Here is a 144,179-nt window from a genome sequence, read left to right on the forward strand (position 1 = left end):
GAGTATGTATTCCAAGTTTAAATGCTATATAAGGTTGAATCCAATAATCATTAGTGCAAGTTTCCACTCAAGAAAGAGGAGGGTCGATCCAATTTTTAGAAAAGTTGAATTTTATTGATGCAAGGATTGAACATTAACAGCCGACACGTGTTTCGCCCTCTGTGGCGTATTACGCCAGGGCTTTCTCAAGGCTATATCCAATTTCTTAATGTCATTCTGTTGGGTTCTCTAATATGCATCATAATTTGTATATATAACAATATATTCCTTAAATATTTCAATTTGGAGTTTACTGTCCCAGAAGGACAAACTATTGCTGTGAAGGCGCCGAGCACGGCGAAGGAGTCCCGTAGTGCTCATTGTGATGCTTGACACCTGAAGGCAACTTTTGAGGAAGCCAGAAATGTGTTGAAAGAGTCTCTGAAGCCGCCTCCGAATCCATTATCTTGAATGGAACAATGGCAAGTCCTTCCCTGTTGCAAGACCGCTGATGAGCCACTTGCAAGTCACTTATTGGACACTTCGGGCAGGTGGTTCATGATCAAGGCATCCTGAACGATGCATCAGGGTACCACTTTGGTGAACATCGATGACCGAGCTGTTTTTGGAGTGCCAGAGAAGATTCTGGAGCTGAGCCTCTTAGCACTGATGGTCTGCCTGGCTTCAGTCAGGTGGTGAGTTACTCAATAGTCATAGTGGTAAAGCATTCCTGAGTGGAACTGGCAGAGTCGTCTTTGTCAACAGTGCAGTCATCCTTATGCACAGGTATCTGGATGTGTTCCTAGATGGATGAAGCTAAACAGTCCATTTTGTGACACACAGAAATGTGGAGTTACAGGGTAAAATGTAACGCCTGTAATTTATTTAACTGTTACAAACGTTTTTCCTTTTTATTTTACTATTTTGATGTCATGCCCATAAACAAATTTATTTTTTTCATTGCAACACCTTCCTCTTTTGCACTGAACAATATGCTGCTACTTGTATGCAACTGCAGGTGCGCTGGTGGTTCCTTGGTAGTAGCGGGATGAATATCATATCCCAGTGAGTTTATAAATCCTATAACATAACATAGCATAACATCACATAACATAGCATAACATAACAGTAGGTCTATGAAATGCTTAGAATGTATGAAAATCTTCAGCAAAAACAAGTTGATGGAATAAATGCTTAGATTAATCTCCGCCACTTATGATAGCGCTGGTCCCAGTCCAGACCACTGTTTTTCATCCACTGTACTATTCTAGACAGAGTCCCACCTTAAGCAAATCAGTCTTGGTCTTGCTCCAATAGTAAAAGTCCAGCCTAAACTGCCAAGCCATGTCCTCTCCAGATGGGAGCACAAGCAACTCCAGATAGTTTCAACCTAATTATGTCTCATCAGCGAGGTATAACATGAGTCCTGTGGCACAGTGAGCATGGGACCCACGACACAGCCACTGGTGTTCAACCTGAGATGCATTCCATGCCTTTGCTTTTTGTCCACTCTGCTACTCTAGACATAGACCCACTTTATTCAAATCAGTCTTGGTCCTGCTCCAATAGGAATAGTCTAGCCCAAATTTCTTGCCCAGGTCCCCTCCAGACAGGAACGCAAGCAACTACAGACCGGTTTTGACCTACTAAGGTTTCCTTAGTGAGGTTTTGTTTGAGTCCTATGGCACAGTAAGCATGGGTCCCACATCTGGGCATGCAATCGTACTTATGTCATCTACTACAAAAATAATACAGTGATGGAAGGAATGCTTGAATTAATATCAGTCATTGGATATTGGTCTGGGCTGCTTTCAAGATAGTTTTTCCGCCACTGTACCACTGTAGACTCAGACCCGCTTTCTGCAAATCAGTCTTAGTCTGGCTCCAATAGAAACAGTGCAACCCAGAGTGTCAGGCCAGGTCGCCTCCAGATGTGAACACAAGTAACCTCAGAAAAGTTTTGACCTACATAAGTCTCATCAGTGAGGTATTGCTTGAGACTTATGGCACAGTGAGCACAGGACCAACATCTGGGTATACCTGTTGCAACTTAGTGATACTACTGCAAAAACAACAAGATGATGGAAGGAATGCTTGAATTAACCTCAGCCACTGGTTACTCTGAGCCACATTCCAGAAACATCGTTTTTCGCCCACTGTGCCATTCTGTAAATAAGCAAATCAGTCTTGATTCTGCTCCAATGCGAATCGTCCTGCTTCAATAGGAATGGTCCAGTCCGAACTGCCAGGCCAGTTCCCTTTCAGATGGGAACACAAGAACCCCAGATGGGTTTTGACCTAAATAGGTCTCATCAGTGAGCTATAGCTTGGTTCTGGTGGCACAGTGACCACAGGACCTACGTCTGAACAAACCAATAATAATTAGGGTTTCTACTGCAAAAACGCTGTGGCATGGTGGGCAAAAGTACAATGGGTTGGAAAGCTACCCCAAGCAATTGCTAGTGGTTTGACCTATTGCAACCCTTTCTCGCCTCAACTTTTTTGTGATTGAAGTAGTGCATTCCTCCAATCAGCTTTAGTGTGTCTGATGTAGCACCCAAAGTTATAAAGGTATACCCAGATGTTGGTCCAGTGCTCACTGTGCTAAGCTACACCCAATTGACGAGCCCCAATCAGGAGACAACCAGTCTTGGGTTGCTAGTGTTCCAGTACCTGGAGCATCTGACCTGGCAGTTTGGGCTAGACTGTTCCTACTGGAGGAAAAGTGTGGCTCAATGGTTAGAGCTGAACAATAGGGGTTAGGTCCATAAACGCGTGGTGGGGGCTATACCCTATTCAATTGCAAACAACACACAGTGCCCACACCACTAATTACTCAATACCTGTTTTTAAAGGGTAAAAAACCAATTTATTGTCACTTCCCTAGACAGCATTACTTTGTGTCCATTATTTTATATTTTTTCTTATTTACAAAAACTCATAGCAGAAAAGGCAAACAATGGATTCAAATATTTACAAGACTGAATACATTTTGTACATACATTTAAAGACAAACAGTATTTACACATTAGAAAACATTTCAACATCAAGCATTACAAAAAAATGATAATGATTATATCACAAACAACAATTATTACAATCAATTAATGAGAAAAACTAAGTTTGGGGGGAAAAATATATAAGTGACTCAATGACTTATAGACACTTGAATACTGGACCAACCTGTCCTAGAATCTTAAACATGGCAATTTATTTCTCCCAAACAACACTGCCAACACGTTTCAAGACCAGGCGCAAAGTCACTGGTCTTTCATCAGGGCTGTGCATTCTTTGTATCTGCAAGATGCAAATACATTATTTACTTAACCTAGCATGTGGATTCCTTATTTCCATACAGTGGCTACAAACAGTTCTGGGCTACATACCAATTCTGTTTAAAGGAAGACCTTGTGGAAAGTCTTACGTTGGTCCTGTTGTTAATTAATGTGGCCATGCAGAGATGCCTGAAAAGATTTTTTGAGAATGTGTATAAGTTGCGTTCTTTTTTGGTCTGTTAATTTTTCTAGTTGCGAGAACAGATCAAGCATGCAGGGCGAAGCGTACCTTATTCATTCAGAACTGCCGGCTTACGGCCGGTTCAATTGTGCGGCGTGACCATCAGGTTTGGATCTACAATGTGAGGTGAAATTTGTATTACTAGCGGGGCAACGTACAACCAGTGTGTCACGGTAGATGAAATCTACCAGTCAAAGAAACTAGCCTACCTTCATTCGTTTTCTTCTTCTCTAAGGAAAGGAGTGCCACTCTCACCGTCCTATTGGAAACAAAACGCGACCTTAGCGGTATATTCAAGCATGTGGCGGCGCAAGTTTAACGCTTAATGAAGCAATCTAAGCAAATTACCTGCTACTCTGCCACTGCTCGATAATGCTGGGGTCTGGTTTCTCTCACTAAAGATGGCCGCCCTATTTCCTGTTTGTTTTATGCTCGAACTTGAGCAGGTGCATAGTGGGACTTATAGTCCCTGTCATTAAAACAGCTAGCAAATGCACCGAGAAGGCGCGCAGAAGAGCGTCATATTTGTGGCACATTGGCACGATCAAACTCATGTTTAATGAAAGGCAAAGTGTGCTTCACCCCGTATTTGTTGGAACTGGTATAGATATTAATCCAAAATGTGACTCGAGCAACCTATAATTGTTACGGCATTCAAGAGGGGCATCTCAAGGCAAGGGACCAAATGTAGTATCGGTTTCATGAAATAGATCACAAAAGACCAGAGGACAAACCAGGGATGTAAAACCGATGCAGATAGGACAAATAGGTCCCAAAAAGTTTTTTGTTATATGTGCGCTATCTCAGACAGATTATTGAGGCCAGTCTGTGCGCTATTGAACTTTAGAATCAGATACGCCTCTTTCTGTAACAGAACGCGCTCGACGTCATGGCATCTAGACTTAGAGTTTATGGTGTACAGTACAGACCATTTAAGCTCTTGTTCGTTGTGGCCTTTTTCACAAAAATGCTCGACCTTTGGAGGAGACATTACTTGTTTCTTAATACGTGAACGGTGCTGGCTAATTCTTTGGTTCACTTGTTGGCTAGTTTTTCCAATATAAATTAACTGGCACGGACATAATACCATATACACAACATTCTTGGTTCTACAATTAGAGAAATCTTGATGTCTCCACTTGGTCCCTTGATGGACAAACTCATCGCCTTCAATTGTGCTGGAACAGGCGACACAGTTGCCACACTTGTGGTGGCCCTCAATCGGCTTCAGATTCCATTGCGCCAATAGGTCGCTTTTGGGCTTAGGGATGACTATGTCAGCCCGAATGAGTTCCTGGCCAATACTGCGATTCTTTCTGTAGGCAACAATGGGTTTGGGGAACGGGCAGTTCAACCCCTCCAAAAGATGCCAGTTCTTTAGCACAGCTTGTCGGAGTTTATGTGTGTCAGGACAGAAGGTTGTAACGCACACAAGTTTGTCCAAGGGTGTGCGCTGTTTGGTTTGCAACAGGCATTCTCTAGGCGTATATTTAGCGCGCTTTAGGGAGTGTTTAAGGAGCTTCCTAGGGTAGCCCCGATCTTGCATATCACAGCAGAACGCTCGTTCGTGTCGCTCGTAGTCTTGTACATCAGAGCAATTGCGTCTAATTTTTAGTAATTGCCCATAAGGCAAATTTGCTTTTAGACTGCGCTGGTGTGATCACTATTGAAGGGTCATTCTTAAGCGAACCGATTATGTCTCTCTGATGTTTACTCAGATTTTGTTGAGTGAAGGTCTTGGCTCTCTCCATCTTAGTGATGGAAGACAGTAGTACCTGTTCAAAGGCTTGGACCTGTTTTGGACTATTAGTGTGAGGAACAAAATTTGATTTGTTCCTCAAGCCAGTAGTTTCTGCACTTGCAATCAATGGGGTATTGGCGAAAAACGCATTCAGAAATGGCGCTGCTCTTCATGGCGCAGTATGAAGAAAAGTTTGTTGATACCAACAATCCTTTCAGACAACAAATTGTACAGTGGTATCGGTACATAGACGACGTCTGGCTCCTGTGGCAGGGGAGCCAGGCCGATCTAATGGCCTTTCATGGATGGCTTAACACAAGGCACAGTGACATAAAATTTTCGATAGAGAATAGCTCTAGCCACATGACCTTTTTGGACATCGAGCTAAGATGCGAAGACAGACGGTTGGTAACATCGCTATTTAAGAAAGATACCGACAGGAATACGATCTTGCACCACAGGAGTCCACACCCGCGCAGTCCAAAAGCAAATTTGCCTTATTGGCAATTACTAAGAATTAGACGCAATTGCTCTGATGTACAAGACTACGAGCGACACGCACGAGCGTTCTGCTGTGATATGCAAGATCGGGGCTACCCTAGGAAGCTCCTTAAACACTCCCTAAAGCGCGCGAAATATACGCCTAGAGAATGCCTGTTGCAAACCAAACAGCGCACACCCTTGGACAAACTTGTGTGCGTTACAACCTTCTGTCCTGACACACATAAACTCCGACAAGCTGTGCTAAAGAACTGGCATCTTTTGGAGGGGTTGAACTGCCCGTTCCCCAAACCCATTTTTGCCTACAGAAAGAATCGCAGTATTGGCCAGGAACTCATTCGGGCTGACATAGTCATCCCTAAGCCCAAAAGCGACCTATTGGCGCAATGGAATCTGAAGCCGATTGAGGGCCACCACAAGTGTGGCAACTATGTCGCCTGTTCCAGCACAATTGAAGGCGATGAGTTTGTCCATCAAGGGACCAAGTGGAGACATAAAGATTTCTCTAATTGTAGAACCAAGAATGTTGTGTATATGGTATGTCCGTGCCAGTTAATTTATATTGGAAAAGCTAGCCAACAAGTGAACCAAAGAATTAGCCAGCACCGTTCACGTATTAAGAAACAAGTAATGTCTGCTGCAATGGTCGAGCATTTTTGTGAAAAAGGCCACAACGAACAAGAGCTTAAATGGTCTGTACTGTACACCATAAACTCTAAGTCTAGATGCCATGACGTCGAGCGCGTTCTGTTACAGAAAGAGGCGTATCTGATTCTAAAGTTCAATAGCGCACAGACTGGCCTCAATAATCTGTCTGAGATAGCGCACATATAACTAAAAAAATGTTGGGACCTATTTGTCCTGATCTGCATTGGTTTGACATCCCTGGTTTGTCCTCTGGTCTTTTGTGATCTATTTCATGAAACCGATACTACATTTGGTCCCTTGCCTTGAGATGCCCCTCTTGAATTCCGTAACAATTATAGGTTGCTCGAGTCACATTTTGGATTAATATCTATACCAGTTCCAACAAATACGGGGTGAAGCACACTTTGCCTTTCATTAAACATGAGTTTGATCGTGCCAATGTGCCACAAATATGACGCTCTTCTGCGCGCCTTCTCGGTGCATTTGCTAGCTGTTTTAATGACAGGGACTATAAGTCCCACAATGCACCTGCTCAAGTTCGAGCATAAAACAAACAGGAAATAGCGGCGGCCATCTTTATTGAGAGAAACCAGACCCCAGCATTATCGAGCAGTGGCAGAGTAGCAGGTAATTCGCTTAGATTGCTTCATTAAGCGTTAAACTTGCGCCGCCACATGCTTGAATATACCGCTACGGTCGCGTTTTGTTTCCAATAGCAGGGTGAGAGTGGCACTCCTTTCCTTAGAAAAGAAGAAAACGAATGAAGGTAGGCTAGTTTCTTTGACTGGTAGATTTCATCTACCGTGACACACTGGTTGTACGTTGCCCCGCTAGTAATGCAAATTTCACCTCACATTGTAGATCCAAACCTGATGGTCACGCCGCACAATTGAACCCGCCGTAAGCCGGCAGTTCTGAATGAATAAGGTACGCTTCGCCCTGCATGCTTGATCTGTTCTCGCAACTAGAGAAATTAACAGACCAAAAAAACCCGCAACTTATACACATTCTCAAAAAATCTTTTCAGGCATCTCTGCATGGCCACATTAATTAACAACAGGACCAACGTAAGACTTTCCACGAGGTCTTCCTTTAAACAGAATTGGTATGTAGCTCAGAACTGTTTGTAGCCACTGTATGGAAATAAGGAATCCACATGCTAGGTTAAGTAAAACAATGTCTTTGCATCTTGCAGATACAAAGAATCCACAGCCCTGATGAAAGACCAGTGACTTTGCGCCTGGTCTTGAAACGCGTCGGCAGTGTTGTTTGGGAGAAATAAATTGCCATGTTTAGGATTCTAGGACCGGTTGGTCCAGTATTCAAGTGTCTGTAAGTCATTGAGTCACTTATATATTTTTCCCCCCAAACTTAGTTTTTCTCATTAATTGATTGTAATAATTGTTGTTTGTGATATAATCATTATCATTTTTTTGTAATGCTTGATGTTGAAATGTTTTCTATTGTGTAAATACTGTTTGTCTTTAAATGTATGTACAAATTTTATTCAGTCTTGTAAATATTTGAATCCATTGTTTGCCTTTTCTGCTATGAGTTTTTGTAAATAAGAAAAAATATAAAATAATGGACACAAAGTAATGCTGTCTAGGGAAGTGACAATAAATTGGTTTCTTACCCTTTAAAAACAGGTATTGAGTAATTAGTGGTGTGGGCACTGTGTGTTGTTTTCAATGGTTAGAGCGGCAGACCCTGATGCAGAGGTCTAGCCCGGGACCAGGGTTCAATTCCCCGCCTCGGCGGGTCTTGAGCTCAACTTCCTCGGACCTGATAATTCTCGCCTCGGTGCCTATTCTAATCATGGGTACCACTCTGCAACTCTGGGCAATAGCTTGCTTAATCTCCACAACGGCCCCAACAACGCTAGGATGCCTGGCTTCACCTTGGGGGTGCCCAGGAGTGGGCACTTCATGGGGAAAGGCCAGGAAGGGTTCATCAGCGGTATTCGTACAAGCTCCGAGAGGCCTCATGGGTGATTTGAGCGCTATACAAGTACCACTACATTTACATTTACTGAAGCAGGATCCAGACTGATTTGTGTATGGCTGGATCCAAACTGAGGTGGCATGGTGGGCAAAAGAACAACGGGTTAGAATGTTACCCCAAGAGATTGCATGTGGTTAACTTATTGCAAGCATTCCTCCCAACACCTTTTTTGTGTCTGATGTAGCGGCTTGAGTGGCAAGGTTATGCCCAGACAGGAGTCCCATGCTCACTGTGCCACTGGAGCCAAGCTACATTCAACTGACGAGCCCCAATCAGGGCAAAACCGGTCTTGGGTTGCTTGTGTTTGGGTTAAGGAAGGATCTGGCCTTGCAGTTTGGGCTGGGCTGTTCCTATTGGGGAGGGTCAAGGCTGATTTGCATATGGCTGGTTCAAAACTGAGGGAGCATTGTGGGCGAAAGAACAAAGGGTGGAAATGCTACTCTGAGAGATTACCAGAGGTTCAAATTTTTGCAGGCATTCCTCACATCACACTTTGTGTTCCTGATGTAGCGCCCTAAGTGGCAACGGTTCCACAAGACTAAAGCTACAGCCAACGGACATCCCCAATCAGGGTGAAACCAGTCTTGGGTTCCTTGTAATTCAGGGAGCACATGGCCAGGCAGTTGAGACTGGACTGTTCCTATTGGAGAAGAGCCAAGACTGATTTGCATATGGCTGACTTCTAACTGAGGTGGCATGGTGAGCAAAAGAACAATGGGTTGAAGTGCTGCTGCGAGCAATTGCCAGTGGTTAGACTTATTGCATGCATTCCTCCCATCACTTTTTGAGTATCGGATGAAAATGTTTGCCATGAAGAATATGGAGCTAACCTTGGCATGGATACGATTGCATGTAAGGTAGTCGGTGATCATGTCTGGACAGAGGCTAAAGGAAACAAAGGGTAAAGAGCCTAGAACAGGCTCATGTGGGTGAATTGGGTTTGACTGGCCGCCACTTCCTTCTTTTGTTTATAAATGTGCACTGTTAATGTTTTTTTTTATTTCTCAATGATTCAGGATTATGAGAGAAAAACAGACAGATAGGATGATGCTGAGCCTTTCTTTGTCGGGTGAGGTTGTGCACCCCCACCCTTTGAGGTCTAGTCGAGAGCTAGGAAGGTAGAGGCTGCGTTCCCTTGGCCAATAGGATACACAGCGGAACATGGTGCTCTCCTTAGCCCTCCCAAGACTGAGCTTTGGCTGTGGTCGGCAGCTGCCTGAGGAAGGACAGCTTCCCAGAGGAAGCTTCTTCTCTCTGGGCGTGCGCAGCGTAAGCTTTGGGTGGACACTCACGGCACCTCTTAAGGCCATATAGGCATGCGTTGAGGGCTCAACTTCATTTGAGTGTCATTTGACCAGAATTCTGAAGTAATAGCACGAAACAGGCTTTACCATGCTGAAGGTGCTGTGGCAGATGCATTCTGATCTACTCTTTACCAGTGAAGTGTGTAGCAGAAGTATACACCTCACTGTTGAAAGACTTGGACACCGAGGTCTTGATTTACTAACACTTTGTGATGGGTCAAGGGAAGTGATGCAAATTAGCACAAAGGGATGAATTAGGAGTTCCAGGACAAAATTTGTTTTGCACTGGTAAGTAGGCCTAAAGGAAAGCAAAGTTATGCTAAGGGCTACATTACATCGAGGGGGCATACCATGGGTGTTACATGAGCGATCCCATGCCAACACCTGTGGGTTTTGAGGCAAATCCCTATCTACTTACATTGGTAGATAGAGACTTACATTAACAATAATGTCTCCTGTAGGAAGGAGTAGTGATGGAGGAAAGTTTTCTTTTTTCCTAACATTTTCAACTTTGCATGTGTGCAGCACTGTTTAATACACATTCAAACCTGAAAAGGTATTAGACTGTCTAAGCATAGTATTCTGTATCTGAGATCCAGTACAATATGTCTTCCAGGACATAATCTATGCTAGACTTCATTCCCACACCCTTGCACTATGGTGCAAGAGTGAGTGCTAAGCATGTCAGCCAAAATCTTACCTGTGCAGGGGCAGAGACAGGGCCATATCGCAGAATATATATTGCTGTTCTGCTCTCTCCCTTTGGTGCAACGTAGCACAGCAACTTTTGTTGTTCCACTGCATTGCGTCACTTCTTTCAACGTTTCCTATGTTTGTAAGTAACAGGATGAGAAACGAGCCCCCAAAGTCTGATTTTATTAGCAACATTAGCGTACCTAGGGCAATGTGTGGAGGTATGGGTTTAAGGAGCTAAATGACAGCTGTCAAGATGATGGGGCTGTCCATAGGAAAGGTGCATGTCCTGAATATCGACTTCAGAATATTGTGGAATGCTAATATCGTGGAAACAATAACAAGGAACAAAATATGGAAAGGTAAGTATGTATAGCTTTTCTAAACACAACTCCACATATAGGTACCTTGGCCATATACATATTTTTATGTTACATAGCTGTGGAGTTAAGCATACTAAACCTATACTTGCTGATATTCACTTATTGTTCATTATTTTGTCGACAATAGTCTTGTACTCGATATTTCAGAGTACAAACCCTAGGAAATGAGCTCAAGGACATAATATTGATTTTGATTACTCTGTTCCCTTATTATCTAGCACTTTCCTCCTAATACACCCTCTTACCTCCTCACCAATCCTTGCCCTCACTCTGCCTTATGCACACCACCTAGGCTTTCCAGATCTTAGCACTTCATTTGCTCCAGAGTGGATGCTCGGAGGAGGTATTGATGAAAATAAAAGAAACGTGCACAATAATTACTATACACTGCTTTTACTGGACTTTGCTGCCCTAATGCCAGGACCATTGCCAATCTATGTTGATTCAACTGTCACTTCATTAAGGTTATAAAAATACCACTTATCTTTGAAAGTGTTAACCACTTCCCAAGTTAAATGATGTGGGTATGTTTGTGTGAGTCAGGCAGGCACAGACAGTTTTCTTTTGAGGAACTACACAGTCACACAGAGTGGTGTATGACCATTTCAAAGGCTTTACATGAATATAAAGTCCTTTTTATAAAAAGACAAAAATTGGTAGTATTGCTCCAAGGCATTTGCTTCATGCATTTATTAGGAATAATTTTGGACAGATTAGTATCAAGATAACGGAGGCAGACAACTGTGCTGAGCATTGTGTAAACCAGTGCAATAACCGATACCACATTGAATGGCTTTGTGAGATGAGGTTGTAAGATATTGGTTTAAAAATATTTAGCAAATGATTAAAAGACATCTGGTCAAGGAAAGGCATAAAAGATAGTAGAAGCTGAACTTTTCACACTTGCAATATGGATTTGTAATGTTTCTCCTGGCACTCTACATGATTTCAGTAAAGTTGAGCACATGCCCTATAAGACTATAAGGACAGCATGCAACACTGACAATGTGCCCAGTAAAATGTTGCAAGACTGACAATGTGTCCAGTGAGATGCTGCAAAATTGATAATGTGCCCAATGAAACCCTACAAGATTGACAATGTGCCCCGTGAAAAACTTTAAGACTGGCAATTTGCCCAGTGAAATGCTGAAAAATTGATAATGTAGCGAGTGAAACGTTGCAAGACTGCAATGTGTCCAGTGAAACCCTGCAAGACTGATAAGGTGCTCAGTGAAATGCTGCAAGGCTGACAATATGCCCGGTAAAACCCTGCAGGACTGACAATGTGTTCAATGAAACGCTGCAAGACTGACAATGTGTCCAGTGAAACCCTGCAAGACTGACAATGGGCTTAGTAAAATGCTGCAAGGCTGACAATGTGCTCAGTGAAATGCTACAAGGCTGACAATATGCCCCGTGAAACCCTGCAAGACTGACAATGTGTTCAATAAAATGCTGCAAGACTGACAATGTGTCCAGTGAAATGCTGCAAGGCTGACAATGTGCTCAGTAAAATGCTGAAAAATTGACAATGTGCTCAGTGAAATGCTGCAAGGCTCACAATATGCCCCGTGAAACCCTGCAAGACTGACAATGTGTTCAATGGAATCCCGCAAGACTGACAATGTGTCCAGGGAAATGCTGCAAGGCTGACAATGTGTCCAATGAAATGCTGCAAGGCTGACAATGTGTCCAATGAAATGCTGCAAGGCTGACAATGTGCTCAGTAAAATGCTGAACAATTGATAAAGTGGCCAGTGAAATGCTGCAAAACTGACAGGGTGTTCAATAAAATGCTGCAACGCTGACAATGTGCTCAGTAAAATGCTGAAAAATTGATAATGTGGCCAGTGAAATGCTGCACGGCTGGCAATGTGATCAGGAAAATGCTGCAAGGCTGACAATGTGCTCAGTGAAATGCTAAAAAATGAATACTGTGCCCGGTGAAACCCTGCAAGACTGACACTGTGTCCAGTGAAAGCCTGTAAAGTTGACAATAGGCTCAGTGAAATGCTGCAGAATTTATAACGTAGCCAGTGAAATGCTGCAAAAATCATAATGTAGCCAGTGAAATGCTGCAAAATTCAAAATGTAGCAAATGAAATGCAGCAACATTCATAATGTAGCCAATGAAACCCTGCAAGACTGACAATATGTCCAGTTAAATGCTGCAAAATTGATAATGTAGCCAGTATAATGCTGCATGACTAACAATAAGCCCAGTGAAACCCTGCAAGACTGGCAATGTGTCCAGTGAAATGCAGCAAGGCTGACAATATGTCCAGTGAAATGTTGCAAGGCTGACAATGTGTCCAGTGAAATGTTGCAAGGCTGGCAATGTATCCAGTGAAATGTTGCAAGGCTGGCAGTGTGCTTAGAAAAATGGTGCAAGACTGACAATATGCCAGTGAACCCCTGCAAGACTGACAATGTGTTCAGTGAAATGCTGCAAAGCTCACATTGTGCACAGTGAAATGCTAACAAATTGAGAATGTGCCCAGTGAAACGCTGCAAGGCTGACAAAGTGTCCAGTGAAATGTTGCAAGACTGACAAGGTGACCAGCAAAACTAATCAAAACAACTAACCAGTGAATCCTTGCACGAAAGACACAGTGTCTTGTGAAGCTGCATACATGCACCCCGCCAAGACTGAGTGGCGCTTAATACAGAGAATGTGCACTGTAAGAGCTTAATTGTGCTGTGTGATACTGAAATTTGATTAATCATGTGATATTTGTGGTTGTGAATAATAGGACAGAGGGTGCCATGATGGTGCACACCTGGAACTTTCCACGCTGGTCCTGTGAGATTAAATATGTGTTCTGTGAGTCTGAGATTGTGCCCTATGTGACTACAAGAATACCCAGCAAAGCTAAATGTGTTCTGTGAGACAGGGAATGTGAACAGCGAGACTTTAAAATGTGCAGAATGAGACTTTAAAGATGCCCTTCATGAGGCTTAGAGGATGTCTAGGGATACTGAAAATGGGCCCACTGAGCCTGGAAAGCTGCTCTGTCATGTGGTGCATAATGTTAGGATGGCCTAACAATTGTGCTGCTAAATAAATATTGTGGTCTGTGCATTGGGAATGTACACTATGGGACTAAAAGTATGTATGACTTAAAATGTGCCACCTGTGCATGTTGCCTGTGAGACTCCTTGTACCATATGAGATTAAGAGAGTTTCTTTGAGAATGTGAATGTAATTTGTGAGACTGTAAATGTTCCTGTGACAGTAAGAATATGACCTGTGACACTAAGACTCAGGTGCCTGTGAAAAAGAGAGAGGGGAGTATGCGTATGTCCTGTTGATTTACTTCTATAGCATGCGAAAATGAGATGTGCCCTTTGAGCCTGTATTGTTCAGAGGTGGTTCCTCCTAAAAAGCGGAGGAGCATTGCCCACCTGCTGTGAGCACAGCAGAAAACGCAAAAAAATACATTGTCATGGTATTGCCAGTTTATTTTGCCTCTGATATGGATCGTGCGAGTGTGAGGGCAGGGGGCGGGTCTGAATCCTGCGATTGCATGATGACTTCTGCCCCTGCCAGTGCGCATGTCTGATTGGTCAGCTGTCTTGCGAGGGCCAACCTGACATGTCCACTGTAGGTGCAGCAATCCCAGGGCTGTGAAACAGCCATGGGATTGCTGGCACAGGCCGACAGCCTCAAAATGAGCGCAGAGTTAACCTGCTCCAACCAATTCTGGAGCTGCTCTTGCTGAAAACAGCATGAGAGCAGCTTCCGCATTGGTTGGATGCACGTTCCATTGGGCAGGATTGGAAGTCCTAACCATTCCTGCTCGTTGACACCACCATCGCCAGGAAAGAAGTGCAGGACCGGGCAGGAGCAGCATTTATGGTGAAATGTGCACCATTGCCCCCCACCATATTTATGTATTGCTGGTGATGTCCCATGTCGGAGTGCAGTGTGAGAATTTGCCCTGTGAGTATTCGAATGTGCCCTGTTACAAATAGCTGTGCCCTGTTAATTCATTATTACATCACGCCACACTGAGAATGTGCCCTCTAGGTATGTTGCATGTACGTTCCCTATGACATGATCTATGTATGTTCTCCATCAGTCTTGGATTGCTGAAGTTCAGAGATTCTCCTTCCGTTGTTAAATCTACACCCCAAACCACGTAGTGCTGTGTATTTTATTATTCTTGGCAATTTAAACAATTGTGGATTATATAAAATGGCACATTTCTGAAATTGAGAAACAATGAGTGCCCTGAAATCTAAGACTGTGTCGTAGACCAGTAGTTCTTAACCTGGGATCTACGACTGTTTATATAATTAAATAATATTAGCAGATTAATAAAGTAAATATAAAAGAAAAGTGAAAGTGCATATTGAAAGTTTTAAAATGCTCTGTAAAAGCGAAGGAATTTGAAATTAGTAGGCTAAAATTATGTAAAGCTCCAATCTTCGCAGTAAAATGAAAATTGGGACTCAGGATTTGTTTTGTTTATAAATTAAATCAAATATACTATAATTTGTATATTAGTGGATGCATACTTGTTCTGTATTTTTTGTGTATTATTTTGAGGTCCAAATTGTAAAAATTGCTTAGGCAGATATCCCAACTAGGGGGTCCACAGAAATCAAATGGTAAAGAACCACTTTCCTAGGCTGTGCACAAGCTCTTCCAGCCATTGGTGTCTTTACCCCAAGCTAAGATGATCTGAAGACCTCTTGAAGGAAGGTGGAGTGAGTTATCTTTTTCTCCAAAAGGCTCGGGTGCCATGGGGTCAGCCATCCCTACTGCAATGCCAAAACAGACCAACACCTGGCAGCATTTTTCCAAGTGCCTTATGTTCTGACATAATTCTTAACTCCAGGCAAACCACAGCTAAAAGAAGTGCATTGAGAACCAAACTAATTCACAATGTCAGCTAGTACCAATAGGTAGGTGATGCTAATGTCGAGGTCCTATTTTCTACACTTCTCTGCCTGACCTTTCTTTGATAGGGTTAAGAAAAGCCATCCCAGAAAACGTGAGAATCTGCTACCACCTTCCTAAAATTATTTTTAGCACGGCTACTTGTGTTTCTTTGCCATGCCTTTATCCTGATAAGCAGTTTGCTTACTCCTTTAAGCTGCTATCCAGTCCGCTTACTTCTTTCAATTAGCCCCGGGCACCTCATTCCAGCAGACCATGATGGACCATCAGAACACAAGGAATTTTGTCCCAGGGCTATGTGCAGAAATTCAAGAGCCTTTGCCAAGTACAGGAGGCAAGGGTGTTCTTTTCCTTCTTACTCCATTATTTGCCCCCACAAGCTGTTTGCAGATTATGTGGTGTTCTCATGTTACAAGAGATGGCTGCTTCCTCAAAGAGATGTGCTAAACAAATGAACTCTGGAATGGTTTACTCATTCAAGTGAGACGTTGTTTTCCCTGAGTCCTTGGTTGACTTTAACGTCCAAGGACTTTGGAGACCCCCAATAAATTGGGCAGGTTGTCTTCTCTGAAATCACTGAGCGCTGCTGTGAGTCCAGTGAGCACCTTCAGTATCAGATCACATGAAGCTGAAGGACAAAGACTTGCTATTTTACAGTATGACCTTGCGTTACTGAATAGCCTAGCTTAAAACTGATGTTGAGTCCTTGGGCCAGTATACAGACATTAGAAAATTGAACCGTTGTACAACTGGATCGTGTCTGAGCTGACCAAGCAAAGCATGGGAAGAGATACCATGAACCAGGACGTCTTGTAGACTAACTCCAGTCATGAGCAGAGTCTGTACATATGGCCAAGATTCTGGATTCTGTCTAGACTGGAGTCACTGTGCCTTATCTTTCCCACTGCACATCTTGTTGAAGTAGAGAGAGGAAATTAAGAATTCATATGTCTTCAATCCATGAAGTCCAGGATTTCCCATTTGTGTCTTCATGGGGTTAGGGATCCAGAAGATATGCAGCAATGCTACTAAGGCATCCTGCCCACATCTGTGAAGATAGTTTGAAACTTGTCTTAGAAGGTAGAAAGAGTCCTGCGTAGAGCTTTGGTGCAAATTCTCATTTTCTAAGAGACAAAGTCAGATGCTGCTTTGAGCAGTGTTGGCAACAGGAGATCCAGACTTCTGTAAATAAGTTGTTTGGTTAACACCACTTGTCCGCTCCTCTTCATTGTACCCCCACTTCATCACTGCTGTGAGGTACCGGAACAGACTCTAAAAGAGGCAATAAGGGTCACGACAAGACATGGATCAAAGGGATATTGAAAATCTGACAGTAGTGTATGTAAAGATGTTTGAGGAAAAATTGAGAGGCAGGAAGAGAGGTGCATTAATGAATTGGTGGGGGGGAGAACATATAAAAGGGGGAAGACAAAGAGTAGGAGAGAATGAAGGTGGAATGGAGGGATGGTTGGGGAGGTAGGACAATTTAAATTGAGAGAGAGGTGAGAGGAAGGAAGAGGTAGTAATAAAGTGAGATAGAAAGGATGGAGAGGTAGATTGAAGGGAAAGGAATGGAAGAAGACAGCAAAAAAGGATGGGGGTAGCGAAGAGTGGGCAAAATGGAGTACAATATGGAACAGAGTAAAAGAGGAAGAAAATAGGGAAAATAGTGAAAGATAAGGGCAAGGGAAGAAAGAGACAAGGTCACATAAAATGAAAGAGAACGAGAGAAAGTAAGACTTGCAGAAGTTTGTAAAGAAAAGAGAGAGGCAGAAAATTATACCAAGTGAGAAGCAGCACTAGGGGAGAGATAGACTGAGAGCGAGAGGAGAAGAAATATGTAAAGAGGATGAAAGTGGAAAATTGAGATAGTGATGGAATGAAATATGGAAAGAGAATGAGAAAAGAAGAATGATAGAAATGCGGTGAGAGAAGAACGTATTGAAAGGGGTACTAGGAGGTTCAGGCAGTGAGGGAGGTGAATGGGAATGAAATAAAAAAGGAGAGAGAGAGAAAAAGAAGGGATACGATGGAAAAAGACATGTGAGAACAGGAGTGAGATAAAGCAGTGAGGAAGAAGATAATTAGAAAGTTTTTCAGGTAAAAGAAAGCAAGAGATTCATGATCGAGAAGCATCAGCAACTCCTGAACTCCTAATCCGCTTACCTCCCAGGCCTCCTGAACCTCAGATGTCCATCTCTCCTTCAGGATAGGCTTCACAGCGCTAATAAACTGCACACCTACATACTAGAAACATAGAGCAAGGTGTTAGCATGACTTTAAAATTACACCAGTTCTCAAGGCACATTTAGGTCTTCATGTCAATGTGAGCAAACAGGTCGTGGCATTTACTTCACATGATAAACTCTAATTTGCACAGGAAATGGGATTTAGACATTAACTTAACAATAATAATGGTAATAAGGGCCTTAGAGTTGAAGTATAAAGACATTGTGCAATTGTAAATTAAATATGGAGCAGAAGAATATTCAGAATGTCTGAGGGAGGGATTAGGAAGGAGTGGATAGATGGCGGAGACTTAAAGATTAGGGGAGGGTTACAGAAGTCGGTCTGCCGAGACTGCTTTCCAGGTCAGAGGTGTTAAGCATAAGTCCAGGAGGACTGGATCCATGCCAACCATGCATATATGTGTAATTTAGATCAATTCAATGTTCATAACATCATCTGGCCCTTCTGGAAGTTTGTTCAGCACTCTTGCATAAGAGCTTTGGTGTAACTATTATGCATAGGTGAGACCTCCGTGTCTAGTATGGCGGATTCATACAAGAAGGAGGGAAAGCGTTCAACGATGGACCATTACTAGTCTTGTTCATTGGCCTAAAGATATTGTTTTCAGGTAAAATGAGAGCTGTTACAGAAATGGCGTTGATGGATCTTTGTATAGCAATTTGGGGTAGGTGTACTAGTGAATCTGGTGTTAAAGTCATTAAAAATCATTTTATGAAAAGTTTCCATTTCAGAAAAAAAACCTATACATTGCCAAGCCTTTGATCTTTCAAAATGGGGCCATTGTGTACGTTATTAGTCGACATAACTTCAAGTGTTAAAAAAGAAAGGTGTGGAACTCACAAAGGAAAGCTCTCTTGGGAGTTTTCTTCTTCGACAAAAGAATATTGCAAGTGAATTTCTTCAACCCACTAGAATGCTATATTGCCCTCTGAAATATAATTACTCTAACAAAGTTATGGTTTAAGGAAATTCCACCCATGCTGCCCCGGGAACTGAAGCAATATTTTTTTTTAAGACTGAGTTTCTCTTAATTTCTCTCCAATGTCTCAGTGCAATGCAATGATTACAGACCGATCTTAATTCTTTGGGGCCACCCTGGCCAAAAGATTTAAGGGCATACGGTACCCCCTTCTGTCGCTCTTGCACCACGAAAAGTGGTGCAAGAGCAATTCAATTGAAAAATTAGATTTATGTAGACACGTAAGGCACCTTGAGTGGCCCTTAATGGCTTCATAAAGCTTGAGTAATGCAACGCAGCGTAGCGTAAATCACTGTGTTACATTGCTCTGTGCCAGTGAGGTGTTTCGATGGGTGTTCCCATGCAACAACCATGGATTTCAATGCATTCCCAGATTTAACAGAAGTGGTAGACCTGGGAATGTGGCAATAACCTACGCCTCCCCAGGTGAGGTGTAACGTGGAAAAATATCTTTATTTCTCCTCGTTACTTCCTCTTTCTATGTGTGCTGCATGGTGCATCACACAGAGAAAGAGGAAAAAGTCTCAGGGGATTGTTTTTGTGCAGGAAGGTGCACCTTGCTGCGCAGGCGGAAAGACATGAATGCGTCATATTGATTTAAATACGGCACATTCCTGTCCTTACACTGTCAAGCAGTGCAGCTTGACAGTGTAAGAACTTCTTTTCTGCACATAAACAATCTTGCACGCAATGGAGGCACCCTTGCACCATGGTGCAAGGAGGCCAGCATTGGCGCTAGGCTGCCAAAAGGGCAACACTGCAGGCAGAAAGACATGAATGCGCCCCATTGAATTAAATACGGCACATTCCTTTCCTTTCACTTTCAAGGAATGCAGCTCAGCAAGGTGACTTGCTGCACTACGTGACAACTTTGTAAATATGACCCTCAGGGTCTATTTAGAGTTTGGCGGACAGTTACACTGTCAAAAACATGACCGATATCCCATTAACCTTATTGCAAGTGCCATAGGATACAATGCACCTGTAGTAAGGCGGAAGAAATATCCATCACATTTGTGATGCAAACTGTAAATCAGGCCTGAATCTCCAATTCCATATCCATGCAATGTCTGGGAGTGAATATTTCCAATTCCGACTCTTGTAGAGGATCATTCAATTCAACCCAGATGAGGTCTTAAGATCAAGCTGCAATCTGTTATTGTCTCCAGGCTTGACAATGTCAGTCCTACGTTTTCCCGGTATTCCAAAAGCGCAGACTGCTTATTTTTACATGCATCATGTCAAGTTGTCATCACGTTTCACACCTATTTAACAACCGCTTCAACCAATTCTCATTCAAGCTAGCTCAATTTACTCGTAAACTCTTACACACTGCAAGCCCTTTCTTTTCACCCCAAAACACAAGAACACGTTAGAGGTCAACTGTATCTCCACAATGCTGCATAGCTTCTTCTGTAATCCCTGGCTATCAAAGAACAATGCACCTTGGCCCAACCCTATCCTGACTGTTGACCCTGGCCTTGCATTTATAAGGGAAAAACACACAAGATGATGGATGGAATGTTGCACAATGGCAAAACATTCACCCCCAGTCACAGATCTGGGTTAAATCCATCGTTATTTTGCTCTCCAAGCCACCCCAGTTCAGACATGGCCATATGCAAATCAGTCTTGAGCCTGTGCCTCATGGGAACAGTCCAGACCGAACTGCCAAGCCATGTCTTCCCTGGACCGGAATCAAGCACCCTAGGATCGGTTTCTGGCTATCAGCCATCTTCAGCCAAGATAGCTTGACTCCAGTGGCGGAGTGAGCACGGGACCCACGTCTGGGCATACCCTTCCCACAAAGGGTGAACAGCAAAACACACAAGATGATGGATGGAATGTTGCACAATGGCAAAACATTCGCACCCAGTCACAGATCTGGGTTAAATCCATCGTTATTTTGCTAACCAAGCCACCCCAGTTCAGACATGGCCATATGCAAATCAGTCTTGACCCTGTGCCTCATGGGAACAGTCCAGATCGAACTGCCAAGCCAGGTCTTCCCTGGACCGGAATCAAGCATCCTAGGACTGGTTACTGGCTATCAGGCAACTTCAGCCAGGATAGCTTGACTCCAGTGGCGTAGTGAGCGGGGGACCCACGTCTGGGCATACCCTTCCCACATAGGGTGAACAGCAAAACACACAAGATGATGGACGGAATGTTGCACAATGGCAAAACATTCACCCCCAGTCACAGATCTGGGTTAAATCCATCGTTATTTTGCTCACCAAGCCATCCCAGTTCAGGCATGGCCATATGCAAATATGCATTTAAAAGGGAATACAAGTAGCACTTTGGTTTACTGTTGTTTTAGTTTGAGCAGAAGTTAGATTCGTGGTGAACTTTGCTAGCGTAAATCTCCCCACTATAGTGTGGCTGCAAAAGTGGCAGGGTATTAGGAAATGGTGATGTAACTGGTAAACTCTGACCAGTTGTATATCATGGGAAGGGAATCCGCTGCAGGCGGCACGAGTTTTGGGGGCGGCAGCCCCCCCCCCTTGCTCTTACCTGCAGCCGTCATGGGGAGTCAATGGCAGGAATTGCCAGCCACCCCCCGCCGCTCTTACATGCGGCTGCCATGGGTGGCAAACACAGAGACCGCCACGGGCGACTAAAGGTCTAGCTACACCATTGGCCCTCACAGGAATGTCGGCATCACCACCGGCACTCCTTTCACCATGGAGAACCTCAGAGGTATATTTACCTCAACCAAAGACACTCACTTGAAGATTGCTTCTAGCCTTGCCCTTCATCTAGTCACTTACTAAATATCATTAACATACGACTTGCCTAAAGTAATCCGCACCTCTCTAAAAGAGGGAATAATCGCCCCATCTCTTCTAAAAAAAAAAGGAAAAAAAAGTGCCATATGGATCTTGATGATCTTTCCAACCACTTCCCACATCACCAATCAAGCTGACAGCAGCAAAGTCCTGGAGATATTAATGGCATGTCAATTACTAATAAACATTTGCCAGCTCAACCTGCTATATCACTAATCCAGAGTGGGCCTAAGTAAAACTGAAATTGCCGTGCCGCAATTCACTCAATTTGAAGATTTTCACATCATGCTTGTTGCGTAAAATCCCCCGAATTATGCCATTATGGCCCTGCGCGTAATTATGTAAGATTGCGGTAAAATATGGTGAACGCGCCATTTGCAAGTTTATCATGAACGCACAGGAACAACAGGAAACACGCTGCTGTTGTTTGAGGTGCTTTTGATTTTTTGCACTCTGTTTCTTTGCATTAATCATCATCGCAGTAAATATTGACACACGCAAGCATTTTGCAGCAAAATATTTTGTGAAGTGACATATATTGCGTTATTACCTTTAATTCCCTATAGTTTTGCCGAAATGTTTCATGATTATGCAAAAAGCAATTATGTGAATTTCAAACGCCCTGCCATAGATGTCAAATGCCCTCAAAACAATTTGACATGTTTATTGATTTACAAGTATATTATGAAGTATGGCTTTGAGTTCTTATAGCCAGATTCGTCAAGCGAAATGCGCTCGCAAAAGGGACAGATTCTGAGAATCTGGCCCTTTGCGAGTGCAATTTTTGCATTTGGGATTCATCATCCCAAATGCAAAAATCGCTAATAAAGAATTCGCAAATGTGCGAGGATTAGCATTTAAGGAATCTCTATTAGAGATTCCTTAAATGCTATTCATGAAACATTTAAAAATTGCGAATTCGCAATTTAGGACCTCTATTTACCACCAAGTCAAACCTCGCGGTAAATAGCGAAAACTTAGAAAAATGCATTTAAATGCATTTTTCAAAGTTGCATGTTACACACACACACATGTCCTTTGGACATGTGTGTGCACAACATCAGTGTAAATTCACATTTCAGGGGTGCTACAGGGTGTCCTTTGGACACCCCTGCACCCTTGAAATCGCATCCTTATTTGCGATTAGCAAATTGCTAATCGCAAATAAGGAATAACTCCCCATTCATTCCTATGGGCCTGTAGGCCCATAGGAATGCATGGGGAGTTATTCCTTATTTGCGATTAGCAATTTGCTAATTGCAAATAAGGAACATGTAGGAATCGCAATATTTTTTGCAATTCCTACATGAATCCCGTTTTGCAAGTCCTTAATAGCGATTCCTTATGAATCGCTATTAAAGACTCGCAAAACGGGTCTTTGATGAATCTGGCAGATAATGTTCTGTGCTGCGCTGCACATACTTTCGAATACATCATCATTTCTATCTAAAACATTTTGACCACAGATGAAAAAAATAAACCATTCAACAGTAACACAAGCTGAAAATAGGGTACGTGCCATATGCCTGTTGGCAGATAATTCTACTGCACAAGCTATTTTAAGATAAATCTTATAATAGCAGATAGCGTGGCCGTCTTGACAGAAAATTTAATTGAAATACACTTTTTTCCATCCACTGCACTTCATGTTTCAGCTGTAGTAAGTGTCAGGCGTCGTGTACTCCACCCGTACATGTTTAATTGTGTTTTTAGATTTTATCGTCTACTAGCTTACCCGTCGCACTTTGCTGTGATCTGAGAAGAAAGGAAATTGAAGGAAACCTGTTATGATAACATTCAATTTACATTGTGTCATTTTTCTTGAAATGTATTCATTTTAATATGGCAAACATTTTAAAGTGTTCTTCTAATTCTGTTTCTTTATTTGAGTGCTTGTGGATACACGGTATTTTTTGTTTTTCCGTCTGGTGCGTACACGAAGAAATCAGAAGGTTTTCGGACGCGTGAGCTGGCCACATACAGTTGTCCATGTGAGAAGCACGGATTCTCCAAATCTAGTCCACACACTTGCAGCGATTGTTTTTGTGCTTTGTTGATGGTCATTGCAAAAGCGAGTCGCACCGGATACTGTAAACGTTCAGTATTGGAAATATTATGAGGGCCCCGTGGGGCAGATATTAAAAATAATTTTTCCCAGGAACCTTCACGGGAGTGTACTCAACAACTTTTAACCACATTTTATTTTGTACATATTTATTTTATTTATTTATTATTATTTTTTTGCCAGAAACCTTCGCGGGAGTGTACTCCATAACTTCCCAAAGTTTCATGCCGATCGGATGAATGGTGTAGTAATGCATAAAGGACAAACGGACATACTTTCGATTTTATATATATAGATAGTGCTTTACATTGGGATTTCAGTTTATCCAATTCTATAAAGAACTCATTCAATGAATGCATATTGGGAGGAATCCTCTCATTTTGATATTTAATTCTAGATACTGCTAAATCTGTCAGCTTCCACTCATTTCTGGAGATCAATGAATCACTGTACCAGTCCCAGGGTATTATTACATTTCCAGCGCATGTCCGTTAATTGTTTTGCTAAGAGAACTACCAGATGTATACATTTACATTTAGGTTTGTCTTCCTTGGCCATTAAGAGCAGAAAATAAATCTCTGCGATATGGAAGCCCATTTCCCCTTTTGGTTTGTGCATGGTATCAATAGTACCTTACCAATAACTCACAGCCGCCAAGCAACCCCAGAACATGTGGCAAAAGTCGGCATTCTGAGTCAGACATTGTGGGCATATTTGTGAAGCATTGGGATATGTACCCTACCCTCTCTGGAGATAATGAAATTAAATTAAATGAAAATAAAATTAAATAAAAATTGAATTTATAAAGCACATTAAACCAGAGGATATCTAAGTGGTACGCCCGAAAAACAGAGCTCCTAAGCACAGAAAATCCAGGGAGCCTATGATAAGAAAAGTCCGTTTTTTAATGTTTTAACAATTTCTTGAATGAGGCAAAGGAGTTAAGTCTAGCGATGTGGGCAGGAAGGGAATTTCATAACTTGGCAGCGGCCCAGGAGATGGACTGACCGCCCCATGTGACTTTCCAGGACCTGTGCATGCAAACTTTCCAGACTGATGAGGATCCGAGTGACCTGCCTGGAGTGTCGCAGCTGAAGAGCAAGGAGAGATGTTTGGACCCTTTGTGATGGAGAGTGAGGAAGACTAGGCAAACAGCCTTAAAAACAATGCACGTCCTCACAGGAAGCCAATGCCCTGCTCTAATGCCATCTCTGTCAGACACTCGTTTGTAAGTGTTAAGAATAAGGCACGCAGATGCGTTTTGCAGCACTTGTAGCTTGTTAAGTGAGCAGACATTAATATTCAGATAGAGCACATTGCCGTAATCAATCTAGAGGAGACAAAAGCAATAGCCACTGAGTGATGCAATTGAACTGGAAGAAAAGGAAAGACCTTCCTAAGAGTCCTGATTATGTGAAAGAAGGTATTTGTGATACGATTGACCTGTGAGTCAAAGTTCAGGGAAGTGCCGATGAATACTCCAAGATTTTTGGCCACTATGACAGACATTGGTCAAGTCTTAGGTTCCTCAGGCCACCAACAAGTTTGATTTGTGTAATTAGTTGCATTAAATTAGCTTAAATAATGCATTCCTAGATACACTGGGCAGATAATTAAGTTTTATGCTCCACAGCCGCCGCCCATGCAGGTAGGAGTGATGGGGCCGGGTGGGAGGGATTTCAACAGACGACGATGAGGGAAATGTAATTATTTATTTATTTTTCCCTCGTGGGCCTCTGTCGAATCCCCCCCCGCTCTGCAACCTGGCCCCACCGCGCCTACCTGCACGGGCCACGGCTGAAGCTCCATTTTGTGTTGGGACTGTCCCTTTCAAGATATCTTTCTTTGTTCTCTTTTAGTCCTCTGGTACATCTGTAGACATGTTAATCACAGCATAGTTTTAAGAGACAATCAGTTTGCTTTTCTCCCCTATCATATGAGATAGGTGTAACACTCAGTGTCTGGGTGGATTACCAGAGCTCTGCTCCCAAGTCAACTGTACTACATGTGATGAACTCATGAATTAGGAACTGTCCTGTTTGAAATATAAATGTCTGCAGCAATAATATCAGTAAATAATCTTATACTACTATTCTCATATAGGTCACCAACACTTAATATCTTCGCTCAAGGCCACACTGTCTTTACTAACGCCTTGTAGTAAGGGTGTACACCACAATGGTAAACCAGGAGCATATGGTGTGGTAGTGTCCCTCTCTTCATTCCTCTAACAGTGGCAAGCTATGCAAACCACTCCTCAGTGTCCCACATAGTCAGCAGCCCACCCTAGTGTGTCAGTTAGCATTGTGCCTCATTCTCTCTCTAATCATCTAGTTTTTTTTCTGTTTTCTGTATATGTTTATGTTTATGTTTTTGGGATTTTTATTGCGCACAACTACCCTGGGGTGTCTCGGCGCATATCGAACTTCCTGGGACAGAGAGCAGCCAAATGAATCATTGATTGAATAACCAGGTTTTCAGAAGTTTACGGAAGATGATGAGAGTGGGACTGGTTTTGATGGACAAAGGGAGAGAGTTCCACAGCCTGGGGGTTGCTACTAAGAAACGTCTATCTCCCCATGTAGTGGTTCTGGTATGTGGGACAGGGAGGGGATAGGTACAAGATGAGCGAAGTGATCTTTTAAGAGCATAGATCCGAAAAGCATCCTTAAGGAACCTGGGTCCTGAGTAATGGATGGCCTTGTAGGCGATACAGAGTGCTTTAAACTTAATCCGACTCTTGACTCTTAGCCAATGCAGGTGATGTATGGCCGAGGAGGTGGGGCGGTGACTGGGGATGCCGAGCAGGATTCTGGCTGCAGCATTTTGAACTGATTGCAGTTTGGTTAAAACCTGTTCTTGCGTGCTGAGGAAGAGAGCGTTGCCATAGTCCATCTTAGAAAAAACGAGGGTGGTGATCAGTGTTTTTCCTGCAGCTGGAGGAAGATATGGCAACAGCTCCGCATATAGAAGGAGGATGCGACCACTGCATTCACATGGTGCTTGAATAACAGCTTGTCATCTAACATGACACCGAGGTTTCTGACCTTGGCAACCGGAGTGGGAGGTGGGCCCATTTCACTGGGCCGTCAGATGGAAGATCATTCCGGTGAAAGGTTGCCAAAGGTCATCACCTCGGTCTTGTCCGAATTTAATTTCAAGCAGTTACTCGACATCCATGAGCTAATGGCCAACATCCCCTCCTGGAATCTTGCAGCAACGGCTGTTCCATCCTTATGTACCGCCAACACCAATTGGGTGTCATCCGTGTAGGTGGTTAAGCGCAGCCCGTGTGCTTTTATAACCCTCGCCAAATCCGCCACATATATATTAAATAATGTGGGGCTTAGCAAGGAGCCCTGGGGCACCCCACACGGAAGGGTGAAGGTGGGCGAGTAGAAAGTGCCCAGTTTCACTGCCTGAGTACGGTTGGCCAGAAACGAAGCAATGAGGTCCCTGGCAAGATGGGTCACCCCCAAGGATGTGACATGGTCGATCAAGATGGAGTGATCGACCGTGTCAAAGGCAGCGGGCAGATCTAGGAGTACAAGGACCGCCGCCCCACCCTGGTCCATGATAGTCCTAATCTCGTCAGAGGCCTTTATCAAAGCAGTTTCTGTGCCATGGCCCTTCCTAAACCCGAACTGGGTATCATCTAAAAGTTGGTGGCAATCGATGAACCCCGAAAGCTGTTGGTTCATGACTGCTTCAAATATTTTGGCCGGGAATGGGAGGCAGGCAATAGGTCTGTAACTAGCTGAGTCAGCGGGGTCCAGGGACGTTTTTTTTAACAGGGGCTTGATGACTGCCTTTTTCCAAATTTCCGGATAAATGCCTGTCTGGAAGATGGAATTACATAAGTCCATGATCGGGGACGCAATAACCTCCGTGAGAGCACTCAGTATGGAAGGGGGGCAAGGGTCTAAAGGAGACCCGGATTTAATAGAAGTAACAAGCTTGCTGATCTGTTCAGTCGAGACCATAAGAAAGTTGGAAAAGGTAGATGTAGGTGAAGGGGACAAAGGAAGGAGGTCAGGGCAATCTGAGCATTTAGGGGAGGAGAAAGATGAATAGATACTAGTGACCTTGGTGGAAAAGAAAGTTGCTACCGCATTACAAAGATCTTGAGATGGCTCAATGGGAGACCCTGTCGTAGGGTTAGAGAGAGAATCGACTACTTGAAATGGCTTTCTTGCAGAGTTCTGGGCGGACTCAATCTGGGCAAGAAAAAAAGCGCTTTTATGTTTAATAATAGATCTCTTATATAGCGCTAGCGCATCTTTGTAGGTTTGCTTGTCCGAAAGACTATAGTACTTGCGCCAGCGTCTTTCTAAATTCCTACAATACTGTCGTTGTAGTCGGAGATCCTCTGTGAACCATTTTACAATCCACGACCCATCTAGACACTCATTGAAGATGAGCCACTCACTTATACAGGGCAAAATTCAGAGCTCCCAATCGTCCCTCCGCAGTTGGTAAATGCAGGATACATAAGGTAACTATGTGAGGTCCAGAGCCCCAAATGAAATCCATAAGAAGCTAATTGTGTTCCTTAAATAAAGATGTAGGAAATGCCACATGCAAATTAGTGAAACAGTATAGAAGTTTCGACAATACCGCCATTTCAGAAAGAGTTATTCTCCCATCACAGTCAATGGCAATTTCTTCCAAATAGAGATGGATCTCATTAGACCTAATTTAGTGTGGTCTACTTTGCCAGAGATTACTTCCTTCTCATTGCGATACTTGTAGACCTCTCGATACCAGCATCTGACCAGTTTCCATTGCAGGGCAGAGATTAAAGGTTCAATATGCAGGGGTGCTAGCTTTCAAACCCAAGCATGCACAACTTGTCCTAGTTGATGAGTAGACCTGACAAATCACCAAAGGTTTGGAAAATTTTGCATTTTAGGCACCAGTTCATGTACCCATTTGCCTCATTCCATAAGCTAATGGTAGCACTGCCCATGCAAATAAATGAATCAACAAGGGTGAACCTTGTCTAGTGTCCCTCTAAAGCCGTCTGCATTCTGATATATTCCCTCCCTGCAAATATGAGTTGTGGTTTCAGAAGCAGTTTGATCCAAAGTTAGTTTGTCACTGCCCATGCCACTGACCATATTGCCTGTAATCTGATATTTCCATTTAATGGTGTCAAACACTTTCTCCACATCTATTGAGACTACTTTCAGGAGGCAGCCATTTACTGAAGATGTCTCAAGTACATGAAACAGGTGTTGTATGTTTGCCCATGCGTTCTTCATAGGTATGTACCCATTTTATTCGGAGTGGTATAACCTTTTGGCACCAGCCTTTTAGACATGATCTTTCTCAAGATTTTGTAATCTGTATTCAGGATGGAAAGCAGATGATAGGATTTTCTGTTGAAGGAATCTCATTGGGACTAGGGGAGAAGCATGGCTATCTCTTCTTTTGACGCTATTGTGAAGCCTGCTGAATGAGCTCCAATAAACTTGGCGCTGCAATGTCAACACAGGTGACATTGAACTCAACCTTGATACCACCCAATACCAGAGTTTGCCTCTCGGCCAGTTGGGATATGGTCCCTTTTATTTGTGATATATTTAAGGGCACATCCAGAACTTACCTATGTTCTGGTGTTATCCTCTGTCTGATTGTGGAACCCACAAACACACTTAGTGGTTTATTTTGTTTTGTTATGTTATCTTAAAAAGATTTCTAAAGTGCACATCTGTCCAGAAAGGGGCTTCCAGGTGCTAAATCACTGAGATGGCAAAAACAGCAGAAAAGAACCAAAGCACCGGAAAGAAGAACAAATACAGCCTAGGCTGAGAACAGCCAGGTATTTAACTGCTTCTGAAAACATAGATGATTCTGGATCTTTTTTAGTTTAAGAGGCATAGAATTCCATAAGATCTGAGCTAGGACTCGAAAAGAACGTCCTCCTATTCTGGCTCTTCTAGTATGGGGTATATGTGCCAGGGTTCAGATCTGCCGAGCGTAATGCTCTAGTAGGCAGCTATGGTTGCATCAAGGTGGATAGACTAGGTGCCCCTTGCTTATAAATTGTTTTGTGAGAAATATATAGAGTTTTGAACTAAGTATTGGACAGCCAATGAAGATTGCAGAGGAGCTGAGAGGCAAAACGGGATTTGGGGAGAGAAAAGGTAATCTAGCAGCTGCATTTTGGACAACCTTCAGCAGGTTCAAGAGAGACTTTTTGGCGGCCAGATGTAGAATGTTGTAGTAATCCAAGAATTAAATGATAAGAGGTTGTAGAATCAATTGACAGATTTGTCATGTGAAAACTCCCATGATCGGTTTCATACTTCTCAAAATACCAAGGCAAGATCAGGCTAGAATTCTTACTTGCCTTTTGAAAGATAGCTGGTCATCCATCCATACTCCTAGGTTTTTTACCATACATTTGGGATCGGGAAGGGGAGCTAACATTTCTGGCCAACAATGATCTCCCCGCAAGTGTACCTGCTGTACTAAAGGATCTCAGCTTTAATAGCGTTTAGCTTTAAACAGTTGTTATGCATTCAGATGGCAACAGCTATTAAATAGTTTTTTAAACTGGCACTACAGTTTAGTGTACAGTTGAGAGTAGGGCTGCAAGAAGGATCAGTTAATATACTCAGAAGGTAATGTCTCATTTATGTCCCTCCTTATCATTGTGTTAGGCAGTCCCTATGAAGCAGATTTATCCAACTACGCCAACAGACTCATTACCTGCTTTCTCTCCCCATCGGTCAAACTCAAAATGTATTCCCTGCAGACCAAATGTCTCATCTTCTCATTACTCTTACATACTCTACTTCACTCCAAATTGACAGTGTCCTCTGCAACAGCAATTGAAGAGTAAAAGCAGATTATTGAGTCCTGCTGCAATCAGTGAGGGGTGACCAAGAGGGAAGGGCAAGCTGTCAATTCATTTAAAGCCACTTTACAACTTTGTAATTGTGCTTTATTGTCTTCACCAATGTACTTGCATACCTATGCGAAGACGTTTTTGTTTGATCTGATGGTGCTCCATTTAATTTACTGGTACATCTCCATAACATATGATAGAAGAAGAGTTTGCACAAATCTATAACTGTAATCTCACTCTGGAGCATAGAAGTACTTCAAAGATTACAGGAAGAAGCACTACCTACTCTGGATTAGACTTTAAACTCATAAACAGATTTGAGGATGGGTCTTGGTATTGTGTTTTTACCGTTTTACTTACCTGCTATTCTCCAGCCCACCTAGGACTGGAAAAAGGCCTGCCTCACCTCTCCACTTACTGAACTTTGAGGCTTGGGCTGATCACGTGATTTGGTACGTCACATCAGGAACCCCCAAAAGACTTACCCACCCTATATAACTGTTTCTCCAACAGCGTCCTGCCGAGGAGTCTAGATAAAGGATGGCAAGATTAAGGGTGTCTCCCAAAAACATCTCCCCTGTTCGTGAATATTAGGTCATTAAAGGGTACCATGTCATCCCTTTCAAAATTAGCCTCCCAAAAAACTGAAAAAACTATCAAAGATAAAGACCCGTAACAAAAACAATAGCTAAAGATGTTGGAAGAATTTAAAATATTACAACATTGGACTCACATCTCACCTAAATCCCACCCAAATTTCACCAGGATCACCAGTGACTTGGATGGACAGCCTTGGACAGACAGATACTACTGGGGCCTTCCACAGGAAAGAACAGTGAGAAAAGGGTGTCTTTGATCAATGGACAGACAAAGAAATTAAAAATTGAGCTTAGTGCTCGACAGCGAAAATAGAGAAAATTCACTCAACAAGATCAACAGACTCCGTTTACTGCTTCACAAGACGGTATATAAAAAGGCAATACGAGTGACAATGATGCTACTCTTTGGCACACATAGACAATGTTGTTTGTCACGTAAATGAATTACACAGGATTCTTAAAGAATTAAATCACACAGAATTCACCAGTTCTATTATTCCACACTCAAAGAGCCTCATTTCTATCTCAAAAGAGTTTTGGGAATCTGAAAGACTTCTTCAAGAACAAGATAACAAAAACACATTATAGAAATGAGTAACAGAGCAAACAGACCAGACAATCAACCATTGTTAATCATCCTTCATACAACTCTCTCTCTCCTAATTTAATATACTAATCAAAGTAAGTAATCCAACATGATCTCCAGCAGAACCAATTCTAGCAACAATCTTCAAAAGCTGTTTTGCTGTAGCCACTGCAAGGAAAACTATACAAAATTCACTGAGTATAGACTCTTTAACACAAGACCTCCTTCAGTTAACCACTCCTGAAGAAAACAAAATCATGATGCATCAAAGCATGACAACTATATGCTGTTAACCAATAGCCATTTTCTAAGAAAACTGTTAGAAAGAATATTTTCCCGAGCTCTGGGTCTTTGTGGAGGAGAACAATCCAGTTTCAGACCAACAGAAAGGGTTCCGCCCAGGCAAACGCACAGAGACAGCACTGAATAGCACTTGGGATGATCTGAAGATAATAGCGGACGGACCTAATATGGAGTGGCTTCACTATTTGTGTTGGACATATCTGGAGCCTTCAAGTATCGTTCACCATCAAACACTTCTGTAAAGACTTGAACAACTCAGCATATAAGGAAATGTGATAAAAGTGATCACCTCCTGTTCCAAAGACCAATAAAGACTGGTAACTTCTATTTAATCCTTATCTCAATGCCTTAATGGACCTGATAAGATCATTCAGTCTCACGTGTTACAGGCAACACAAAGATCATCCTAAAACTGAAGAACCTACTTAACATAAAGATGTGTAGAAAAGACAAGTCTCTCCTCGCCAGAAGTGAATGGATGATGAACAACCATCTTAATTTCAACTCTCCAAAAACCAAGATCATGACCTGTGGTCAACAGAATGACCACCAGCCTACCTTAATATGGCATAATCCGTTGGGGGCCACATGAACAACATTAAGAGAAGTGACAAATCTTGGAGTGCCTATGCACTCCTGCCAATCCATGACTATGAGTTGTAACAAAAATAGGAAAAATACCTTCTACACACTGCTAGCACTAAAGCACACCTTCTATTACTTAGGGTATTAGCAGAAACTACAACCACTTCTCATCCTGTAATTTCAAGAGTTAACTATGCCAGCAGTCTGTACTTGGGCACTCTGTGCTCCACAGTATGAAAATTACAGAGCATCCAAAACACTGCAGCAAGGGTGTTATTAGACCCAGCCAAAATGCTGAATATTCTAGCATAATTTTGAGAATTTTGCATGACACTTTTTATGTGATATTCTCAAAATTATGCATTTTAGAAGTTGCATAAATAAGCCACCATTCAGGGTAAAAGACATTGTGCTGGAGCGCGGTAACAACATGAGCAATCAGAACATGAGCGGTTGTTCACAGCAATTGTCTTTTTCTCACTTTGTTCACGTTGAAGTACAGTGCTAAATGATCATTTGAATTTTGTATAATTACGCTTCATTTTCTAGAAATGTCACCTAATTACATGAAAGCAAATTAATGGAATTTCACACACCCCTAATTGTTACTTCACCTCTGGCAATGGGAGCTCATAACTCCAGTGCTCCAAGCACTACAATCACTACAGATAGCAAGACACTGCATTAAAAGCACTGCAGCATACATATGGTAATCCAAGGAAAGGTCCCAAAGTACATACAATTAAAGTTCCTTCAATATTCCCAAAACTGGACAGCGTCATTTATCACATGGCTCAAGGAACAAAACCAATATTTAAAATTTACCTACACGATTTCAAGAACCACAATGGTCTTCCTGGACTTGAATGTCACTGCCAATGGAGCAGGCATAAAGACAACGACCCACTTCAAGACCAGGACAAAGGATTGCCTCTTAAGCTTTGACAGCCATCACCCGAGACATCTGAGGGATAATTTACCGTTCAGGCAGTTCCTGCGTTTTCAGAGTAACTGCTCCGAGGTAAGGGATTTCAAACTACAAGCAACTGACCTCAGCGGCAAGTTTAAAGCATGTAACTATCTAGATTGAATAATATCACGCACTAGGACAAGAGCTAGGAATAACGAAATGCAAGCCATTTTGGAGCATACCAAAAAGGAACCAGACACGTCACGTCCTATATGTATCACAACATACAACAGTGCCTCAAACAATATTAGTAAAACAATAAACAAACACTGCCACATTCTGAGTGGATGCACAATGACGCTACCCAAACCTATGTTCTCACACAAAAGGAACCGTAACTTAAAGGACATGTTGGTACACACCCGGCCATGAAAACCTTGAGACAATACACCCAACAAGGTTTTCTGGCACCCATCAGTGGCCACCATCCCTGCGGAAACTGTAGCGTGCGCCACATCACAACCACCAGTAAAAAGATCGCCTTTAATGAAGGCACAACTTGGGAACAACGGTAGTTCACTAACTGTGAGTTAAAGAAAGTTATATACTTGAACAAATGCCCTTGCAATCTCCATTATGTGGGAATGACATCAAGGAAAGTAAGAACACATATGTGCGAACATCGTAGTAACCTAAGATGCCAACAAGCAACTACTAAAATGACCTCTCATTTTCTGGAACAGAAACACACTCAGGGATTTGAGATGGGCTGTGATCGAACTGATTAATAACGAGGCTGACCTTCACGTAAAGGAGCAGAGATGGGTCTATAGACTCAAATCACATGACAACGGATTGAATGAGAATATACAGTGGGGACTGTTTACCTAAATACAAAACCCTTCCTTTGGTATGATCTCCATTTGGTAGCACTCTGTACAACTGCTCCTAAACACAAAACCCATACTTTGGTATGATTTCCTTCTGATAGCACCCTGTATGACTGCTCTTTTTCCATTGGGTACATTAGATCGTAACTAATAGGTTCATTACTGCCAGTCTTACATAAACCCTGTACTCACGATACATCAACCCTAGGTTGTCAGTATCATTCTTTGCACTCATGCAGTCTGACAATGATAACACTAGGACGTGTGGGTTTTCTTTGTCCATCGTGTCTATGAAGTTGTTCAATCTTTCCAATTATCCACGGGGGTAAGACCAACGCCAATGGAGAACCTTTTTTCCTTTTTTTCATTTTTTTACTTAGATTAAACACTTTTATGAATAATCCGGTGAGGACACGAGAGAGTTACCTTGTGTCTACTGTGATTGTCAATAAAGTTTTAGAGGTCAAAACAGTTTCTCAAACTCAGTATTATCCTTCTAACTTTTTATGGTGGCTTCAAATAGCTTTGATTATTTTTGCCTATGTTAAGGGGTAGCTCAGAACTCGCACATCTGTCCCATGTTCATCACGCGTTTTAATAAAGCTTTTTTTGCGCGTAATTAATTTTTCACAGAGACGCCTCTCTTTACTGAAAATGATCCTCCCTTTAAAATCTTCTCGGTTTTTCCAAACCATAGATCACTGATTTTCCAACAACAGGCTACGGCTTTCTTTATTTGTAACCACTAGCACCCAAGTTGTTATTTTTGGAAACCCGGAAATAGCCTGACCAAGAGATCATGAACAGCGGTGCACGGTCTGGCCTTTTTGATAATTGAGTGGCATGCCGAACGCTCACGTGTTTATAAGCTACTCTCCCAGCAGCTCCAGTAACATCAGAGCCTCATTGAGTGCAGACAGGTCTACAGTGAGGGAGTTGCCTTGACAGAGTAAGTAGGGGCGTCCTCAGGACACAGGCTAGGTTTCGCTGCAAGAATATCCTACCTCCTCAATCTGTTTTCACAGAATTATCTATATTTGACCAGACGTGCAGTCTTTGGCTACAGGCGTCCCTCCTTTAACTTCTCAATGGACTCATGGGGCCCAATGATGGTAGCATTTTGAGTATGAAATTATCTTTAAACACATCTATGCTGGTGACACTATATTATATGTTATATGTTTGTATTGTCTTATTCGCCTCATTTCCACAGATGTACGCACGCCTTTTGGCATGGTTTGAAAAATATATTTTACCACCACTTCCACGGAGTTATCACGACGTATGAAATACCATTTGGACCTTAGGGTTGTGTCATTTTCAATCACTCCTTTCTCTTTATATCCTTGCAGGTCTTTTTTGATTTAACACAGACCAATTAGGCGCTGTATGTTTATTGCGATTTTTTATTATTATTGTGTTTATTGTAACACCTTGAGTGGGAACATCATTTGACCTTTCTAGGTCTTAATGAAATGCTTTGGGGATAGGCATGAAAGTTGAAACTAGTTGACCACCGAGGGAAAAATTAGGTATTTACGCCTAGAATTTTTCCCACACGTACCCAGATTTTAGTATACCATTTTGGGGGTAGGAAATAAAATTGTATTTGGACCCACTAATCTGGCCTTTTTAAATTTTTCTTCACTTCTGCAAAAAAAAACACTCCCTTCTGATTCACCAGAAGTGGTTAGGTGTATAAGGACACCCCTGTCTTTTACTAGTTAGTGCTCCCGTGTAGTCGTAGGTAGTAGCACACCCCTGTCCGTAGAGGGCAGGGATGGACCCTATGATGAAGCATGCCACCAAGGGGAAACCCAGCTGGGTGAGAGTTTTATGAAAAAGAAAAAAAAAAATTCTTTCCTATTGAGTTTCTGCAAGTGAATATAAATACCTCTCCTTTTTCTTCCTTCGTATAGAGGGTACCTCTCTTGATTATTTACATAGTACCATGGAGGACAGGTCCCTATTTTGCCTACCTCTTCTCTCCCCCTTTGTGTTTTTCATATTTGCAAGCTGCAATGCACTTCTGAGAAGGGCCTGGCACTTTTTTGCAAATTTAGCAATGTCTGGAATTAACAGTTCCCAATGCAATTTCTCCTTTTGAAAGGGGCCCTAAGTGTCCCATGTGTAATCTTTGGTAACTCTGTCCCCTGCAGTGTATTCTATTCATAGGCCCCGTTCCTGACATTGGTAATTTTGCAGGGGCACAGACCTCTTTGCGAGACATTTAATGCAGTATATTCTATAGATCATATTGGCTTCAGAGCCTTCCTGAAAAACGAAGAAAGATAATTAGTATATTGTAAGAAAGTGTCTCTATATAATGGATCAAAGTAAGGTACAGTGTGTATAGAGTCCCTAGTCTACAGAGACGTGGCAGAGGTTAAAGTTAGATATAATCTTATTCTCTAAAGTGGTAGCTTGGTCGAGCAGTAAGGCAGTATCAGAGGACAGTGTAAAGCATTTGTTGTACACACTCAGTTAGCAAATGGTCTCACACACTCAAGAACTGAACTCTAGGCCAATTGTTTTATATCATAAGATATAGTTGTTTAATTTTAGAACCAACAGGTATCAAAAGATACTTTTTTCAATATGAGTGACTTTAGGTAATTACTTTGCAAATAAGCAATTGACTTTGTAAGTACAATAGCTACAGTGGTTGCAATAGCTAACACAATTTCAAAGACAATTTAACATTGAGCTCAATGGGTTTTTCTAGATAAATGCAATTGATTACCTTATGGATCACTTTTCTAACCACAGGACTGGATCCTAGATTCAGTCCCGGGACATGAGCTGTAAACAGATAAGTAAAAGCGTTTTAGTTACAGTAGTGATGTTTAAAGAATATAATTGTATTTGAAAAGTTGACAGAAACTTGTTCAGCTGAAATTACCAATGTTATCCTATGGAAGGAAATTCAAGTTGCAGGTAAAGTGGGTTCTCGTTACTTTTGAAATCCAGTACTGGACTCCTAGGTTCCGCACTGGGTCCTTTATCTAAAGCAGGTAAGTAATTACGTTTTGGTAGTTAGTACGATTTTTAAAGAATATTTGTGGTTTGCAAAAATCGACACTTAGAAGAAATTTCACAGAAACACAGTCAATGGTTTCCTATGGAAGAAAATTCAGGTTACTGGTAAGTACGGTTAAAATTACTTTTCAGGGTTTGTGCTGGGCTAGAAGGTGCAGCACTGAGGTCTCTCCTGATCACAGGTGTGTAAATTAGAATTCGTTGTTTGGCTGATTTTAGGCGAATATTTTAAAGTTCCAAAACTCCACACTTAACCTCATCAGCGCAGCGCAGATTCCTGCGCTGTGCTGAAGGTTCTAATGAGCCTACCGGCTCATGACGGAACGGTTCCGTCATGAGCACAGCTCAACCGTAGCTCATGACGGAACCGTTCCGTCATGAGCATCGTAGGGGTTAAAAGAATTTCTGAGTGAAACCAGTCTATGTTAGCCTATGGAAGAAAAGTGAGTTATCGGCTTTTAGGTAAGTACTCGACTGGCAGAGTTAAGGTTCTGGGCATAGACTCAGGGGTCTCCCAGGGTCAGGTAGGTACAGTTGGTACATCCTCAGCGACACAGGGACAGCTGGGTGCAGAGGTAGTTAGGCCCAATGTTATCCAATGAGAGGCAGGGGGACTTCGGTTGGTGGCTGCTGGCTAGCAGGCCACACGACTGTGGGAGCTGGGCACCTGGTCACTTGCTCAGGGCAAATGGGGAAGTAGGATAGGACACAGGTTGCACTGCCAGGGGCCCTCAGGCGGCTGGGTGCAGGGTGCTTTTGAGCCGTCGGGTGCTCAATGTTATTCAATGGAGATCTTGAAAAGGGAACAAAGGCTGCAGGCCCGGGGACGGTGGATCTTCTGGAGCGACCAACACTTCGAGGGGTACGTTGGGATCTTGGAGGGTAGGTAGGCACCCCGGAGTTGGGCACAGGAGGCTGGGGGGCGCCGGGTGCAGGGGTGTCTTTGGACGTCGGGAAATCTTACCCTCTGATGGTTGCGGTAGGAGGGGTCCCTGGTTCTGAGTCCGCAGGCGTCATCTGGTTCATCAAGGAGGGTCCTTGGGCACTGGATTCCAGGTCAGAATCGCCGGGGGATGTCCTCAGGGTCTTTGTCCACTTGTGCACAGGCCGGGCTCGGCGGATGCAGAATGGCTGGATTCGCTGTTCCAGGGTGGCACCAGGGGTATTGCTGTCGAGCAGAGCCACTGCTCGTGGAAGTCCCAGTCTCTAAGAGGGTCAAGGCAGGCAGGTCCACCGGGGTTCTCGAGGTTGCTGTCCGCAGGAGACGCCGGTATTTAGCAGGAGCAGGTTCAAGGATCAACAGGCCTGAGGGGCTGGGGCCAAGTCAGTTGGTGTCGTCCTCTTGTTAGCAGCTGCACGGCAGATCTTCTTCTTCTTGGTCTTCTTTCTTGTTTCAAAATCAGGATCTGAGGAAGGAAGGTTCAGGGTGCCCCTAAATACTACATTTAGGGGCGTTAGAGGTAGGGTAAGGGCAGGGACCAATAGGTCCCTGTCCTGGGGTGAGTACAACCCCTATCCTGCTCCTCTCCTGTGGGAGTGGGGCTGGAGCCTATCTCTAATTGGGAAGGGCTCCCCATCTTCAAGATGTCCGGAGCTTGGAGTTGTGCTTCACCTCTCCCACCTGAGGGGTGGAGTTGGCACAGGCTGGCACACCCCTTTCCTAGTGTAGGTTTTCCCGCCAGTCTTCCCGCCAGAGTGGGGGTCAGAACTGGTTAGGGGCCAGTTGCAGAGTACAGCAAGTGGTCTGGAGAAGACCACAAATATGGTATGCCTTTGAAGCTCCCCCTGCCATCTTGGGGGAGAAGCCTAGCACCTCGCCCAGGATGTGCATTGTTGCAGGCCCAGGAGAGCGGGGACTCTCCACCCAGGGGTCCAGCAACATGTCTGCTGTGTGGCAGCCTAGGCAGCCTCTCAGACCAGACGTGGATTGTAGGTTAGGTGTCAGGGAGCATCTCTAAGATGGTCTCTGTAGTGCATTTTACATTAAATCCCACACTGGCATCAGTGTGGGTTTAATGTGCTGAGAAGTTTGATATCAAACTTGTCAGTCTTCAGTGTAGCCATTGTGGTGCTGTGGAGTTCGTTATGACAACCTCCCAGCACCATATACTGTTAATGGCATCACTGCACTTACAGTGCCCAGGAATGGCACAGGGTTCAAGCACCTGTGCCCACACCACTGGCATAGGGCACCCAGCTAGAGGGGTGACTGATGGATACGAGGGCAGTGGGTTTGTGGGCATGGCACACAGGGATGTGTGCCATGTCGAATCTTTGTTTAGGTCTGCACCAGGACACTCAGTCTGCCAAGGCAGGGTGTGGGTGTCAGGGTGCATGGCCCCTAAGGGTGGCACACTAAGTGCTGCAGCCCTTAGGGGTCTTCTCTGGTCACAAGGCCCTGGGTACCTAGGGTACCATTTACCAGGGGCTGACATGTGGCCAGAGATGCGAATTGGGTTTCAGCTTCAATACAGTTTTTAGGGAAGGAACACATGCTCTGGGCACCTGATTGGCAGGAGCCCAGGGCACACTCAGTCAAAGCACATCATCAATTCAGCAAAAAGTGGGGGCATACCATGCAAGAAAGATGGCACTTTCTCACATACATTTATTGATGGAGTTCAAGGACAGACCCATAGATAGTTTTCTTGTAAATACAAAACAAGGATCACTCTTACTGAGTACTAGCAACACTTGGAAGGATGGCTAGTAGTGGAGCACAAAAGGCGGGCATAAAGTAACTCAACCTACCTGTGACGACACCTTGCAAAAGCTCAGGGGGTGGGAGCGGGGGGTAGTATGGCACATACCCATCTACAAATACACGCAGAAATAAGATGATGGAAGAATTGAAGAGCTTTCCCCCATGGCCATTACAAACAAAATCACAACCTCGAACAGATTGTTCAAATTATCAAAACAAATAAGATTATCAAACAGTTGCTGCAAATGTAGCTGTAAATTTTAATTAACCTTGTTGCTGAAGCATTTTCTGGAACTTTGCCATCACATAAAAAGGAACCTTTGTAAATGTAAGGCATATATGACATCTTGCCATCAACCCATTTGAAGGGAACAAACACTTAATATTTGGAAACAGCCTTTACAGTGTGGGCTGAGACATGCGTGCCATTTACCCGCAAGCGGAACCACACTTGCCTTAATGGGCGGGGTTGGGGTGTGATCTTTACCATGCATATCCCTTTACTAATCATGACTTTACCACAACATTTTGTGGTAAACGCTTGCATGGAAAAGGGATGGGTGGCAAAGGAATGCCTTAAGACACATTTGTTGTTGGGGCAGAGGTATGTGCAGTTTAGTCATATGTGCTTCTTTCATACAACCCTTCAAATAACAGGTGCATCATGCAGAAAGAAGGTAAAGTCAGGAAATCAAAGGGTAAACAGAGGGCAAGGTCAGAAAGGCTGAAGGTGTAAGGAGCAAGGGCTTTCTGCTTCACTTACCTCATAGTATTTGGGAGGAGCGTTGTATCTGTAGTGGCTTCGGCCAAGCTCAAAGGCCAGCATTTCTAGCTTGTCTTCCTGTCCCAGGCGGGCCACACTCTTCTCAATGAAGGACATGACCCTGCGGTTTAGAAAAACAAGGCAATTAAAAGATGGAGGAGAAAGTGGCCTTATGGATGGATTTGAACAAATTCGACTTTCCACCTCATACAGCTGAGAATGTTGAAAGAGTCTCTCCGTTGTATCTGCTGAAGCAAAGGATTGCCAATGTCGTCAAGACATCTGCCATATTTTAATTCAGACTCATGCCCACTGAGAGGGTGACCAAGTATTGATGTTTTCAGGAATTTTCTGGTCTCAGTCCCACGTTCTGGATGGTAACATGAGGGCAAGCACAGTTACACACCCAACTCAGCTAAAGGGATCCATAAACTGAAGTTATGATAGGGTAGAGGGTGGAATGGAGGTTTGCAGAGTGGAATGGTGTGTTAGATATAGTAAATCGTTGGGGGTGGCATGGATGTCATTTATGGGTCCAAGGGTTGCAGCTGTTACCCCTGGCTTTCCCCTTGCAATGCTTGACATTGCTTTTGGAAGCCCTGGCCTCAGAGCTGGCAATGTCAGTGCGTAAACACAGAGGCACGTAAAACTCCTTGTTTTAGGTTAATTTTTCATAATACTAATACTGGTATATATTTTTCACTATAATTGCAATAAAAAATGGAGGACAATTAGCTGAAACAGGATCTTTGGTGCCTACTTAGGTAAGTAAAAAACTGCTTTGAAAAGAATGTTGTGCGCGAGCTTGCAGTGAGAGTGTGCTTATGTGACAGAGTGTGTATGTATATGTGAGCATGTGTCTATGTGTAAGCATCAGGGCCAGACTAGGATCGCAAACCAGTCCTGGCAATTGTGTTCGACCTGCCCCAGAGGGTGGGGGAGGGTGAGGGTGGGGGGTAGGGGTGAGGGTTGGGGGTGAGGGGGGTGGGAGGGTTGAGGTGGCAGGAACACTGCTGCTGTGCTTTTGTTACAGGAGACTGATTTTGAAACGGCCCCAGTAACAAAAAAGGCCAACCCGGTCCAAAACCGGCCCCCACCCTACCGGTCCACCAGGGAAACGCAAGGTGCCAGCTATGGCCTGTCCACCCCTGGTAAGCGTATGTGTCTATGTGTCTATGTCTATGTGTGAGTTTGTGTGAATGAGTGATAGTGAGTGAGAGTCAGTGACAGGTAATAAGTTAGAATGTGTAAGATTTAGGGCCTAATTACGAGGTCGGTCGGAAGGTATTCCGACCAACTGCTTATTGAAAGGCTTTCAGACCAACTCATGTTTCCGAACAACATTCGGTCGGACTCCCATTCAACTTCAATGGAAGCGTGTGTTCCGACCGACAACACAGGCTCCCACTGAAGAAAGGGGTGGGTGTGGAAAACCTTGCACCTTGTGGTGGGCACCCCATAGTACCTGCCACACTGTACATGGTTGGAAAGAGGGGACCCATGGGTGCCCCCACGGGCCCCAAACTGAGTCCTCCAGGTGAAGTCAGTTTCCGACAGCCGATCTGTGTCAGACAGACCGAGCCGGAACGGCTATCAGAATCTGACATTGCAACCGTTCGGTCGGAAACACGGCCCACAGAGCTCTATGATTCAGCTCCGACTGACTCGGACTCTCCGAATGCCGGTCGGAACCGAGTCGGACTCGGAATGACCGACCGACTACCTTGTATCATAATAGGTTGGTCGGAAATGTTTCTGAGTTGGTCTGAAACATGGCTTCAAACACTGGTTTGGTCAAACGGAATGCCATTCGAAGCCTTTCTGACCTACATCATATTGAGGCCCTGAGTGTTTAAGTGTGAGTGAGCCAGAGTGAGTGATGAGTGAGTGAGAATAAGAGAGACTGAAAGGAAGAATGCATTAGTGTAAGGTAGTGTTAAAGAATGTGACTGAGTGAGTGAATATAAGTGAGTGAGAACATGGTGTCCTGTTCGTGAGTCTGTCGTTGGCCCTGGCATATGAAAGGCAATTCTTGTCTTATAGAAAAACCCACTGCAAAATACTGGCACTGGCATACTTGAGGCAATTCTTAACATGACAGGCACATGTGACAGAAAACTGGAGGTAATTCTTGGCATATTTGGCACCCATAGTACAATACTCGCATCGACATACTAGAGGAAATTGTTGCATGTGGGGCACCCGTGGAAAGATGCTGGCATACTAGAGGAAATTCTTTTCATAGGGGAACACATGGTAACATGCAGATACTAGCACATGGAAGGTAATTCCTGGCATAAAGGAAGGCAAACTGACATATGGGAGGGTGGCAACCATGTACAAACTCCGATCCTGCCATGCAGAGGTAATTTTTTTAAATAAAGGTCTCCAATGGCATTTTGACAACATAAAATCCAAAATTCTGACACTAGCATATTGGGGGCACCCATAGCATATGGGGCATCCATAACAAAATGCAGGCTCCGGCAATATGGAGGTCATTTTTCACATATGAGGGCACCCGTAGCAATCTTTGCAAAAGCAAATTGAGTCAACTCCTGGGAATGCCAGGTTTCAATGGCTAGGCACACCATGAAAGGAGGATCAATCGTTGTCATCATGGTTGTCATTTAACATTATTTCTTGGAAAATGTTATCAGGGTAAATGGCCACATGATGTCAGTTCCTGTGATGCCTTTAAGGTCAAAGGTGGTGATGTCATTTCTGCTACCCCTGGCATTTTGGTGACTCAACATTATTGGGAGGTGGAGGGAAGGGGATAGATTGGTCGAGTTTTGGGTTAGAGGCGGAACAAACTTATCAGATGGTAGGAATTGTCAGAAATGGAAACCAAGGAGTAGATTTTTAGGGGTTAACTTTTCTGCTAAACTGACTTGTAATGCTGATCGAACACTTCTCTTTCCTAGTTCCTTTCTCACGCCAACATGTGATCAATGGGAAAATTGAGGCAATCTAACCTGTGCATCTGTGGGTTCCATGCTGCATCTCGCTATTAAATGAGACATGATGTATTTTGCAAGTAGAGCTTGGGTGGGAAAAGGGGAGACTTTTCCCTCAAGCTGGCAACATGCTGGCAACATGCAGATCCCCCCTTCCTATCTATTGGCTCTGCAACTTCAGAGATAGCACAGGCTGACAAGAGACTGCCACACGCCATGCCCCATATCTCTTTACAAACCTAGGGGAGTGAGACAGGTGGGATGATTTTACTGCGATTTGTAGCATCCTGCATTCAGGCCGAAGAAAAATTCAGGTTAACAAAATCTTTCAGCCAGCACACGAGTACTCTGAAAGGCCAACTTGCAACAGAAACGACCTTGGAGCATGTGGCGTGCCCTTTTCTGACATTTGTGCTGCACTGTTCCTTCACACCATCTTTTCAAGGTCTACCATTTGGGCTAAGCAATGCCAAAGACGACCTCTTGTACAGTGTAGATGGATCAATTACTTATCCTCCCAACAAGGATCATCAATTCTTGGAGGGCTAACTGTACGTGGGCAGCACCAAGTTTGTGGGTCAGCACATACTACTGGTAATGTGTTGCCGCTGTGTTTTTATCGCAGCATCTACAATTACTTTCCAACAACTGTGAATGTTTATCTTTCTGCATTAACAATGCCTCGATCGATGTATAGCAATATGTCTTTCCTAATGGTCCTACGTACTAAGAAGGTCAGCCACTGATTTAATCTTTGTAAGGTAATTGGTCTCTCCACGAATCTAGCACCTTGTTCTGGGCTCTAAGAAGAGGACCAGCTGATATGAGACAGAACTACTGGCAATTGTCATGTTGGAGGCAAACTTAGGGGTTTTTGTGAGACTAGTTAGATTCAGTGGTTGGAATGTCCTTTCATGACCTGAGTGACCAGCTTTCTGAGAGTGGTAAAGCTTTCCAGGAAACACACCAATCATTCTATGTAAACATAGCAATTTTTCTTATTTTTACAAATTATTTCAAGACCTGGCTGTTTCCAAAACAGTTTTGGCCATTTCATTATTTAAGGTGTAGTTAGCTGTCTTATTTTAGAGTAGCGCCAAAACTTTCAAACAGTTAATAAATGAATGCATAATAACTTTGTGTTTTTTTCACTCTACTCCTCTTTCTGCTTTTTCTGCCTATAATGTGTGTTTCTTTTTCTAACAACTATAGAGATTTTCTAGGGTAGGTATTGGATTACGTGCCTTGATGCCTTCGGGCTTAGTCGCGCGTTACAAGATTCCTTTCATTTCATTTAAAGTGTGAATGTCATAGCATGTGGACCATCACAATAGCAGAGGTAATATTACACAAGTATATACATTCAGACAACCTATGATCACTCTGGACTAATCTCGGGACCTAGCAAATGTGCATCATTCTTATTTGTGTGTAGTAAAAGGACAGGATTCATTTCGTAACAGTAGATCAACAAAGTAGATGGTTAGTCTTCTGAGGGCGGGGATAAGTTACACAAACCAGGACTATTGACCATATGTGGCATAAACATTTAATATGGGAAAAAGTGATGTACCAGCGGTGCAAGGGGCCTGTAAAGAAGTCCCTCTTTCCTTGCCAATCAAAGGGCCTCATTAAATTCCTGATTCAGAGGGAGCCCATATTTGTTGTGCATTTGGTTACGCTAGCATCGCAGCTAGCCACTCCACTGTAGAGGCAGACCATGGCATCGGCATTTTAGGACTGTTCTGTATCTCACGTGCCCATGGTTCCAATGAGAGTGCACGTAAAATGGAGTGAGGGCTAGCCTTGAACCCTTATTTTCTGGCTGCAATTAAATTGGTTTGATGCTCTGCCTTCCTTCTGTTTTCAGAAATAAAATGCAAAAGAAAATACATTTCTGAATGGTAACACATCTAATTACTTACTTCGATAATTTTCCTAGTAGTTTACTGCCACATTTTACAGCAGGGAACTGTTTAGCATTGCCACACATGAAATACTTATCATTTTTTTAGACATGGCATTTATGACATCAGTCAGTGGTTAATTTGTAAAAAAAATAAGTTCTGCGGTCTCATAAGAAGGCAGCTTCCTCCACTCCATTTCTATTGTTAGAGCTACCTAACACAGAACAAACTACTAACCATGAAACCCTACATGTTTGGAGAGGATGTGGCCTAATGGCTAGATTTGCCGACTTTGGAACTGGGGAACCAGGTTTGAGTCTCACCGTCGGCTCAACTTCCTATGATTCTGGGTTAATCACCTAGGGCTAGATGTAGGTAAATCAGATTTACCGCTTCATAAATACCGAATTTTACCGATTCGGTATTCATGAATTGGTAAATCTGATGTAGGTATTAATTCGGTAAAAAATACCGAATCGGTATGATTTGGTATTTACCGATTCTGTAATCACAGAATCGGCATTTGCCATTGATTCCTATGGGCCTTGAAGCCCCTAGGAATCAATGCCAAATACCGATTCGGTAATTACAGAATCGGTAAAAATACCGAATTGCCAAGGGGGACAGGGTGTCACTTTGACACCCTGTAGCACCCCAGTTTTTGCCTTGTGTGCAATGTGACACACATATAGGCCCTTAGGGCATGTCTGTGTGTCACATGGCATAGGTGTACATGCACAGATGTGCATGTACACTGGAATTCGGAATTTTACCACCCAATAGGATTGGGTGGTAAATACCGACTCCTAAAGGGCCTGTGGCACTCTTTGAAGTGCCAGCTACATCTGGAATTACAGAATCGGTATATTTACCGATTCGGTAATTTACCGATTCGGTAATTTTACCGAATCGGTAAATATACCGATTCTGTCATTTTCCGCCCCCTACATAGCAAAACCCAAATACCGGTCGGTAACGGCCGAAATCGGCCGTTACCGACCGGTATTTGGGCTCCTACATCTGGCCCTTAATCTCCCTGTGCCTACCAAAAATGAATGTGTCCTTATCTGGGGCTCAAGCGCCGGTGTTGATAATTAAGTACTGGTGCTGAGCACCGGAAAGCACTGGCTCCAATTAAGCACTCTATCGCCCTCTATTCCCATTTATTGTCAGCAACCAAGGTGAAATTTTGCTGCGGATCACGTCAAGGTCATTTTTACCTGTTTTCAAGGATCACCTGAAAAACACTACTTCTGATCTGGAGCCTCTCCTGTGATGTTGTTAGCCCTCGCTATGCACTCCTGAGTTTCCGGTCACAGCTTTTATATGCATGTCTGTCGTGGGATGTCCAAGCTCAAGAAGACACTGACCGACTTGACCATGATCCCTGTTCATCTTTCGCACACCACTTACAATAAAAGGTAAAATCAGGCACAGATTTTGAAGGTGATGCTGCTCTAAACTGCAGATGCCAAATTGTTGTGCCAGTTACAGCATTTACTAAATTTTGGCGCACTTTTTGTAGCAGATGTTAATTTCTAAGTGTGTGGCATACGGTAATGAGATTCAAACTGACAGTCCACCAAGTGTGTTCTCACCTAATCTGGGGAGAGGTAGAAGCAGACCGAGAAGCAGCTTTGCATGGTGTGTCTGATACACCACTTTAGTTTGCAAAAGTGATCCTGCTTAATTTATATCAGTGGTTGCGGACTTCAGAACGCATGTTTGGGGAAAAGGACTTGTATTTTATCATCAGACTTTCATCCATTGCAAACGAGAGAAAGCAGATAAGTTCGAATAAAAAGAAAGGGGAAAATAGGGAAAACTGTGAGAAAGGGAGAGCGTAGGGATAAAAAAGATCCTGCAAGAGTCAGATAAAGAGACATGAAGGATGGTGGAAGAAAGAGACAAGACGTGAAATCAAAACTATAAATTTACTTATTAATTTATTTAGGATTTGTAGAGCTCGACTTTTATCCAACTAAGGGATCCTGGTGCTGGGGCAGCTCTGGTAAAAAGATTTTAAGGAATACTGTACAAAAAAATACAAACTAAGCTCTTAAGTGTAGAAGGGAAAAATTTGAATTTATCATCAGACAGCCGGAGTCCGCGAGTGCTGTACTTGGTGCTATTGAGACATGATCAATGAAGAAAAGATTATGGTAGTCCTAAGTAACCCACAATGGATGGTTCAAAAGTTTTCACAACCATCACTATATGAGGAAAATCCCAAAAATGCATCAAAACATAGGGAAAGCCAGTAGACGTTTTTAAGGTACAGATTCACCTTATCACTTCAATGTCCATAAATTACTAAAGAGAAGCTAAAGCTGTCAGTCTTGGCTAGTTACTCGGAGCACACAAGGTTGGGGTTGATATCTAGGACTTATTGGATAGTGATCACCACTATGATGAGCCCAGTAGGCCACTCAATTTTATAATTCTCATTAGGCACTAATCAGGCATGAGGAAGTGGGCCCCTTTGAGATCATTTTGGTGCCTTAAGATTGCACATGGTCCCACCCATTAGAATACATCATACCCTTGACATGATTTTTAGCCATATTTGCAATACACAGAGAGTTACTGAGCTGTTTGTTCATTCAAATACCACAAGAGGCATTGCACGTGCTTTACCCTGAAGTCAGGCAAAGAACTCGTGGACTGATGGTCTGATATAGGACTATCCTTTCCCAAAACTAATGTAGAGCTATTTAAAAGGATTCTGCCACCTGTCTGAATCACTTCATGCTTGTGACAACCCCTTTAGGTCAACTGGACTTTACACATAGTAGGTGTCACTACAAAACAAGCATATAGGCAAACCTTGGAAGTGAGAGCACCCAAAAGCTTCTGGAAAAATGGTACGGTACAAAAATACTGTGGATTAAACATTGTCTGACAAAAATATTCTGTCATAATTTATTGTCAAAAATATCACCCCATTTGAGTCACTCATTCACCCAAAGCATTTAGTGTACTATATTTAGACACAATATTTATGTCAGATGAAGCTTTTGTTAACGATATTTTGATATTCAATAAAAAAAGAATAACACAGAAAATAAAGTAACCTTTTTCTGAAGCATGCATTATTCAGATGTTTTTGTCAGCACTCACTCTCCATTGCTAACAGGCTACTCGCCAACCGATTTTAACAGTAAAATAGTCCCTCAAAAATTCCAATGGAGGCAGAAGAAAAATTCTGTAGGCTTGCATACAATGTGTGAAATCCAGGTTTTTGCATAGAGGAATGATCCAGTATCTTCTATGCTTTTTGTAGGCTGGGCAAAAAAACAATACGTGCAAGTCGTTTTCCTGCTCGCTATTACAACCAGGACAATTTCTTGGAGAAGACGGACACCCATTGCTCGTAAAAGCTCTAATTGGCAGGGTGCCGTATATCCACTGTAGATTCAATTTTCTAGTTAAAACAGGAAAAATATCATTTAGAACACCTTCAAAGTAATAAAAGTCTTTAGTGAGTAAAAATGTTGCAGATAAAGTGCCAGTTTGTGCGTTCTGTGTCAGGGCGGATAATTTACTTTCATAATACAACTTTGCCAAATGTTTGCGTGGGACCCGACTGTAGGCGGTCTCTGGATCAGACCACAATAGAGGCAGACCTAACCTCCCAAACTCCTCTCTCAGATACTTGAACCATGGGAGTTTCCCCACAGTAGGGAGTCTTAGGCTTTCCAGGAGCTCCAACCTGTAGTTCATGAGCTCTGGGGGGGGTCCAAAGCCTCCGCCAAAACGTTAATGGTTTCAGACCCAGTTCCTCATCAATGGGTCTGAGGCCCAGGTCAAGCCTAACCGGTGCCAGGGGCGTGCTGGGGGGCAGAGCCAAGAGACGCCTTAGAAATTTGTTTTCAGGGGCCACAATCTCGGGTCTACACTGGTGCCCCCAGAGTTCTCCGCCATATGTTACTGCCCCCCTTGCCTTTAGTTTATATATTTCTAGGGGTCAGCCAATCGGTTTGACGGAAGATATATTTTCACACAAATCAATTCACTGAAAAAAATGTCAGGGAACATGTTCGCAAAATTGGCACAAGCCTGCTTGACCTGTCGTACAACTACTTGGGGCACTGGGGTCAATAAAAACATTTAGATCATTTTGATGTGGCTAACCTAACATATTAACTCCCTTAATGGTCACACAGACGTTACCAAGAATAATGTGTTTACCATGCTCCACACTGCTCATCAAGTACCCCCTCATCTTAATCTCTTACCTTCCCTACCCACCTGGCCTGCTGTCCTTGCAATGTAGGGAAACATTTTTCTCGAAAAATGTTCCAAAAATTTACTCATAAATGACTGTGAGTTTAGAACATGAATCGCACAACATGTTGACCTCCATATTATTCACCAAAACTTTGTCTGCCGGATAAAGAGAAACTCTCTCATCCATCTACAAAATAACTTTTACTTCTTCACTCTCTTCTAAATCATTCACTAGTAGAACAACCTCCTCCACAACTTCTTTGACATCACTATTTGTATCACTTTTTCTCATTAGGTTTAGCCAATTTGCCAAGAGTGCAACAGCAACTGGAGAAGTATCCATCTTGACCACACTGGTTACACACAGCTTTATTGCTGAACAACCATTGCTGTTAGCCATTTGACCAAGATGACCACACCTGTGGCACCTTCCTTTAGATTTTTCCATATCTCTGTTTACACTTTTAGTATCCACAGCCGTCATTAAATCCTTTACTATATTTTCTTTGCGCAACTAATCTACACAGTTTAACATGTTCAATTCTTTTAGCAGTAGCAAGAAAATCCTCCAAAGATGTTTGTCCTTAAACCACAATTCCTCTCCTATTCTTTCACTTTTACAGTGCAGCAGGAACTGATCTTTTATGCATTCTTCAACTAGAGATCCAATTTTACATGAAGGTGCCTACTTTCTTAGATCTGTCACATATTCCTCCATTGATTTGCTTTTGGGTTTGACTGACAAAATGATAATGTTACAAAATAGTACTCGTTTGTGGCAAGTAATGTAGATCTAGTTTTTTTATTATCACTACAATCTCATTTAGTCCACTTGCATTATCCTGATGAGTTTCTGAAGATTCTCCACTAAGTCATGTCCTTCTGCTCTTGGGGTGTGCATTCAAAGAGACAATTTGAGCTCAATAACATTGAACTCCTCACTTTTTATATGACCACCAAGTTAAGAAGAATCTATCAGTGACCACATGGTTTATAAGAGAAGATAATATTGATCTCCCTTTTCACCTTTATTAGATGATGAATAAAGTCAAACAAAAAGTAACCTTCTGATATCTAGGGTTAGTAAAGAAGACAATCTCCAGTTCCCAGAGTGTTATTACTATAATTACCAATAGAACAGTGCAGATGAAGTGATTAACTAGTTTTACATAACAGTGTTTTACCATTGTTCTTGCTTTAAATGTTGCAAACTTAAAAACAGAAAATCAAAGATTCCTTCATTTGCACATCCCGCAGAACACAAAAGAAAACATTCCAACTTCCTAAAAGGGCCGCCAATGCAAATGTGTAGTGGTACACTTACGTCTCTTTCCATGTTTGGTTGGGCTTGATTTTATTTCTCTTCAAAACCTGCTAGGAAGTCTACCCAGCACGGCTTGATCTGGTATGTGTTGGTCAGTCTATTTTTAAAGAAGATTCTACCAGGCAGCCAATACGCTCACAATGATCAGTCCAAACTCACTTGAAAACGAGCTGCACTTCCTCCTGCCGATCCAGAACTACCCATCTCTTAATACTCTTTTTATACAGCTTCCTTCCTCATGATGCAGTGTATGCCGGTATATCAGATAGCAGATCACCTCACAAACTATTTCATTTCTGATGTGTAGCTGAGAACATCGAGGCGGGCTATTTAAGAAGATCATACACATGGTCCTCATAGCCTGTGAAATGATCTCAAATAACATAGACAAGGTTGGTGTTATGATCAAGACTTTATTGCTACCTCAGTCAGAGCCCAGCTCCAACTGTCCCTCCACCTTCAAAATAATTTATCATTCTAGCATGCTATGATGAAATGTGCCAGTAGTTAATGGAAGTAGAAAGAAGGTAGATTGCTAGTAATATCACATATGAAATCTCACAAACACCTTACTTTCCTTTGTGCACTTACCTGTACGACATTTTGTCTTTTGATAATATGGTCACATTAACGTGAACCGTCAGTATGTTTAATCCAATATTCTCTACTACAAAAGCAGAAGTAGTATTGCACAAGTATTTACACTGAAACTATTTATTGTCTGTCTGCACTAATTGTTGGACCTAACAATTGTGTTGCTAAAGGGACATGCTTTTCACTTCATAAAAGTGAGCAAGGATTTTGAAGGTGGTGCTGCTCTAAAATGGAGATGGCAATTTGTTGTGCTAATAACAGCATTTACTGAAATTTGGCGCACTTTTCATAGCAGATGTTCATTACCGAGAGTGCAGCATACTGTTATGAAATTCAAATTGATGACCCGCCAAACGTGTTCTCACCTAAAAACAGAGGCAGACCAAAAAGCCACTTTGCAAAGATTGACACATCACTTTAGTTGCAAAAGTAAAAATCTTTATCTTCAAATATTTAAGACTGGTTGCAGGTGGTGGGATCAGAACGTATTTTCGGGGATAAGCACTTATTTTTCATCATCAGACTTTCATCCTCTGAATGAAGGAGAAAAGCAGAGCAGGGCAAAGGAATTGGGGAAAGAATGACAAAGGGAGAAAGTAGGGATTAAAAAAAAATCTTGCAAGTGTCAAATAAAGAGACAGAAAGCATATGATGTTGAAAGAAAGAGGCATGATGTGAAATCAAAACAAGAAAGCAATTAACTTATTTATTTTGGATTTGTAGGGCCAGGGCTGGACTGGCCGTAGCGGGCACTGGGCATTTCCCCAGTGGGCAGCCAGATCTGGGGCCGGTTTGGGACCTGGAGAGCCGTTTTTGCTACCTGGGCCAGCAATATCGGCCCCCCTGTAGCAAAATCGGCCAAAACCAGCCATGGCAAACAGCTCGGCCACCCCCCTCCTCCCCCCCAGGGGGACCAACCGAGCAGTTTACCATGGAAAGCTTCAGTTCTCAGTCCGGCCCTGAATAGGGGCGCTATTATTACCTAAGTTATCGGGGCACGAGACAACGACGGAAAAGGGTTCTTAAGGAAAACTCGGAGTTATACCTTGCACTTTAAAAAAAACATTATTTACAAATGATGTATTGATGTGTAGAATGAAAAATTCACTCTTGCACTGTTTGTAAAAGGTCACCAGATAGCTGGAACCTATGACTGTTGTCCTTGGTACTATTGAGACTTGCAATTGGCTAGAAGAGTCAGAAGATTCCTGGAAAGTTGTCTGGATTCAAGTCTGACCAGAGCCAGGCTGGAATCCCGAAGAAGGCCTAGCAAAAATTTTCAAATCATCCCCTCCTCCCTGTCTGCTAATTTCTTTGCATTCTCTCCATCTCTTTCCCTCTTTCCCTCTTTCTCTTTTTCTGTCTTCCTCTGTCACTCTCTTTCTGCAGCCTCTGTGTCTGCTGCAATAAACGCTGTGGTGCTGGAGTCAGACGCAATCGGCCATCAACCTTCAAAAATCAGCTTTCAATCCAGTCCCTTGAGGAAATGCCCATTGAGTTGAATGGCCAGTCCGGACATGAGTCAGACAAACGTCTACATTTCTTTCTGAAGCATATGGTTAAATAAGAAAAGAGAAGCCTGCTAATGTGGTCTGAGGTCTGCAAAGAAAGCTGAAAACACGAGTAGAGCTAGAGGCAGATGGAAGTCCTTGAACCTTCTAGATCTTTCTTATTGTTCTATCCCTAGAGACATTTGAGTCACATACTAAAGATGACATTTTTCAATATTTTTGATAAGCCATGCCTATTTCCAGATGATCTTCAAATCTTTTAGGCACTATTGCTTCATGGATGTAAATGATGGGCAGCCCAGGATAACAGCAGCTACCCCTCGCCTGTCCTTTGTTACTGCTTTGCTATCCCTGAGTCATTGATGAAATGGGAGAAACAGAAAGTGAACAGGGACTTTGGATCCCTCTTTACATTCTGTGATTTACACTATGTGCCCACTGCCTAGCCCACAACAAGCAAGAGATTGTTGATGGAATTGTCATGCAAATATCTATCTATCTATCTATATATATATATTCACAGAAAAAACCTAGGTTTCAGGCACGTTATAGTTAGAAATTAGCATTTAAAATACCTTAGAAATTCACTGAAAAAAACATAGGTTTTACGGAAAGTTATAGTTAGTTGGACATTTCACTCGTACAAAACCAGAGAAATTTCCCCGTTATAGTTAGTTCAGCTAACTATAAATCGCACTGCTGATGACGTCACACATTACATCACTCATGACATGGTCAGTGACATCACTGATGACATCACTGATTACATCTCAAATGACATCTCAAATGCTTTGGATTTTGGGAGAGAGAGCAGATTCCCCTGCTGACTCTTCCAAAATCCAAAGCAGAGTTTGCTACTGCAGGGCGGGGAACATGCTCCCACCCTACCGTAGCAAACAGCAGTGTCCCGGGGTGGGCACCCTGGGACACTGCAGGAGCCGGCCCTGGGGGGTGGGAGTCCCCAGGGCCATCGAAGGCTCCAGGAGGGGCCTGTACAATTGCAAAGCCCTGGGGAGGTGGTGGTCCCCGGGGCCGGGGGGCCACTTTGGACCCCCGATTTTGAATTTTAGTGCTCTGGGGAGGTGGCTGAGCCCCCCACACAGGTAAAATTTAACAAAATTAAAGCCCCAGGGGGGGGCGTTTCCCCGGGCAGCGGGGGGGATTATTCCCCCACAAAATGTTTAAAATTAAGCCCCGGGGTGGCGGTCCCTGGGGCTTGGGGGGCCTTGGAGGCCCCCAAACATAAAAAATACAAAGCCCCGAGGGGTGGCGGTCCCCGAGGCTGCGGGGGGCCGTGAGCCCCCGGAAATATTGATAGAAAGCCCTGGGGGGTGGTAGTCCCCGGGGCTGCGGGGGCCTCCCTGGGCCCCCACTATTACATTTTAAATGCCCCCGGTACCTGGCCCACCCGGGGGTTAAAAATAAGGAAGCGAGAAAGCCCTTGCTTCATTTTTTTTTTTTCCGTGTGGATCCGCGCACCCAGCGCGCATTCTGCTGTTTTTTTTTTATTGCTTTTTTTGGCCCTGGGGGTCCTTGTGGGGCCCCCTGAGCAGGCCAAGGGGGTCGGGGTTTTTCAACCCTGTCCCCTTTTCTTGTTTTACGCCTTGGCTGCCAACACTTCCTGGTTCGGAGTGTTGACAGCCAATTAAAATGCAGCTTGTGACTGGCAGGGTGCGCGGATCCACCGCGCCTCTATATATCGAAACTTTTATTTTTTGTTTTTCTCAGCAACTACTGAACAGATTTACACCATTTAAGAAAAGGAGTTCTTCCTGAGGCAACGGATACCTTCATGCCAAATTTGGTGTAATTCCGTTCAGCAGTTCGAGCTGTAGCCGTGTCTAAAGTTTGCTATGGAAAATACATTTTTTTACCTCTTTTTTTTTAATTTCTCAGGAACTACTGAACTGATTTACCTCATTTAACAAAAAGAGTTCTTTCTGAACCAAGGTCCACCACATTTGGTGTAATTCCGTTCAGCAGTTCAGGCTGTAACCCTGTCTAAAGTTTCCTATGGGAATTAACATGGAGAAAACACGTTGTGGGACCCCCTTTTTTCTCGCCCCCCCCGCATTCCAAATCACTCCGAAACTTGTGAGATAGGAGCTGACCAGAGCGGGCCATAAGTTTTGAAAATTTCGCAAAGATTCGTCAACTGGCGCCAAAGTTATTGGGAGAAGAAAAAACGCTTTTCCTATGGATAATAGGTCCTAACTATAACTACCTACTGGCGACCGCCAGTAGATAATATATATTATCTACGATAGACGAAGAATACAATATCCTGTACAGCGGAATCACTAACAGTTTCATCATCTTATTTATTGTGATGTTGATACCTCCCCATCAAGCATTTACGCTGATACAAGAAATATTGCACATATATTTTGTACAGTTTCTTATTTTTCTGTTTAAACATTTATGTTTTGTTTAAAATGGAACCAGGAATATTTACTGATCGATTGACTGACTGACTAAGTTTGTCTTTTATGTCTATGGTCAGGAAATTCTTATGACTAGGCACTAAGAGGGCGTGGTGTTTATTCACTAGCATTTAAAAAACGAAACAAATTGTAACAACTTTACATGTGACCAAGGGCCCACGGGCCTGAAACATGTTGTGCTGTTGTTGCTTCACCTGCACATTAAATTCTTCTGAAGCCAGATCCTGTGGTCCGTTTCTCCTTTGCTTCGCCGATCTGGATGATTGGAGGTGGCGTGTGGAGTTTGTCTTTCGCATATGACGGCAGTAGTTGGTTTGCTTCTGCTTACGGACCCCCTTTCCACAAGTTGGCGTTTTCTTCAAACCACCTTTGTTTTTTGGATCCTATCGGGAACTACGGAAAATGCCCCCTCACACAGCCAAGAATTGGTTTCACCGCCAGTAAGGAGGAAACGAGCTTCACCTGGGTCGGAGGACGTAGGGGAGATCGGAGTACACACCAAAACGTGGTGAGACTGCATGGCAGAGTGGAGGTGGAAAGGTTAAGTGAGATCGGCACTATAAGCGAAGTTGTAGCTACCAGGGGAGAGCTGGCGCTACATTCGCTCTAATCGAAAGGTGCAGGTGTGCATCAGCATGTCGGCAGAAGCTGTCCGCGCTCGAGCAGCAGAGACGGAAGAACTTTTTGGGAATATTGTAGCGGCTGCCGCCGGTTCCATCAATGCCACGAATCAACAAGCATTTACAATGCAACGGTCTCGCCTTTGCAAAAGTTAGCGCTTTTGGCATTGTAAATGACAAATGTTTTATTTATGTGTTGGTTTTGGAAACAGATAAATAAATGGCATTGTCATGAGCAGTAGAGAGTGAGTAGTAGAGAGTGAGTAGTAGAGAGAGTAGTAGAGAGTAATAGTGAGTAGTAGAGAGAGTAGTAGTGAGTAGTAGAGAGTGAGTAGAGAGTAGTAAGTGAGTAGTAGAGTGTGTAGTAGAGAGTAGTGAGTGTGTAGTAGAGAGTAGTGAGTGTGTAGTAGAGACTAGTGAGTGTGTAGTAGAGAGTGTGTAGTAGAGAGTGTGTAGTAGAGAGTGTGTAGTAGAGAGTGTGTAGTAGAGAGTGTGTAGTAGAGAGTGAGCAGTAGAGACTAGTGAGTGTGTAGTAGAGTGGTGAGTGTGTAGTAGAGTGGTGAGTGTGTAGTAGAGTGTGTAGTAGAGTGTGTAGGAGAATGTGTAGTAGGGAGTGTAGTAGAGTGTGTAGTAGAGAGTGTGTAGTAGAGAGTAGTGAGTGTGTAGTAGAGAGTGTGTAATACAGAATGTGAAGTAGAGAGATTGAAGTAGAGAGATTGAAGTAGAGAGATTGAAGTAGAGAGATTGAGGTAGAGAGATTGAATTAGAGAGATTGAGGTAGAGAGATTGAAGTAGAGAGTGTGGAGTAGAGAGTGTGGAGTAGAGAGTGGAGAGTCTGTAGTAGAGTGTAGTAGAAAGTAGTGAGTGTGTAGTAGAGTAGTAGAGAATGTGTAGTAGAGTAGTAGAGAGTAGTAGAGGGTGTGTAGTAGAGTGTGTAGTAGAGCGTGTGTGTAGCAGAGTGTGTAGTAGAGTGTAGTAGAGTGTGTAGTGTAGAGTGTGTAGTAGAGAGTGTGTAGTAGAGAGTGTGTAATGTAGAGTATGTAATGTAGAGTGTGTAATGTAGAGTGTGTAATGTAGAGTGTGTAATGTAGAGTGTGTAGTAGAGTGTGTAGTAGAGTGTGTAGTAGAGTGTGTAGTAGAGTGTGTAGTAGAGTGTGTAGTAGAGTGTGTAGTAGAGTGTGTAGTAGAGTGTGTAGTAGAGAGTGTAGTAAGTAGTGACTGTAGTAGATAGTGTGTAGTAGAGAGTGTCTAGTATAGAGTGTGTCGAAGAGAGTAGTGGCTGTAGTAGTGAGTGTGTAGTGAGTGTGTAGTAGAGTGTGTAGTAGAGAGTAGTGACTGTAGTAGAGAGTTTGTAGTAGTGTGTAGTAGAGAGTAGTGACTGTAGTAGAGTGTGTAGTACAGTGTGTAGTAGAGAGTTGTGACTGTAGTAGATAGTGTGTAGTAGAGAGTGTCTAGTATAGAGTGTGTCGAAGAGAGTAGTGGCTGTAGTAGTGAGTGTGTAGTGAGTGTGTAGTAGAGAGTAGTGACTGTAGTAGAGAGTGGGTAGTAGTGTGTAGTAGAGAGTAGTGACTGTAGTAGAGTGTGTAGTACAGTGTGTAGTAGAGAGTAGCGACTGTAGTAGAGAGTGTGTAGTAGAGTGTGTAGTAGAGAGTGTGTAGTAGAGTGTGTAGTAGAGAGTAGAGTGCGTAGCAGAGAGTAGTGACTGTAGTAGAGAGTGTGTAGTAGAGTGTGTAGTAGAGAGTGTGTAGTAGAGTGTAGTAGAGAGTAGAGTGCGTAGCAGAGAGTAGTGACTGTAGTAGAGAGTGTGTAGCAGAATGTGTAGTAGAGAGTAGTGACTGTAGTAGGGAGTGTGTAGTAGAGAGTAGTGACTGTAGTAGAGAGTGTGTAGTAGAGAGTGTGTAGTAGAGAGTGTGCAGTGATTTGAGTTTTACATCAAATTAAAAACGGGAACGGAACAAACTCATCCTATACATTATTGTGGTAGGTGCCCACGCATATAGGGTTAAATGATGCGTTAGATGCCACAGGTCCCACCAACACGCTTCCTTTATGATAGGAGAATGCCCAACATCGCGGAGATTTGCTCTCTGCTCTTCCCGGATATTTGTATTTTCAAATGTATAATGTTATCCTGCTAAACGAAGACGATGCTCAAACTATAAAAGAAGAGGGTTTCACAGATATGTTAGTCCTTCCGGGCAAACGAAATGACCCAAAGAAAGATCAAGTGACAGTTTAGAGCTCCAAGTGAGTCTTAATAAAATCAGTGTCTGGAACGCATAGCATCAAAAAACGAGCGGGGCATCAAACTGCAGTGTCATTCAATCAAAGCTTCAAGGCTTCTGAGCGCTAGCCGAGAATTATTTTTTGTGAAGCACTAATCACTGTGGAAGGTGCCCCTGCTATCCCAGATGTGAGAAGTCAGTCTGATATGAAAATAAGCAGTATTTGGAATGAATGTATTTGGCAGGGGGAAGGTGGGGCGGCGCAAGACCGTACTGACGAGTGAACAGGAGCCATTTTGTACCGAGTGATTCTGCCTGTGTGCATGTAGACAAACCAGGCAGCAGCATGAGCATGTGATTCGGTAAAATAACAAGCATTTACAATGCAATGGTTTTGCCTTTGTTAAAGTTAGAGCTATTGGCATTGCTCTTGACACTCTGAAGCTCCACTCTGCACTCTGAAGCTCCACTCTGCACTCTGAAGCTCCACTCTGAAGCTCCACTCTGAAGCTCCACTCTGAAGCTCCACTCTGAAGCTCCACTCTGAAGCTCCACTCTCCACTCTGAATCTCCACTCTGAATCTCCACTCTCCACTCTGAAGCTCCACTCTGAAGCTCCACTCCGAATCTGCACTCTGAATCTGCACTCTGCACTCCGAAGCTCCACTCCGAAGCTCCACTCCGAAGCTCCACTCTGAAGCTCCACTCTGAAGCTCCACTCTGAAGCTCCACTCTGAAGCTCCACTCTGAAGCTCCACTCTGCACTCTGAAGCTCCACTCTGAAGCTCCACTCTGCACTCTGAAGCTCCACTCTGCACTCTGAAGCTCCACTCTGAAGCTCCACTCTGCACTCTGAAGCTCCACTCTGAAGCTCCACTCTGAAGCTCCACTCTGAAGCTCCACTCTGAAGCTCCACTCTGAAGCTCCACTCTGAAGCTGCACTCTGAAGCTGCACTCTGAAGCTCCACTCTGAAGCTCCACTCTGCACTCTGAAGCTCCACTCTGCACTCTGAAGCTCCACTCTGAAGCTCCACTCCACTCTGAAGCTCCACTCCGAAGCTCCACTCCGAAGCTCCACTCCGAAGCTCCACTCTGAAGCTCCACTCTGAAGCTCCACTCTGAAGCTCCACTCTGAAGCTCCACTCTGAAGCTCCACTCCGAAGCTCCACTCTGAAGCTCCACTCTGAAGCTCCACTCTGAAGCTCCACTCTGAAGCTGCACTCTGAAGCTCCACTCTGCACTCTGAAGCTCCGCTCTGAAGCTCCGCTCTGAAGCTCCACTCTGCACTCTGAAGCTCCACTCTGAAGCTCCACTCTGAAGCTCCACTCTGCACTCTGAAGCTCCACTCTGCACTCTGAAGCTCCACTCTGAAGCTCCACTCTGAAGCTCCACTCTGAAGCTCCACTCTGCACTCTGAAGCTCCACTCTGAAGCTCCACTCTGAAGCTCCACTCTGAAGCTCCACTCTGCACTCTGAAGCTCCACTCTGCACTCTGAAGCTCCACTCTGCACTCTGAAGCTCCACTCTGCACTCTGAAGCTCCACTCTGAAGCTCCACTCTGAAGCTCCACTCTGAAGCTCCACTCCGAAGCTCCACTCTGAAGCTCCACTCTGAAGCTTCACTCTGCACTCTGAAGCTCCACTCTGAAGCTCCACTCTGAAGCTCCACTCTGAAGCTCCACTCTGAAGCTCCACTCTGCACTCTGAAGCTCCACTCTGAAGCTCCACTCTGAAGCTCCACTCTGAAGCTCCACTCTGCACTCTGAAGCTCCACTCTGAAGCTCCACTCTGAAGCTCCACTCTGCACTCTGAAGCTCCACTCTGAAGCTCCACTCTGAAGCTCCACTCTGCACTCTGAAGCTCCACTCTGCACTCTGAAGCTCCACTCTGAAGCTCCACTCTGAAGCTCCACTCTGAAGCTCCACTCTGAAGCTCCACTCTGCACTCTGAAGCTCCACTCTGAAGCTCCACTCTGAAGCTCCACTCTGAAGCTCCACTCTGAAGCTCCACTCTGAAGCTCCACTCTGCACTCTGAAGCTCCACTCTGCACTCTGAAGCTCCACTCTGAAGCTCCACTCTGAAGCTCCACTCTGAAGCTCCACTCTGCACTCTGAAGCTCCACTCTGAAGCTCCACTCTGAAGCTCCACTCTGAAGCTCCACTCTGCACTCTGAAGCTCCACTCTGCACTCTGAAGCTCCACTCTGCACTCTGAAGCTCCACTCTGCACTCTGAAGCTCCACTCTGAAGCTCCACTCTGAAGCTCCACTCTGAAGCTCCACTCCGAAGCTCCACTCTGAAGCTCCACTCTGAAGCTTCACTCTGCACTCTGAAGCTCCACTCTGAAGCTCCACTCTGAAGCTCCACTCTGAAGCTCCACTCTGAAGCTCCACTCTGCACTCTGAAGCTCCACTCTGAAGCTCCACTCTGAAGCTCCACTCTGAAGCTCCACTCTGCACTCTGAAGCTCCACTCTGAAGCTCCACTCTGAAGCTCCACTCTGCACTCTGAAGCTCCACTCTGAAGCTCCACTCTGAAGCTCCACTCTGCACTCTGAAGCTCCACTCTGCACTCTGAAGCTCCACTCTGAAGCTCCACTCTGAAGCTCCACTCTGAAGCTCCACTCTGAAGCTCCACTCTGCACTCTGAAGCTCCACTCTGAAGCTCCACTCTGAAGCTCCACTCTGAAGCTCCACTCTGCACTCTGAAGCTCCACTCTGCACTCTGAAGCTCCACTCTGCACTCTGAAGCTCCACTCTGCACTCTGAAGCTCCACTCTGAAGCTCCACTCTGAAGCTCCACTCTGAAGCTCCACTCTGAAGCTCCACTCTGAAGCTCCACTCTGAAGCTCCACTCTGAAGCTTCACTCTGCACTCTGAAGCTCCACTCTGAAGCTCCACTCTGAAGCTCCACTCTGAAGCTCCACTCTGAAGCTCCACTCTGCACTCTGAAGCTCCACTCTGAAGCTCCACTCTGAAGCTCCACTCTGCACTCTGAAGCTCCACTCTGAAGCTCCACTCTGAAGCTCCACTCTGAAGCTCCACTCTGAAGCTCCACTCTGAAGCTCCACTCTGCACTCTGAAGCTCCACTCTGAAGCTCCACTCTGAAGCTCCACTCTGCACTCTGAAGCTCCACTCTGAAGCTCCACTCTGAAGCTCCACTCTGAAGCTCCACTCTGAAGCTCCACTCTGCACTCTGAAGCTCCACTCTGAAGCTCCACTCTGAAGCTCCACTCTGAAGCTCCACTCTGAAGCTCCACTCTGAAGCTCCACTCTGAAGCTCCACTCTGCACTCTGAAGCTCCACTCTGAAGCTCCACTCTGAAGCTCCACTCTGCACTCTGAAGCTCCACTCGGAAGCTCCACTCTGAAGCTCCACTCGGAAGCTCCACTCGGAAGCTCCACTCGGAAGCTCCACTCGGAAGCTCCACTCGGAAGCTCCACTCGGAAGGGGCAAAGATCGGAGCATCACGGAACTAAAACAAATATAAACAAGGCAGTGAGTGCAGCACCGCCTTAGCAGTGGGATAGCAGCCTTGATAACATCGGAGCAGCCCCTGCGCCCGGCCTCAAAACAATAAAGGCAACTCTAGAATGCAGATTTACCTGTATCCCGCAAGTGATGTACGCAGATGGGAAAGAAACAAATAGCAACCTTGGAGAGCTGGCGGGGCAGGCAAACACAGCATCGGGAGACGCAATATAAATAAAATAACAGCTAGTATCAAATTATACAAAAGCCCAACGTAACGAATTGCTCAAAAAAGTCAAACATCATGTGTACATGAAGACGCAATATAAATTAAAAAAAAAAAACAGCCACCAACAGATTAAAGAAAAGCCCCTCCATAGCGGATCGGTAAATAAACTCCAAACGCATCTGTTTATGCAGCATCACACAACCATCGGGAGACGCAATATAAATAAAATAACAGCTAGTATCAAATTATACAAAAGCCCAACGTAACGAATTGCTCAAAAAAGTCAAACATCATGTGTACATGAAGACGCAATATAAATTAAAAAAAAAAAACAGCCACCAACAGATTAAAGAAAAGCCCCTCCATAGCGGATCGGTAAATAAACTCCAAACGCATCTGTTTATGCAGCATCACACAACCCACATGCCCGTAATATTAAACAAACAAGTGATAGACGCAAACCTTATCATTTAAATTAGTTAAAAAGCCGTTGTCCGAGCACCCGTGAATTGCCTGAGAGCTGGGGTACAAGCCTTCGCCAATGCAGAACGGGCACAGAGAGGCAGCCTGCTGTGGCGGAGCGCAAAATGATGCCCCCCCTGCAGAATGCGAAGAGGCCCCGAGGCTCTTGAGTATAAAGCATGCCTCGCAGATATGTAATGAGCTTGGGCTGAATAGGATCCCCCCGAAAGGCTGCAGGGTTTCTGCATGTTAGCCCCTAAAGAGCGGTAACATTATTAAAGCCGGTTTATGAGGTAATGGACAAAGTAAATGACTTCAACTAAAAAGGGTGTAAAAAAGGGCCGTGTCTTGATTTCGAGTGCTCGATCGGTTTATGAATTATGTGATGACTCGGTTCAGATATGGGGTCCAGGATCAGTACATATCCAAACGCCTTACGCTATCGGCTTGGATAGAAAGTATTGTAACCAAACTCGAGGGGACTTCAGAAGTACAGTGCCATAAAATTCAGCCATCAATGTTTAAAACTAAATAAAAAGGTAGCGTCCCAAAAAAATAAATAAATAGCGCCTTCGGGTAAAGTCCGCGCTATATAAAAATGCATAAATAACTAACTAAATACATACCGCAAATCACTGCCGTCACTCTGCCGGCCTGCGACCAGGAAGTCAGGCAGGCCGGCGCGTCAACAGGAAACAGGAAGTAGGAGGGCGGGAGCCTACCCCGCCTCCCACGGAAGAGCCGCGATTGGACGGAGCCGCCGTGTTTGGAGCACCGGAGCAGGCAGGAGCCTACCCTGCGCCCCGGTGCAGAAGGAGGTAAGAAGAGTCCTGCTGCCGGGCCCTGCAGCTGAGGAGAGCCGCCGCACGAAGGAAGCCGGTGAGTGCGTTGCTGAGCGGGGAAGGGGGAGGCGGGGGGCGCGGGGAAGGGGGAGGCGGGGGGCGCGGGGAAGGGGGGGGCGCGGGGAAAGCATGTGCGGGCGGGCGGGCTTTGTATGTATGTGTGCGTGCGTGTGACTGTGGGGGAGGGGGGTGTGTGTGTGTGAGCGAGTGTCTGTGTGCCTGTATGTGTGTGCCTGCGTGTGCATGCGCTCGCCTGTGTGTGCGTGCGTGCGTGCATGCAGAGGGGTGGGGGCTGCCTGCCTGCGTCTGTAAAAGCAAGGGCTGTGAGTTACTCTGCGCATGCGCGGGGGCAAGCCTGTTCATTCCAAGCCAGCCTCAGCCAGCCTCGGGAAAAACGAAAGTAATAAAAAAGCGAAACTGACACTGCCACTGCAGACAATGCTGCGCGCTCCCGAGGTGAAATCCGGCACTGAAAACGCTCGTAACACTTTGGTGTCCACTCTCCTAAAAACGGATCACATTAGTTGTCGAGCTGACAGCATTCATGCTTCGCATGAATGCTAACGTCAGCTCGACCTAAAAATGAAGCACATGAGCAAATGAACATCAAAACTTTATTTAGAGACCTGGAGAAAAATATAAAACTTGAAGCCACTAAATGGTGGGAGCATTATTCGCTATCTAAATACGCTGACGCAGGGAGAGTGCCAAGAGGATTGAGAATAATGCTGGCTCCAAGCTTTGACAATCCTAATCCCCTAATGCTAATGAGTGGGGACATAGCAACCTCTCATCCTCTATGAACTTGGTGCACATCTTAATCAAGTATGCAGCCATCGACAGAGATGAGGTTTTGAAAGAAATAGAGAGGCTAAACAACGAAATTGCCAAATTCGGAGATACAGAGGATGTGAAAAAATTAAATGATACTATGGCTGAACGTTTGAAAAAGCATGAAAATAAAATTCAAATCCGTAAAGTACATAAATTTGCCAGAGACCAGGCCGACTATGAACAGGGCCAAATCTTCACGTTCGCTCGCAAATTCAGTGTGGCGAAATGGCAACAATACAGTTAGAAAGGAGTGAAATCACCAACCCTCCAGGCGCCACAGTATCATCCAACATCCTGGAAGAAGTACCCTCTAGCATAGATTCCATCTCACTCAAGAGCAGTTACAGCCGAGATTCTGACACGGACTCCACAATACAAGCAGCACCTATCCTGAACTTGGAAGAGGAATTGGATTTTTTAGTCAAAGAAAGACTGGATACATTGAGACCACGACTAAAAAATCAAACAAAAATCGCCGAAACAAAAGGAGACGGGAAAGGAGACGTATTTGTGCTAAAAAAGCAACAGCAAAAAAAGAAGCCTCTAACGAAGTGGCAGAAAAAATACAAGTAAGTGACAATTCCGTCATCAATCTATACGATGTCACACTAACCTTGGCAGAACAACAGCTATTGTCACTAGGCTTAAATTTCTGCCCGAAACAGTCGTTTAATTATGCAGCCACTAGGATAGATGATTTACGTTTCATCAGGAAATTAAAATTGAAAAAATTCTTTTCCATCCAAACATTAAAAGGAACTACTGAGTCTGAAGTACCGCTATCTGGGGCCTCTGTGAACGGTGCTGGGATTACTGCGGGGGACGTCCCTCTCCTTTTGGCGTTCCATAACCTACATGAAGCCACAGACTCTTAGCCCTGTGGCCCGGATATTAGCTTAAGCACACAAGCGAGACTGAATAAAATTGATAGATTACAAAAGGGAGCGGGGCTAACTCCATTCAGAAGTAAATCCAGTTTTGTACCTCTGGCTGTGAAAGATGCTATAGATACATTCCATGATTGTGTAACCAATGAGATCAAGCAACTCCATAGATCTACTGTTGATAAGGATATTAAATTTAACCAACAACAAAGAGATTATGCCACCCTAATGAAAAAACTGAGTAACAACACAGATATTGTAATCAAAACATCAGATAAGGGTGGCAATGTTGTTCTATGGCCTAAAAAGGACTACAATGTGGAAGCTTTTTGACAGTTAAACGGCAAGACTTGCTATTAAAAGACTACCCACAAAGAATATGACAAGGCCAAAGAAACCCTTCTTAAATTGTTGCACAAATGGCGTAGGGAAGGCCTAATATCCTTGGAGGAATTTAAATTCATGTACAATGATTTTCCTGTACTCCCTGTATTCTACCTTATACCTAAGGTTCACAAACGTGTGCATCCCACTCCCGGGAGACCTATTATGTCGGATATTAAAAGTGGTAGTGAACAGGTAGGGAGATACATAGATTTTTTCCTACAGGACATGGTGAAGGCGTTGCCTAGTTTTGTTAAAGATACTGGCGACTTTCTACAGAAAATTGAGAATCTTGAGTGGAATAATGACATGCTACTGATTGCCCTAGATCTAGAGTCCCTCTACACCAGCATCTCACACAGTGCAGGCCTACATGCTATTGAGTATTTTCTAAGCAAGCGTCCGGCGGAGTACTTTCAGCATAACAAGGTTATTCTTAGCCTTATAGACTGGTGTCTCCACAACAACTTTTTCTTGTATGGAAGGGATGTATGGAGACAGCTAAGGGGAGTCGCGATTGGATCCTGTTTCTCCCCCAGCTACGCGTGTTTACACGTGGGCTGGTGGGAGGAACAGGTCCTGAATGTCGAACACCACACTTGGGTAAATGAAAAGAGTCAAATACCTACGCTATATAGATGACGTGTTCATCTTATGGCAAGGAGATGCACAGGAAGCGGCTCTATTTGTACAAGAGATCAATGTTAATTCTTTAAATCTGAATTTCACATCCAAAATGAGCCATCAAGAAATTGAGTTCTTGGATGTGAAAGTTTATATTAAGGATGACAAAATAGAGCCCACACTTTTCAGGAAGCCCACGGCTGGGAACACTACTTTGCATGCTACCAGCCTGCACCCCAAGCATACCATTACTAGTATCCCACTGGGTGAAATTTTACGTTTAAAACGTATTTGCAGCTCTCCTAATGAGTTTGAAAAGTGTCTTGCACATATGAATGCCAGATTGAGAGCACGTGGCTATTCTGATGCCCTTCTAAACAAGCTCTCTCGAAGGCAGACATGCGCTCGAGAGACAGTTTGTTTAAATCAAATGAAATTAATAACGCAATTGTTGATTGTGTACAACCCACTCCTATAGATAACGAATGCCCTAGATTGATCACGGCCTTCAGCAACGAGGAAAGCAAAATCAGAATGATTGTTAAAAGAAATTGGCCTATTTTTCTCACTGATCCAGTACTAGGTGACCTGGTGTCCTGCTACCTGATAGTCCGTCGGTTACCTTTAGTAGGGCTAGGAATATGGGGCCCATGCTTGATATCAGCAGTCCTGAAACCAGACTAAAAAACATACGGCTAAAACCCGTTGCTGGTTTTCGTAAATGCTCTTCCTGTAGGGCTTGTAAATTCGGGACTAATAAAACCCACTATCAAACACCTTTTGGACAGCATATGTTTCCCATCCCTAGCTGTTACAGTTGCAAAAGGGACTTTGCTGTGTATGTCCTGACATGCACCTGTGGCCTAAATTATATAGGCAGTACTAAATTACAGGTGCATATCAGGATATTACAGCACCTGAGGGCCATGTTACACAATGACCCTGCTTACCCGGTGGCACGGCACTTTAAGGCCAAACATAAGAATGATTTAACATGCCTTTCTTATTATGTGGTAGGTGCGGTTCCTAAACTGCGCCGAGGTGGTAATAGAGAACTTTTACTCAGGCAGCTCGAGACCACTATGATCTTACAGTTCGATAGTAGATGGCCTAATGGGCTAAACAACTCTGAAGATATGTACACTCACCTTTAGAGTTGGTGTACCCTTGTGGCTGTCCTCCTCTCTATTGTCTGAGGCATCATTCCTACTCAAAACTGATGGGCCATGTTCCATTTTCTTAAAGCAGACAAGGAGGTGAATAATTATAGGTAGTCAGGTTCCCTGTTGCCTAGGATTCTTAGCATTATAGCCTTGTCGACTGCTTTACTGGTGATCAAGATTTCTCTAGCAAATTTGTAATGTCTATAGAGGTAGTCAGGTTCCCTGTTGCCTCTATTTGTGCTTCATTTTCCCTTTGTACATATTTAATATTTAAGAACTCTCTTATTGCTCACTTCTTTTATTGGGTGTTCACTTCCCACGATATATGATGTGTTAGGATGTTTTAACATTTGTATTGTTTTATGTGATTTTAACAATGATTTTTTGGCCACTACCGATCTTTTATTGTTATTACATATTTATACATAATGTGTTGGAAACTCTTTTCGCATTAGGCACGTGGCACTTTTCTATAATAATCTTTGCACTGATTTGGATAGCGATGTTTGCACTATCAGCTAAGTTGTTTCCTGTTATTATAACAGGTTTATTAGTTGTCTTATTCAGATTTGTTTTTATTTCTTGCTTTTGTCACCATATACTGGATTTTTGCCTGATGCGCTAGTTCTGTTTTTAGCTTTTTTTAAGAAATTGTCTTATGATGTATTACAGGCAAAATGGAAGTCAATAGGGATTTATCCCGGAAGACTACGATATCCTGTACAGCGGGATCACTAACAGTTTCATCATCTTATTTATTGTGATGTTGATACCTCCCCATCAAGCATTTACGCTGATACAAGAAATATTGCACATATATTTTGTACAGTTTCTTATTTTTCTGTTTAAACATGTATGTTTTGTTTAAAATGGAACCAGGAATATTTACTGATCGATTGACTGACTCACTAAGTTTGTCTTTTATGTCTATGGTCAGGTGATTCTTATGACTAGGCACTAAGAGGGCGTGGTGTTTATTCACTAGCATTTAAAAAACGAAAACAATTGTAACAACTTTACATGTGACCATGGGCCCACGGGCCCGAAACGCGTTGTGCTGTTGTTGTTTCACCTGCACATTAAATTCTTCTGAAGCCAGATCCTGTGGTCCGTTTCTCCTTTGCTTCGCCGATCTGGATGATTGGAGGTGGCGTGTGGAGTTTGTCTTTCGTATATAAATATATATATATATATATATATATATATATATACATATATATATATCTATCTATATATATATATATATATATATATATACATACATATATATATATATATTTAGAGTTACTATTTGTAACTCCACATCCACTTACATTGACAATACAGTGATAATTGATATTGTCCATTCAATATGTTCGCAAGCTGATGTTTTGAACTTGATGTAGCGGCACCCTACTGTTTAAACCAAACTTCCTTCCAAAATGTACATGATTTATTTGTAATATATAGAGCATGTCAATTACTCATTAGGCATCCTGGTAGTGGATCAAGAATCTATATAATTCTCAGAAATTATAATGAAATATGAAAATGGAACGTTTTTAAAAGTTTGTGACAGCACTGTAAGTTAGTAGTAGTTCTAAGTTCAAAGGGTAGATGGTTCCATGCCTTTGCAGTAAGCACAGAACGGGGGAAACCACCTCAGCAGACTTTGGAAAAGCGAGGAATCACATGCAAGTTGTGATCCTAAAGTCCAAATCAAGATATGTCTTTCAAAGAGTTACCATTTAGTGATGGTGGGGATCATACATAGCTTTATGATGGAGGCATATGGCTTCTGATATCCTGCCCCCTAAATAAGGTTTTCTCAAAACTATCCAGAATATAAAAGCCGTTGCGTCATTACACAGGTCATACGTATGACCACATTTACATGTTTACAAACTCAATTTTCAAGCCACCATTAAAACCAACCTAACCATGACAGGCATAGCTACAATTTCAACTCTAGCTAACAAACAAGAATTAACCATCCATAAAAGCAGATAGAGACGGCACTTTGGTAGTTTTGGATACTACGTACTACATACAAAAAGTGGATGAACACGTCAAGGACACTACTACATATCTGGAACAAGGCTATGATTACCACTAATGAATTTCAAAAGATTTTGGATGATATCTTATTTCAAGCAGAGGAATTTTCACGGATCAATACTAACACCAAAACATTCCTGACTAACGCTTTCCCATGTGGACCCCGGATTTACATGTTACCCAAAATTCATAAGAGATTACAGGACCCTTCATTCCCTCCAATTGTGTCCGGTTGCCGTTTTATTCGTGAAACCATCAACAAATACATTAATACCTTTTTACAGTCTCTAATACAGCACATTGCTTCGTACATCAAAGACACTGCAGATTTCTTACATAAATTGAATGATTTCTGTCTGCTATCTGACAATGAACTATATTTATTTACAAATTATGTAAATTCATTATGCACTTCGATTCCTCATAACATGGGCTTGGAAGCAGTTGAAAGGCAACTACTTAATGCAGGAGACATACAGGCTAATAAAGTATTTATTTTACAATTACTAGAGTTTTCTCTCTACCACAGTTACTTCAAATGCAAAGATAAATTATAGATGCAAATCATTGGTATTTCCATGGACTTTTCCAGAGCACCAAGTTATGCAATTGAATCATGACAGTTTAAGGAACAAATGTTTACTAAGATAAATCTTGGACAGTTGTGTGGGTAATGTATGCCAGATACATAGATAAAATTTTCTTGATTTGGTGTGGCACTAGACAGACAGTACCACCCTCCATGGGGTCCGGATTCCCATACAACGAAGGATAAGAGAGACAGAGTGTGTGAGACACTTCTGCACACAGTGGGGTGTTTTAATTCATTGTCAAATATTGGTACACATGATTGAGGCCTCCTAATATATTATATGATATCTAGATCCTGAAGAAAGCCAGGGACCCTAAACAGGGCTGCAAATCGGCTAAAACATGTCGACCACGGAAATGCAGGGACTATCCTCAGCATCCCAAATCAGTTTTTAAGCATCCCTTTAGCCTTCCATGAATAACAAAATAGATAGGAAGTCCTTTATTGATTTTTAAATTCCATTCATCAGGATCTCACTTATATAAAAGTTTACTCCCTGAATACAGGGATCCCATTTGTCCCTATGATATTTTTGGATGAATGAAGCAAACCAATGATGAAGAATGCCACCTAAGTAGGTGGGCGAGAGTTAGCCTCACAATTTCTTTGAAACCCATATATTCAAGACATTAGGGCCTCCAAAACTACTGTGGTATTCACATGGATGACTCTTTAGTCTCTACATCCTGATTGCCTTCTATGTCTATTAGGTATATTGCTGGGAGTCAGAGACAGCCTACTCCACTTATTTCCCCTTCCCCTCTCAGGGATTTTTGAGATTAGTGACAAGACTACCAAAAAACATTCGTGGGGAGGTAAGTCCCAGGATAGATGGAAATATATAGGAAAAACATTCTTACTGTTATTCCCCAATGTGAAAGTCAGAATTTGTAAACCCTCAGGAATTTTGTCCCTGGGAAATATCGATCCCTGCAGTCTTGGTATCTAATGGGGGTAAATTTAAAGCCAGTTTTGCCTTTTGGTCAACTCCCCGCCACGTTCGGCCCAAGACCTTGTGCAGTGTGAGGTTGGCTGCCTTTGGGGGGGTTGGTCACATGGCCTGCATGTGGCCAGGACGTATGACCAATCCCCCTCCGCGCATGGCCAACAGCAGTGCATAGTGTGAGGTTGACTGCAGGACCTGCCATAAGCCAGGCCCTGTGGCCAACCCCCCATCATGCATGGCGGGGGTTGAATTTACGTATTACGTAATTGAATATTACATTATATTACAAAGAACAAGATTTTTTATTTTTAAACTAAGGTAAATGTAACGTTATTGTTAGGGGTATTTGTCAGTGACAACATTAATGTTTTGAACGAAATAAAATAGAAAAATTCACCAGTAATAGTTAGCAGAGCTAACTATAACTTGCGCACCTGACATGCACTGCTTATGACCTCACATATTTCATCACTCATGACATTTTCTATTAAATCATGTATGACATCACTGATGGCATCTCAAATGATATAATAGATGACATCACTGATGATATCATCCAAATGAGTGTGTTAGTTTGTTTTAGAGTTTACATAGTGTCGGGTAGCTTAATATTACTTTTCTACCTAATTTTGCAGAGCCTGTGTCCAACTGATGGGTGTAAATACTTACAAAATGCATGTGTTCCTAATGCGTCATAGGAGTGTGGAGGTATTAAATAGTTAAATAGTCGGATTTGTGGAGTGCGGCTAATCACCTGTGAGGGTATCCAGGTACTATCCATAGGCACAGGGAGATTAAGTGATTTTCCCAGTTACACAAAATGTTGAGCCGACGCCCAAACTCAAACCTGGATCCCCAGCTCCAAATTACACAGTATAAATGTTTGCACTGGAGACTAACCGTGTGTTCAGGTGACAGTTGACAACGTGTGTACAGCATGTTCCAAGAACGTTTTAGGCTTTGCAGAAAAAGTCTGCAATAGTGCAACAATTCTACACACAAAATATTAAGTATTGTATGCAGCCTTGAGACAGAGTTGTCTCAGTATGACAAGTTCTATGTGTACCAGGTGTAAAGCTGTGTATATGTGCTTGTTTTGCTTCAGAAGATGAGCCACATGTAAAGTTACATTGTTCACTACAATATGAAGGCTGCAGGCAGTATAATCTTTAGCACCTCCAGATATTGCTTATTTTAAATAGTGTACGTTTTGCCAAGTGTTGCATAGAGTGTACACTGTGCCTAGTAGATACTTTTTAATACTCTGTAGTGTATTTCGCATGAAAGTTTGCCTGTCTGCAAACAGAGTGGTGCAGGGTAAACTGCCTTCATAGGGTGAATACTGTTTACAGTTCCTACTTCTCTACTCATATCAACGTCATTTCTCAATGTAGATTCAGTGACTGTCAGGGGTTTAATACAGATACAAGCTGTATGTAGTACGTAATTCGTTTTGAAACAGACGTTCAGTATTTTTAGGAACTTGGCTTTCTCTGAACAGTTTTTAGCAGATTGAGCACCGTACGGAATGAGGGTTTCCCATATATCTGTGGCTGACTGTTAATGTGAACTACACTACCCGTGAAGTATATGCTATAGGGTCAATGTGGCATATAACCCATGCATTCTACACCTAAGGGAGTTGTTTCTATGATGGCATTAACAATATCTCATATTCTTTTGAGCTATATTTTTCTTACTTTCAGAGCTCTAATGCTATACCCATTTATAGAGCAATGTGTACATAAGAAGGTTGGATGATGTCATCAGTGATGTCACAAATGATGTCATACAACATGTCAAGAGTGATGTAACATATGAGGTCATAAGCAGTGCATGGCGGGGGCAAGTTATAGGTAGCTCTGCTATTTTTTCTATACGTATGCTTTTTTGGGGTGCTCCTCAGCAAACCCCTTTTTAAAAAACGGTGGCTTAACCCACCCAAAGTCCCCTATTTTATTTTCCTTACCTCCTTTTATCACTACTCATCCCTCAAACTTAAAAAACCCTTATTAATCATAACCCTTACCCATCATTCCCCTCAAATTAAAACCCTTAACTATCCCTGAGCTATACCCACCCATTAACCCTAAACCCTTTTTTAATGACATAACTATATTTTTAATCAAATCATAAGTTTATTTGGTTAACAACTAATCATAAAAGATACAAGATCATATAAATACTCAAATCTATTAGAACATTGGAATGTGGAGCACTCCATTGCAGACAATGGAGTGCTCCGTGCTTCTCTGGGCAAGTAAAAGCCCGCAGAGCAACATTTCAATGTTGTTTAAACAATGGCTTCGGAGCCCGAGGGGATTTCATCGGAGCCCGGGGGGATTTCAATCCCCAAATCCCCTTGGGCTCCGAGAGGCCTTTGTTTAATTTGTTAGAATGTTCTAAAAGTCTTATAGCCCTTCGTAGCTAGGCTATACCGGCCTTCGTAGCTGGTCTATACGGCTATTAAAGTCCTGCTCCCTTGTTAAAGACCCTCGACTTCGGCTCGGGCATTTAACGCTCGACATTAAAACACACCATTTAATTTAGAAACATTTGTAAAAAGGTCAGTGCTGGCCTCACCTGAACAAAATTTTCCCCTCTAAAGCAGTGCTAAAACATACTTATGTTACAAATTTTCAAGATGATCACAAAACATAAGAGCAAGTGTCCTGATCGGAGAATGAATCACATATACATGGCCCTAAATGTTCAAGTTGCTTCTGCCCCTTAGGAATTGCTAACATATGATACATCATGTTTAGCTCGAATCTCGTTAATAAAAATCTGTGATTCAGGTTGAACGCTAACAACAATTATGGTTCAGTTTTTAATATCGTACTTCCTCGTACCACTGGTTGTACACTTCTCTTGACTTTCCCCCAGCCTGACAACCCCATAAGGAGTGTTTGTGACCCAAACCAAGTCACATTTCACAATAGATTTGGGAAAGTCACATAACTCTAGGCAGCCCATTTCTCTGAATGTAGATTTAACATACTTTACCCAGGAAATTCTACTTCCTCCCTCCAAATTCATACACTCTCTCAGGATCACCCAATTAAGCCCTAGATCCTTATTCAGCCAAGGCAAAAGCCATCTGATTATGGGCCGCAAAGCTATCAGATCTGTAATGTATCCCAAACCAACTTTCTCGTGTATAACAAATGAGGGGGTAGATTGTGGTACCAATAGCAAGCGTTTCAGAACTCTATTCTCGATCACAAGCAGCAATAACGCATCTTTTTACGCCATATATCAGTGCTGTAACTAATGGCTGAAATGCATTTTGCTTGGTAGATTTTAATAGACTCCAGCATAAGCTTTTTGCTCAGTTGAGTGGCAAAACCAGAGAGAATTGAGACAATTGTGGCCATAAGATTTATTTTCCAAGGGAGGACTGGGGAGTATGAGACTTTACTATCAAACAAAACTCCAATATAGGTAAAAGACTTCACCCTAATGATTTCAGAATTTCCTATACAAAATGTTCGAGTTTTAGTAGGCCTTGAGCCTACTATTAGAGTTAGAGATTTATTAAAATCAGTGCTCAAGTCCAAATTGTTCATTAAAGTCACTAATGAATCTAGTAAATGTTGAAGTACGATGGTGGTTCTGGTTATGAAAACCATGTCATTGGCATATAAAAGGGCCTGAATTAGTTGCAAACCTACCCAAGGGATATATATGCTAGCTACACATAATACACACTGAAGTGGAATACAGCTGGGGTGCAGAACAACACCTCACCTAATCCTCTGTTGAGACAATAATATACATAGACAGAAATACATGCATACAACACAAATACACCCTTTTAATTTCCACCTCCAGCTTGTGTTGGTGTCCAATAAAGCTGACACACACTTAATCTGGTCTTTCTATAGATTTCGTTTTTATGGAATCAGAAGAAGACATCATGTCCTTCTATGTTACAGTGTAGCCTTTTGTTAAGTTATGTTTTCCTTTTACCTTGGAAGGATCATTACCAGTGGGTTCCTAGGGAATTCTTTTCATGACTTAGTCCGCTGATGCCTACTTCTGTTCTCTCTGGATACCTTCAGCCTGGGTCTTGCACACTCTTTTAGTGGCACTTTCCAAATCTAGCATACATTCTCCTAGCGTAAAGTATATGGGCCCGATTCACAAAAGTATTCTGAGACAAAATCCTAACTTTACTACTTTCGATATTCACAAAAGGCATTTAGGAGTAGTAAAGTTAGGTTTCTAACTTTACTACTCCTAAATGAGACAAAATCCTAACTTTACGACTTTCGTATTCACAAGAGGCATTTAGGAGTAGTAAAGTGAAGATTTATGCCTTTTGTGAATACCGAAAGTCGTAAAGTTAGGATTTTGTCTCAGTTTAGGAGTAGTAAAGTTAGGAATCCTAACTTTACTACTCCTAAATGCATTTTGTGAATATCGAAAGTCGTAAAGTTAGGATTTTGTCTCAGATTACTTTTGTGAATCGGGCCCAATGTGCAAAGTAAAGTGTACTCACCTGCTGTGAGATCTGACTCTAGATGTTTAACCTGCTTATAGGCCTTTCCAATGTAACATGAGAGCCATTTGAGAAGCCAGCCCATTGGATTACTGTTGTACATCAGAAACAGCTTCAGGCTGACTACCTTCAAAACGCTCTTTATATGCAGCTTCACTATCCTGGAAGTGAACTCAATAGCAATATAGTGTTCGGTTCTACTATGTGCATTTGGAGAAAAGCCAACTTGTTAACAACAATTTGGTTATGTCACTCTGCCAAATGGTATTTTAGGTAGTTCGACAGATCGTAATAAAATATTTCAAAAGAATGCTAAGTCCTCAAAAATCAACACAAAATCATCATGCGGCCAGTTTCATATTATGGATCCTGCAGATGTGGTTTTTAGACACTGCAAAGAAACGTCCTGGAAAAGAAGGAACTAGAATGGTGTGTCGAAATTGTTCTTTTTTAGAAGCCAGACCTTAAAAGGGAGAAAAAGTGATGGTGATAGAGGTATGGGCCAGCGTATATCTATAAAAAGGTAATGTTGGAGATTGTACAGGAAGTGAGTAAGAAACATTGATGGGCTATTTAAACAGTGTGATCACTGTGCAAACCCAACATGGAAATTAAAATTATGAAATGTAACAAATTCACTAAGTTAGTTTTGAAAATCTTTAAAAGCCAGTTTTTAAAACAATTCTGAGGAAACTTGGTGAATTTGTTCATAAATGTGGTATTTACCAAGTTAGTATTACGCACATCTCTCCCACAACCTCTTTTGGAGCAATCAAAAGTGATGATTTACTTACTACACATCAACACTATGCCACTTACATTACAAACAACAGATAGGTGAAATAGTATCCTATGAATTAAGGTTTGGTGATATTTGTTTATGCATAATAATCCATAACACTAGCAACATCCAGGTCCATTACACAGCGAACTTTCGGGCCACCTGAGGAGGTAGAGCACAATATCATATATAGAAATGTAGCAGAAGATTGTGAGTGAAGGAGGAGGGCTATACCTAGTGAGCAAATGAAGAAATTTGAATGCAACATAGTACAACACATCCACTGCCAGAAGCGAGAGAAAGATTCATATTATAACAATGTTAGACCTGACACCCTTGGCGTGGTTTTTCCCCCATCTTTTTGCCTCTGACTCATGTATTTTTGATGCTGTGCTGGATTTCGTTTTTGCTGGTTTAGATGCTTTGGACACTCTGCCACCGCTGATCAGTGCCAGAGTGTAAGTGCTCCCTCTGTAAATTGTCATATTGATTGAATATACCTGATTGGCATATTTGTATCACCATGAAGTCCCTAGTAAAGTGCACTGTGTGTGCCAGGACTGGTGATGACAGATGCTACTAGTGGACCTGCAGCGCAGATTGCGCCACCCACATGAGTAGCCCTAAAAAGGTGACTCAGGCCTGCCAGCGCAGGGCCTGTGTGCAGTCAGTGGACTGCCCTGTCCCCCTGGCCAGTGTCTCCACTGGCTGGGCCTAACCCTTCCCTGTCTGTGCACATCAGTCACCCCTATGGAAGGCTCAAGGTACCCCCCTGGGCAGGGTGCAGTGTATGGGTCAGGTAGAGCATGTACTAGTGCAGGTCACGTGCTCTGGTATTGGGCAGCAGCCATTTTGTGTGCTCACTGCTGTAAGGCTATCTTGCTCCATAGAATAACATGGGGGAACTGGCTTCAACATCTAATTGGATAGATCAGAGCACCAGAAATCCGGATACAATAGTCCAGAACAAGAGAAATTTGTGGCCTGGTACTATGAATTACGTCCGCATGCGGTCTTTCCTTTTTTCCATATGGTATATCCGGATTTCTGGCGCTCTGATCTATCCAATTAGATGTTGATATTTGAACCCAGAACATACATCATTAGAAGCCTTGAAAAAGTTGCGAATGGCGATGAAACACGTGTCGGCTGTAGCTGTATCAATATTGTAACTACAGAAACAATTGTGATGAAGACTGCTGGCTGAACAGAATTTACTTCCATGATTTTTGTATTAAAATAATTTTGCTGATTGGGATCAATCAGCTGTCTACATATTTGGTGCTGTGCTCTGTCTATGTTTCTAAGTTGACTAATATATTCGGAGAGGACCATTATGTATTAAGGGATACTGTGGGTGGCACGGTATGAAGACATAGAGCACGCTCTAAAAGAAATAGAGATACAAACTGACTTTAATACAAAGTTAGTGGAGGTGCTGGCTGTTTTGAATATTCCACTGCAACCATTTCTTTTCACATACAGTGGAATGATCCCTGGCCCAAATTAAAGTTTTAGAACTACGATTAGCGTGAAGGCAGCCAAGACATTAACTCTATAAGAGGGGAATAAGAGTGCCACTCTTGCCTGAGGCCGTGTGCTTGAAGCTCCTTGCTCATCTTCAGCTGTTGAAGGTCGTCAATGTCCCGGAACAGGAAGAAGACGTCTTTGCACTCTGGGTGGGTCTCGAACAACCTGAAGACGGATCAAAGGACTGTTAAGAACCTAAGATTAAACATATGTTTGCCATAAGCATTCCTACTGAGAGAGTAAGCCATGCCATGGCTAGTAGAACCCAGAAGTAAATGCCCCACGTTCATCCAAAGTGAACTGTAATCCCCGACCCGTCCTGGGGATGGAGCACTTTTGAATTGACAGCCTGCCTGTTTAACAAACCTACCCATAATCCTTCCTCCCCAATGTACCTATGTAATAGATGAGGGCGCAGTTTTATGAATAATCCCTCCCACACCCAGTCAGGCAATAAAATGTTGCTGAGCCCTAGAGTCAGGAAATGGAAACACTTTTTTTCACACACCACACCGACAATGGGAAGGCACCCATCTCCATATGGTATAACGAGGACATATAGATCATCTGCAATCGGTAATATAAAACCTTCAAAAACATACCCAAAAAATCCCCACACAGGTGTGAGCTCAAACACAAGTATACACACGTGCACGCAAACACAATATGCATGCACACACACGCACAACAGACACATGCACACACAGAATACATACAAACACACAACACACACATAAAACACACGCACAAAATAAGTGCATGGACTCACATTATAGTTGTCCTCCCCAAATAGCGTAATGGAACTGCAAAATGCTAGTTCGATAGGCCACTATCCTTACTGAAACGTGATAATAAAATCCCAGCAAAGGTTATAGCTGAAAGATTGGCATCATCAATGAAAAAGACTACCCTGTTAGATTACTTTGACTACGCCCGATTCGCTCGGACTCGCACTCGCTGATATCTGCTACTTGAGATTGATTCTCCTTCGCCCGATCACTGACTGGATCGGATGTCAGATCGCTCCCCGGTACCCCAGCATTCAGCCCTGAACAACCCGGCCCACAGGCCAGGTGATTTCGCATCGATGATATCTAGTTCTGTGTCCCAGGATTACCGCTGATAACTATATTTCTGACAGCACAGTTTTCACTTCAACCCAGTCCTGATGAAGATCCCAAATAATGAGGATTGAAACGCCGTCGACCACTCAACGCAATAAGAGGCGCAGCCCACAATATGGTTCATCCTAACTACAGTCAACCTAAATTAGAGCCCAAGCTTCTCAATTCATCTGGAGCCACATTGTTTCATTTACTCACTGTATATATTTAAGCACCATTCACCATGCGCCGTTTATGCTGATCACATTGTCACTTGCGTCGCCACCTTGTTCAACACATGCACATCTTGAGCACCAAGTACAATTAGGGTTGTATTATTTGTTTATCTACAGTGCTGCTACTACTGCAATTTGCCCAACCGTCTCTAGATAAATATGATGCCATGAGCACATTTGAAATAATCAATGAGTCTCATTATTTCTTTGCTGATAATGTTTATTACATATCCAGTCAAATTGTCTTTTAATAATACCAGTTGGGATACTTTATGTTTATTCCTGTTAAATTAGGCTGAGTTTGTGCAGGATAGATCCACATCAAGTAATGTAGGCACCATATCTGGAATATTACATCGGGTGAACCTTGAACTTGAGGTAGTGACTGATTTTGTAGATGCTGAAGAACCCTTTGATTATTTGGCATGGTGCTTGACAAGGGTGACTCGTTTCTCTTATGCTATTCAATATCGCAATGGAGCCATTGGCGTGATGGTTGAAAGAAAGACATATGACATGGGATTTAACCTTCAAGAAGGGCACTGGTCGCAATGTATATGTACAATAGAATGTTGTTTATGAAAAATCCAAGTTAGACTCTATCACCAGTTATATGTGAAATAAGATTTGGGAGATATTCTAGGGTTTCCATAAATTGGGAAAAGTCAGAACTCTTCCCGCTAACACAAGCAAGAGAGTAAGTACAAACTAAGACTTCCAGTATGTTGGTGTGAAGACATAGTAAAATATTTAGGGATAACGGTGCACAAAGACTGTGTGGTCATAATCTGATATAATTACTGGTCAGCGGTGGGGAACTAAAGTGCAACATAGTCATCTGGATCAAACTCCCACTCTATAAACCAGGGAGGATATTCCTAATCGAGATTGTGGTCCTCCATAATTTCCCATATGTCACTTTCCCAATACTCCTGAAGAAAAACTTCTTTCAGAACACTTAAATCATTGCTCATTAAACCAGAGTGGGGTTGTAGACAAGCACGAGTGTACTGAGAAATCCCCATTCTGCCAGATGATGAGTGAGGATTTGATGTACCAGATCTAAAATCGTACTGTCTTTGCTGCCCAGGGATGCTACTGAGGTCCTTGGTTTTACCCAACACAAATAATGCCACGCTTGACTAGTGCTTGAAAAACTATAAGCAGAGGAACTCTACAAACTCAGCTTTTGCTGGGATAGCCCTGGCCAAGAAAGGAGATGATGGCTGTGACCACTACTTCCTGCGCCTGAAAAAGGATGTGTCGCAATACTGGTTTGAAGCAACTACACCAGCCGGTCCTCCCTCTGTTACTCACAACTACCACTGACAGAAAAGCGGTTTGTTAAAAACTCTCTAAAGATGGTAGGAATCCTTTGTCTACGTCACTTATGCAATGAAGGTAGAGACATATTCCTTGAACAATACCCATCCAACCAACAAATCAAATCACCAGACATCTTTACATATTAAAGATGGTGCACTAAACTAGTGGATTTCCTAGATGGGTTTTCTAAGTTTAAACCCCTGGTTCAGATCATACAGTCTACAGACTCGAGATGTTGATTAGCTAGACTATTGGGAATGTTGCGAGAGCGCTGTGCACAAACCACCCAAGGCTCAATGAATTACAGACATGAGCTGATAAAGTCTAAATAGTTACATGGGGTGTATCACACACCCAGGAAACTACACAAAATAGACTCCAGAATTAACACCACAAGTAGCGTACCGTCTTGCCCTTCTAGAGAGGAAAACGGTTAAAAAAAAAAGCTCAACACCACGATCACTAAGTACAAAACGCTCCCATTAAAGTTCAAAAGGAACTTTATTCTTAGACACTTTGAAAACCTCTCAGCCACTACAGCTGTTCAGAGAATCTCTTACACAACAAAGCCTGTCATTGGAATAATGGCAGATATCATCTGTAAGGGAAAGGCAGGGGACCAGAGGGACATGTGAAAGGGTACACGTGGGGAACACATTATAAGGGACTAATTATTACAAAAAAATACTTTTTGATAAAATTACAACACTTCTCCTTCCTATAATTGATAGAAGACAAATCCGAACTGTCATTCCAACTGTCATTGGAATGTTGGCAGATACCATCTCTAAGGTAAAGGCGGGGGACTAGAGGGACATGTGAAAGGGTACACCAGGAGAACACAATATAAGGGACTTATTAAAAAAAATGAATCCTTTGATAAATTTACAACACACATTCCTCGTATAATTGATAGAAGACAAAGCCTAACTGTCATTCCAACTGTCACAGGAATGTTGGCAGATACCATCTCTAAGGGAAAGGTAGGGGTGCAGAGGGAAAGGTGAAAGGGCACACATTGGGAACACATTATAAGGAACTTATTATTACAAAAGAATACGTCTTGATAACATTACAACAAACTCCATGCTAGGTGTATTATAATGCTATGTACTAGATAATGCACACAATGTTACCATAACATGGTGAATGACTAATATAGATGCAATGGTCTCGTTCTATTCACACCCGCCTATATCTTGTGACTGTGTGTATCGAGACAATGTAACTGACTGATGTCAGTGGTAAAATGATATTCCAATTGCACAAATAGTTGGTTAAATGTAGCAAAAAGTAATAAATAATAGTTTCACTGATTACGTTTGAATGGTGGATAGGGTAATTGTTAAAGAAGATAAGCATACTAATGAGTGATGATCCTTGCTGTGTATTGCGTGTAAATGGTGGAAATCAATAAATAATGATTGCAAAATAAGTCAACCCCCACAGCAAGGATACTCAGAATGCTGCAAAGTGCACTGAGCTTAAGGGCAACTTCAATGATAGTAATGAGCTATATAAATATTCAATAAAATAAAATACAGAACATCAATTATGATGATCAAGATAGTAGCACAATGGAGTCAAATTGTTAGGTTGTAACTTCAGATTCACCCATTGGGTGGGAGAGTCTCCCCTTCAATTGATAATGCAAAATGTGGCTCCTTATTCTGCCCAAATTGCTTTACGCTCCTATTTTTCTAATAAAACCAAAATATCAGACATCACTGCTCAGTTGGTCAACCCATGGATTAAAAACTCAATGGACAAGTGTCCTTCACAAATATTTAATAGCCAGCTGCTGGAACATTACTTGCACTGCTCAGTCTGGCTTTCAATCATCCCTAAAAATTGTTCAAATTCCTATCAGTATATCACTCAATGGACGATGCTGTGTTAATCACATTGTATGAAGTTCTTTTCAGTGCCCTGCCATGGAGCAATTTAAAGGTCCTTAATGTAAGTACACAGAAACACATTTTAGAGCCTCCAAACGTCATAGAAATATAGAAAACTGCAAACGTGGAGACACCCGCCTACGGATAACCTGCTCCTACTTGCTCTTTTGTGTACATATACATCCGAGACAACAGGGTGGATGCAAAAAGAAAACAACACAATTTTAAATAAAACTCATGCCAAAGGGGCAGCAAGGCCATAATGTGGTATTTTAATATATAAACTGGGCAAGCAGGTGTTAGTAGGAATTAACAATGTTTTTATTTAGTTTCCGCATGGGTTACAGTATTTTACTCTCTCCATCATATGCACAGGCTCTGTCACCACATGCACATATATAAAGACACACCCATATATTTAGAAATATATAGGCACACACGCACACACCCACCCAAACACGCACACACACACACACACACACACACATATCATAAAAGCAAACATACATACACATAGACTTAAAAACGGACAAGCTTGCAGTCTTTCCCTTCCTTATTTACTAGCCTGTTGGGCAGAAGTATTTTCTGGCTAATTTCATCTCATCTTTAGATATCATTGCTACATAGCAGACCCACCCTTGGGAGTAAGGAATCCATTTGTGGCACTCCCTGCAGTTTCCTTCTCTCTGTCTGAGACTAGGCAGGTGCATCAAAGCTGGTATAAAGGCAAGGGATGTTCAGGCACAGCAGTGAGGGCCCTAGACAAAGCCAGGAACAGCAAACAACGACGAGGACACACAGACTGCCCAGTAGTGGTCACTGCTCCAGCCCCTGTCTCCTATCTATATTGGCTGATGAGGCAGGTACCTAGCTGCTGTGTCAAGGCCCCGGCCTGTACCAGTTATGATGAGAAAATGCAACTGCCCAATCTGGCAGTGGTCTCTGGTTTTAAACATTGCCAATGAATGGACGCAGAATGTATGGAGGATCAGGTCAACAGTGAAGACACCTGTCACTGAATTGCAGAATGTGTCTAAGGGCCTGATTCATATCCTACCTTATAGTAGAGGGAACACTCAATACCTAGCAATAGTCTTTCTTTAAAAATTCAGAACAGTTCATAACATTGGGCCCAATTAGGATGACGGTGGCGGTCCAACTGCCATCGGACCCATCATATCTGCCCGCCATATTTCAATGGCAGGTGGATGGGTGGCGGTCAACCGCCACGCATCTGACTGGCTCCTTGACCCCGCAGGTGTGGCGGAGGAGGCTGTATTACCTACAATGGTGGTGGTGCCTACCAGGCACCGCCATAGGGATTACGATATCCTTTTCCTCCCAGCAGTTAACCTGCCATGAACAGGCAGGCGGAAAGAGACTTTGCGGGGCCTTAGTGGGCCCCCTTATCCTCTAGACCTCTGATGTGGCCCCCCTACATTTCCCTGCACCATGTGGCAGGTATCGCCAACGTGTTTTGTCCTGTCAAAGACTTCATCAGGGTTTGCACTTGCACATGTAGTGATCCAAAATAGGATAGTCCTTGTGAATTTGACAGCAATCAGGTGTGCAATAATGCCAGCACCAATGTACGTCTCTCTTCTCTTATTGCACGCCTTTTGGATATGAATAGACAGAGCCCACTAGAGAGTGACTGATCGTTTTTAACATACAAGGACCGACCTAGTTTTGACTACTGAATGTATAAAGGTCAAAATCCAACTAGGAAGTGACTGATTGTTATAAAATTCACAAGCGCCTCAATTATGGCATTTTGGTACACTGCCCTACGCCAAAGTGAAAGGGCAGGAATGCACAGTATTTAAGCAATATGGTGCATTCTTGCTCTTTCTGCCTGTGATGATGCAGTTTTGGCAGCCTAGCCCCAACGTAGGCCCCCTTGCACCATGGTGCAAGGTTGCCTTTGTTGAATGTAGGGTTGTTTATGTGCAGGAAGGGGCACCCTTCTGCACAGAAACAATCCTACAAGGCATTTTCCTCTTTCTCTGTGAGCCCCAGAATGCAGCACACATGGAAAGAGGAGAAAACGAGGAAAAATAAACATACTTCTCCTCGTTATGCCTCACCTTGGGAGGGATACAGATTCAACGCTTCCCCAGGTTTACATCACCTTGTAAATCTTGGTCATAGTCAGTGTCAAATTCCATGGGTGTTGCATGGGAAAACCCACCACAACGCCCAGGGAACGCCTCCCAGGGGCAGAGTAAGGTGCTGCAACAATTTGAGGTGCGTAATCTTACTCATGATTTATGAGGCCACTCAAAGCCACGCAGGGTGACCTGGCATGGCTTCATAAATCTTTAAGAGAGCCCTGCGTCACTTTTTTTTAAAATTTATTTATTTATTTTTGATACATGAAGCGGTTGGTATGAGTCATTCCGATCAATACAAATAAGTACCACATAAATCATCGCTTATTAGCATATTATACAAATAATAACAAATAATAACATCACTTTTTAAATCAAGCAAAAGTTACAGCACACATCATGAACAATCCGAAAAGAGAGAATTGATAATTATGGATAGAGAAGCAGAGAGGAAACAAAGAGGAAAAAATTATATCTAGATATTCGCATAACACATTAATCTATTAGGAAAAAAATGAAAAAAGAGAAGAAAAAAAAATCGAGACATTGGTTTGATTCTGCAGGCAGGCACTGATAAAAGGATATAATCCTATTTTATAGCTCCACATACTGTGTGACTCTGCCCCATATTTGTGTGCCAAGTTTCTTTTTACGTACGCCCTTCAACGCATACAGACTGTGCTCCATATTATGAGTGACAAAGAATCTGGACCGCCATTCCACAAATGAAGGTGGTTCCTGTTGTAGCCAATACGAAGCTATACGCAGTCTATAAACAGCAGTCGCTACAAATATTAATTTAGCATGTTGCTTTGCAGTTCCAGTATCCTTTGATCCCATTTCTACCCCCAAAAGAATCTGAGTTGCAGATAATTGGATTAGACAACCTACAATTCCCGATAAAAATTGTTCTATCTGTAACAGAAGGGGAGCCAATGATGGACACATAAAAAAAATATGTACATCATTTGCAGAAATGTGACCACATCGGAAACATTTCCCTATAGCATCCCCAGACCATTTCGAAACCTTATCGGGTGTATAATATAGATTAAAGAGGGATTTGAAATGTTGAGCAAGGAGCTTTACACATGTACCACTTTACGTGCTGCAAAAGTGATGCAGGGCGCTCATAAATAATCCCCTCCGTATCTAAAAGGATTACTTGAACTCAGCTTGGGCAATCAATTTAGTTACAACGATGAGTAGGAAGAGTTCCACATGCCCCAGTGTACCAGCCTAGACTGGATCCCTTGAGGGCAATAGTATAGATAAATGATCACAAACCACTTGGGAGAGAAACCATCTACAGACAGCGCGTCTTACCAGAGCAACACAGTGATAGCCCTTTAGATGATGTGCCTAGGCAGACCCACATGGATGTGAAACTGCTTAGGCAGGGTTATAAACCATACACATTTTAGTCTTATATGTGAAGGAATAATCCTCACATCAGTGGTTTGATTGGAAAATCGTTTCAAAAGTTTTGCTTTCAGGCAAAAGATCAATATCTCATCTAACGTAAAGCCTCTCTACAGTGGGGTAGCAGTGGGGGGTGGTCTGCCTCGGGCGGTATGAGTTTTGGGGGCAGTGCTGCCCCTCTCACCTGCGGCCATCGAGGGCAGCCAGCCACGCAGAAACTGCCAGCACCCACACCCCTGCTCCTACGTGCGGCCGCCGCGGGGTGGCAAACACAGGGGGCCCACACGGGCGGTAAAAGGTCTAGCTACGCCACTGTTTCTCTATGTTTGCTGGTCCAGCACTGGTCCAGGAGGAATGGATTTTTAGGATAACCAACACTTAAGTCGATTTGTTCAGATTAGATGTGGTCATCCTCAAATAATGGTATGGTCGAGCAATCCTGGAGCTAAAATCAAAACTCTTGGCTAGAAAAGTGCTTGAATTTCGTTCTCTATTTGGTTCATGTTAAAGTTGGCCATTTCATAGGAAACTGGATCTAATACACTCACTTGTGTGTGCAATGGGAGCAGACATTTCCTCCAGGTGGCGGCCATAATTGGAAGATCTTGAGGACATGGCCAGTAAGGATCAGCGAGGGAGGGCTTCACTGCTGGGGAAGACACACAGGCCCAGAAGTGCCTTCTCTTATGTTTTCCAACGCTTGCAAAGTAATGTAATAAAACCGAAAATCTGTTCTCGGTTTAGCTGGTGGCCTGGAGCCCATCCATCCTGTCTGATGAGATTAAGCTGCTCTGTACTTGCATTTTAAATCAATCGTGCTATCTAAATGAGATTAGCATGGGGCTTGAAAACAGATCCACAAGCCCAGGGCACATCATGCATCAACTGCAAGATCTGATCTCAGAAGTAAAGTCCACATTTGGGGTGCTCGGGATGAGTTGTTGATAGTAGAGCCAAAACTGCAAAATGAAACCCTCTAGGCGCTGGGGTGAATAGAAAGTGCCTATTTAGTGCTAATGAAATGTTCAGAAATTAAAGAACTGGGGTTGTATGGCTTAAATAGTAATGCCAGCTTCACACACTTCTTGTGCTTGGAACTGGCACATAAAAATCCAGACACTCCCCTGATACTTGCAAAAGGGCTGCGATTTTGTATGCTCAGTTAAAGAAAATGAAGAGTCTCCATTTTACACATAATATAACATAACATAACACAGCATAGCATAGATAACATAACATGAAAATGAATTACGCAGGAGTCCTTCTTTCACACCCCTGCCCCAAACATAAAGGCCCAAAGGCTGCGCGTCTGCTGAAACAGACAGGAACCATTTACTACCATACTGGATCTTATTCTGAATGCTTGCAAACGTGGTACTATTAGAGTATACTACATGTATCATCCGCTTGTAACATACATGTAAGTGTCCATATTTCTTCAATCGGTAGGTAGCTCATGTTCGGGTGATACAATGTTAAGAATTGAGAGATGGTGCACTGAATATATAAAGAAGTGCATTGATTATGTGCTTTTGATCTCTGTGTTCATGCTAACGTTTTCCTTTGCAAAAGTATCTGGTTTTCTGATATTAATCTTCTTAAGGCTTAGATTGACCGGTGATGTGATAAAATGCTCCCTGGTGCCGTGCATTTAGCAGACTTTAGTGGACAATGAATCCTAAAATGTGTTGTTACTAATGTTTAAAGACGTCATATTGAATTATAGTTCTCACTTACAGTTACATGAATATTTCACTTTGTAACCATGATCATCACATATAGATATATTTTCATATACCGGATACACAATGATTATCTTTCTAACGTAGCATGGGTAAAGGCAAGAAGCTTTTGGAGATTTTAATGTTTAGCACTCAATGTGAAATTTGTCTGCTTCATTGTTTTTTTCTCTCCTCTGCAGATGCAAGCTAGGCTCCATTAGCTAGTGAAAAGGCTATTGTCCAATGTAGTGATAACAAGGCACGGGCTGATTTCATTGGCAAGAGAAAATATGCTAACGAGGATGGAGATGAGTTTCATGGCGGGAAGGAGGTGCTTAAGGTAGATTGGTGTTCCAAGAGATTGCAGGAGAGTTGCCAATTGTTACTGTGGAGATGGAAATGTACTGGAGACAAGGACGTGAAGTTTATTTTAACATTTTGAGTTAATGGGTATTGTTTTGCTAGTGAGGTGTTCAGATGCCTCTAGACTATCTTGAGGCACTGACCACACTACTATATCTCTGAGGTGTGGTTTTATGCTAAACACTCTTTTTGACTGGAGTCTTGTAGTGAAGTCTCCAGTATGCTGACATCATTCTTTGACTAACTAGAGATTTCCCTTACTAAAGGGTTTGAGGAGGATATTTAGAATTACTTGAGTTTACTCATGACTAGGCAGGAAGAACGAAATCTACAGTTCAATTTGGAAATACTGTTTCTTATATTCTGTATCACTGGTACTGAGTTTTTAGTATGTTTCATGTTGTTTAGTCTGAATTTCTTTAGGAGACTCAGACTCATTTTGGTGATTTTATATTTCTATAATATGCTTTTGGGACTCATTTATATCACTTAATTTTTGAGTCTGCAATAATTCAACGTAATCTTCTTTATTAGTCCTGGGTTTCTTGTGAGACCAAATGTGTAACACAGTTAATACATTTTTCGATTGATGTTTAACTCCCTCTTACCTCTCAAGATACTACAAGTTTTATCGACGAAAGAAACAGATTTGTTTGAAGGGCCCAGGGCTCCATCACACAAATGATTTGTTCTAACAAACACTCTAACATTGATTCATGCATGCGTTTTAGCATTGCACATACACCAACCCTAAAAACGTCCATGGTGCAAAAGAACTGGGTATAAAGTCAAGGAAAACAGAAAAGGAAGTAAAGGGGTGGATAGAGAAATACAATTAATACTAATATTTCAAAGTCTTCCTCTTGTGGAATTTGCAGCCAGTGGGGTTAATAAACAGACTTGTATACACACAGCAAGCAGGGAGAACCCACTCACTAGAGACACAGACTGCCCATACAGTCCATCACAACACACAACTCGGAGAGCCTCACAACCATCCCAGAATTAGTCAAAACAAAATAAGCCTGTTTCTAATAGGGAAGATAACTAGACACACTTTAATAGAGAAGCTGCCCAGCACTCCCACAGGTTTCCTAAACAAACTGGTGATTGTAAATATATCCCATTAACAAACACCCTGCATGTTTTCCATAATAAAATGCTCTGAGACTACAGCTGCATTGAGCAGGTATTATCACAACTCAACAGTAGTCATCTGCAGCTGCTGCAGAACATTTGGGAAGTAAATATTGAGGCAACTGACAAAGCAGCTGTAATGATATTCAACAGAAATATTGCTTTATATATATTGTGAGCCACAAATATGTCAAAAATATTGTAAAGTCAAAAAAGTTCATGGTAGAGAATTTAGAAGATAAGAATATATATTTTTAAGAATTAAGTACCAGTTGTTAAATATAGTCGTACATACGTTTTTAAATATTTAGGTGAGTTTTATTCATTTTTGTGTGATGCGTTGTAATTATTTAAATTTTAAATATGTTTAAATATTTTTTAGTGTGCTTTTCGTGTGCTTTTTTGATTTGATAATATATTTTAGATTTTGTTTTACTTCATGTCAATATTTTACTGGGTTTTTGGGTTTGTGGGGAATTATGTGGGAAGTGTTTTGAATATTGTTTTTTCAATTGATTATGATTATTTTTATGCTTTAATGTATTAATTAGATAATTAATTGTGTATTTATTGTTATTTAAGAAATAATTTAAAATCTTTGGTTATTTGTTAGTTGTTTAATTGATTGTGATAAATATGTAATAGCTTTTTTAATAATTGGTATATGATTATTAAAACAATTGTATTACATTTAAGGTTTTTGTGTAATAATGAATTTATTGTATTTATGTTATTAATTTTACAAATAATGTTTACTATTTGTTGTTATGAATTTAATTTGTGTTTGTGGTTTTTGGAACTTTAGGGATATTATTGTAGGGTAAGACACTTTCAATATATTTCTTTAATGTTTTAATTGATTAAATGTTTTAAAATGGTTTATGTATATTTTATGTTAATTTTGTGTTTTTAGTTTGTAATAACAATCAATTATATAATTTTACAAATAATGTTTAGATGATTTTAGAGATACTATTATGTTTATTTGCTTGACACGTGTAATTTATTTTGTAATAATTACGATAGGAAAAATTTACTCTGACCTCTCCGAAGAAAAAACAATTTCTGTACTGTTGCTTAGGCTGGAGTCAAATTTCTGCAGTTATTTTAAAGCATACATTTTTGTTTTATGCCAGTAAGTTATGATTTTAAATACATTTTTATATTGAGTATATATATATATATATATATATATATATATATATATATATATATATTCAAAATGTAATATTATTTTCAATGTATAGTGCATAATAGTTAAAGATTCGATGAACGTAGCTATTTTTCAACAATATTGTCATCTTGTATATATATTTGACTTTACATACCTAGAAAGTACTTAAAGTTATATTTGTGTCCGCGATATTTTTTTGACGATATTTTTGTCACCACTGTTTTTGTTGAGGATATTTGAGTAAACAACCACCTCAACATTACCCTGACAAAGGTCATTTGTGACCCCATTATGTATTGCAAACAGTGTCTGAGGCGCGGATGTACATTCCATTTTGCGTGTCTCAATTTGCGAGTCACAAAATGTCGCAATTTGCGACTCGCAAAATGGAATGGTCATACATCTGGCCCATCATTCGGATAGCTGGGGCTCCTATTAGAGGTTTGGTGCTCAACCTTCGCTGCTGTTAGAAAAAAACCTCTTTGCAAAATTACATCATACATACATGGTGGCACCATTTGGGTTTGTCATGTAAAGACCAACCTGGATCTCCTAGAGGTGAAGCCCTGGAGGTGTGACTTAGAGCATGGACAGGTAGTCTCATGAGAGGTGATTTGATTAAAAATGAGCATCACCCCTCTCTGGGATGCAACCTTAGCAACTGTACAGTATTATGCATGTGATATAAAATATGTGCTTGCTCACTCCCTTTTGGCATATGTTAGAATGTTAGGTATGCACAGGGAAGTGACCAGCTTCAAAGCAGATCGGATGTAGGGACACCAATGCTGTGCAGAGGGGGTTGGTACCGTGCTTCGGCTGCTACAGTTTGAGCCTCCCTACTATCATGCAAACCCCACAAAATGAGACTTCAACTCTGCCACTAGCTGGAGGAAAATTTTAAAAAATGCCTACTGAATGGATGTTTGACAACAATGTGGTAGGCAGTGTCCTTCACTAACCAGTTATGTAAGCTTTGTAAGGTTGAAGTTGAAACATGTAATCATCTTGTGTTCCGATGTTCATCTTAGTGATGTTACCTACTACCATGTCACTCTCGTTCCATATGTAATTCACTTCGCTCTATTGTAAAGTGCTCTGACACCTCTGAGTAAAGTACACGCTATATTAAAACGCATACACGCTATATTAAAACGCATAAATAAATAAATAAATGTAGGTCAGCTTACAATCTTTGGGAAATGTTTGTTCACAAGCTGCTAAAAGTTAGTCAAGAGATTTCTGTCTATTATGCAGACCTTAAGTGGGGCACAGGGTAACTTCTCGCCTGTAGATAGCATGTCAGGCAATGCTTAGTTTGTAAGTGGTGGTTCAGGTGGGGACCACCATCACTCATATTTCGAGACTTGGACTGACCCCAGAACAAGAAAACCTACAAGAGTGAGATAAGGTGGAAGGTAATGTAGGGTGGTAGAAGAAAGAGGCATGAGGTAGTCTCAAGACTACTCAATCTTAGTGTGCTGCAATCCTGACCTTCAGAAGCACACACCGAGGGCTACTGTGAAAAACTTTGGACTCCAGCATTTATTATTTTACACCTTAAACACTGATTCTTGGCATAAACATGATACTCAATAGCACCCTTTGAAGGTCTTGGCTAACCAAATGAGATCAGTACAAATTAGTGCATTATTAGATATTTTATAAAAAAATATATTTATATTGATAGTTGAACATATATTATTATGTTGTGGCTGTATACATGAAGTTTGTATTTTTTATTCTTTTAATAAAAAAAACAATTTTAATTATTTGCAATCCAGTTGATAAAATACAAGTGGATCAGTAAAAACCACATATAACTGGTAACTAATCCTTATCAGGGAAGTGCGAATAAAATCTCATGAACCCAAGTAGGCTGATCAGAGGCTGAGATTAACCGGATTTTGACTGTAAGGATATTACAATTAGATTTGAACATGTGAATGACTTTATTGTATGCTGTTTCTGCAAAGGTAAAATTATGGCATTTAGGGTGAAGAACTTGGTTTATAGATTGATCTTTTTTTGGGAGTACTGCAGGAAAATGATTGTAGCTTTGACTTTTATATCAGATGCAACTTTTAGTGTCACAATGTTGTACCTGTTGGTTTTCTAACCTTTTGTCAGGTTTCAGGGTAAGACACCACACAAGGGAGTTGGGAAACATACTATATGGAGGAGATGGAGAACTAACAATGGAGACTACAGTCAAGGAGGACAACTACTTTCAGCGTAGGTTCTGAAACAAGCTGCCTCAGCCATCGGAGGACTGGTAGTTGACTTCCATGTCAGAGAGGGCAGAGCCCTATAAAGGGTTAGTGGACGCCGAAGACCATGTCTAACAACCTTGGCAGTTTTGATTCCCTTGCTTGTTAGTACAATTTGCACTTGTAATTCCATTCTTGCACTTTTTTTTTCTCTTGTTATATTCCTCAGTCTCCCTTCTCTAGCTTCCTCGTACTAACCCCTGTATTTGCTTTTTGTATTTTAACTCAGCTGCTGTTGTTTGACCTTGTTCCAGGTTTCTACTGTGAGTTGCCTGCGTTGAATAGGAATCTGTTTCTGACCTGGATTCCCATTTCCCCTTTCAGTTTGGTGATTATGATTGAAGTTTCCGGTGGAGTGCAGGATACCACTCTCCTGTTCTTAGGCAATTTTCTTGGTTTGCTTGGAGGCTAGTTACAGGGTAAACAGCCTTTAGTGCGCGGCTGCTACTGCGCATACCATTACTTCGCAAGCGTTACTACGCTTGCGATGTTACAACGCGTACCACTAGTACGCAAGTTGTTACATCGCAAGCGTTGTTACTACGCATGCGAAGTAATGGTGTGCTTTAAAAGAAAACCATCCATGTTGTTGTAAGGAGACTGTTTCCTCACAACGATGTGCACCGCCCATCGGAGACGATGTGACGATGTGAGGAAGGTCCCAGGAGGAGAGAGGAACCACGAGGAGAGTGAGGTAAGGGGGATGTAGTGTTTTTGTAGTGTAGGGGCTCGTGCTGGGAGTAGAGTTAGGGTTCAGGGTAGTGTTTCTGTAGACTGTTTCTTTCGAATCTCCACTTGGATGTATCACAACTTATTCATACTTAACAATGATAAGTCCTAGGTTATGGTGCTGGGCAGGAACCCACAGCTTTAGAGTCCACAATGTTCGCCGGAGTCCGGACCCCTTCCAGAACAGTCACCAAAAGTAGAAAACCTGGGCTTTTGGTTGGATGAAAACCTTTCCATAAGGCCTCAGTGGTCAAGTTGGCCTCCCCTTGTTTTTCTCTGCTGAAGTGGGTGAGAAAGATTATTTGGATGACTCCCCACTCAGCACAAAGAACAGTGATCCAAGTTCTAATACATTCAAGAGTAAATTATGGAAACATGTTGTATTTAGGAATTGACAAGGCCTCCAGCTGCCTCTTAAAGGTAGTATAGAATGCTGCTGCCAGACTCTTGTACCAGCCCCAAAAATCATGCTTTTGTTTCACACCTCCTCCGCAAGCTTTAATGGCTCACTGTTCAAAAGAGAATACAATTTAAAGCCTTTTTTCATGTACAAGGTTAGAGCTGGATTAGGCCCACGGTATATTCAGGATTTGGTAGTACCCTACTAGCCTACACGGACCTGAGATCACTTAATCAGGCCTTGTTCACCGTGCCTAGAATCCTCTTGTCTTGCATTGGAGGTTGTTCCTTTACATATTTGGGACCAAAATTGTGGGACGCCCTTCCAGAATCCTTGAGAAACTGCACTTCACTACTGGCTTTTCATAAGAACCTGAATCCTACAGTTGGACATCTCTACCTATGCTGGAATCGAAGCATCACCTGCTTTCGCTACACTTCACCTCCCCTGTGCCTCCCACCATCATTGAATTTGGGACATATTCAAGGTACTGTGCTGGGGTCTGCCAGACTCTCGCATCTGGCCCACATTCCCTAGCAGATGGACCGAACTTGTGGTCAAACACGACCCGATTGTCCCAGTCAGAGCTACTGTTTCCTAAGAACCAGAGCTTTGCTTAATATTAAACGCTTCATAACTTGATTTATGTATGTTGAATTTTTGTGATTTTTGGTTTGTTTTAATCAGATACACGATGACTATTTTTCTAAACTGGTATGGAGTAATTTTGTGTTTTTTTCACTGTGTTACTGTGTGGGCATCACAAATATTTTACACATTACCTCTGGGAATAAGCTTGACTGCTCTTACCAAACTACCAATGGGGTGAGCATGGGTTATTCTTTGGGCCCGATTACGAGTTTAGCAGCATGGTGGCGGGACAACCCTGCCGCTGCACCGCCAACCCTGCATGAGAACCACCCGCCAGAGTATGACTTTTTTAGTCACTGGCAGGCAGTTCCTTAGGCATCCCCTCGGAGTACCACTTAACAAGGGACTTCCAAGTAAATGAAATAGGCCAATCAGGTGTAAGTCAACTGTACCAGGTTTTAGGGAGTGAACGCAAGCACTTAAGCACCGCTTAGCAGTGGTAAAGTGCACACAGTCCTAAGGAAAACAAAGTCAGAAAACAGGAGGGGTGAAGGCAAAAAGTTTAGGGGTGACCCTGCAAAGATAGCAAAGTCCAACAATTGCACATCAACTGTTCAACCTAAGATAGGAAGAAAATAAGTTTGATTGCCGTATCACTCAGACCATATAGAAAGTAGTAAAAACCTGAATTAGCTCAGTCAGCAGAGCCATGTGAAGATTAAACAAAAGTGGGTACAGATTTGAACCTTTGGGAATCACGCATTGTAATTTGCAGCCTGACGAAGAAAAAAATGCCTGCTCTTATTTAGAATGATGTATCAGGTACAAAAAACTGCTAAACCAATCCCACGCATGGCGTACGATACCGAGATCCCCCAAATAATTAAGAAGAATCAGGTGGTACATGAGATCAAGGCCCTAAAGAGATGTAGGATAATAAATGATGCAGGAAGGTTGTATCTGCATACCTCTTGACTAGAACTTTAAAGGAGTAAGACTATGACTCAAAACAGTGGATATTACCATGAAGTAAGCAAACCCCTCCCTCTGACCATTTCTTCCTAGTAATTATTTTCATGCTTTGGTCACCATCACATTTTAGAAGATGGTGGTTTTGATTTCTTATATCCTTTTGCAAATATGTACGAACATATTAGAGAATTTATATTTTGCCATTCCTAGATCCACAAGGCCTTTCAAATTGTGATAGGCCAAAGGCTGTCTGACTCCTTAAAGCAGATGTCTTCAAACTAGGGGTGGCTGAATTGATCTCAGGGTTGGGCACCAGGCACAGGCCAAGAAGAGAATCACATTGAAAATAGCACTGTGTTTTAGTGAAAAAAACAGAGTGAAAGTGAGCCACTTCATAACTGCCCATCAGTCACACCTTTTATTACTCACTTTCTGGCTGGGAGTAGATGTCAAATGAGGTGGATGTGTCCAACTAACTCTCAACCTAACCACCACCCTCATTTCTGAAAACAGATCACAATGTGGATACTTTTAACAATTTAGGGATACCAAGCTACCTATAGAATATTGGCAATCATGTATTTGATTGCATTTTAAATAGGATAGCTGAACATAACTGCAATGTTTGAATTGTTAAATATGTTTACAGCTGCCAAAATGATCGCATAATTGATAAAACATATGTTTGTCATTCTATAGGACCTCTATTATTTATTTCGTTACTCGAAGGGGGGGTCACAAGGTTCAAACGTTTGAATATCAATGCCTTAAAGAGACCCTATTTGGGAAACACATTTGATGTAGCTGCAAGGCTGAGATACTCTCCAGAGAGGTTTCTGATATTTCACTTGTTTTCACTCTCTCAGTTGTGACTTCTGACACCTTCCAACCTCGTCAGCGAGAGATCCCACGCGGCGGCAGCTCCAGGTACCTTTCAATTTAGAAGGCATTATTCTTAGATCCAACTTCATAGTCAGGAAATGGCTGGCTGACTGAAGCCCCCTCCTCAGTCAATGCCCCCAATCCACTCGGTCACTGTGCATATCTACCGTCAGCAGCATGGCATGCAGTTTTTGGAACAAGAAGCTAACTTAATGTGTGCTACTGATTGTCTGTGGACAGATGGTGGGACATATGTACAGAGATACTCGGAAGAAGAAGCAGTTTGCTGTTAATTACAAATCTGGCATCAAAACGATGACAATTATGATAGAATGAAAGGGATTCCAGACACTATAGCAGTGGTTGGAGTGCATACAAAACAAGCATTGGCAAAGTCAACAGATGTCACCCTTGGGACCTATTGGCGTTGTTAATGTATTTTGGTGATTCCACGCAGCAATGGCAAGCTCCTCTGTAACATGATCAAATGTGGGGGAAATATTGAAAGGCATGATGATGCTGGTACTGTGTTTTTTATATCTCTAGATACGAGATGAATCAGTAAATAAACAAATGAAAAAGTAGCACGAAAGCTCTTTTTTAAGACCGGATGACAGCAATTTGCCTGCCCTACCCAAGAAATGAGCAGGTGGAGAGAGCAACTGGGAGTGGGAAGTGAAGTGAAGGGGAAAGTAGCCTCCTTGGGAGAGCAACATGACGGAGGGAGAGAAGCACACAAGAGAGAGCTTGCCACGTGAGGGAGACAACACGTGCGCGGGGTGGGTATTTGGCTGGCAGGAAGCACATGAGGGAGGGAGCTGTAAAACACATGCACTCTCCAGTGCTTTAGCATAAAGAAAATAGTAGTTCCATAAAAGTGAGCAACAGAAAGATAGAAAAAAGCCAGTCAGAAAAATGGTAGAGGCTGTGCTCTTGGGGAAGGACGAACACAAGATGGACAAGCTTGAACAAAGATAAGCAGTCGAATAATAGGCAATCAAATAAGAGTGACTATAAAGCCAACCAATAGTAAGCAATGGGCGGGCTGTGAAAGACGGCCACAGACTTATTAGCTTTGGGTGAACACACACACATCTCATTGGTTGCCTGTCATGATAAATGAGAAACTGAAGTAGGGAGGGTGTTCCATGACAAGGAATGGAAAAGAATACTAGCTTACCACTCAACAATTCAAGAAATGCCAGGTTTAAATGAATACAATGTAATGTTTTACATAGATCATATCTCACACTGGCTAAAATTCATGCGTTCTTCCCGGAAGTGAATACCTGCTGTCACCGCTGTAACGCTGCTGATGCAAACATGATACACATGATATGGTCCTGCCCGTCTTTGTACTCCCACTGGTTTAAACCCACAGCTTAACTTGCTCTGGTCATGGGGCATACCACTTTAATCAGTGCTTAATTTGTAAAAGAATAAGTGTGTGGGCTCTCGTCAATAGGCCACTGTAGATTGCACCACACACTGGTCCTGCCATGCTGCCAATGATAGTACCTACACAACTACTAACCATCACACCTACAAGTGTAACAATTCGGACTATTTCAGACCTCCAAAGCTATAAGAATGGCTTATGCTGCAGGTAAGAGTTATTTTTAATGTATTTTGAATTAATAATTGACTGTTGTTGTGGTCATCTCTAAATTAGCCAGACAGTGCCACATTGTGGCAGACTGGGACAAGTGCCGGTATTGACAATTCAGTAAAGGTGCTGAGTATCAGAAGCCACCGGCTCAAATTAAGCACTGGCTTTAATACACGGTAGACTGGGAAATTTCCAATTCACAAAGAAAAATACATTATTAGCAAGATTCCTGGACTTGGCGTTACACCTCGCGAAGCAGATGATTAGGCACCACCAAAAGGCTAATAGCCCTTCAAATATTTATGAATGGAGTCAAGCATTAATAGTATGGTGAGAAGCGGAAAGCAAAACGCTAAGAAGAGAATGAATTTGTGGGCTTCACAAACGCAACTTATCTTTGAATTCCAAGCATCTGCTAGGGATGACACCTCCCAACCCTCTGTAGGACACTCTTTGTAAGCAAGATAGGGGCATGTTCAGAATGAACTAAGTAGTAGCCCTCTGACACCTGCTGATGGGCAACGATGTTGTTTAGCTACAGCTATACCAAAAAAGTTCCATCGCCAAATACTGTAAATCATGTTGCACAACTACCGTTGCTTATTGTGTTGTCATGTGAACTTCAGTGCAAGTGTTGTCTGCAAGTGTTCTCCTGCCATATATCAATCGTTTATGCTTTATATTTTTGCATGCGCAAGAGGAATATTGACAACATTGTTAAAAGCAAACAATTATACTTTCTCCTTTATATAGGGCCTGATTTAGAGTTCCCGGGACGTGTCTGCCATATTTTCATGTGTCATAATGCGCCTGTAATAAGACAGACAGATATCTGTGCGTGAAGGAGTAACCCATCAACCAAACTCAAAATCGGGCATATACTCTTCTTAATTTTGCATGTTTTGCATGGATGTGAAACATCCCATGTACACACTCTGGAACCTCTGCATTTTCTGTAATATATGTCGCCTTGTGGTGTACTGTTAAGTGTTAGTATTTGAAAATTCAATACAAATATTTTTTAAGCAATGAGTGGCCTGTAAACACCTGTACATCTTTGGTAAGCCCACAATAGTAATTTTGCATCCAGATCGCTTTTGCTGTCAGGTAGGTTCGACCTAAACTGTGAGCAGCCACGGCCCATGGAAGGAGTTCCGTGGGGCGGATAGGCGGGGCGGGGGAGGGGCAGGGTGGGGGGGTGTTTTATTTATTTAATTGTTTACTTACCTCCAATTAACCATATTCCGGTGTTTAGTACCTGCCACCCTGCCCCTCCCCGCCCCGCCTTTCCGCCCCACGGAACTCCTCCCACGGGCCGCGGCTGACTGTGAGCCAGAGTTTAATGGGTGTGGGGTTTGTAGGGGGCGGGGTCAAAGACGTGACTCAAAAGAGCAAAACATTGTGTAATTGTTTAATTTGCCTTTTACTTACAGGTAACAGTGTATAAAATATAATGCACACAATATTACTGAAAAATAAATGTGGGAAATTTTCTTTTCCAACAGGAAAGCTGATTTGGTTAATGGACAACTGCAGATGTATATGTGTGTAATGGAGAGCCACAGATCTGAATCCTGGTTGGTCTGCAGGGAAACAGTGGCATGTGTTTATAGTGCTATGATGCCCCAGTCTGTGACAGTAAGCACAGGAGGCAGAACCCTTAAGGCTCACATCCTTCTTTTCCCTGTCCATACGTGTGTTCACGGTCTGGTTACACGGGTGAGGTATTTTGGATTACAGAGAGTGGGAGGGAAGAGAATGATAGGCTGATAGAAGACAGATCAAAAGTGATGATGAAAGGAAAAGATGACAATTGTTCTGTTGTCATGTATGACACAGTCTGCCAGTCTGACTTTTTAGCCAGCACCAAACTTTGTTATGTTATGTGTATTTGCATAGCTGCCACGTTTTCAGTGTGGCATTCCATGTTTTCAGGATGCAGATGTGTGATTTACGTGTGTCTCTTTCAGTGACCCTATGGTGAATAAAAGAAAACTGTTATAACTATGTAATGAGACAGATATCACAAATTATCCAATTCTGTACAATCTAATAATATAGTCATGATCTTAAAATAGCCCACACTGCTCTTTGCAAAAGTCCAGGACTGGCTCAAGATATCAGTAACAGAAAATAATGGAGCGCCTGGCAGCTACTCCGAACACAACTCACATTGATGTGACAGATATACTGTTGCTTTACAAACAAATGTAACTAAGGATTAATCCTTACCAAATTGGGGAAAACTATAAATAGTATAAAATCGCTTGAATGTATTATAAAAGAAACCACATTGTAATCATTCTATATTTATTTTAATTTTTTTTAAAGTGCTGGTTTATGGCGGATTGTCACTTGGTAGCACTTTAGTGCACTTAAAGTGAACAACGATTACAACTCTCAAGTGCATTATGCGGGAATTGGTTGCCTCAATGGTTTGGGGTTATGTAGGAAACCATTTTTGCTTATTTTATTGACCTTACACAGATAAAAAAATATAGTTGTTCTTGCCTATATGTGAAGCTCTGACCTCCAGGTCACTGGCAGCTCTATGTAGCAGGGGCCCAAAGGCTGAGCTGCATTGCCATAAATGCACCCAGGCCAAGATTTACTAACACTGTGGGGGGTTTGTCACAAAAGTGACCCAACCCAAAGCCAAGTATTGAGGTGGGATTTATTTTCCAACATAAATCATGATTTGCATTGAAAAGTTGCCTAAGATAATGCATAGCAGCACTATGCACTATCTGAGCTACCTTGCATCGAGGGTCATGAGGCAGGCATAACAGTGGACCAACTGTTAAAAGTTTCTGCATTTGTCCGACTTTTCAAGTGTGTTGGACTATACAGCAAGCATACAAAGTAGGGAAAAGTATAAAAGCATATTTTCTGTACTGGAAGGGTTCCCTTCCCATACAAATCCTATGCTTGACAGAACAAACACTCTTGCACCATGGGTTGGTTCATGGCAGCCTAAAGTGCGCCAGTGCTGGGGTACAGAAAAACAGAGCCATATATTGGTAGATATGGTGCTGTTTTTCACGCTTTCTCTGATGCAGCGCAGTGCGGGAAACATCCTTTACATCGCAGTGATTACACCGCGATGAAGTTGCAACACAGCCGTTAGAACGCAAGTCGTTACATCGACTTGCGCTGGATAGCGATATAACCTAAGGAATAGTAAGATTTACTATTCCAACACCTTACCCACTGTACGTAGACTGGTGTTGGAATAGTAAATTGTACTATTCCTAAGTCCAGCGCCCTCCAGCGCAAGTCATTGTGACGACTTGCGTTGTAAGGACTGCGATGTAACATACCGCGATCATTTTGATCGCGTTGTTACATCACATATTTCGCAGTGCAGCAATGCCAAAACATATTAAACCTGCCTGAAAATGTCTTGTACCCTTACCACGATCGGGTATGTGGGGCAGCCAGGTATCCAGTACTGCAGGAGGTGGTAAGGACCTGGTGTCTGTCATGGGTGCTTCTTTTCTGGGCAGGCTGCGTTTCAGCCTCTTGGGGAGAAGTAGTAGAAGGCATAGAACGTGATGATCAATGGAGACTGGCGGCGATGACTGCAACGAGGCCCCCCCACCTCCCAGTCTCAACTGCCTGTCACCACTGGTGCAACGCAGGACTTTGTTGCTTCCCGCTGCGGTCACACTGTGGGTTATTCCCTTTGAGCAGGGAAACTTAAAAAACAACAAGTGACGGACAGAGGGTACTTGCTGGGACCCTGGCCCATGGAGGTCCTTGATACAGCAAGACTTCGCCTACTTCAGTACATGTGAGTTAAGCTCTCCCATACTGCGTGGTTCAGACCCACTGAGAAAACATGAGTGTTATAGTATAGCATGGGTTCAACCCTAGGGACATTCTTTATGCTAAATAACAGAAGTGCATTGTTACCAGCAGAGTGTTACTTATTTTGCCACCCCAGAATGAAGGTCTGAATAGAGCGACCACAATTGGACCTTGGATTGGATTGGATTGGAACTTTGATTGGATAAGATCAAATGAGTATGCCTGGAGTGAATGCATTAGTCCATTGACTCACAAGACCAGGTACCAATACTTTTTTTATGCCAGGCCATGGGCAGTAGCGATCCCAAGGTTGGCAGAAATGTGTAAAGCTGTTTCCTAGGCGCCACTTTACCATCCAATGAGATCTGAGATACAATCACCCTCTGTTGGCTTTACTGAGCCAGCTCTGTTCTGTATCATTGGCCGTGCCTGTCATCTTAGGGAAGTTAGCCAGAGCCGTAGGCACAAGACATGGAGGAACACGCTGAGCCGATTGCTTGATAACCACCAGTACCTGCAGTAATGAGTGTCATTTGGAGTAAATGTGTGAGTTTAACACATGATGAGTGACATTTGTCAGTGTCAGGTACCCCACAAGACTCACCTGGGCTTGTGAAGTATATTCCGCAGAGACGACACGAACCACCGCCCCTGGTCCCAACAAACCCCCGCGGGGAGTAACACCCGACAAGAATAAGATGGATCCAGGGATGGGGGCCAATAAGCAAGAGGAGCGGCCCTTGGTGGTAGGGAAGCGGGGTAGGGTCTTGACACAGCTGCGGGAACAAGAAGACCCATTTAGGACTTGGTACTACGCCTGCGCCAGAACACCCCACAAAACACATGCAGACAGGAGCCCCTGTCTCTGGACTGGTACTCACCAAAACACGTTGTTCGTGTTGACTCAAGGAAGAGGTCAGCGACTTAGAGTCCAGGAGTCTTGATGCCTTGGCAAGGAAAACAAAAAGAGGCGCTCCTGCGCCAGAACCACCAAAGAACCAAAAGAAACAAAAAGGAAGGCGCTTCTGCGCGAAAGGGTGCTATGAACAGGAACTCCAGGGTAAGCGCTATAGCGCGGCCCAATGTACAGTGCTCCCACGCTTCATGCGTGAAGAAAACTAGCAGTAGCGCTCCTGCGCAACTGCCAAAATTAAAGAGTAACCAAAGTAATGAATGTCAATGCACAGTGCTCCCACACTTCATGCGTGATGAAAACTAGCAGTAGCGCTCCTGCGCAACTGCCAAATCTCAAGAGTAACCAAGGTAATGAATGTCAATGCGCTCCTGCGCTTCCTGATGGAACAGGCAGCAGCGCTCCTGCTCCACGGCCAAACGAAAGTACAAAGGTAGGAATGTAGCAGCGGACACTCGCAGCTGCCACTGAAGACTAATAGTCTTCGTTCAAACAAGAAACCAGCCCAGCGCTCACGGCGCTCCTCCTAACGGTGCAAACAGCAGCGCACCTGTGCGGCTGTATCATAGAAACAAACACGGCAAGAAGTCACGTAACGCGTGAGGCACAGGAAGCGTTACCGCGACTCGAAGAGCAGCCGCCCCTCCAGAAGAGTAGAGAAGCAGAAGACCAGTCCTCCGACGTCTGCTGGGCTCTGCACGGCTGCTGGGCTCTGTGTGAACTGTAGAATCAGAAGCACCGATCCGGCGGTGCTTCACGCATTTTAAGCGTGTTCCCCCGGAAGTGCTTGGTGAGGTGGCGGACTAGACTAGGACACCACTTCCGGCCGGAAGTGAGTATCCCGATGCCTGCATGTGTCCTGTGGCGCCCGGAACAGCGGAAAGCCGCCACATGACAGTCAGAGCACAAATTGTATAGCACATTTCCATCATTTGTATTGCCCCATTATGCTTTGTAAATCAGAATATTTACGAATTTATTTTATTTGTTAATTTTTGAGATTTTATGTAATGTGGTCTTGGGCCAAATGTTTCCGAGCACTTCACAAGAGAGCAAGAAATACTTATAGGTTAATAGCATTTGTAAACAACCAATTAGCACGAAGAAAACAGATAGAACCGTGAGTATGTGGAGACACTGTACCAGGAAAGAAGTAACACTCAATCAATAATCTTTCTTTCAGAGTTGTGAAAAACTCCATAAATAGACATAATATATACCATACACATAAAATACAGATAAAACAACAATATTCAAAAAAGTAATCACATGACAATGTATGCCTTAAACAATCCGCACCATATAACAGAGATAGCGAACCTCCAATCCAGACTACAAATTCCCCTAAAAAAATATATATATATATATATTTATAAAGTCAAGAACACTGAAGCAAATTTTCAGCCAGCGTCTTATTTTACGTGCAACTGACAGCAAACCAGAAAACTGGCAACAGAAAGACACACAAAATCGTCTTCCAAAAATTGTGAACAACATTAAAGCCAGACATAATTGATTAAAAGGTTAAAGAGTCTTAAAAAGCGGGAGATAAAAGTTCTTCGTGACTTTACATAAAATTCACAAAACGTGACAAAATGAAGTGTACCTTGCGTGGACACTAAATCACAGGCACACTGTCCAGAATTCAGATGACCTTACTCGCTCCTCTTGGAAAGGGTAAACTTCAGTGTAATTGATTCAGTCTGAACCTCATCAACAGAAAGCGGTGATTAGGTATGCTGACCCCATTAAGATAATGTTCCATCAGATGTACAGTCTTTGTAAGAGGTCATTTTTAGAAAAGAGGTCCCTGCAAGGCTCAGCCCAGTGAGCTGTGTTTGCTAAAAGGCTCAAACAAAGACCAGTGTTGTTGTGCGGTCGGTGCCAGCACTGAAGAGCTCCACAGCCTGTCATGTGAAGAAATGACTTCTAAGGAACACGGGCCCTTACAAACGGAGAGTGGAACTCATGGCACGAGCGCAGCAGCACGTGCGTAGTCAACCCTATAAGTAAGTCAGTTACCATCAGGGCACATTTGTTTGGCAAGCTTTAGGCCGTCATGTCGCAGAAGTCGGGGAATGACCTCATTGGCTAATGAAGTCAGTAACTGCCCTTTGCCAGCTGGGATCTCTGGCTTGCCCAATGACGAGTGAACTTGGTAATTGGCAGGTGCAGCAATGGAAGCTTCATTCAAGCAGTGTAGGTCATTAGACCAGGGCTTAAAGCGTGATGAAAGAGGTGCGGGGTTCCTAAAATGGCGTGGCCAAACAAGCGTAACTAGGAACCCTTTACACGAGGATTCAACTAAGGAATTAGGGACAAGACTTAACCCCTTGCGTGCGCATGACGGAACCACGCGGTAATGAGACTCGGTAGGCGTATGCTCATGATGCCGTGGTTCCGTCATGCTGCTGCTGCTCCACCCAAGCGGGGCTAATTCCCTGCCTGTGTGGGCGAATTAGTGAGCGGGCGTGGTCATGACGGAACCACGTGGTCATGAGCACACGCCGCCCGTGACTCATGACGGCGTGATTCCGTCATGAGCACGGAAGCACCGCACTCACCCCCTAGTCCCCCCATGCCGCGGCGGAATTTGAGGCTCGGCGAAGGGGTTAAAACCAGCAAACAATGTGGCCGGGGGGGCTTAGTGTCTCTCTGCGAGCTTCCTGTTATTGCATCTAGACACATCACACAGACAATCAATCCATCAATCAATCAGGGGAATTGTAAGCACGCTACTTACCCGTGAGGGTCTCAAGGTGTTGGGGGGAGGGTAAGCAGGTCTATCAGTTGAAAAGCCAGGTCTTGAGTGTCTTCCCGAAGATGTTCAGGGAGGAGGCACATCTGATGCCAAGCTGGAGCTCGTTCCAGGTCTTGGCCATGTTGTAGGAGAAGGCCCTTCTGCCTGTTCTTGCTCTGTGGATGCGTGGGGTTTCGACGAGGTCGGCGGATCATAGGTGTCTCTTAGGTAGGTGGAAGAAGATTCTTTCTTTGAGGTATTGGGGTCGGTGTTGTTGATTCATTTGTAGGCATGGGTGAGTATCTTGAAAGTAACTCTCTTCTCAACGGGGAGCCAGGGAGGTCTCTTAGGTGTTGGGTGATGTGTTTGTGTTGTGGGATGTTGAGTACAAGTCTGGCTGCGGTGTTCAAAATGGTCTGGAGATTGTGGAGCAGAGACTTGTTGATACCGGCGTAGAGGGCATTTCTGTAGTTGAGTCAGCTGGTCTGAGAGCGTGGGTGATGGTCTTTCTTGATTCGTGGGGGGATCCATTTGAAGGTCTTCAATAGGATGAGGAGGGTGTTGAAACAGCTGGAGGCGACGGCGTAGACCTGTCGGGTCATGGAGAGGGAGGAGTCAAGTATGATGCTGAAGTTCTAGGTGTGGTCCGTAGGGGTGGAAGGACTGCTGAGGGCTGTAGGCCACCAGGTAATGTCCCATGCAGATGGGGAGGATCCAAGGACAAGGACTTCGGTCTTCTCTGAGTTAAGCTTCAGGCAGCTGCTGCTCAACATGCGCCTAAAACAAGCCTAATGGCTTTGCCAATGCTTGTTAGAAATATCAACTAAGTTAGTAAAAATTATATTGTTGGCAAAAATAGAATTGAACGTTTTTTAATTCTGTCAATATGAGAATGTGAATTAAATATGGAAGGGGTAGTGGTCTTCAGAGTGTCATAATCAATCCTATACTCCCCTTCACACCACTTTCCTCCGCAGCCTCTCTGTGCCACACTTTCATGGCTTTTCTCCCAGCATCTTAAAAAAATCCTCCATCTGCATATTTCACACCTCGTTTTTCCTCTTCCACACCTTTTTCCTCTCTCCCTTTGCACATACTTTCTTGCATCTCCTCACCGCCCTCCCCTACACACAGCTGTAAACACTTCATTTTCTACTTCCTCCCGGTCGATATTTCAACAGCATATAGTTTTAACACTTTCGCATATTCAACTCACACATTCAAGTGGCACATGTCACTCCAGCTCTGTAGGCTCTGCAGAGGGGCCAAGGATTGTAAGCGCATGTATTTTGAACACCTCAGCGACCCACTGACATGCATTGTGTTGTGAACCTGGCGCTGTTGAGTTCCGCCTCAGCCACAGAGTTCTCAATCGTGGCGTATGTGTATTATAAACATACACACACACATCCCAGTTCACAATAAGCATTATACAAGATTAATATGATGTATTAAAAAAACAGCATTCTGGAAAAAGTAAATACTCTTAGAGAAGTAAGTTTCGTAAATTGTAAACGGGGGCTACCTCCCTCACGTGGATTTCTTTTAATGTCACCGATTTTGAGAAATCAATCAGTGATTTTCTCTCTAAAGAACATTAATATAGGGCCCCGTTTCAAAATCACTTTTTAATTACTGCTGGGTCTAAAGTCCAGAGGTACCGCCTACAATTACCTGCTATAGGCCGTCATAGAGACCGGGGGTGCATTGTACCGACCTATAATAACAGCAGTGCAGGACGCATGGGTAACAACAAGCCAATGGCCGCCATGCCAACATGTGTCAATCAATCATCAGTGCAGGGGCGCTCAAACCTAGCGAGCTTACACGTCATAGATCACAGCTTGAGCTCTCAAACCCAATGCACCTATACGTCTTACATCACTGAGTGAGCTCTCAAACCCAGCGTACCGACACATCATAGATCACTGGGTGAGCTCTCAAACTCAATATATCTACACATGCCTTACATCACTCCGGGGATTCTGAAATCCAGTACACCTACACAAGCAACACCACATCACCCAGTGCCACTCAAACCTGTGGTACCTCTCTCCATTCTCCCTGAAACCCATTTTAGGTAAACATATTATACTTGATTCAGGACACTCAAACTCCCTTTGCTTACACTCTCTTCCCATCACGCCATGGACACTAAAAACCAAGGCACCGTCCATAATACACATCAGTAGTGTGTTACCCACCACATATGTCACCGGTGGCCTTTCTCAGGGTTCCGAGGATCAAAGGCCCGGTGCACTGTCCACACCAAATCGCAGTGCGTCTCAAGGCCCGTATGAAAGACACCAACTCCCACATTCTGTACCACGCAGCACTTCCGAGACCCTGTCACTCACCGCACCTGCACATTATGTGGCATTCAAGGGACCCCTTGCCTACTGTACCCACATCACAATACATTGCAGTACTGTATGGACCGTCAAATCCAATGCACACGCAGACCTTATACCACTGCAGGCACTCTCAAAAAGTTTACATCTCTACATTATATCTCGCTCTAGGTGCTTGACATCACCAACAGAATAATGATACCCCCAAAAGGATCCTCCCTGCCGGTACCAATGCAACACTAATATGATCAATCAATCAATCAGGGGGCTTAAAAGCGCGCTTCTCACCCGTGAGGGTCTCAAGGCGCTGGGGGAGGGGTCAGCTCTGGATCAGTCGAAGAGCCTGGTCTTGAGGTCCTTCCTGAGCGTGTGCAGGGTTGGGAACCGTCTGATGTTCACCGGGAACTCGTTCCAGGTCTTGGCTGCGATGTAGGAGAAAGATCTCCCACCCGCTCTGTGTCTGCAGATGTGAGGGACCGCCGCTAGGGCAAGGTCAGCGGAGCGGAGGGTCCTCTTGGGTACGTGGAAGGAGACTCTCTTGTTGATGTATTTGGGTCCGATGCTGTTGAGGGATTTGTAGGTGTGGATCCAAGGATCCTGAAACTCCTTCTCTGCATCACAGCTGCTCTCCGACATTTTGTACAGCTGCCTCACTCATACAACCATAGGGTCCAACACTTACGTATCTGTGCAACTGATACACCAATGGACGGTCACACCTGCTCCCTGGCTATTGCTCATATCACTCCAGTGGTCCTCACAGTTCTCCACCAAGTCATCACATGTATCATCCCAGAGCATGTGCACCTTCTGTGCCAGTCCATTACTGATATCCCCCGCAGGCACCCCTATAACTGCCATACCCCACCATCACTCATGTACTCTCTACCTCTCAATCACGTGCAGCACTGTCATCTCATCACCTACAGAGACCGTAATGGGTTCTGTTACTGTGCATCATTGTCCCTTCCCAGTCACTATGTCTCTCAAATCTCTCAATCTGTACATAATCCCTTAGACTCTTAAACCTTCTGCAACTACATCACTGGCATGTTCCAGAGACCCTTACATCTTCTGTAGTACATTACCGATATAACACTTGTGACACTCACAGCTTCAGTACCAGAGGATTATTGATACACCCCAGAGCCTTTAATGCATTTTGTGCTTCACAGATACCACAACCTATGACGCTAACACCTTCTGTACCTGTTACCACTGAGGCATAACCAGGGCCTGCTGTAGCGCTGGTGGCACCGGTGCAACAATCTTTTTTTGGCGCCCCTAATGACCTCTTTCTCCACAGATTATTTCACTCCCACCATCCAGCCGTGCCAGTCATCTCTCTATGGAGCCTCTCTCACATGCATTGCATTTGTTTTATAGCGTTACTCATACTAGTGCAGGGTGTCAGAGCACTTTACATCACACACATTATACACAGACAATAATTCATATGTGTGTAAATCAGTCTATGGGAAATCTTACAAAAGACAATGAGGATTACAAGGTGTAGGAATCACGTCACCCACACTAGCAGGCAGTATATTTTAAGAATGTTATGTCTGAATAAGACAAACTTAGAATTGAAAACATACCATAGTGGTTGGGATTGGCTCTACTCAGAAGAATGTATTTATAAGGAAACGAACCCTTTTTTAGCAACATTAGGATAATGAAAGTCTGGAGAAAAATATAATGATCTATCCTATGGATCACTGACATAATATCGACGACACAAATATCGAGATACACAAATATCGAGTCAAAAATATCGATTGACAAAATATCGACTCCCTATCTTCAAACAGGTAAGTACCAAAATATCGACTCCAAAATATCGACTTACAAAAATATAGACTGTCAAAATATCGATTTTTTAAAATGTCTTAAAAGTAAGTTAAAACTAATATAGTAATAAATATATTTAATATAAACTTAGAAATAATTATTAAAAAAATATAATTTTAATAAATAATTTATATAATTAAAAAAATTATATCACCAAAAATTACACACACACATATATATATATATATATATATATATATATATATATATATATATATATATATATATATATATATTTAAACATATTATTAAATAAACATATATAACATTTTAGAAAATGTTTAAAATTTATTGTTACAACTATAGTGAGTTCAACATTAGCAAAAGTGTTGGATAGCGTAGAGGTAAAATTTACTACTCCCACTCCAGTGGGTGCAACAGTAGGGAAAGCGCTGGATAGCGTAGAGGTTAAAATTACTATTCCCACTCCAGGGATGTATGACGTTACAACGCATACTTTTACAACGCCTACCATTACAACAAAACTTTTACAACGCAAAAACTTTTACAACGCATACATTTACAACGCAAGATTTTACAACGCATATACCTTTACAACGCATACCATTACAACATAAGTATTGGTAAGTATATAATAATTTTTTGAATATAAATTAATAAAAAATATTATAATATAATTTAATATAATTTAATTTTATTAAATAAATGTAATTTAAATGTAATTTTACTTTATTTTTACAAAGTACCCCTGTACCCCAAAAACCCAAAACTGACCCTGACCCCTAAAAATACCCCTTTACCCATAAACTGAAAACTGACCCTGAACCCTAAAAATACCCCTTTACCCGAAAACTGAAAACTGACCCTGAACCCTAAAAATACCCCTTTACCCAAAAACTGAAAACTGACCCTGAACCCTAAAAATACCCCTTTACCTACAAACTGAAAACTGACCCTGAACCCTAAAAATACCCCTTTACCCCAAAAACTGAAAACTGACCCTGAACCCTAAAAATACCCCTTTACCCAAAAACTGAAAACTGACCCTGAACCCTAAAAATACCCCTTTACCTACAAACTGAAAACTGACCCTGAACCCTAAAAATACCCCTTTACCCCAAAAACTGAAAACTGACCCTGAACCCTAAAAATACCCCTTTACCCAAAAACTGAAAACTGACCCTGAACCCTAAAAATACCCCTTTACCCAAAAACTGAAAACTGACCCTGAACCCTAAAAATACCCCTTTACCCAAAAACTGAAAACTGACCCTGAACCCTAAAAATACCCCTTTACCTACAAACTGAAAACTGACCCTGAACCCTAAAAATACCCCTTTACCCCAAAAACTGAAAACTGACCCTGAACCCTAAAAATACCCCTTTACCCAAAAACTGAAAACTGACCCTGAACCCTAAAAATACCCCTTTACCCAAAAACTGACAACTGACCCTGAACCCTAAAATTAAAATATTTATCAATTAATCAATTATAATTAATTACCAATAATATTTTAATTAATTACCAATTAATAATTAATTAACAATTAATTTTTAAAAAATATCAATAAATAAATTAACATATTTAATTAATTATAATTAAATTACTTCCCACCCTATTCCCCTATAAACCCACAACCCGCTACAGAAAATAAATTACTAAAATTAAAATATTTATCAATTAATCAATTATAATTAATTACCAATTATATTTTAATTAATTACCAATTAATAATTAATTAACAATTAATTCTAAATTATTATCAATAAATAAATTAACATTTTTAATTAATTATAATTAAATTACTTCCCACCCTATTCCCCTATAAACCCACAACCCGCTACAGAAAATAAATTACTAAAATTAAAATATTTATCAATTAATCAATTATAATTAATTACCAATTATATTTTAATTAATTACCAATTAATAATTAATTAACAATTAATTCTAAATATATATCAATAAATAAATTAACATATTTAATTAATTAGAATTAAATTACTTCCCACCCTATTCCCCTATAAACCCACAACCCGCTACAGACTTATATTACACAAAAAATAAAAATTATTATTAACTTACCTTAAATTCGATATTTTTGTTGTCTATATTATGTCTAGTCGATATTATGTCCATTCTATATTTTTGATTCGATATTATGTCCATTCTATTCGATATTAATTTTCTCTAGTCGATATTTTTGTTGTCTATATTATGTCTAGTCGATATTATGTCCATTCTATATTTTTTACTCGATATTCTGTCCAGTCGAAATAATTGACTCGATATTATGACTGTACACCCTATCCTATACCATGCAGTTTGCATATAGTACTTTGATGACAGCTCATAGGGCACTGTGCTATTTTAGGATTGTAACTTATGAACTTCTGCAAATAACAAAAGGATCTCTGTGACAAAAATGTAAGCCACTGAGCTATCCACATTAATACAGTTCTGTGATCTCCATGTTTTTGGCAGCAGGTGTGTTAACCCATTGTGCTACTTTATGAGTCAAAACTGCCACTAGACAACACTCCAATCTCTCTCCAGCAGGAACATGAATCGTTAGTCACCAGCATTGTACTGACATTTTTATTGTTGCCTGAAACCTGCTGGACACACAAGGAACTCTGCAGAAGGTGCTTTTAAATGGATGATATTTCCTAACACAGCGCCCCTCCCCTCGAATTTAGCACCAGATGCGGCTGCACCGGTTGCACCGGCGTAAAGCCAACCCTTTGAGAACCCAGCGACCCTCATAGCTTCTGTCTCAGGCAGTAACATCAACACAAAGCTCTACAAGCATCCTGTACCATGCATCATTGATAACATGCTCAGAGACCCTCGCACCTCCTGTACTTATGTATCAAGGATATATAACAAGTGGATCCTCACACTTTCTGTACCAGCAGATTGCTAATATTACTGCCAGGACCATATACATTCTCTATATGGGCTTCCTTGATACACCTATGAGAGGGCCATACATTTTCTCTACCTACCGTATTGCATTGTAGTATATGTATAGCGCTTACTACCTCAGTTTGTGGAGCTGACACACTTGTTGATGTGGGTAGCATGCTGCACACTGTGTGGTATGTGTACTGAAGAGTGATGTTTTTGCCTTGAGCCTATGTGGGAAGACTTTCCATGTTGTGTGTGATGAACACAGAGGTGTTATGGGACACAGCATATAGCAGTGTGTTGGATGAGCAAGGGTGATGGATAGACCTGTATTTTTATGATATGTTTCCTTCTGGCAGCTCTGATTAGCTCAGTTGGTCTCTTTATGGTGTCCATAATTTACATTTTATATTTTCAAAACGATTTCCTAACCTAGCTGTCTCAGGAGGATATTCACTCTGTGATTTATGGATCTACAAGAGGTGACAGGTGTCAATAAAGAGTGAGGGGGGTCAGAGATCTGCCCAGGTCGACTGTGTTATAGTCCTTCCTTTATATGATTGCTCATATGAGATGTCCACTGAAGAAATGTGCCAAAATGATGAAGAGATTGTTAACTTCAGTAAGTATGGACAGTTACATAGGGATGGTTCATGCTATTTTATAAGTTAAAAATTAGTTAATTAAATGTGGTGATGTGGGTAAACTGGGGATCTCAAAAGACACAGTATCTGTTTAGGCTTTAAGTCCTATTCCATCCCAAGATACTAACATTAAGATCAGCTTTACCTACAAGACCTAAGTAGCACGAGTTTCTCTTACGTGACTCACACAACAGCACACCTCCTTTTCTGCATGAATTAGACCTGGTACCGTACGCCACATGGAACAAAATTGGTCAAGTGCAGTCCCCACAGGCAAGCTCTCTGAGTTAACCATTTTGTTAACATGGCAGGTTTGTACAGGTAAAATTAGCAGCCTGCTGTACAAGCTTGGGAGAACCTTGTCTCTCACCATCTTTAGTCATGCAGTTCCTTGAGCAGCAGAAGGCTAGCCACTTCTTCACTCACTGACGGCCATCTTCCTCGGACACTGCTGCTGGCACTGATGTAATACTTTCACCAGAAAATCCACACAATGCAAATGCCACAAAGAATATAAGGTCGCCCACTGTAAAGACAGTTCCACAACCAATTACTGACCCATTAAATATGCCACAATTATATTACGACCAGTGTTTATTTATTCATCATTAACACCCTAGCAACCACAATTAGAATCCTCTGGCCGAGACAATGTTTAATTGGCACTACATTTACATCCTACAGCGAATAAACCACTGCAGTAGATTCATAATGCATAAAATCAGATACGTTTTCTTGCCCCAAATAGAATGCTGCTGCTGCCGCCCACTCCACAGAGTTGCCAACATACTAGACGTTTGTTCTTTTCCAGGTCCCAGATGTAAGCCCTGAGCCACCACCACCACGATTACCATTTAAGCCCATGCAATACCTCTACAACCGAAGGTTACATGGGCAAAACCAGTACCATGGGGCAACTCCAGAATGTGTGCAGTGCAGTTCCTTCTACCCAAGCTGATGCAGCTGCAGAAGTGCTTCATCACTTGACACTAGGGTTGAGGTTTGCATTCATCTGCCCTTTCCTCATGTTAAATGGCTGGCTATGTAGGCACTGGGCCCAATTCACAAAGGTAGACTGAGACAAAAGTCTAACTTTACAACTTTCGGTACTCACAAAGGGCATTTAAGAGCATTAAAGTTAGACTTTTGTCTGAGTTTTGGTCTCAGGTAAACTTGAGACCAAAACTTAAGTTTAACCGAGACAAAAGTCTAACTTTACAACTCGTAAATGCCCTTTGTGATTAGCGAAAGTTGTAAAGTTATACTTTCAGCACAGATTACCTTTGTGAATCAGGCCCATTGTTTTTAAAACTATGCTTGCAGTAACCAAATGAAAGCTATCCCATCAAAGTAAAGCTAACATTATTACTTCCCTATAATTCCATTACTCTGAGACCATTTTTTTCACTCTAGTCATTACTTCACGAGGAGTGTCCACCTCCTCTGACAGACCCAGCATAGTCCAAATTTCCTTTTTGATTCCCTAAAGAAGGACACACCTTAATATATATCAGATCACTCTTCACCAAATAATTCTACTCTGGAAAATTGAGGAAAGAAATAGTGTGGCACACTAATATTTGTTTGGAATTTCTTTGGATGTGGCACACTAATATTGATGACAAAATATCAAGTGAAAAAATATCGAAAGGTAAGTGCATATAGGGAAATAGAGATTTACTATTTCTAACTCCACATCTACATACCCTGACAAAATACATATCATCAGGGTACGCAGTTGTGGAGTTAGGTATCGGAAATCTATACCTACTTACATTTCTATATTTTGTCCCTCAATATTCTGTCCATGAGATTATTGTCCTATGATATTCTGTGATCAATATTCAAGATCCACACCTCTCCAACGGAAATCCTATCATAATTAAGCTACTAAATCATTTTGTCTGGCACTTGCTCCAGCCCCATGGAGAGAGGGGGTCCTAATGACTAGAGCAAGGAAGAAAGGACTCAAAGCAATGGAAGTAACATTTGGGCATTTTAGTATTACCCCCCCATTCACTTCCTTGCTGCAGTCAATGGAGAATCATGCCACCATGTGGAATTTATTCCAATATATCCCCGCTCCTGTTAAACATGCACAGCAGCCAGCAGTACTTTTTAACCAAATTCACAATAATTTGTTCCATCACATTAATGTTTCACAAATGTAGAAGGAGCTGGCCTGGAAAAAACCCTGCAGATTTCCAAAATGGAAGCCCCCTTGGACCTCGGCCTATGTAGCCACCATAGTTCTGTTCGATTTCCCTTGAACTCTTCCTGGACAAGATCAACTCCTCCTGGACAAGACACTTTCAGCAAATACTGCCACAATATTAAACCAAATTAGCTGCTCAAAGAAGAAATAAAAGAGTTTTAATCTTTTTCTCTCTGGACCAAAATTCACAAATATAGAAACAGCTTTCCTGAAAGCAGACACTTTTTCTAAATAGATGAGAACAGCCCGCTTAACATGCAAGGCAGAAATGGTTCCTTGTTCTGAAGACCGTGAATTAGGGACATGCTCTCTATCTGTGACTCTATATTGGGCACAAAAGATGAACCATGTCTTAGGACCAACTTGTCTTGGAATACCCTTTGAAAAGGGGTTTGCATGATAATGCTCCCAATTGCCAAGTCTTCTTGCTGAGGTGATTGTGACCAGAAAAAACAGTTTCCACCTAAAAAAACTGCAAGGAATTTTATTCTAATGGTCAAACAGGGGAGCTTTTAAAGCATCCAAATCAAAATCCCAACCTGGAACCAAGCTCTTAACTGATAGTCTAGCCAGGGAAAAACCTTTCAGTATTCTCAAAACCAAGCCATCTAGATTAGCTACGTATTCCCAGGGGTCCCTTGGAGCCTTAATGGCTGTCCATTGCAACCTAAGTGTTGCACCTGCTAGACCTAAAGTAAACTCCTCCTGAGAAATGTAACAATCTTAACTTCTTTGAAAGACAGAGGATCACAATTATTCTTTTCACACCGTTTTTAAAAGGACTTCCAATGATGATCATATGAAAGAAGCAAGTTTTGTCTCCTTGAAGACTGCAGTGCCACTGCCAAGTCCACTGAAAGCCATTTCTTCTGAAGCTCTAACCAAGGCACAATCGTTATCACCCTCACTTTTTTTCTTGATTCTCATCAATACTTTTGAAATCAGGAGAGATGGATGAAAAACATACAGCAGAACTTGGGGACACTGGCAAGGCAGTACATCCACTGCCCGAGCTCCCTCAACCTTGAATTTTGTACCAAACATGGAATAACGGGAGTTGTACTTCAATACAAACAGATCTAACTTGGGAAAAACCCTCCTCTGACAAATTTGATGATCACTTGAGGATTGGAGCAATACCCAAGAGTGGGCGGAAGCATCCTGCTGAGCCGGTCTGTAGTTACATTTTACACTCCTTTGATAAAAATTGCTGTCAGAGAACAAACATTCTGCTCTGCCCAACCAAAAATCATCTTTTTTTTCTCACCTGTATCACCATTCTTTATTGATTTTCACAAAGTATAAATGAGTACAGTGCCAGGTGGGAGAAACAATGGTGAGAATAAGTAGTTGTATACAGAATTTATGATATACGTCAAAAGCAATAGGCAATCAAGCAGTTAATCAGTTAGGATCTTTCCAGTTGTTTCCCTTCAGAAAATCACCTTTGCTAACACTGCCAGAGAAGTCAGTCAGGTTCTCTCCAGTCTATTTAGACCTGGTTGTACAATTGTCTGCTCTTATCACTAAACTGGATTCCTGAATAAGAAGTGACAATTTGAGATGAGCTAATGTGACCACCTCCACTTCCTTCCAATTTGAGGAGTAATATTTGAATAACTGAGAACAACTCCCCTGAATTCCATGGATTTCAAAGTAGCCCCAAAGCATCATTGCTAGCGTCTGTCGTGATGATTTCTGCCAAGGCGGGTGTAGACATGCATACTTTCTTAACCGCATGCGTGCGGGCGGAATTCCGCTCGCACGCTGAGATTTTTAAAACCGCACTTTACATGACGAGCTGGGCTCGTCATGAGCGTGCGAGGAGGCTACCTCATGACGAGCCCAGCTCGTCATGAGCGTGGAAGGGGTTAAACAATTTGGACCTAGCCACCATTCTTGCTCCCCCCTGTTACTCCAATTCAGGGGAAATGGCTCTCTAAAGTCAGTTCAGTTCATGATCTTTATTCAATTTTATGAATGAACTCATAAAAGCCAGGTCATCAAAATTACATACGATTTCTCATTACCAAACTCATTCTTATTTTAACACCGCCATCACAAAACGTACTGGAGAAAAGCAACTAAAAGGACTATTTAACATCTGTAAAAACAATAAGGGTGCCTAACTTGTGTCAAATTCATTCGTTTTAAAGTTGGGTGTAAATATTTGTTTCTCAGAATATTTTATTTTGGACAAAACCTAACCACATGCAAGGTGTCATTGATCGATGTATTGTCACAGTTACACAAGGGCAAGTCTGATTTCCAAAAACATTCATGATTAAAAGGGATTAAGCAAGGGAATAGATTCAACCTGAAAGAAGTCAATATACGGCTTTGATGTCGTATCATATTCCAGGTCAAATAAGGTTCAGTGTTACTGAAAGTTTTAAGTAATATTGCATGTTGCATGGAATGTTTCATTAGCACTAAATCCTCACGTTCTAATGGCAGCTTATCCCCAAAGGCACTTGCAATCCATTTACTATCAAAGCAAGTTATGGCAGAAGGGTTATCATACAGATCACACCTCCCCATGGCCCGGAGGCTACCCTCCACTTATGCCAACCATGGTATCTGGTAGGATTTTTCTAGTTTTAACCAATCCTTCAAAATCAGTCCATTAAGACTAAGTTCCTCCTTTACCCAGATTAAGTTCCTAAACTTTAGAGGGCTGAGGCGCAACTGATCTGTAATAAAATCTAAACCTAGTTCTTCATGTACAATTTCATAAGGTACACTTTATGGGATTCCAATGCTGTAGATCGCTAATGGGACACACTTGGCCCTGTAGATTTCTGAAATAGATTGAATATGAATACACCCAAGCCTACGTGAAAAATCACAAATGCTAAATATCGCTCTGTTGAAGGATAAGACATTCTGACTAATAAGTGAGTGGCTATTAAGCCCAGAGTCCAATTGGACCACCTAGTACTTGAACTTGTTTACCTGACGAAAATGTTGGTCATCTACTACATGTTTCATAATTTTCATATTTGTTGGGCCCATCTTCATAACATGTGACTTTGAAAAATTTGTTGTTCGGTCCCGGCTACTCATAAAACCAATAAAAAGGTCAAGAAGTTTTTGCAAGGCATTGGCCATACAAGCGATTAAAACAGTATAATCGGTATAGAGCAAAGCAGGTATAAAGCAACCTCCTACAATAGGAACGTCTACACCCAGAGCTACCAAGGCCTGCTCTATGTGTTTGATATAAAAAATAAATAAGAAAGAAGCTAAGATATAGCCTTGCCGGACCCCACGGTGCAATTTAAAGTGCTCAGTGCATTCCCCATTAGGGTCAAACCTGACGCTGGCTGAAAGATTACTGTGCAAATCCTGCAAAAAATGTATTAAAACTGGGTCAGCACCCAGATCTGTTCCATCAAAGACCAAAGCTTAGAGCGATTTACTGTCTCAAAAGCAGAGCTATGGTCCATGAAGGCCAGGTGGACTGCCCCCTTCTTGGCCTTAGTGTATTTACAGGCCAATAAATAAAGTTTCAGAGTTTGCTCTATACTGCCCCACCCAGGGCAGAACCCATACTGGAGGTCAGATAAAAAGCCTCTCTCCTCTGCCCACTCCTCAATGCGGTTTAATAAAATCTGGCCGACAATCTTTACCTTTGAATCTATGAGGGAAATGGGCTTAAAGCATGAGGGTGTGACCGGTTACCCTTTTTAAAAACAGGAACTATTAATGAGCGTGACCAAGTGGGTGGAAGACGACCGAAGGCTGCAGAATTTAAGTGCATTGTTAATATCGGGTCTCTAAAGTCATAGAAGCTGGTCTCCAAAACTTCAGACTATAATGTACTATAACACCCAGGTGAAACCTTGCTAAAGGTACCACCTCTACGGTCACTGCTATGTCCCCTTCTGAAAATATGACTATAAAGGTCTTGGAAATTTCAGAACTACCATAGAGATCAGTCAGAAAGACAAGAAAACCATACTTTCCTTTGGGACAAATGGTCTTATATACTAAGGTGAGTCTTTGTTTAGGAAATCAAAAAGGAAAGTTGGACTATATCGGGATCGTCAGAGGAGATGGAAAATCTTCACAGAGAAATGACTGGAATGAGTGAGAGGACGATGAGGAAATGTAAATTTTCTTTGAAGGCACTGCTACGACACCACAGACTAACACCCATCACAACTAGGGGTGGGCGGAATTTGTGTAATCGCTTTACGCAAATCTCGCGAAACAGTAAAAAATCTCCATGAACACGCGGAATTGCTTGTACGCGATGCTTTTTTACTGTTAGCAATTGCTGTTTGCGCACTCGGGGGGAAATATCTCATGAACACGCATTTGAGAACACGAACAAGCAAAAAATTTCGCGAAGTTGCGGAACGCATAATTTTGGGCAATTTCGCGTTCTCCGTGGAACGCGAAATTACCCAAATTCCGCAAATTCCTCGAGCTGAAGGGAATTTACCGCCCATGCCTAATCACAACACAAGACAGAACTTAAAAAAATGGAACACAATAGAACATCGTATATATGCATCCACACATATAGAGCTAGTAATCCTGCAGCATCCAGCAGCATGTTCCACTTAGAGCCAATATTCACACACATTAGATAAAATATCTCACAAATCCAACAAACCACAGATGTGCTTCGTTGTCAGCTTGTCATCTTGCTCACACAAGCAATAGCCAAAAGATATGTGTTAGAGACACAACAGAGGATAAGAGAAAAAAACGGTGTCATATGACATTGAAGAAATACCTCCGGGAGCCCTTAAGGTGAGTATTTTCACCTATGAACTCTTTTAACAACAATGGTTGTAAGGAACAATAGCAACCCAATATGTCCACGTGAACTTGGGTATACATGTGTGTAGTGATCACTCCATGCAGGTAGATGAGATTCAGGAGGATTTATTCATGTTAGTTAAAAGATCAGTAATACAGTAGTATTCAGCCCCACCAGGAGCAGCCAGCAAGGCACTCAGCCCTTCTTCAACTGTGTACTTCATACCCAAACATTCTATGTTACATCATCTCAAGAGTGTTCCACTGGTTGAGCAGTGGATGACATGTAAAGCATAATAACCAAGATACTACAATGTGGAAACAAGTGTTCACCTGAAACTCGTTTATAAACAGAATCTAATTGTACAGACTTCTGTGCAGACTGAATCTGAAGACGGAAATTTATGATAAGACCGACACATTATTCTGTAAAGACTTAGGGCCTGATTACGAGTTTGGCGGTCCATTGGCCACTAACAACAGTGGCACTCTGGCATTTGCAGTAATTTTCAACCCAATCAATGTTAGTGCTTAGAACCACAACAGCGTACATTATATACTTCTTTTCATTCTTCGTTGCTTAAGTGCTATCTTTTGAACACTGTACAAAGGAATTCAATGTACTTTAAAGATCATAAATCAACCTTCTTAAGATTGTGGAGAACTGATAAGGTTCCTGTGGATTTTATGTATTCTCTTGATGGATGTCTATTATGAGGAGGTAGAAGTGTGGCATAGAAAACATATGACAATAATGGCCCAGCATAGGACAGGAGTACACTGTCCATGCAATGGGGTTTGTTAGAATGTGCTGAGGTAGTGGAATGAGAATGTTACGGAGCTGTTGCTGGAGTTAGCTGGGATGCCTTTGAATAAAGTCTTCTTGTACCTCAATCCTTCTCCTGTTGTCCTTGAAGAGGTACATCATAGTCCCTCAACCTTCACTTGCGTGCCTATCATCCCCTCCCCTGGAACTAGCAGCTTCCCCCGTACCTGATAAACATGATGATGCCCACTCTGGCGATGTCCTCGTGCAGGATCCTCCAGGAGCCCTCAATCAGCTCCCTCTGAGCACCAGTGATGGGCGGGACTTCCGGTTGTGGCCTGCTTCTGCCCACTCCACCTGGGATGACTTCGGAGTCGGCCTTCGAACTCTGCCCTTCAGGGACGGTCTTATCAGGAGCCACTCCGGGGCCTGAGAGTGCGCACCCCATCCTATCCAGAAGCAGCACCCCCAGTCGCTGGGCTGTGGAGAAATCACATAATGTCAGGCAGCTGGTAGCATAGGTCAGTTAAACATACTCACTGCTGAGATCTGTGTGTAGCTTTCTGGTCACAGGCTCCTGGCCCATTAAGATGGCTCAGTGGGTTGACGTGCCAGTTGCAAAGATTTCTGTGTAACCTACAAGTCATTTTTGTTTAATTGCATTTAAATGAAACTTACTACCCCTTTCAAGGCTTTGAAGATCCTAGTAGGATGCTCTACTTCTTACTATGAACCTACTTAAGAGATGTTTTGTCTAACCTAAAGGTTGAACAAAGATCTCCGAGGCAGCCGCCATCTGTAAAATGGGTCAGAGGGCATGGACTTCAATCTACTACAATGCTTGGGATAGCTCAAATGACCTCACACACCCTTTGGCGCATTGATGACATTGCTGAGCTCACTTTGTCCCACCCACAGCCTTTGAAAAAAACATGCTTGCTTATGTTGGGGTATGAACAATGAAAAGTAAATAAAGTAAACAGCTCCCGGAAAGCTTGCAGGGTAAGCCAGAGATAGCTTTGGCTACACTTGGGCTGATGTGCCTGCCTAAAGGTACTGTGTGCAGTCGGACGTTCATAGGTTTGAATATTATCGGCCAGCTCAGCCTTTTATCACCCAGGGACTGAGTACATGCTTACCATTTGGTACACCTCTCATTCAAGAAGTACAGTGTGTGACAGTGGCTGACAAAGGCATCTCTAAATTTTACCACAGCAAAAAGAAACTGTGGCTCCTAAAAAACTCACAAACTGTGCAGCGACAGCACAGTGAAGGGAGATAACACTGCCTTTATCTCCCCCACCACAGATTCCTGCTGAACGTGCAAAGCTGTGACACGTCCGACACAGCTTCACTCAAGTAGTCACGATTGTAAGCGAGGCAGTAGCGCCTCTACATTTCTCTTTTCGCCAATTCCCTCAGTGGTGGAGGGTGTGAAAAGAGGAGATGTATAATCATCTTGGACTTTTCTTAGAATTTAAAGAGAAAATTGAGAGCTTGATTGAACAGTGAGGGGTGGGTGTGGAGAGCACCTTAATAATCCTCTGACGGTTTTCCGCTATGTGTGCTGCAGAATGCAGCACATGAAGAAAGAGCAATTTTTTTTTTTTTTTGTTTAATAAAGTTTTATTAAGCATAAGAAAAATGATACATTATAATATCACAACATAAGATAACGCAAAGTCAATAGGAGATAATCATGAAGGACAATTTTTGAGATATAGGAAAATAAAAACGGTAAAGGAAAACCATGTAATTGAAGAAAACCTTATAGAGAGGAAAAAAAGAAAAAGAAGGAACGAGAAAAATAGGAGGAGAGAAAGAGAAAGGGGGGAAAGGGGGTTAAGGGGGGGGAGAAGAGGATAAGAAGGTGGAGAAAGGTAGCCAGGTAAGATCAGACTTAATTTTTAGGGTGACAGACGTAGAAGAAGCAATAGCAATTCTATGCTCATCACACACAAAATTCCACCAAGTCTGCACAGACAATTTAGAGTTATCCTTCCAGCAAGACAAGATTACTTTGTAAGCAGTTGCAATGAATAAGTCAAACAATTTTGCATTATAAGAATGTAAGTCCAAAACATCAGATATAGAACCTAGAAAAATATGCACCGATGAAAACGGTTCAGAAAAACGAAAAATGCGCATACAGTATTTCCAAACTGATTTCCAAAAGGTAATAACTCGTGGGCAATCAAATAGGAGGTGTTTAAGTGTGCCTGGGTGAGATGAACAGGACCAACAAAGGGGAGAGGAGGAAGGGGAAAATTTGGCAATGCTTATAGGGGTAAACAGAGCTCTATGATAAATGAAAAAAAGTGATTGAGTAATACGGGCCGAAACCGAAGACTTAAACAGTTTGGACCATAATCGATTCCAAGTATCAATAGATAACGATAAAGAGAAATCAGTTTCCCAAGCAACTTCATGAACAGTTTTAGGTCTAGGACCAACATTCTCCAGTAACATTTTATAAATCAAAGCAGCTTTGGGTATTTGCTGAGTAAACAACGGGTATAGAGGGGTGGAAGGAGTAAGGGAGGGAAGGGTATCAAACGTAGGTAGGGTAGATAGGTGAGACAAAATGGCATTAGCAATAATATCAAATTCATTACGATGTTGCACAGATAAATCAAACTTAGTTAGCATTTCATCAAATGAAAGAAGGGATGAATCTGAAAAGAATTGATAGACAAACATAATATCCTTTTCTTTCCAATACTTGAAGTAGAAAGATTTACCCTTATATTTAAGATATTTGTTGTACCAAATACTAGAGGAAAGAAAAATCTGTAAGGGCGATAGGTCTTTTGAAAAAATATTATGTAGCAGTGTATGGGAATATTTCAACACAGGGTAATGCGTCAAAAATGAACAGTTGGACATACAAAGGGATTGTTGAAAATTGAAACCCTTTAACAAAGATCTCTCAACTACAATCCATCTGGGTACAGGGGTATCAGTAAAATCAAACGCCAGTGAAAAGGCTTGTTTCAGTAAAAAGGCTGAGTGGTATGATTGGAAGTCAGGGAAGCGAACCCCCCCTTCAGATTTAGGACGTAGAAGTTTTTGTAGGGAAATGCGGGGTCGTTTATTATTCCACAAAAATTTAGAGCAGATGGAGTTCAGCTTATTAAAATACAATTTAGGGATCTTCACAGGAAGCATGGAAACAGTGTATAAAATATGTGGGGAAATCATCATTTTGATGGTGTCTAAGCGACCCCACCATGAAAGGAAAAGAGGAGACCACGTCTGAAGGAGTGATTGAATTTTTTGAGTAAGGGAGGTAAAGGTCAGTTTGAGTGTGTCACGCAGGGTGGAGGAGAACCAAATACCCAGGTATTTGATCTTGGAGGGACACCATGCAAAATCAGTGGAAGCAAACATATATTGGTAACAGGATGAGTTAAGGGGTAGGACTTCCGTTTTGGAGAGATTAAGTTTATAACCAGAAACAGAAGAATATACGCGGACTTCTTCTAAAAATGGAGGAAGGGAGGAGACAGGGTTAGCCATGTAGACCAGAACATCATCGGCGTAGGCCGAGAGTTTCGTCTCAATCGAGGATTGTGTGAATCCCTGAATGAGGGGATTAGAGCGGATTTTAATAAGGAAGGGCTCTAGGCAAAGAATAAAAAGTAAAGGGGAGAGAGGACAGCCTTGTCTTGTTCCTCTGGATAAAGGGAAAAATTTAGAGAATTTATTGTTAACAAAAACACTGGCGCGGGGAGCAGAGTAAAGGAGTCTAACCAGGGAAATGAAATGAGGACCAAACCCAAACCAATGCAATGCCTTAAACATGAATTTCCAATTAATTCGATCAAACGCTTTCTCAGCGTCAAGGGAAAGGGCAGCTAAAGGGGCCTTGAAACGGTTGCCATGGGAGATAATATTTGTAAAAACACGGGCATTGTCTGCAGCAAGTCTTCCTTTTACGAAGCCAACTTGATCGGTCGTGATTAACAGAGGAATAAGGGATTCTAGTCGGGCAGCTAGGATTTTGGCAAAAATTTTACAGTCGTAATTAATGAGGGATATGGGGCGATAATTTTTGCAAAGGGAATGGTCCTTGTCCGGTTTGGGAATGATGATTATAAGGGCATCCAAAAATGAACCCGATGCTTTGGCACTTGCAATAAAGGAGTTAAAAAGTTGTAGAAGGTGAGGAGCAAAAATGGAATGCAAGTTGGCATAAAATTCGATAGGGAGACCATCAGGGCCAGGGGCTTTCGCTTTCTTAAGGGATGTAATAGCCTTAAGTATTTCCTGAGGGGTAATGACATCTTCTAATTGCTGAAATTCAGTAGGCAGTGACGGAGGAGGGGGAAGGCCTTCAAAGAAACGAGAGAGATCATCATCACCAGGCAGTGTATCATCTGTATATAAGAGTTTATAATAATCATGGAAGACCTGTGCAATATCCTCATCAGAGGAGACCTTTGTATTAGTGTGCTCATTAAGAATAGAGCAAATCGATTTGCGTTCAGATTTGATTTTAAGGTAATTGGCCAACATTTTCCCCGCTTTATTTTGACCCCCATGAAATTTGGATTTGATCTTTAAAAGGGTGTTACAAGCTTCAACTGTGGCAATTTGATTAAGTTCAGATTTGGCTTTAATAAGGAGATGAAGAGTGTCAGGGTTCTTGGAAGAGAAGTAAGAGTGCTCTAGGGTCTTAATGTTGGCGAGTTGGGTAGTGTATTTGGCCCTGGTGAGTTTTTTCTTCCTAGAGACATAAGAGATTGTAAACCCTCGCAGCGCAGCTTTAAAAGCATCCCAATTGTTTGAAACTGACGTGTCTTGGGGTAGGTTGAGGGAGAAGTAGTCAGAAATGAAAACCTTAACTTTAGACATGAAATCCGAATCAGAAAGAAGGAAAGTGTTAAATTTCCAGCGACTGAAAGACGTGGAAGTATGGGAAAGGTCAAAAGTGGCATACACAGGTGCATGGTCCGAAAGGAAAATAGAACCAATTTCGGATTTCTGAATAGCAGGGAGAAGAGATTTACTGACCAAAATATAATCAATTCTGGATCTAGTATGGTGGACATTAGAGTAGAATGTATATTCGAGTGACTCAGGATTACATGTTTTCCACACATCAAACAGGGGACGTGAGGCAATAGCCGACTGGAAAGCTTTATGGGTCTTGTCCGGTTGGAATTTGGAGGAGGATAGTCTATCCGAGAATGGGTCCAACCATTGGTTAAGGTCACCGGCTATGATAACATTAGGGCAATCAAAAGATGAAATGAGGATTTTAATATCATTCCAAAATTTAGGGTCAGGACGGACAGGACCATAGATATTGAGGAGCACCATAGTTTTGTTTTGTATAGACACTTTTGACATAACCCATCGACCCTCAGCGTCCGATTGAGAGGACAAAATTTGAACATCGAGGCCTTTACGGAATAAAATAGCAACACCCCCTTTCTTATCAATCGCAGGAGAAAACACCACCTGACCCACCCAAGCCCTTTTGAGTTTCAGCGATTCGACATCTGTACAATGTGTTTCTTGGAGAAAAGCAATCTGAGCATTCAATTTAGATAGGTGGGACAATACCTTTTGACGCTTAACTGGGTTGCCAAGACCACGAACATTCCACGTTACGAAGTTACACATGATGGGAGGTATGGGAGGAGGGTAACAATTGGGTCCAATACACTGCAGGTAGGGAACTAAGGGTGGAAACAAGAAAGACAAACATGTTAGCAATACAAATCGGATACAAATAGGAAGACAAAATATGAAGGAACAACACCTTTGATATAGCTAGAGAAGAATAAGCATGTGGAACACTAGAGACTACAAGAAGAAAGACAAGAGGGGACACACAGAAGATAATCGAACATGAATGAGCACGGAATATGCAACAATGGCCTGTGAAAAGGAAGATAAAGAGAAAGGAGGAAAAGAGAAGGAAACAGGTAAGAAACAGATCAAGGCAAGAACACCCGACCTGAGAAGTAAGAGAAGAACCAAGTAAAGGAAGCATGGAGACGCCAACGCGGGCGCCTAGCCAGCAGAGCAAGGAAAACGCGGGAAAATAGGCAAGATATATTTGATAAAAAAGGGAAACTTGCGCAAGACATGACAGGAAAGAAACCGAGACAAGGCCACAACAGTCGTCAAGACATTAGAAAAACGATTGCAAAAAGTAGAAGAAAGTTAGTTTCAGTCATTGGTGTCCATCGTTGGTGGAGAGACGGTGAGAAGATAATCTCGGAGCTTCTGAGGATCATCAAAGGTACGGGACCGGCCATTGTGGGTTATCTTGCAGAGGCAAGGATGAAGAATTCCATATTGGATGTTGAGATCCCTCATGCGAGGACGTAGATTAAGGAATTCTTTGCGACGAGCATTTGTAGCATTCGAGAGGTCCTGGGATATGTAGATGGTGTGGCCCGACCATATGAGGCGACGTTGTGCTCTGGCAGCCTTGAGAACAGTCATCAATTCGGTGAATTCCAGAAACAACAGGATGATACCTCTGGGTTTGGTCGGGTTGGACGTCGGTCGACCCAGACGGTGTGCACGCTGAATGTTCAGTGGAACAGAGTCTGGTTGGAGGCCCAAAAGTTCGTATAGGAGTTTGCGGACGAAGGTCACCATGTCGCCCTCCCCAAGGGACTCTGGTACACCATAAATACGGAGGTTGTTCCGCCTGTTACGGTTTTCAAGGTCCTCAGTGTGAAGTTTCAGTTGTTGTATCTCCTTTTCGAGAATAGGGATTTTTGTGGATACATCCTGGACATCACTAATACGTTGTTCCATTTGTAGGACTTTGTTTTCCATGACAACCCATCTGTCTTCAATCTGCTTGAGCTTCTCATTTGTTGCCACCATAAAGGGTTGTAAGCCACGAACCTCTTCCAAAATAGAGTCCAGCACTGGGTTTTGAGAGGTACGAATAGGGGACGGAGGGCCATTCTTGAGGCGTTTTGGATTTGTTCCGGTGACAGACGCTCTCGCATGACCTGCGTCCTGGGACATGATGGCAATAGAGGTGCAGACTAGAAGGATTGCAGGGACGGAAGCCAATTCAAATTGTAAAAGCTGTGAGACCCTAAAAGTAGAAGTGCAGAGAGTACTTTTTGAAAGATGTCCTGGGCGGGCTATCAAGTGGCACTGAAGAAACACCAACTGCAATCTATACAGCAGGTGTCAAGAGGCAACAAAAATCAGGAAGTCACAGGTAAGTAGCCAACCAGGAAAGGAGTGGAGGAGAAAGCAGCATAGCGTCCATGGGAAATAGAAACCATGAGGTTTATGCGATAGGCAGCTGAGGGCAAATGGTGACAGAAATGGAGATAGATAGCATGTGCGCAGATAACTCCTCAAAATGGCCGCCAATAAGTAACGCTAGTAGCAGCAAAGAAGCTGAGGTGGAGACTGGCACCATGTATCATAAAAAATGCAGCAGAGACATAGTATGCAATAGCTATGACATACCCTTGCCGATTGCGACCTGTGGCGGCAGTATGCGAGCATGGACAGTGCCGAAATCGCCAAAAAACGGGACGCGAGCGCGGCGGCACAAAATGGCGGCCGCTCGCGTCCCTGAATCCGGTGAAGAAGCTGCAGCCCGAAAAGACGTTAAAGCGGCAATTTCAGCCTCCGCCGCCGCTCGCAATGCACGGGGACCATGTTCCGCCGTGTAATACCAGCTGTTCCCGGTGTCCGTAGGCGGAATAGCAGCAGTAACCCAGGAAAGAGTCCCGCGTTGTCACGGAGCTCAGCCGGGCAGCGCCATCATCCGTCGGCGCGTAAGCCACGCCCCCCAAGAAAGAGCAATAAACAAGTGGAAATACATATATTTCTCCTCATTACACCTCACCTGGGAAGATGTATCATTTTCAGGCATTCCCAGGTTTACTAGTCTTAGTAGATCTGTGAATGAGTCAAAATCGGTGGGTGGATGCTTGGGAGCATCCATGAGCCACCCATGGAATGCCTTCGCAGGGCAGAGAAATGCAAGACAGAGACTTGTGCTGTCTTGCATTACTCCAGATATACTAAGCCACAGAAAACCATGCAAGGTTGCTTTGCGTGGCCTAGTAAATCGCTGAAGCACTTGCATTGCCTTGCATGACACCGTGGCAACTCAAGGGCTTCGTACATCTGGGTCTACATGTCCCTTTTGAGTAAGATGCAACTACTTAAAATGTCCTTCACAAAGTTGAGGGGGTGTGGCTTCAACATAAAAATGTACATATCCACTTTTGCTACACTAATAAAGCTTTGATATTCTTTCATGAATGTGCAGTTCCTCAAGTTGTGGGTAGGTATTTCTCACAAGTAAAATTCAAAAGCATTTATATTCTTACATGAAGCTGCAGGTCCACTAGTCATTGCTAGGTGTCCCTATCGAGTCAGATGCAAAAGCATTACAATTCTTAAATGAAGCTGCAGTTCTACTAGTGTTTACTAGGCGTCCCTCACAAATCAAAGGTAAAAGCTTCATAGTTCAGACACAAGGTGTCCCTCACAAGTCAAAAGCATTGGTAGTCTTTAATGAAGGTGCAATTCCACAAGTTGTTATTAGGTGTCACTCACAAGTCAAATGCAAAAGCATTGAAATTCTTTAATTAAGCTGCAGTTTCAAGTCTTTACTGGGTGTTCCTCTAAAAATCAAATGAAAAAGCTTTAAAATTCTTACTCCAAGCTGCAGTTCCACTAGTCATTACTAGGTGTCCCTGAATTCAAATGCAAACGCATTGATGTTCTTTTGTGAAGGTGCAGTTCCACAAGTCAGTAGTAGGTGTCCCTCACAAGTCAAATGCAATAGCATTGAAATTCTTACATCAATTGATTGTCCCTCAAATGTGAAATGGAAATGTACTGAACCTTTCATAAAGCTGCATTTCCACACGTTGTTACTAGGTGTTCCCTCCTAGTCAAATGTAAAAGCCTTAAATTATGTTCATAAAGCTGCAGTTCCACTTGCTCTTAATAGCGGTCCAGCTCAAATAAGAAGCAACTGCTTCAAATGACCTGCACCAAGCTGAGGGGGTGTGGCTTAAGTATATAAATTTACATACACCTTTTTACTATTTTAACTAGCTCTGTTTGTAGTCTATAGGTTTGATTATTTGCCAAAGCTGATTCATAATAAAGAGCCCAAATTACAAATTTCCATGCATTTGTTGATTTTTTTAAGTTTGTAATCACACCTTACTTTTTGTAGGAACTTTTATTCATTGGTAAGTACAACTTAATTAGGTGTTCTCATACTTAAGTTGATCATATTTAAGTGGATGGGAATTCATCTGGGTGAGTGGTTCAGTACAGCCTTATGGATATTCTGGAGGGGTGAGTGGTTACTAAGACTTCAAAAGCTTCTTTATTGCATCCTATTGTCATTACTGCAGCCATCTGAAGAAAGACCAATGTGCATACCTGCATGCTATTTTAACCAGTTGTGCTTGTTTTCCATAGGATTATTTATTTGCAAAATATGGTTTAAAATACAGATTCCCCTTCCCATTTGGCAATGTTAAAAAATGAAACTGCATATTTTCAATTTTTCTTTTTAAACGCATCCTGTTTTCCTTTAAGGAAAACAGACTGCATTAAAAACAAGCAATTGCAATGCAATAGGTCTGGCATTTACGAGAGTTTGCGCTATTTGCATTTTAAATGACAATGCCTTTTATTTATGTGCTGTTTTTTAAAACAGATAAATAAAAGGCACTGTCATTTACAATGTCAATAGCTTCAACGTTGCAAATGCGAGACCTAATGCATTGCAAATGCCAGCGTCTGTGCTATAAAAAGAAGAAAAAGTGTTAGGAGAGACTTTCATGCCTGCAACAGCAGGCAGTACAAAGCTATTTGAGAAAATAGTGCTCGGAGGCTATTTGAGAAAGACAAGGTGGTCCAGATTTAAATACTAATCTTGGCTTCACCACTTGTATAAACCATGTGATCCTGGTAAATTGACTTTAGCTCCCTCTGTTCTAATTTCTGGGCAAAAAGTATGAGTTTTTTGAAGCAGTCTATTTCATTAATTAATTTATTTTAAAAAACAGGACATTTCATTCTAGAAAAAAATGTGTGCTTAATCAGAGGAAATCAGGTCTTCACAGAGGTAGTGACACACACTCTGAGATATTGCATAAGGGAAACAATGCCCTTCTCATGTTGTCAACCTGTCACCCTCCTCTCACACCTTCAAGCGCATATATTATGGAACATCAAACTAGTAATATTGCGATATGCTAATATCAGGACAGAATATCGAGGGCCAAAATATTGAAAGGTAAGTGCATACAGAGGAAGTACGGATTTACTATTCTGAATTCCACATCTAAGTAGCTTGAAGATATATATAGTACATATATGTGGAGTTAGGTATTCTGACCTTTCGATACTTTCTCCTTCGATATTGTGCCAATTATATTTGGTGCCATCAAGATCCCTACCTCGAGATTTCCGGGGCACACCCCTCAAACGCGCCATTATGATAAGCAGATCTGGGGAAGTGTTTGGGGTCTTGGAGGCTGTGGAAAATGTTTTTCAACTTTTCTGAGCATGTGCTTGGACAAAGTAAGTGTTGATTAATCTAGTTTCCCCTGAAAACAAATGGTTGATGGAGATCCCTCAATAATCCTGTCTCTCTCCTTTGGGCTTCTTTACAGAGTCAAGATCTATTTGCGGGTAGTTCGGCACCGAGGGATACTGGTCCTAAGGTTACAAGTTTTGCGGAAACACCACATTCCCAATTTTTATCCCCAAACACATTTCTTCAGTAAAAAAATAGTGGCTACATGTACAAGGTGCAAAAGGGCTTGGAATGAGGCGAAAAAACATGCAAATTTGTGCACATTCACAATTCCAGTGGTTATTTCTCATTCCATGGCCACAATGAAAAAACAGGGGTCAATGATGTTTCCCTTTTCAAATGACTCCGATTTCTCGCTAGTCAAAGACCCCATTTCCAGCATTAAGTTATGAATGGATGAGTGGGTCTTAAGAAGGAAAAGGCAGAGGGTTTTACTTAGAGTTTTGCATATGTCCCATCTGCCCCACTTAGAGTCTACTCTAGTGGGAGGTGATCATTCACCGATGCAAGTAAATGCCAAGTATCCCTCCTTCTTAGTGGATCCATTGCTAATAATTTCAAAATCAGTTAGGACACTTGGGGGCATATTTATAAGCCACTATTGCCACAGGAAAGTATTTTTTTGTTTTGCTCCTGTGGCAATACGGGCTTTGTCTTATTTACAAGGCAGTGTTCAGCCACTTAACGTGGCTTAACGCCGTCTTGTAAATAATGCCCCTTTAACGCTATACTTAGAGTGAAAGGGGTGGACAATGCATGTTGCAGTGGGTGTTCCATTGATTTTGACGCTGCCCCATAATTACAAGAGTGGAGTAAATATGGGCCAGGGCCTGAATTAAGCACAAAAAAATCCTGGTCTTAGACATGGCACGACAAGGAGAAATGCTTTATTTCTCCTCGTTTTGCTGCATTGTACAGCACACAAAAAAAAAAACTCCATGCATAATTGTTTATGTGCAGGAAGGTGTCCCTTCCTGCACATAAACAATCATTTTAAAAATGACAAGTTGCAACTTCTATGTTTGCTGCACAAAGCAGCACACATAGAAGTTAAAAATCGCCATTTAAGATTGTTTATGTGCAGGAAGGGACCCCTTCGCAGGCACCCTTGCACTATGGTGCAAGGGAGCCTGCGTTGGCGCTAGGCAGCTGTAATTAGCGCCCGTGCAGGGGAAATGCAGGGCTGCACAGTATTGGTGTACTTCTGGGGAACAGAGCCAAACATAGTGGTGAAAACAGTGCAGTGCTTTTAATGAGTGAAAACAGTGTGGCAGGGAGCCTCTCTGTAGTCAGAAATGTATTTTGTAATTCATCACTGTGGGGATCAAAGTCGGAGGCCCACAAAGCCGCCTCTTTCTTTTCTAATACATGACAACACTGTGGATACTTTGACATTTTTACTGTAGAAGTAAAAGTTGGAGGGTCTCAAATACCCTGCTCCGCTTCTCTGATAAAGGATCACAAGGTAGATAAAAGGAAAAAAAGACAGGCTGTAAATAAAAAGTTGGCAATCATGTATTTGATTGCATTTTTAAAAGGGATAACCGAACATAACTTCAGTATCTGATTTGTTAGATATGTTTAAACTGCAGATTTCTTAGAGTTGGTATACGTCTGTCGTTCTTTGGGGGTGGCAGGGATATTTTTTCCACATGGGGGGGGGCACTTAAAACTTTGAAGACCATTGATCTAAACCTATTAGGAAAAGTTTGCGTGCACTATTTGCATAAAGTGACACGTAACCAGTGTGAGAGGGGTTATTGGTTCAAAACTGGGCTACTTCAACTCACTGATGGTAAGGAAAAGTTGGAGGTGGCACAGAATTTGGCCTTAAGAGCACTGACTAACATCCCGTTCAGACACCATCTCTACCTGAGTCTTAGAAATTCGATTGCCTCCCTGTGGAAGCCAGGCTAAGATTTTAGACTTTGGTCCTCACTCAAAAATCCATCTGAAGTACAAAATTCAAAGAGAATTACATTAAATTAAATTTAAAGATTATTAAGGTCTGGCAGAGAGAATCTTTTAATGATGCCCAATGATAAGATAGCTACCACATGTGGGTTCTCTTTTTCTTTTCAAGCAACTTTGATGTTCAGTGAACTGCCTGGGTTTATGAAATGCCCTGAACATGTGTCATGTGTCACGTGACAGCACAACAAATCGCAGGGGTAGCACAAAAGTTGTGTATATATTTATCACCACATTATTCGCTTCACTCAAGGTTCTATTGCTCGTGCAAGAAAAAGCATTTCTCCAAGGTGCTAAATACAACAAATACTTTATTGTTCTATAGTTGAAGTATATTATAGAGTGCAAGAGGTGTACAGTAAAAGATTCGTGCCGGAGAACCACTAATAACTTTTCACCAACATCTGTAGTTTTTGTCAAGGTCAACAACATGCCTTTTAGGAAGAATTTGAAAGCTAGTTTAGTTAATGTCAAGTATGTGTGCATTTCCCAACTGCTACAGTGCTCTGAAGCCCTGGTTGGCGTCGGAACCGCTCTACGAGAGATGTGATATTGAGGTTGATGACTTTGTTAGCAAGGAATTAGTAGTTAAATCAAGCTTAAGATGGGGAGCGGTGGAGAGCACAGTCTGGAGAGACTTACCTGCTGCCTGCTGGTGAATTCAGATGCAAGGCCTTTGGTGATAGAGCGCCACACAGAGGAAATCCTAAACAGTGAAGTAAGTACCGAGGTCTGTACGGGAGTCCGAAGCTGCAAAAAAAACCCTGGTGTCTGGTGGTGGCGCCAGCTGTGGATGTGAACAAGAGAGATGTCAGGGCCTGGTACAATGCTCCTCCTCTCTCTCTCTCTCAGCCTCTCCCACTCTCTAACTTCCCCATATCCCTCTTTGCTCTCTCTTCTGTCTGTCATCCCAACCCTACTGTTGTTTTCTTTCACTATCCCCATTTTTTATCCCAAGCACGCCCCTCTCTGTCTCCACGCTTCCAACCCACTTTTTCTCTCTATTCTTCTCCCTTTACCCTCTCCCGAATTTCTCTCTCCTGTCTTCTCTCTCGCTATTTGCGCTGTCACGGTGTTAACAGTTTCTTCTCTGTGCTTGCCCACGGTGGTCTTCTCTTTCTTCTTAAACAACGCACCCACCCCGACTCTCCCTACGTCAACTGGCTTCTTCCGATGGTTCACGTCCAAATGGGTTAATGCACCTGCTACCGCAGTTGCGTGTAACGTCTCTTTGATGGGATGGACTTCTTTCAGCCTTTATCATTCCAAAGTCGATACAACATCTGTAAATGTTATGTTGCTATAATAATTCATCTCGATAAATGTTCATCCGCGGTTCATCTCTTGTCCCTTCATACGCTGCTTCTTCAGCTTTATAGCGTTTTATTCCATCTTCCTGTACTTTCCTGCTGTACCCTCAGGTTCCTCCCGTTTCCCCACGCCTCCCTTTCTATTTCTGCTGTCGTTTTTCTCTCTTTTGTTTTTGTCTTCTCTCTGCTTTCTCTTTGCACTTCTCCTTCATCACCCACCCCTCTCTCTCCCACCTTCTCTGCACATGTCATGCAGGGGCTCCTTACCTATCCCCGTTATCTTTCCGTCTCCTTCTGATTCACTCCCTGGCAGGTGGATCACATTATGTACCGAGACATCCCGCCCCTTTTCTGCTGGGTCCTAAAGACCGCCGCTTCCCTTGTTGCCAGCTGTCAATACAGCGCGTGTCATGTTCGTCATGCCTCTTCGCTCGTGCTCCTATGATGAGAAGCCAGGTCCGGTTCTAGCGCGTGGGCCAGGCCCTCCCAAGACAGACTTCTGGCTCGCCCACCCAAAGGCAACAGCAACAAGTGTGTCCATTTATGTTAGTTTCACGTGTGCCTGCTGCCCTAGGTTTTTGGTTCGTCCACGCACTTGCAGGACAGCTGGCCATGACCCTGGATGCTTCCTGTTGGTCTGACGTAGGAGTGTGCAACCAGCCTATTTATTCCAAGGCCTATTGCTTCAAGGCGCTCCACCAGCAGGGGGCTCCATTCAGAAGACAAAATGCCTTCTGTGGTTTGCATTGGAGCCATAGAACAGCGGCTGCTGCAGTGCTTAATTTGTGCTGGTGCTTTCCGGTGCTCAGCACCTGCACTTAATTGCCAGAACCTGGGCTTATAACTGTCTGCCACATGGTAGTGGTGACTGCCAATTTAGGTACCAGCACAACAACTTCTGTTTATTATTTCCATTTCAATTTCCATTTATTAGTATTTGCCTCCAAAGCCATTCTTATAGCTTTGGTGGCCTGTAATAGTATGAATGGTCACCCTTTTAAGAGTGTGATGATTAGTAGTGTGTTGGTGCGGTCATTGGCAGCACCTGCCAGGGGCAAGGGATGGTGCAGGCTCTAGTGTTCTCCTGTCGAGAGTCAGGCACTATATATATTTTTTTTTACAAATTAAGCATGCCCTGCTGTACTCTTTAGGCCACAGCCATGGTATACACTTCAGTGAGATCTTTGCAGAGACCTACAAGTGCCCAAACCCCGCAGTAGTTAAAAACTTACTGTCCAATCAGCCCCTGACTTTAAGTGCAAAATAATGACCGATTTCTCAGATGAGAGTAGAAAACCTTTCCACGTCAGTGACGCAGTGCCTGCCAGACATCACATGCTTTAATTTAATCTTTCCTTGCTTAAGCGCATTTGTTTTCCCCAGATGGTTGTGTTTCCCTAGATTTTTGCATTTAACACAAAAGGCTTGTGGAAGCACATACTGTGAATGGAGTCACCTTCAGGTGACTTTGTGAGTCCAGGGTGAGTATGTCTGTTCATGACTATTCAGGCCCTGGGGGTGAGGCAGAAGGCTGTGCAATTTTCTGACTTGGCATGTCTCAGGTTCAAAAAGGTGTTCAGATTTGATGCCCATGCAATCTTTGCTCCCTCTGTAGAGCACACAGACTAATAGACACATATGCGCTAATTGTAATTACCATTTTATGTGCAAGTATGTGTGTAGGGGATATACACAGTTGTGAAATACTAATAGCACCAATAGAAAAGAAAATTCTGTTTTTACAGATGAGGAGCAAGAGATAGAGGGAGAGAGAGCGTGCATGGTGAATGAAAGGTGAAACTAGAAAGGTGCGGAGAAGAAAAGGACGTAAAAGTTTACCTCAGTAAGCGATTGCACAGGAAAGTGGTGTAAAAGGTACAAGAGTGCATGGAAAAAAATCTCCAAAACACTACCTCATTCACAGACCTAAGTAATTTTTAGCTCACAGTCTCTTCAGAATTAAAACATTTTCAAGGAATCATCATTGTTACACATTTATTTGATACTGCTAACAGGCATTGGCAAAAGCCAATAGGATTAGCTTGTTTCTTTTAGGCATATGATTTTTGTTGTGCAATATCTCTGTCTGCAGAGCTGGAACTGAGGGGGAATCAGCCGAAACTCATATCTGGAAGCTATAATTGACCTCTATCTGCGGTGGCTCTAGTGAAATATGCTGACTTTGTCTGGGTGTAACTTGCCCACACTGGGACACATTCAGCAGCACCTGCGCGTCATCTGCTGTCAGTTTGGAGCAGCAACAGGCAAGTGGTAAAGAGTCGTTCTTAATTTCACGTCAATCTGGGCCCTATACAAAGACCACATTTAAAGGGCCAACAACCCTACACGTGTTAGAATCTTATCTCAGCTAGAAGATATCTAACTCTAAGAAGAAAATAAAATGGAGCAAAATAGAGGAAATTCAGCTTGTTACCATTTCAGTGTTTAAGAGAAGGAATAATTTGAAAGGGGTCTTTTAAATTGTTCAACTCCTGTATGTAAGATATGCATGCAATGTAAGAATGTCTGATGTATCTGTTTGAGTAAAAACACTAATAAAGATGTAAATAGCGCTTACTAATTGAACGTTTATATTTCAATTCTTTCGTTGTGATGCTTATCCCAATTTAGGGTATCAGTACACTTTACATCATACATATATAGAGGAAATGAATTAAATGCGTAAATCAATGTACAGGAAACGTTGTATCACAAAATGAGGGTTACAACGTGCACAAGTCACATATTCATACTGGTAAAAGTGCTTGATGTGGTAAAAAAGAAAGTAAGAATTTAAAATGTAATGCAGTTGTCCAGGGGTTGTCTGATCTAACACAACTTTATTACTATCCAAAGGATCCATTTTTAGCAAGCAACCGTACAATTTTGAAAGATTGGAAAGAAAACAATACGATTCATAGCTCACTGTGCTATATGAGAAGGATTGTAACTTCTGAAATGTAAGTATTAAAATGATCTCTGTTACAAACTTAGTACCCATTGAGCTACCTCCATAAAATACAAATTTGTGATTTGTATGTTGTGTTTTGCTGTGCAGCAGACACTTTAATCCTCTATGCTATAACTGTGATTAGACAAACCACAAATATCTCTATCACGTGAATTAACCACCAGAGTTATCTTATCCTTTTATCCTCTCAAACCTGCTGGGGAAACAAAGATCTCTGTTGCAGTTGGCTTACCACATAAGGTATTGTAAAATGTAGCTTGTTTGTAACCAACTAAGTAGACCAGAAAATATATACTGTCGCATTTGTCCTTGTTGACATGATTGCACACCTTGCAAGTCACCCTCTTTCTGCTTGCAAACCGTGACCCATAATTTATGGGAACACGGAGTAAATTGTTTCAATTTCAAACACTGTCTGGATGCAATCGTGAAGTGCACACCACTAAGCTGGATTTCACCACAATATATAGTAAATATTTGACCCAGGCCTAAATGTGCCTCTATGCCTCTTGGGACATCTAATACTTCTGGGTGCATTATACAAAGAGACCTACTCATGGTGCAAAAAGGGCCTCTATAAAGTGATTTACTGGTAGTCTAACAGCACCATCTGGGTTTGGTAAATGTTGTGCTAGGACGATTCCAACCATTTGCCCCTCAGAGGGAACATTATCTTGTCCCGCCAGGCAAATAATTTTGAATGTCTAAGCCAATGGTATGCAGATCACGAACAAAGACTTGAGCACACATAAAAAACAACACAGTTGACACTCGATGACCGTCACATTCACTTATGTTTCCTGTGTACATGCTACTGTGACACATTTGAAGCACATTTTCATACCTCTCATGCAAAACATGAAAACTCTACACTTTAGATAACACCACAAGAAATCAATCCACATCCATGCTCTGTGAGATTGGATCCTACTAGTAGGCTACTTGAAAAGTGCTTTCAAGCCTCAATAACAGGTGCCGGAAACACTATAGAAATGCTAAATTATTAAATGTTTATTAATTGTAACGATTTATTACAGGTGGTGAAATACTTATATTATAGTCACTCAACATGTGGCTGAATCAGTTAGAGCTCATTCTCATGTTCATTGATACCACCCTGTTATAAAACCACCTTCTTTTCTAAGCACATTTTAAAATCATTCTCTGTTGTTCCTTTTCCTCAAATTCTAACATGTGGAGGTCATTGCCACTGCTCCAAGAACTTTATATGCACCATGCTTTTCCTTTAATAATTATTAGAGAGAAACTACAAGTCTCATGGAAATTGTTGGTTATATCCTTTTTTTTAAAAAAAACAACTTTTTATTGGGGTACCAAACACAGAAACACAGAAACCAAACATATTTCATTAACAATCAATAAAAAAAGAATGAAAATTGTTGGTTATATCCTGTTGTACTTTAAGCAATGTGACTGAGCCAGTATGCGTCACATTGCAACATTAACCAATTGTGTACAAAACTCATGAGTGGAACCTGTCTTCCCCTAACTATAAAATCATATTGTTTTTTGATCATTGCTACTTGCCCAAAGTATTTTTTTTAAAAAGCTTGATTTGTCATTCACACTTCTAAAACCTCCCAAACACTACTCCTAACACAGCGTAAACGTTTCTTCAAATACTCTCAACTTTTGAGAAGTAACACTACAATATTTATTAAAATGAACCTTTTGCTATGAATGTTCAAAAACATTTTGGTAGAGAATTGAGAATAGGATCCAGCAAGTAGTCTGCCACCCGTGTCCTACAAATTCATATGAATAGCCCTTTGTGGGGATAGATACCAGTTCAGTGAGGAGGAAATATGAGGGTATCACATCATCCACCAACAAATTAACAACTGGGTATGCCACAATACTCCACTACAACTAATGAAGAGATTGCAAGCTCCCATCACAAGGTAGTTTAAAGTCAAACACAGAAAAAAAAGTGCGGTCGGCACAGCCATTAGTTGTATCTGCTAGATCCAGCATTATAAAATATATGATACTGTCACTTTATAGAAACGCCTATATTAAATAGATGTTGTTGGAGTGTAAACAGATCCCCAAAAATCCAGATTTTTACCCGCTTCCCCATGTATCTTCATGGCCCACGCAGGCTTTTTCATGTCATGACCATTACCATAATCCACTTTGGTATGTAGCGTCACTTCCGCATTGCAGGAGTTCGGAACGCAACACGAACAGTGGAGGATCGTAAGCGGACTCCCGTCCTCCAGTAAGATCCATTTGTGTGGGACAGCAAGGAGATACCTCTAATTGGACTGTCCTCTACGTGTTTTAAAGACCTTCCAGTTCTTGGATGAATGATTTACAAGACCCGTTGGAAGGGATACAATTAATGCCCCAGCAGGAGTGTTGGGAGCCATACAGAAGTAAAAAGACATCGCAATACATACTGAAGATAGATGAAATCACATAGCCTTTTCTGACAGGAGTAAGATTGGTCTGGTCCTGAGGATAACCCTGGTAGTCAAAGGGTTCGAAACGCGTCGACCTTACGCATTTCCTAGTCAAACAAACATTTTTCAAAATGTTCATTGTTATTTGTGATGCACTGTAACATGATTTATTTTGGTGCACTACATTAGTAAAATTGTTGTTCATACTTTATGTTGTTTGGCTGGTTGCGTATTGTTCCCTATTGTGGTGAGCCTTTCCATAAAACTGGTAGCAATCTTGGTGTAACCCTTAGGTGAACGTATGAATGAGTGGAGTTGGTGATGTGTATGGGATGAATACTGAATGGATGAAGGAGAGGACTGAGAGTTTGTGGTGTCTTTGCGGATGCTGCAGAAGTGAAAAATAGTGGTGTTGTTATATTTATTGTATTGTTTCCATTGATCATTTCTTTGTATGTGTTTATTTGAAATGGATTAAGAATTTACAATAAAAAGAAAAAGTCGCTTTGAAATTGAGTTTTCATTGAACATGTGACGGACTTGCTTGTGTTCCAATGTGTAATTGATTGGTAAGTACTGTTCAGTACTGGCACTTTTTGTGGTTTGGGTGACAATTACCCCTGGCATTCTGGTAAATATTCATGCCTATGGGAAGAGCATGGTTCGTGAAGGGTATAGCTATATTCCAAAGTTATCCCACACTTATCACTACATCAAACAAATGACTGCGCTACCTCGCAAACAGGTACTTGAGCTTAGATTCCATATTTCACTAAAATAAGCCATTGACCTAACTTTGGGCCTGATTAAGAATTTGGCGGATAGGTATTGGATAACAAACGTGACAGATAACCCTCCTACCTTATTATGACTTTATTATATCCTAAGACACCTGTATTAAGGCTGACTGGGTATCCGTCATATTTTTTATGAAGTTCTTGTTGGCCAAAGTCTAAATCAGGCTCTTTATCTACTACTTGAGAACAGAAGACAATCTAAAAATCGATGTATGTAGTTGTCAATGTATGTATGTGCTATTTGTACCTATAGGAAAGTCATTAGCGCGCCAAACTGGGTCAAAGACAAAGATAGAGTGGAGGTGTGATTTGAAGTTCTGTGAGGCGAAGTGGGCTTTTAACACATCATGAAATATTGTTCCTTTCCATTATTCAAAAGGTGTGCCTTCAACCCTTTCTTGAACTGGGGTTGTCTGTTCCCATGCCTTTTCTTTTATTCACTTCTTCATCTCCAGCATGATGGTCTACTGGCTCAGAGTGGTTGGGAGCCACCAGAAATGGTAGGCGTGTGGGCTAGGTAGGCAAGGATGCAGTTATCATAATATCAGGTCTCAATATTCCATCGAGATTTAAATATCCAGCAGATATATTTCCTGAAATATTTTTAATAAATCCCTTGCTTTAGTAGCATAGTTTTATACCTTTCCTGAACATTAGGATTTCAGATCCAATAATGTCTGCTAACATTGTGTTTAATCAGATATTCCAGGGTCGCAAGGGGCATCCCAGTCAATAATAACCACACTGAGGAGGGGGAAAAGAAAGCTCCAGCACATGAAGGAAATTGTGTCCTGTTTCTAATGAGCTTATATCCGAAACCTGAATCCAGACTTTGTGGATGAGGAAGATTCACCCACTATAAGTGGCATGATTCATCATTGACTTACTCACCACACCCTGTTAAGATACTACCAGCGCAGCCCGACCCCTCAATACAAGGGAAGCTTTTGATAAGATACATTTCCTGGATAAATCCGGGATCCAGCTGTAAAAATACCTTAGGGTAGTGGTTCATAACCTGTGGTCCGGGGACACCCCTAGGGGTTAGTGAAGTGCACCCAGGGGGTTCATGACTACTTAGAAAAAGAAATAATATTACCAAATTAATAAAGTGCACATAAAGAAGCAAAACATGAGATGATTCGTGGGAACAGGGCAAGTGCATCAAACAGATTAATGTATGGACGATGAGTGGCCTCAGCTGAATTTAGACACGTTCCATCTTTCCAATTGAAATTAAAATGTTCTTTTCATATATTTGCTTGTAAGTTAAATCAAAAATTTAATAATCTGTGTATTTAATGAATACTTGTGTCTTTATTTTTTCGTGCATTGTTTTGCTGCTCAAATCATCGAAAATTGTTGGGCCGGGTCCCTGCCTTCCAGTACTGACTCAGTGGGTGTCTCTGGATTCCAATGATTCAGTGTGGGTGCCCAGTTTTCACTATTGGTTAAGTGTGGGTCAATAGATGCCGGAGTTTAAGAACCACTTCTTTAATGTAAACCTGAAGGATTGTCCTTTATTAGTAGGTACCCTAGGTATGGTTTAAAACTATAAGGCAGGATGTGGCCTGCCGACATGTTTCTGCCCATTGGATTGCCTTAAAACAGGTCAAGGGAATTCTTTAGGGCTAAAGTGGGAAGATCCTTACAAAACACACCTCCATGCAGGTAAGTCAAGGATTTCCTAACTTCACCTGGTGTAATGTATGGTCCTAGGGGCAGATGTATGTCATTACATCGCATACTAATACCACGCATGCCATTACAACGCGGTTATTACTACGCAATGTCAATTACATCACATTCCATTACATCGCATACTGTTACCACGAGTATGCCTTTACCACGCATGCCATTACAACGCAAAGGCCTGCGTGGTAAAGCTATACTCGTGATAAAAGTATGCAAGGTAAGTGACAACCCTACCCCTACACCTACACAACACACTACTCCCACCCCTACACTACCCCTAACCCAAAAACACTACCACACTACACTAGCCACACTACTCCCACCCATACACTACCCTAAACGCTAAAACACTACTACGCTACCCACACTACTCCCACCCCTACACTTCCCTATACCCTAAAGCACTACTATGCTACCTACACTACTCCCACCCCTACACTACCCTATACCCTAAAACACTACTACGCTACCCACACTACTCCCACCCCTACACTACCCTAAACCCTAAAACACTACTACGCTACCCACACTACTCCCACCCCTACACTACCCTAAACCCTAAAACACTACTACGCTACCCACACTACTCCCACCCCTACACTTCCCTATACCCTAAAGCACTACTATGCTACCTACACTACTCCCACCCCTACACTACCCTATACCCTAAAACACTACTACGCTACCCACACTACTCCCACCCCTACACTACCCTAAACCCTAAAACACTACTACGCTACCCACACTACTCCCACCCCTACACTACCCTAAACCCTAAAACACTACTACACTACCCACACTACTCCCACCCCAACACTACCCTAAACCCTAAAACACTACTACGCTACCCACACTACTCTCACCCCTACACTACCCTAAACCCTAAAGCACTACTATGCTACCCACACTACTCCCACCCCTACACTACCCCAACCCAAAAACACTACCACACTACTACGCTACCCACACTACTCCCACCCCTACACTACCCCAACCCAAAAACACTACCACACTACTACACTACCCACACTACTCCCACCCCCTACACTACCCTAAACCCTAAAACACTACTACGCTACCCACACTACTCCCACCCCTACACTACCCTAAACCCTAAAACACTACTACGCTGCCCACAATACTCCCACCCTTACACTACCCTAAACCCTAAAGCACTACTACGCTACCCACACTACTCCCACCCCTACACACCCCAACCCAAAAACACTGCCACACTACTACACTACCCACACTACTCCCACCCCCTACACTACCCTAAACCCTAAAACACTACTACGCTACCCACACTGCTCCCACCCTTACACTACCCTAAACCCTAAAGCACTACTACGCTACCCACACTACTCCCACCCCTACACTACCCCAACCCAAAAACACTACCACACTACTACACTACCCACACCACTCCCACCCCCTACACTACCCTAAACCCTAAAACACTACTAT

At 42.4% G+C, this 144,179-nt stretch overlaps 1 protein-coding gene across 1 annotated transcript; it reads right to left on the reverse strand.

Moving 5' to 3' along the window:
- Nucleotides 1-14,912: 14,912 nt before the first annotated feature.
- LOC144783119 (neuroglobin-like) lies at nt 14,913-121,417 on the reverse strand. Its single transcript, XM_078662266.1, has 5 exons — nt 121,197-121,417; nt 78,148-78,255; nt 40,997-41,117; nt 17,842-17,922; nt 14,913-16,947 (listed from the first exon to the last, which is right to left on the reverse strand). The coding sequence occupies exons 1-5, from the start codon at nt 121,415-121,417 to the stop codon at nt 16,813-16,815; spliced, it is 666 nt and encodes a 221-aa protein (XP_078518392.1). The 3' UTR covers nt 14,913-16,812.
- Nucleotides 121,418-144,179: the final 22,762 nt, after the last annotated feature.

The sequence above is a fragment of the Lissotriton helveticus genome, chromosome 9 (assembly GCF_964261635.1).
Source record: "Lissotriton helveticus chromosome 9, aLisHel1.1, whole genome shotgun sequence".
Classification (NCBI taxonomy): domain Eukaryota; kingdom Metazoa; phylum Chordata; class Amphibia; order Caudata; family Salamandridae; genus Lissotriton; species Lissotriton helveticus.

Coding starts and splice junctions, on each gene's coding strand:
- LOC144783119 (XM_078662266.1), bottom strand. CDS start 121,417: ATGGGGTGCGCACTCTCAGGCCCCGGAGTGGCTCCTGATAAGACCGTC. Junction 17,923..40,996: donor CTCCTCCCAAATACTATGAG/GTAAGTGAAGCA, acceptor CTATGTTTCTAG/TATGTAGGTGTGCAGTTTAT. Junction 16,948..17,841: donor AGGTTCAGGAGGCCTGGGAG/GTAAGCGGATTA, acceptor TGCCTCTTTTAG/AGTCTGTTCCGGTACCTCAC.